General features: G+C 47.6%; 1 protein-coding gene across 1 annotated transcript; it reads left to right on the top strand.

Annotated features, from left to right (window-relative positions):
• The first annotated feature begins 24,226 nt into the window (after window positions 1-24,226).
• On the top strand, window positions 24,227-133,855 carry LOC146782812 (uncharacterized). The gene is made up of 23 exons (XM_085638043.1): window positions 24,227-24,340; window positions 35,431-35,489; window positions 41,106-41,198; window positions 44,511-44,638; window positions 58,628-58,768; window positions 65,581-65,658; window positions 66,933-67,094; window positions 67,632-67,728; window positions 71,931-72,154; window positions 73,621-73,774; window positions 79,558-79,766; window positions 96,749-96,866; window positions 101,046-101,245; window positions 101,402-101,519; window positions 114,865-115,034; window positions 122,039-122,136; window positions 123,693-123,775; window positions 124,958-125,026; window positions 125,889-126,072; window positions 127,649-127,766; window positions 128,580-128,673; window positions 130,585-130,674; window positions 133,725-133,855. Exons 1-23 carry the CDS (start codon window positions 24,318-24,320, stop codon window positions 133,832-133,834), a joined length of 2,820 nt encoding a protein of 939 aa, XP_085494169.1. The 5' UTR covers window positions 24,227-24,317; the 3' UTR covers window positions 133,835-133,855.
• Window positions 133,856-144,179: the final 10,324 nt, after the last annotated feature.

Genomic DNA, 144,179 nt, shown 5'->3' with positions numbered 1-144,179 from the left:
CCGCCGTCCATATCAGGGAATACCAGTCAGAGGTGTTTTGGAGGGTGAAACATCGTAGGTATTGCTCCAACGTGTGGTTGAGCCGTTCGGTTTTCCCATCGGTTTGGGGATGGTAGCTTGTGGACAACAGGCCTTCGATGTTCATGGTAGTGCAAAGAGCCCTCCAAAGCCGTGAAGTGAACACCGTACCCCGGTCTGTGATAAGAATCCTCGGGATCCCATGTGCTCGCACTACGTGTTGTAGAAATACCACTGCTAATTCGGATGAGGTGGGTAGTCTTTTTAGCGGAATGAAATGCCCCATTTTCTTTAGATGGTCGATGACCACTAGAATAGTTGTGTATCCTTCACAGGGGGGCATTTCGATAATAAAATCCATGGATACTGTGTGCCAGGGAAAAGGAGGTACCTGTATGGGTCGCAGAAGTCCCACTGGTTTGGAATAGCTGGTTTTTCCCTGTGCACAAACGGTGCTGTTTTTTAGGTATTCCTTTGTGTCTTTACGCAGCCTAGGCCACCAGAACGACCTTTCGATGTTGGCGATAGTCTTATATTCCCCCAGATGACCTCCGAGCGTGGAGTCATGAGCCCAGGTTAGCACTTGCTGCTGTAGCGCTGCTTGAGGCACGTACATGGCATGTTGGTGGTACAACAAGTCCCCGGTGGAGCTTCTATGCTCAGGTGATTCTTGAATCCATGCTTGGCTGTCTATGTTGGCTAGAGCGACCTTGACGTCCTCGAGGAAATCCTGAGAGACGAGGAAGATGAGGGTTTTGTCCGGGAAAGCCGAAGCTGGAAGTATGGCAGGAGGATCCATGGTTTCGACCAAGGGAGGGGTTACTGATTCTCCTTGTCGGGACAAAGCGTCTGCCTTTCCGTTCTGGGGTCCGGGTCTGTACTTGATTATGAAATCATAATCTGAGAAGAACAAGGACCATCGCAGCTGGCGTGTGTAGGAGAGTAGGGTCTGCTTTCTATGTTCACCCCCACTTTTTGCTTTTGCTTCACTGGTTTTCGACTTAGATGTGGCTGTGGGCCTGCTAATCAGACCCACAGCCCAGCTGTTCTCTCTCTAAATTCCTACTATGTACTTTAGGTGCATAACCCAATTGGTAAGGATCACCTTATTGGCCCCTGTATAGTGTACCCTAGGTACCCAGGGCATAGGTGTACCCTAGGCCTACCAGGGGCTGCAGCATGTATTATGCCACCCCTGGCCTGGCCTTCCATTATGACACAACTGGCTGATCACTCAGCTGGGGCAAGGTCGTGTAATCACCCCTTGCTTAGGTGTAGTATCCCTATACCTACCTTATATATAGACACATGTGTACCTATCAGCCACTCCTATGACAGGCCTTAACAATCCTGGAGGCAGAGTGCTTGGTAACATGTGAGATGGTGCTCTAGCATGAACTGAGCCTGTCTGCAGCTTTCGGAACCATGTCCTTATAGCTGTTCTATGATATAGCCTACCATATACTCTTAAAGTACCTTATAATCTTAAACGGTTATGGTAACTATGGTTTGGCTTTATCAAAACATGTCGTGTAAGGTGTCTAACACTTTGGAATAATACCCCCATACCATTTCTGGTGATGAGGATATTATTCCTCCCTTCTAGAGGGAGAAGACATGTTGAAACCTACTTACCCGGTTAAAGTTAACCAGAGCCCCAGCATCACAAAATGGATGCTGCTGCCACAGACACAAGTCTAACCTCCTGCTGCTGGGAGTCCTTCCAGCGAGGGAGGCTTGGACAATAGGTTTCCTGCCTTGGGAGGTGCTAGCACCACCCCAGACAGGCCTTAGTGTATTGGGGCAGGGAGGGATGAAAGAAACTAGACACTGCCTGGGGCACACAAGGTGTCCCATGCATAGTCCAGTTCAAACCGGCGCTGGGGCACTCCAGCCCTAGCTCTGGCGCGAAACTGGACAAAGGAAAGGGGGTGTAACCACTCCCCTTCCTGGTCCCACCCATAGGAGGGACCTTGCAGGTAGCCCAGCCCACTAGCCCAGTATATCAGTAGGTAGCTGAGCCCTGCAGAATTAGATTATCCTGAATCTGCAACTTGAACAGAAACTCTGGACCTTCGACATTCGACCTCAGGAAGAAGACTGAAGAATCTCCCTTGTGGCCAAGGAGTGACCACCCTGGGCAACCAGGCACCATCCAGCGACCGCTGCTTGCTTTGCGACTGAATCCTGCGAGGGACGACTGCAGAGACTGACCAGCGCCGAGACTTCCAGACATCTCTGAACCAGATCCACATCTACAGCAAAGCTGAGACCCATGGAGGCGACGAGGGACGTGGGACCGGCGACTTGGGAAAGGTGGCTAATAACTGACTAGCGCAACTTCTGAGGCTTCCACGAGGCTGTGCTTGCGGAATTGAGAAGCCCCAATCCCGAGCACCATCTGCAAAGAAGATCAGCTCCCCACACTTCACGTGTTCTGCGTGGGGCCCTTCTGCACTTGAGTTGTTTGATGTGTTGTCCGGTTGCTGGCCCGTTGGCTAGTGACCTCTGCGACATCGAACCTTTGATTTTATCTTGCTGGTCCGGCTCCTCCAGACTGGCACTCGCTCCTCTGTGAAAGAGAAGTACCCCAGACCTTCCTGGTCTGCACCAGAAGCAAGTCCTCCATCCTGCGTGGGTTACGCTTGCCAAGGCTTGTTGGGTCCTAACTCGACATCGACGCTGCCGACAGCAAGAGCCTTCGTGGGACAGCTCGCCTCCTGGTTCTGGTGATCCTCGACGCCTCCTGGTACCCGTGGTTGCTGTGACAAGCTTCACCTCTTCACCTGCATCTTCACGACATCGCCTGGTTCCTTCCTGGTTCCTTCCCGGCTCCTGGCTGGCGACCTAGACTCTGTCCCTTCTGCTTGCAGGTACCTACCTTCTTGATCCCATCTTTGGGATCCACCGGACACTCTTCACTGACTGCCTGTCAGCAACTTTCCTTCAGGCATCCATAGGAGTCAACGACGAAACCCGACGCAAGTTCACACCTATGCACCCGCAGCCCGTGGGCTAGGTAACTTGAGTACTCCGGTGCTCACAATGGTATTGACTATCCTAGGGTCTAGTTTCCAAGTCTCGACCTCCTAGTTACTCCAGAAGTGTCCTAAAACTCTTAATTTCTAATAACTACTATTTCTATAGACTTTTACGCATTACGCGTGAGTGTTTCCACTCTGCACCGGAATCCCGTGGGCCTCCCACTTCCTAACCTTTGATAGTATAGTGTAGCCCCAGCGATTCCCTAGGCCTAGGCCTATCCTGTGTTCGTGACAGTGGTTCTTATACCACTTAATTAGTATATGGTTTGCGTGGCCCCTAGGGCCTAACTGTATTACTTACCTGTGTGACTTAATGTATGCTTAAATAAGACTGTGTTGTACTTACCTCAAATCTCATAAAGAGTGCTGAGGGTATTTTGACTACAATAAATACATTCTATTTTTTATATACATCTGTTGTGGTGTCCTTTCATTTGGTATTCAAGGGATTACAAATGGTATAACAGCTGGCTTCACATGCCATACAGAGTTTATCCTAAGACTGCTCTTGTCCATGCTACCACTAGGATAGCTGGTCCATAAGGTTGACTTTACAACCAATCACCATAAGGGTTGTTTGGACTGATACAAGGTGTACACTAGAATTAGTGACATCATATATCAGGCCAACTTCTCACATTGGTGGCAGCGGTGGGATCTGAGCTTGCTGTTGTTAATACCATTGTAATCTTGAGATACTAAATTGAAAGATCACACAGATATTGTTAGGTACATATAACATAGATTATAAATACGTAAGTCCTACTGGACTTAGTTGTTGTAGTTTGAAGGGCCTAGCACACCCTGACTACAACTACTAGAGAGGTTTAGTAGATACAACTAGTGTAGGTAGGTGCACACACCACACACCACACCCTCACTAGATCATGTCTCTGAGAGGAGATCAAGATGATACTCTCTCAGGGGAGGGACTTCCTAGAAAGATACCCTCCAGATATGATACCCTAACTTTTCAGGAGATGAGACAATTGTGTACCGCCAGAAAGTTAAAACAGGGTTCAAACCCTACCCTCATCTATCTAGTGGAGCTCCTAGAAGAATATGATATTCAGAAAGCCTCCCAACATGGTGCCCTAGGTACCAATGAGGGCCTACCCTCTACAGGAGATTCCCCTCACCATACTGAGACAGATGAGTCAGAGGAGACTTCAGAAGATGAGGCAGAAAGCCAGGTTAAAGTAGGAAAACTTAGCCAGGCTAACTTAAGCCTACATGGGAGTCTGAATGGGGTCTCCCCTTTCAAACCCTCAGGTAGACTTAAGCAGAGAAGCAGGAGAGGAAGATCCCCTTCAAGGGAATCTATCCACTCCCATGTCTCTAATAGCTCCCATGCCTCTTCTCACAGGGGAATGACTTCTCCACAGAGAAAAGAGCATCAGGCCAGAATGAGGGAAGCCAATCTGAGGATTGAAAGGGAAGAACTTGCCCTTGCCAAAGAGAAGCTTGCTCTGGCCAGAGAGCAAATGTTAAGTGGGTTAGATCCCACTGGTGGCAGCAATATGCCTAAGGATAGAGACAGGACCTATGATAATAGAAACCTGAGCAAGATTGTCCCTCCCTACAAGTGTGGGGATGACATCCACAAATGGATAACTGCTTTGGAGAGAGCCTGCAAAGTACAGCAGGTACCCCAAAGTCAGTGGGCAGCTATCTTGTGGCTCTCCTTCTCTGAGAAAGGTAGAGACAAGCTCCTCACAGTTAGTGATGAGGATGCTGACAATTACACTGTCCTGAAGAGTGCTCTGATTGATGGGTTTGGCCTAACCACTGAACAATACAGGTTGTTGTTCAGGGATACCCAGAAGACAAAGACTCAGGACTGGACTGACTTTGTAGATTGTGCCACTAAGGCTTTGGAAGGCTGGTTATTGGGTAGTAAGGTTAAGGACTATATAGGATTGTATAATTTGATCATGAGAGAACAAATCCTTAATAACTGTCAAAACCAGCTTCTGCATCAACACTTGATTGACTCTGACCTAACTTCTCCCCAGGAATTGGGAAAGAAGGCAGATAGGTGGGTCAGGACTAGAGTTAAGCAGAAAAACCAGAACCAGGGCGGTGATCAGAAAAAGGCAGACCAGAAGGGTAATGATCAGAAACAAAAAGACCAGAAGTCTTCACCAGGCCCCCAAAAGGCTCAGGGGGAGGGTGGTCCCAAAAAGGATAAAAAGAAAGATGGCCAAAAGAAACCCTGGTGCAACTATTGTAAGTCAAACTCACATTGGTTTAGTGAATGCACCAAAAAGGATAAGCCCCCAGCCACTATTGCCCCTAAGGCAACTGTACCCCCTAGTCCAGCTGTAAGTGGTGGTTCCCAGCAAAAGGGTGTAGTAGGGTTAACTCTGGGAACTGAGGAGGATTCTGGCCTAGTCAGGATACCCACTCAGGCTGTTCTGATCTGTGATGGGGACAGAGCTTTGTCCTCTACTGTGGGTCCCAGTAACCTGGGCAAGTACAGACAGACTCCTTTTATCAATCATAGAATGGCTCAGGCCTACAGGGACACTGGGACTAGTGTCACAATGGTGACACCTGCCTTTGTGGACCCTGGACAGATCATGCTAGGTGAGAATTACCTAGTGACCAACGCTAGCAATGCCACTACCTCCCATAGTGTGGCAATTGTTAACTTCTCCTGGGGAGGGGTAACTGGCCTCAAGAAAGTTGTGGTAAGTTCAGACCTTCCTGTAGAGTGTCTGTTGGGAAATGACCTTGAAACTTCAGTGTGGTCTGAAGTGGAGTATAGGACCCATGCAGAAATGCTGGGGATAGATGCACATGTCCTTGCTGTGACCAGGTCACAGGCCAAAAAGTGTAACACTGAACAAGTGCTGGATCCTGGGACAATGGACCAGACACAACCCAAGAGAAAGAGCAGTAGGGTAAAGGCTGTGCCTTCCCCCCTGCCTCAGGTGGTGGATCAGCCCTCACAGGAGGATGATTCTGAGAGCCCTGAAGGAACTGTCCTAGAAGAACTGGAACCTGATCAGGTTGAGTTTCTTGGGACAGGGGGACCTTCAAGGGCAGATCTGAGGCAGGCTCAATTAGACTGTCCTTCTCTTGAACCCCTCAGACAGCAGGCTGCTGCTGAGGCTGCAGGGAATGCTCAAGGTACCCATAGAGTGTATTGGGATGAAGGGCTGCTGTACTCAGAGGCTAGAGACCCCAAGCCTGGTGCATCCAGGAGGTTGGTCATACCACTGAGCTTCAGAGGCTTCCTTCTTACCTTGGCCCATGATATTCCCCTTGCAGGACACTTAGGCCAGAATAAGACTTGGGACAGACTTGTCCCTCACTTTCACTGGCCTCATATGTCAGAAGATACCAAGGAGTTTTGTCTCTCCTGTGTCACCTGCCAAGCCAGTGGCAAATCAGGTGGCACCACAAAGGCCCCCCTCATACCACTACCTGTGGTGGGGGTTCCCTTTGAGAGAGTGGGGATAGACATTGTAGGACCAATGGACCCCCCAACAGCATCTGGGCACAGATTCATACTGGTGATAGTGGACCATGCCACCAGGTATCCAGAAGCTATACCCCTGAGGTCCACAACAGCACCTGTTGTGGCAAGAGCCCTACTTGGAGTCTTCTCCAGAGTGGGTTTTCCAAAGGAGGTTGTGTCTGACAGAGGTGCCAACTTCATGTCAGGATATGTGACTGCAATGTGGAAGGAGTGTGGTGTAAACTACAAATTCACTACCCCCTTTCACCCACAATGCAATGGGCTTGTTGAAAGGTTCAACAAGACCTTAAAAGGGATGATAAAAGGTTTACCAGACAAGCTTAGGCGAAGATGGGACATCCTTTTACCCTGCCTTCTGTGTGCTTACAGAGAGGTCCCACAAAAGGGGGTTGGCTACAGCCCTTTTGAGCTTTTGTTTGGGCATCCTGTAAGGGGACCCCTGTGTCTAGTAAGGGAAGGATGGGAGAGACCTCTCAGACAACCCAAACTTGATATAGTGGATTATGTACTTGGTCTCCGCTCCAGGATGGCAGAGTACATGAAGAAGGCTTCTAAAAACCTTGAGGCAAGCCAAGAACTCCAAAAAGCTTGGCATGACCAAAAGGCTGTGCTGACTGTATACCAGCCAGGGCAGAAAGTGTGGGTGTTGGAGCCAGTGGCCCCAGCAGCACTCCAAGACAAATGGTCTGGACCCCACACTATTGTTGAACAAAAGGGAGAAGTCACCTACTTGGTGGATCTTGGGACTCCCAGAAGCCCCCACAGGGTGCTTCATGTCAACAGATTGAAGGCATATGTTGACAGGGCAGACAAGGGCTTACTCATGGCTACAGATGAGGGGCAGGAGGAAGAGAGTGACCCTCTCCCAGACCTGTTGACTCAGAACCCTGATGATGGTTCAGTTGATGGTGTGGTCTTTTCTGACAGCCTCACTGATCATCAGCAACAGGACTGCAGACAAGTTCTGCAGGCCTACAGACATATGTTCTCCCTGACCCCAAGTCAGACAAACTGGTGCACCCATGAGGTGGACACTGGTGACAGTCTGCCTGTGAAGAGTAAAATCTACAGGCAACCTGACCATGTCAGGGACTGCATAAAAGTTGAGGTACAAAAGATGTTGGAGCTGGGAGTCATTGAACCTTCAGAGAGCCCTTGGGCTAGTCCTGTAGTTCTTGTGCCAAAACCTCACACCCAAGATGGTAAGAGAGAGACGAGGTTTTGCGTGGATTACAGAGGTCTCAATGCTGTCACTAGGACAGATGCCCACCCAATACCTAGGGCAGATGAGCTCATTGACAGATTGGCAGCTGCCAAGTTTTTGAGCTCATTTGACCTCACAGCTGGCTACTGGCAAATCAGGCTAGCTGAAAGTGCAAAAGCCAAAACTGCTTTCTCAACCCCAGGAGGACATTATCAATTTGTGGTAATGCCCTTTGGGTTGAAGACTGGAGATGGGGTGTATCACTTTGGAGAAGTCCTTGCTGAAGCGTCTATAATAGTTAGCAAACCCCAGAAAGCTCTGAACTGATTTTACATGCTGGGGTGGCTTCCATCCTGTTATGGCCTCTACCTTCCCCATGTTCATCTGGAAGCTTAGTGCATTGATGATGTACCCCAGAAAGGCAACCTCCTCGACATGCAACAGACATTTCTCTAGTTTGGCATACAGTGAATGTGCTCGGAGTCTGTCCAGCACTGCCTTTACATGGCGTATATGATCTGGAAGGTTGTCCGAATATACGAGGATGTCGTCGATGTAGACGATACAGCTGGTGTACAACAGTCCTCGCCATACCTCATCCATGAAATATTGGAAGGCTGCGGGGGCGTTACACAACCCGAAAGGCATCACCTGGTACTCGTAAAGCCCGTATTTGGTCCTGAAAGCGGTCTTCCATTCATCGCCTGTCTTGACTCGTACGAGATGATAGGCCACCCGCAGGTCCAGCTTGGTAAAGATATGTGCGCCTCTCAGTTGCTCCAGCAATACCGGGATCAGGGGTAACGGGTATCTGTTCTTTACCGTCACTTTGTTGATTGCTCGGTAGTCAATGCACGTCCTGAGCTCATCACAGTCCTTCTTCGAAATAAAAAAGAGAGGGGAGGATGCCGGAGACGTTGAATGTCGGATAAAACCGGAAGCAAGGTTTTCTTCCAAGTAGGACTTCAGGTAATGCGTCTCTGGTTCTGTGAGAGCATACACCCTGCTGCATGGGATGTCTGCTCCGGGAACCAGATCTATACGACAGTCGTAGGGTCGATGGGGTGGTAACTCTGCTTGTCGAAGACCTCTTTGTAGTCATTGTAGTCATCGGGTAACGAGGTAGAGCAGCAGTATCCGATGTCACTACATCCTGTGGCCCACAACTCCGCCGGAGTACTGATGGTGTCTTCCGGGAGGAGGGACTGGCTGGTACAAAACGTGGATGTTAAGGAGATGGTGCGCTCCGTCCATCTGATAACCGGATCATGTAGTGTTAGCCAGGGCATGCCAAGGATAAGGCGGAAATGGGGAGCATCAATGAGATCGAACTGTATGGTTTCATAGTGATCCGCACCGATTCGCATGGTGAGCGGAATAGTATGGCTTATGACGGGTCCGGAAGTCAGCGACGTCCCATCCACTGCTTTCACTATCTCAGGGGCTTTCTTTCGTTCACAAGGGACTCCAATATTCTTTTCGTACTGCTGGCCTATGTAGTTTCCTGTGGCTCCGGAATCCAGCAGAGCAGATACACTAAGAGGATAGGCAGCGGTGATCCATAACATGACACTCACTGTCATATGTGCCACTGCAGGTTGGATGGTGTTGGCTAGAAGTGCAGGGACCGTATATGTACCTAAACCCAAGGCGGTGATCCCATCCATTCTTGGGCTCCTTAGTTTTCCGTTTCCTGTTGGGTGCTTGCCTGCGTTCTTGAAGCAACGCCTCTGTCAGGACCCTTTGCCCGGGCTCGGCACTCTCTGATAAAATGCCTGCTTTTTCCGCAATACAGACACAGCTTCTGTTGTCTTCTTTTTTCTCTCTCTTCTGCCGTAAGCGGGCCACGGTGTCCCAGGCCTGAACGTATCCTCGGAATCGAATTGATGCTCTACGGGGTCCACCTCTCAACCTCCCAAAGTCTGGACATCAATTTATGCAGACTAAAGGGTGGTTAAGCGGGAAAGGAAAGGAAGGGGACAGCAGGGAGGGAGACCTGTAGGAGACACAAAAGAGTAACACGGGTTAGTACCTGAACCACCCCTCCCACTCTCCTGCAGTCCCCATATACCTCCCCCCGTGCCCCTATCCCACTAACCTGTAAAGAAAAAGAATGACGAGTCAACCAACAGGGGTGCAGAGTAAACCTTATGGTGCCCAAGGTAAGATCAGGAGACGCTGGAATCTAGGGCTCTGTTAAGCACCCCCTGGGGAAATGAGAGAATAGTACAAACACAGAGGGTATTCTTCGCGGGTTGAATATAGCAGGAAGGTACTTTTCCAACGCACCCACAGTTCTAGATTAGAGCCTGCCCACACCCTGGTTGCCAAAAGCAAGTATCGAATAATCCACTGTATACACCGTCTCAGGTAATGTTATGCCTCATACCGTTGTTGCACATGCCGTTGCGCGATGCGTCACAGCACACTCTGTAATATGAGGCCCACTTTAATCACTCCACATATAATCATATCCAGTAGAGTTACGTCACTCATACTAATGGGGAAGTCAAAGAACACAAAAGGTACGTACAGAGGGCGTCCCCTCTTAACTAGAATTTGCCAGTGTTTTCCCTCACATGAACTCTGATCTTTGATTCAGGGGAGAGTTCGCCAATGAAGGGAAAGCTCCCCGCACTCTGTAGCTTGAAAGCTAAATGTGAGAGAGAGGTTACATGAGCGAGAATCCAACTAGCTTGCACGCGTCACTCCTCGCGTAATAACAAGACAAAAGTACGAAATTCACAATCCAAGAACCAGGTAAATTACCGACTGACTGGTGTCACTGACACCCTTAACAGACCTCCGAAGAAGAAACGAAGTCTAGAGAAGCCTGCCATCCACGGAATAATCGTCAGCGTTTTCTTCCTGCTGTCTCTTCTTAAGCTGCAGCTTCCGCATCACGTGGGACGCGCATTAGAGACGTCCCACGTCCCTCCGTTGCTCAGGGCTGCCGGGAACTGTAGTTTCCGTTCAGCGCCTGCCAGCGCGAACGGAACTGCGGTGTCCCGTAACAGAACATTCCCCTCCCGGAGAGCACTGGCAGGCGCATGGTTTATCGGGATGTCTTCTGTAAAACGCGGCCACCAATCTTGGGGCGTGCACCGCTGATTCGGGCTCCCAGGAGTTTTCCTCAGCACCATATCCTTTCCAGGCGAATATCCTTTCCAGGCGATGAGGAACCATAGCTTGTTGCGACGGATCTTTGAATCGAGGATTCTCTCTACCTCATATTCATCATTTTGATCGATCCTAACAGGTGCCGGTCTAGTCGGCCCCTGACCGTGTGCGGGTTTCAATAATGAGATATGAAATACAGGGTGGAGTCTTATGTGTGCGGGTAGTGCGATCTTTACTGCTACTGGGTTGACATGTTTTATTACTCTGTAGGGGCCTATGTACCGGGGGTTAAACACGCTGTATCGTTTGAAACGAATGTTACGTGTGGACAACCACACTAAATCACCTTTCTGATATTCTGGCCCTGGTCTGCGATGTTTGTCTGCGTGCCTTTTGTACAATGTTTTAGCCCTAATCAGCTGTTTCCTTGTGTGCAACAGTATTTTCTGTATTTGTTTTATCCTTTCCTGTACTGTGGGGACAAGCTCGCTTCTACCTGGTGCACTGAATGGGAGAAAGTAGGGGTGGAAGCCGTATGTGCTCTAAAACGGAGTGTGTTTCATGGAACTGTGTAGGGTATTGTTGTATGCAGTCTCTGTCAACCATAGCCATTCCAACCAGGAATCGGCGTTTGTGTTCACATAACTCCTTAAATACTGTTTTAAAGTACGGTTGAGTCTCTCTGTCTGTCCGTCTGTTTGCGGATGGAAGCTGGTGGACAGGGCGGATGAGATGTGTAAGGTGGCACACCACGCCTTCCAGAATTTGGCAGTGAATTGAGTCCCTCGGTCCGACACAATGACCTTGGGCAAGCCGTGTAGTCTTACCATGTGCTCCATCAATAGCTTGGCTAGTTGTCCTGCAGTGGGAAGTGTCTTGCAGGCCACGAAATGTCCCATTTTGGTTAAGAAGTCAATTATGACTAGAATTACAGTATGGCCTTTGTCTGCCGGGAGTCCCACTATGAAGTCTAAGGAACATCTTTCCCAAGGGACTTCAGGAGTGGGCAGTGGTTGCAATAATCCTTGGGGTTTCCCTGGTGGGGTCTTGGTTTGAGCGCACACCACACAAGTCTTTATCAATTCAGGAATGTCCTTTCTGAGTGACGGCCACCAACACTGCCGCAGGATCTTTTCACATGTCTTTTCGTTCCCGTGATGACCTGCACTAGGGTCCGTATGACACCAATGGAATACCTTTTGCCGTAATTTCACCGTCGGTGTGAGCACCTGCGTTCCTCTCATCACCACCCCTTGTCTGTTTCTCCACTCAGGATGGTGTTTCAGCCATTCCTTCCATTGCATATTCTGCACTCCCTTTTTGACTTCGCGGAGGAACCGGTCAACATGTATCACCCCGATAACCCTCTGAGGGTTAAGGACAGATCGTTCTGGTTGAAGACAGGGGGTAGCAGTGGAGTCCTGTCTGGATAACGCATCTGCATTTTTATTCTGGCACCCCGGGCGGAAGGTCTCGATGAAATCATATTCTTCAAAAAATGTCATCCAACGAAGTAACCTAGGAGTGAGTTGGCGCGCTGTTTTTAGGAACTGGAGATTATGATGATCTGTATATACAGTAACTGTATGACGCGCCACCAAGAGCCAGTGCCTCCACTCCCTAAACGCTTCCTTGATGGCCAGCAGTTCTTTTTCTGTGATGGTGTAATTTTGCTCGGCTCCGTTCAATTTCTTGGACATAAAGGCCACTGGATGCAGTTGGCCTGGAGAAATGTTTCGCTGTGACAACACGGCTCCGATCGCCACTTCGGAGGCATCCGCCTCTACGATAAACGGTAAATCTGGATTAGCATGTGTCAATACGGGGGCTGTTACGAAGGCATTCTTCAGCGTATCAAAGGCTGACTGCGTCTCCGGCGTCCACTGGAATTTCACGTTCTTCTTAGTTAGACGTATGAGCGGTGCCGCTTTGTTAAAGCGCCTATAAAAATTCACAAATCCCATGAAGCATTGTATGTCTCTAACTGTTTTGGGAGGTGGCCATTCCGTGATTGCCTTCACCTTTCGTTCTGCCATTTCCTGGCCATTCGGAGTAAGCATAACCCCCAGAAATTCCACTACGGAAACATGGAACTCACATTTACTTATCTTGCAGAATAGCTTGTTTTCGCGTAAAACCTGTAGTATGAGACTTACATGTTGTGTGTGTTCTTCTTTGCGTGTGGAGTAAATCAAGATGTCGTCGATATACACGACGACTATCTTGTCCAAATATTTCCTCAGCACGTCATTGAGGAAGAATTGAAAGGCTGCAGGCGCGTTGCATAGGCCGAACGGCATTACTAGGTATTCATACAACCCATACCGCGTCTTAAAGGCCGTCTTCCATTCGTCTGCTTGACGCATCCGTACCAAATGGTATGCCCCGCGTAGATCCAATTTGGTGAAAATCACCGCTCCCTTTACCTGTTCTAAGAGCACTGAAATTAACGGGAGCGGGTATTGGTTGCGTATAGTGATGGAATTCAATACGCGGAAGTCAATACAAGTCCTCAAATCCCCGTTGGCTTTGGGGATGAAGAATAGGGGGAAGCAGCTAGAGAACAAGATGGACGGATAAATCCCAAAGCCAGATATTTATCCAAGTAGAGACGCAAGTGTCGATTCTCTGGCTCGGTGAGAGCGTACATACTGCCACAGGGTACAACGGCTCCTGGCTTTAGGTCAATCCTACAATCATAGGGCCGGTGGGGGGGCAGCTCTTCCGCCCTTTGGTCATCAAAAACATCTTGAAAAGGTTGATAACACTGCGGTATACCGTCTCTTTTTCTGCAGCAGTGGCGATGTGAATACGTCTTTCCGTGATGGGAGCGGGAACCTTCCAGCAATGGGTTTTGCAATACTCTGAATTTAGCGTCATCGTCCTCTGACTCCAGTCTATTCCCGGGTTATGTCTGGAGAGCCAGGGTAATCCCAATATCACTCCGTATAAGGGAGCGTGAATGATTTGAAACGACAGGAGTTCCTGGTGTCCGGGTAAGCACTCTACCATACAAGGTTCTGTGCTTTGACTAATGGGGCTTGATTCCAGGGGTTTCCCATCCACGGCTAACACCACCTTCGGTGATGCCTTAGAAATCAGGGGGACCCTAACTGTAGGGCTTCGGTTCTATCCATAAAACACCCTGTGGCTCCAGAATCCACCATAGCCCGAGCGGTACAGGGTTTTAGGTGAATATGCAGTATCAATGATATGAAGAAATGGTCCTTCTTGGCATCTGGCTCATTCTTGAGAGAAGGGATACATAATGTACTCGAAGCCTCCCCTTCAATAGGCTTCGAGCTCTTCAGTTTTCCGTCATTGTTTTTGATGCATTCCACGAAGACGCCCCTGTACGGGGGCGGCTGTTCTTGGGTTTTACTGGACACTCCTTCAGGAAATGACCCTTCTTAACGCAATATAGACATAGTCCGTCCTTCCTCCGATGTTCTCTCTCCTCCGTGGTCAGTGGGGCTCTCATTGTTCCGATTTCCATTGGTTCCCGGGATGCTGCCCCTGGCTCCAAAGGCTTGGTTCGTTCAAAGCAAACAGGATATCGGTCTTTCCTCTTATGTTCTCCCTTGCGTTCCCTCAGGCGGTGATCCAATCGCCGCGTTAAAATCAATCAATGCTTCGCAGGACTGGGGTTGAGGATCCACTTGGGCGATCGCATCTTTTAAGTCCTCTCTCAAACCTTGATAGAAGATCGCCGATCGTTTACTTTCAGGCCACTGAGTTTCGGCTATCAACCGTCAGAAGGTGTTAAGATAACCCAAGAGATCCTTACTCCCCTGTTTCAACTCTAGTAGTTCTCGATCCGCAGTAAAGGTGTCGTTTCGGCGGTCGAAGGTTTTTTCAAATTCCTCCTTGAAGGCGTCCCAATCGTATAGCATCGGGTCGTCTTGTCGGACCAACGGAACTGCCCATTGGGTGGCATCACCTGCTAGGTAGGAGATGAGAAATGACACGCGAGCCTGGTTGGTTGAAAACAGCTTTGGCTTGCAGTTGAAGTGTAAAAGGACCTGTGTTAGAAATACTTGTACCTTATGTATGTCCCCTGTGAAGCGTTCCGGGGGGGCCAGAGGGATAGGAGTAGGAATTTCCACCACCATAGAACTAGCTGTGGGTGGAGGATGACCATAATCGAATGGGTTACGCTGCATTCTATCTACTCTGGCTTGTAACGCAGCCGTTTCATTTCGTGAAGCCGTGAGTTCCACCTGTACTGAAGCTAGGGCCGCCATGATGTCATCCAATGTGGCCATGGTAGAATCAACTCGACCGGGAGGATAAATCTATTCGTGGGCCAATTATTCTGTCCCAGGCCTGAACGTATCCTCGGAATCGAATTGATGCTCTACGGGGTCCACCTCTCAACCTCCCCAAGTCTGGACATCAATTTACGCAGACTAAAGGGTGGTTAAGCGGGGGAAGGAAAGGAAGGGAACAGCAGGGAGGGAGACCTGTAGGAGACACAAAAGAGTAACACAGGTTAGTACCTGAACCACCCCTCCCACTCTCCTGCAGTCCCCATCTACCTCCCCCGTGCCCCTATCCCACTAACCTGTAAAGAAAAAGAATGACGAGTCAACCAACAGGGGTGCAGAGTAAACCTTATGGTGCCCAAGGTAGGATCAAGGGACGCTGGAATTTAGGGCTCTGTTAAGCACCCCCTGGGGAAACGTAAGAATAGTACAAACACAGAGGGTATTCTTCGCGGGTTGAATATAGCAGGAAGGTACTTTTCCAACGCACCCACAGTTCTAGATTAGAGCCTGCCCACACCCTGGTTGCCAAAAGCAAGTATCGAATAATCCACTGTATACACCGTCTCAGGTAATGTTATGCCTCATACCGTTGTTGCGCATGCAGTTGCGCGATGCGTCACAGCACACTCTGTAATATGAGGCCCACTTTAATCACTTCACATATAATCATATCCAGTAGAGTTACGTCACTCATACTAATGGGGAAGTCAAAGAACTCAAAAGGTACGTACAGAGGGCGTCCCCTCTTAACTAGAATTTGCCAGTGTTTTCCCCTGCATGAACTCTGATCTTTGATTCAGGGGAGAGTTCGCCAATGAAGGGAAAGCTCCCCGCACTCTGTAGCTTGAACGCTAAATGCGAGAGAGAGGTTACATGAGCGAGAATCCAACTGGCTTGCACGCGTCACTCCTCGCGTAATAACAAGACAAAAGTACGAAATTCACAATCCAAGAACCAGATAAATTACCGATTGACTGGTGTCACTGACACCCTTACCAGACCTCCGAAGAAGAAACGAAGTCTAGAGAAGCCTGCCATCCACGGAATAATCGGCAGCGTTTTCTTCCTGCTGCCTCTTCTTAAGCTGCAGCTTCCGCATCACGTGGGACGCGCGTTAGAGACGTCCCACGTCCCTCCGTGCGTCAGGGCTGCCGGGAACTGTAGTTTCCGTTCAGCGCCTGTCAGCGCGAACGGAACTGCGGTGTCCCGTAACACACGGATTCCCCTGATCTGCATGGGCTCGGATCTATCCAACAACTTGGAGGTTTCTTCCTGGGTAGGCCGAGGTCTGGGACTGAAAGGGTGTGCTTCTCCTCGGTTTCTGTCCCCTTTTCGTTCTTGTACCCGATGGTCCAATTGAACAGTTAGCTCTATCAACTCCTCACAGGATTGCACCACTTGGGAGAGGACGTCCTTCAGTTCACTACGGAGTCCTTGATAGAAAAGTGTTGTCCTTTTTTCCGGTGGCATGTCGGTTTCAACCAAAAGGCGATTGAAAGTCGTAATGTACGTCAGCAGATCCTGTGACCCTTGTCAAAGGGTATGCAGCTCCCTATCCAGGGTCATCATATGCGTTTTTCTGTCGAAGAGTTTTCGCATTTCTAGACAGAAGTCCTTAAAGTCATGTAACACTGGATCGTTCCGCTCCATTAACGGTATTGTCCAGCTGGCCGCGTTCCCCCCCCATGTAGGACATCATGAACGAAGTCTTTGACGCGTCGTCCTGGAAGATGGCTGGTTTGCATAAAAAATGGAGGAGGCTTTGGTTGAGGAAGGTCTCGAATTTCTTCGGATCACCGTAGAAACATTCTGGCGGTGCCAAGGGAATTCCAGGGTTATGTATAACCTGCACTGTGGGAGTGGTCCCTTGGGATGGAGGACTTGCTGTGTGTGCAGAAAAGAAACCTGTGCTCTGTGAACCCACCCCAGGGGATGCTGCAGGCGGGGGAAGAGTCCAGTCCTTAATGTACGAGCCCTTCCCTGAAAAGGAGGCCTTGCCACTCCTGGAGATGCCCGCTACCTCCCTGCGTAGGGTCCCCATCTCGGCTCTTAACTCTTGAGTTTCCTGGCGTGAGGTGTGAAGTTCCTGCTGAAGAGCCGACAGGCTCTCCAACAGCGAGGCCAACACCACGTTAGTGTCCATCGCTCGGGCTGACAGTAAACGTGGGCTTGACAATCTGTTGAGACGTTAGTAGCAGATGGGGTTTTGTAGCCACTAACCTCGGAAGATCGTCAGCAGAAACGATGGTAGGCAGAGAGGTCCCCTTACTCGCCTGGGCGCAGCCCCACACAGGGTGAAACGAACACCACTATGAACGAATGCACTCCGGGGAAAAAGGGAAGAGGATAAAATAACAAACACTGCGAACCCACTGGTTTCTCCTAGTTCTGCGGATCATTCAGGCCGCATCAGCACAGAGGCACGGGAGTCCAGCAGAGGTAACTGCACAAGAAACAAGACAAGAAATTGGGGATCAGCAAAGAACAATACAGACCCCCAAGTCTCCCAACCACATGCAGTACAACGATCACACTCACACACTCTACCTCACAGTAAACAAAAGGAAGAATGCTTCTGGGTGCAGGAGCTCGTGTAATTCTGTAAGGGACTTAAAGTTGCAGTCCGGGCTCCTGTTCAATTAGTGGGATGGTTTTGTGCCCAACCAGTAGTAGTCTCGTATAACCAAAATCAGCAATGGGGGTTCCGGTGCAATCACACACGTTGTTTCCTTCACGACGTGTATAAATAAACTAAAACAAAATCAGCAATTAGGGACGTATAATGCACCCAGGATTCCAATCCGACTAATGCACACCGGTGCGGTGTTCCCCCACATTGAACCAAACCTAAATACCTGATAACGGCGCGAGCCAAGCGCCGCCGACGTTCTGCTTCATAAATCCAAGGCCCCCCCCGCTTTTGCGTCACTGAGGGGGTGTCTGACTTCTGCACCGTCGGAAGCTTGAGGACGAAGTCCATTCTGTCCTCCTATGGTCGTCGGGAGAAATGAGTGTTCCGAGACTCGGCACTCCAGCGGGGAACACCTTCCGCCGGCCGAATCCCGAACGAGCGTGAAAGCGGAGCGGGGAGCGCAAACAGCGGTGACCCAGGGGCGCGGAGAAAAGCAGCTGGGACGCCGCAGTGCCGCCATGGAACAATCCGGCAGGAACTCCTCGGGCTGGGCACTCGTCCTCGAAGGAAACGAATTGCCAAGCCCCGGGCCTCGAATGAGGAGGGGCTTTGTAGCCTTCCTGTGGTCTGAGCGCCGGAGCTTGCTTCCGGTCTGCTGCAGAGTAGGCTCCTGGGTACTGTAGTGCCGATCTCTCCACTCGCCCCATAGTGGCCTCCCACCGGTAGCGCATTCATATCCACCCATTCTCATTCGGTTGAAAGTAATGGGAAGCCGGTTTAGTGATCTGAACCCTAGTCTACGGCACGTGATCGCGACACTGTGCTTTTCGTATTGTTTATTTGTGTATTTGTAATAAAGGACTGTTTTTGCACTACTGTTGACTACTGGACTTAATGACCGTGCGCACCCCCATTTCAGTTACTACAATCTTGGAGCTCGGGCACAGACCAATTGGAACTGTCGTGTGGTGCGAATACAGGGCCCGCCGTTGCTATTGTGGACATGCATCCAAGACATGTGTGAGGAGGTTTGATGGGCTGGCCGTGAGACTCCTCCGACTCTGGCAGTTGTTGGTTGGGAGGTACTAGGGGCCAACAGGTGCAGCACAGCCAGCAGCTTTGTCTGCGGAGGGATGTTGGTTGTCCGCTGTGTTGGTACCGTCAGCCTGTGGGCAATGTGGGTCGGGATGCGGAGGATGGTTGTCCTTTTGTGCCTGTAGTGGGCAATGACTTCCTCTGGAGTTGAGTCTCTGAGGCTGGTGTGTGTTAGGAACGTCCGCTGTCCTGTTCTGCGCTGCCTCAGTGGTAGTCCGGGGGAAGTGGTCTGGGGGGGGGGGCATGGGGGTGGTGGCGGTGGGTGTTGTGATCCTCTTGGGTCTCCGAGCCTCATGATCAGTAGCTCTATGACATGTGTTGGTCTTCAGATGCGGCTCTGGGCTGGGCTCCCTTTCATACTTCAGGTTGTCGTCCTGCTTTACACCAGTAAAAGGCAGGTGTTAAATCCCTGCTGCTAACGCGCCATATCGCCTGTTTTTGGATCGCATCGCAGATCTGGATGGTCGTTGAGAATAACGCGAAGTGGTATTTTCGTGTGTTTTGCACAGGAACACCTACTCTTCATATCATTAGCGTTAGTTGTCGCTCTCATCCGTGGCGATGTTTTTTGCTGAAGCTATCGCTTGAAAACTGGCGATTTCGGCAGTTTGCACCAGCTTGAGAATAGGGCGATAATTCTTTCGACACTTTTGCGGCGCTAAAGTGCCAATAACTCAGCGATAAGTCCTTGAGAATATGCCCCGTAGTGTTTTCTCCCAGGTGGTACTAAGCTTGTGTGGAAGGGATGCTACTTTGTACCTATTTAAAACTGGTGAAAATGAGGAGTCTGAGATATTTAAATCTTAGCAGAAATCCCAAGTTTCATGCCATAGCACAATTGGGTAGAATGTTACACATGTACAAAACATATATTAAACATTTTGCAAGAACTATGCGGATTGGGAGGAAAAATGTTAACTTTGCACATTTTACTGTGACACAAAGCTCTGGAGAGCAGCCCAATGACCCCATGTGCTCAAACTTTTGTCAGGTGTGAACATTCACAAACCATGACAAAAGTAAGAAGTATTTTCTGGTTTGCTTATAATCTTGTAAACATGGGCTCGAAAATCCCAGCATGCAAAGTATTGGGTAAAAAGAAAGGACGGACTGCAGATTCAACACAATATATGGAGCTGTGTCAGCACCTCTGATTCTGTTCATCGCATATAGAGCCTTTTTGCAGCTTGATTGACAGGCATCTCAGGCTGTCTTGTCAGGTTTGAGTAGTCCATCCAGTCTTCGTTGCCTCGTTGCATTGTGGTACCTGGAGTTCTCCTAAGTTCCAGAATTAATGCAGAACTACGAGTACCAGAGCATGGACATCAATTCACCAAAATGCCAGGGTTAGCGGAAGTGACTTCACATGCCCTTTGACCTGCATTTTCACACACACACACTATGCCTACACATACACACATAGACACACTCTCTCATACGTAAACATACTCAAAACCGCAAGCACGCACACAATACAGATACATTTAAAAGTATTTCTTTACTTATCTCAGCTGCCAGGGAAAGTCATATTCCAGCTATTTGTACTCCATTCTTTATTCAATTAATAGGGAGTAATGTAATATTATTCACTATCAGTATAATAAACAAGCATTGGCATAGCCAATAGGTCTCGCTTTTGGGACCTTATAAGTGTTTAGCCATGCAACAGTTGCATAACTAAATACTTATAAGGTCCCAAAAGCTAGACCTGTTGGCTATGCCAATGCTTGTTTCTGTTTATTACTGCTCTGTAGTAATGGCGGCGCACGGGTGCCGCCATTACTACATAGAAGTAATAAACAGGAAAAAAACAAGCATTTACAATGCAATGGTCTCGGCATTGTTAAAGTTAGAGCTGTTGGCATTGCTCATGACATTATTCTTGTTTTTGTTTTTAAAACATTTAATCCCTTCGCCGCGGCAGGAATTCCGCCGCGGCGCTGGGGGGGGGGTTTGGGGGCACAGCGGCGGCGCCGTGCTCATGACGGAACCACTCCGTCATGAGTCACCGGCGAGCTGGGCTCATGACGGAGTGGTTCCGTCATGAGCACGGAACGGGTTAAAGAAATGGCATTGTTATTTACAATGTTAATAGCTTAATCACTCTCCAATGCGAGACCTATTGCATTTGTACTCACACACAGAGCCACACACACACAGCCACCCAAACACAGAGCCACCCACACACACAGAGCCACCCACAGAGTCACCTACACACACAGTTACCCACACACAGACAGAGCCACCATGCATAGAGCCAGACACACAGCCACACACACAGAGCCACATACACAAAGCCACACTCACAGAGCCACACATACACACACAGTGGCTTCCACAAACCTTCCAGCACCTGTGACGAGATTAGCAATAAATCATTTAACAGTGTTTAAGGCACGAGAAACCTAAAAAGGGTGCCAGGTAGTTGAAGCTCCCCCCACAGCCGAGCATCACAGCGAAGACCTGGTCTCTTGGTAACACCCACTAGGAGATATATGTCCCTTCCACTCTGGAACCATCACGCCCCACACCCCCTTTCCCGTCACACGTTCAAGGGTACCCCCTCGCCCGCCTGGCAACCGCATCCCATGGCCACCCCTTCCGTGCCCAGCTCATACATTCACAAAGCTTCCCCAGCTAGAGCCCTCCTACTACCCCTCCTTCCCTCCTCTCATTTTCACCTTCAAAAGATGGCGGGAAGGGAAGAAAAAAAATTCCCTCCCGTGAGCAACGCTCTTCTTCCTGCAGTTCTGGGAGCCATGCACGGAGAGCCTCCCCCCGTCCCCGCCCCTACCGCCACGGCCTGCGCAGCCCCGGGAGCGGTGGAGACGGTGCAGCGGCAGCCAAGGATGCCCGCTTCGGGGGAGCGGAGAAGCCATGTATAAGCCAGGCTTGTCGTCCGCTCCGAAGCGCGCCCGGGCGGCGCTTTGTTACATTGTTGCAGCGCACAAAGGCTGCGCGGACACACATAGATTACTTGCACCCCCGGCCGCTCCCACGCCGTGTGCCTCGCGCTCCCTCCAGTTGCTGTTCTTTTTTTTTATCCTCGCCGAAGCAGCATAACAGACGCGCTCCTTCGAACACCAGAGCGCCTGCGTAGCACTGGCCCGAGCGCACGCTGGGAGCTGTAGTCCCATGGGTAGCAACGGCGTGATGCCTCAGAACGTCTTCAAGTGCGAGGAGGACTACAAGCCCCAGGTTCCTCTATAACCGCTCGCCCCTTCCCTTCGCTGTTTGCCAGGAGGGCCTGGGAGCAGGAAGGGGATGGCGGTTAGTGTATTGGGGTTCTAGGCGCCATTAATCCAGGATGCCCAAAGCCTGTACTATGTTCAGTGCCCATGTACGCTCTGTGGTTTTACAGTGCTCAGCGTGGACGATATTTGAGGGCATACTTTAAAGCAGCAGACGCAACTCGATTTTCACCCATGGTTTCCAAACTTCTGCAGAGGTAAAACAGGACCATTCTTAAAGCGGCAGTGCTGGCGTACCCTCAAGACCGTACTGAGATAATGTGACAACCCAAACAAGGCAGAGCAAAAGGCAAGCACACCACTGCCTTTCTCCGAGGAAGAGCAGAAATGCCTCGGAGAAACGCAGTGGCGGTTTCGAATTCGGGGGCGTGTTTTCCTTTACTCTCCTCTTGCCATTGGCTGGAGGAGATAATTAGACTTCTTGAAAAAAACACACCTCCGAATCCGAAAAGGACGGGGCCTGTTCAGAGTGACGGACCTCTTCTCCAATGGCTGGCCAGCATTCACGAGGCCAGCCAATGGAGAACAGGGGAGAAGAGGGGCGGGTTCAAGCCCCTCTTCTCCAAGTCATTAAATCTCGGATCGAGACTGCGCAAGCGCAGCCTTCGAGTCGAGACCTAAATACTGCCTCACGGAGGACATCAAAGCGGCCGTGCGGCCGCGAAAGTGAATGTGATTGCGATCAAACATCAAAGCGGCCGTGCCGCCGCGAAAGTGAGGCGCGCGCGCCCGCGCACATGCACTGTAGCTCTAGGCTACAGTGGTAGCAGTTTTTTGAGCCCTCACAAAAAGTCTCGCCAGATCAGCGCATACGCTAGGTCAGGCGAGACCTAAAAATTGACAAAAATCTAGGAGAGTGAAGCCCCCACGGACGTCCATAAGGACGAGCTGCTTCTGTTCCTGCCACTGATTCTGCCGTTCCGGATGCTAGGGGTCTCAAGGCAGTGCCAGGGGTCACAAGGGGTGTGCCAGGGGACGCAGCAGCAACCCCTGGTGACCGCTAAATGAGGTCTATGTACCAGAGAGGGAAAAAAGACTGGCCTTCCATAACATAAAATGTAATCATGGAATTTTTGGAATCCTCTGGATGGACATGAAACTAAGTATTTTTATAATGCTTTCATTTAAGATACTTATATACTGTCCCGGGTGTGTATGTGGAAAGTGCACAAAGGTTTGGGTAGAGGTTACATCCTCTGTTAAATACAGGGGTATGAGGCGGCAAATCGAACCAGGTCATGTGTGACACACTGAGCCAATCCTGTGTTTTTTCAGCCCTTAAACGCTATGCATTCTGGGATTTATAGTCTTTGTTTTACCATTTAAATGTGGGTTTTAAAGCCCTAGCATGCAAAGTATGGGTACCTAAAAAGCCTGCCCCCGAGTGAAAGTGTCCCACATGGGCAGCCATGAGGAGGGGGCAGTTGATTTGAAAAGAAGAAAAATACGCTCACGATAAAGTACACAAACTTTATTCACAGATCTGCTAATGGCTGGAATTAAATTCTGATTAGGATAATAATCCAACAATGATTTATATATCCATATTTTTTTCGGAGTTTTATATAGCGCGAACTTGACCCGAAGGTATCAGAGCGCTTTACATGAGCACCAGTTGCGTTACACAAGGACACACTTATAACGGATAGAGCTCCGCAGTGGACCGTTTCATAACAAGTTTGGAATTACATTCTGATTAGAATACTAATCCATATATGATTACAGTTATCGCAGATACAGCTTCGCAGTGGACCATTTCTTAAACTTCTACGTTTTAGCCAGTTGCAGGAGAATTCTGGGACTTGTAGTTTTCCGTTTTGCACTGCTGTGGGCTAAAAAACCCAGCATCGGCTGTCGTGCTAGGCATGCACTGGGGACCCTTGGCCTTCCTTTTGTCCAATAAGACCTTCTCAGAATCAACAAGCATTGGGGCTTCATTTTACCCCCAAATGGAAAATAAGGCCGTCTGTCCCTTGTTCAGGTACATTGTGCTTGGCCCCTGGGAGCAGGGTCCCCGGAAGCCCTGCCTCCCGGCCCGTGCTCAGAGGAGGAGACCGCTTCCTGCCTGCTGACTCCCATCAGCTGCGTGCTATAAAGCCTCCATCTTGGGAGGCTGTCTTCTTTCCCGGCCTCCTCGGTAGAGTTCTCTGTGGACCTCTGTTAGTCTGGCTGCTCTCGGTGCGCGAGGAGCCCCCGCCATGAACGCTTTGCTCCTCACAGGGTGAGTGTGGACAGGACTCCCTTCCAAAGTGTTAGGCGACATTACAAGCTCAGTTATTTGAGCATTCCGGAATAATTTGGGGAGCCACTTTTTGTGACGAGGAGGGTGAATTCACAGATCAGGCTGGCTTGGGGCCTGTGTTAGAATACCTAGGGACCAGAGGGGGGCCGTAGTGAGGAGATTAGATAGACTTTGGAGATGGTTAGTCATGGTTGCCATGCGCCCCTGTACCTCGCACCTTCTGAAGCTGTGTTTTTACCAAACGGAAGGTGCATTCTGGGACTGGTAGTTTTGTTATTTGGCTTCTGGGTCAGAAGCCGGAGCTGACTGGAGATGTGACACCCCTAGCCTATGGGCAGCGACGCAAGTGAATCTGACTCTACACTACTAGAATGTAGGGTACTTTGGAGTAACCACTGCTGAGGGACAACCTAAAAGACATACATTGGCACTACAAGTCTTATTTGTCAGATGGAGGAAATAGAGCAACTTTGGAATGTGTATTTTTTGTTCTATAATATCACATTTTTAACAAGCAACTTCAGCCGACGATGTCAATTTCTCGAGTAGATTTATTAACTCTTACAAGTGAGTTGCCATGTAACTCCGTGCCTGGAAGGGCAGTTATTTAAACATGTGCCTAGGCCTTGGTTTCCTTTATCATGGCGATGCATTCTGGGACCTGTAGTTTTGGTTTAGCCCGCTTGGACTCGGCCCGTAAACAACGATTTGAGACGGGGTGGCCGAACGGGGATAGGTGCAGCCTCCTGACACGTAGTCTGGTTTACCTTGAATGGCATTATGCTAATGTGCTTAATGTGTCAATGTTTTTTACACCTATGTCTTACGTTCAAGCGAAGGACTCTTTTCCTGCCTCTATTGGTCTGCGTTCTGATACTTCATACTCCTGCTTATGAAGCGCTGTATAAATGCTGTTTTTTTTTCTCCCTCTTAATTTTTTTTATTAAAACCATGCTATAAATGGAAGCTGGTTGAACTGCAGCGTGAAAATGAGAAATCTGAGCATAATCACGGCGTCCTTGCTTCCGCACACTGTGATTTTGTGCAAATTCTTTTTCACGAAGCCGCATTTGTGTACCTCACATTATGACGCACCTTCAAATGCGCGAGTTTGGGAAGTGCGCTGTGAAAAAAAACCCTCGCATTTCATGTAATAGTTTAGTGTTAAATCCTATAATAAGTAGTTAAATAATTTAGGGCGACTGACTTTCCTCTAAAGTCACTAATTGCAGGGTCATCAGGGCAAGGGCACGAATGTTTCTCAGTTAATATTTATTTAAAAACTCACTTTAAATAAACACTCTTCTATCAGAGGTAATCTGAAATGCGTCTACATGTTAAATAAATGCATTCCTTTACATTCGATCGTGTATTTGTTTTTTGCGTGATTTACATGCCATATGTTTGCAGGCCAGGCTCGGCTCCTGCACGGAGACTCGGAGCCGGCGCTCACTTCGACTCCGCTTGCCTCGCCTCTCCGTGTTAATTTGTTGGGTCACCACCTCAACAAACCTCCATACCTGAACAAGCACTGGCAAAGCCGATTGCTCTCGGCAACCCGAGAGCTATAGGCATTGTCAATGTCTTTTAGCTATGTGTTATGGAATGGAGTGGATGCATGTGGTGTGAAGTGGAATTATGTGGGTTGGGATGAAATTGTTGTGGATTTGTGTGGTGCTGAGTGAAGTTATGTGCAGTGGAAATGTGACATGGTGTGCATTGGAGTTATGTGGTATGGAGTGTAGTATTATGTGGAGTGGAATTGTGTTCTGGTGTGTAATTATGTGGAGTGGAAATGTGTATTGTGGAGTGGAATTGTGTGGAATCTTGTAGTATGAAATGGAAGTCTTTGGTGTTTTAACTCGAGTGTTATCACTGCCGAGAAAGGTGGCATTACAATGGCTTACTAGTGACACAGAATAACTTACCATGAGTGGAGCAATTTAGATATGGCCATGTAAAGAGATACATTTGAGAAGACTGAGTGACCCACTTCAGGCATTATTTGCTTTTTAAACGGAAGAGTTGCATTATGGGATTTGCAGTTTTGTTCTAGGAAAAAACTGGGATGACAATGTCATCTATGACTTGGGTGTCCTGGTATCGCAGCTAACCATTTAGCCACCAGACCACATCTTCTGCTAGGAAGTGGGAAGCTGCTCATCACAGGCCACTTATGGTAAGGTAGCCTCGGTGTCACTCGTGAGACATTTGAATGTGACATACAAGCAATCTCAAATTTGCCAGCTGTGAGTCAGAACGAAAGAGGAGACAAAGTCCATACTCCCAAACAATGAGCAGCTCCGCGCACACAGAGTAAAAGGAAAAGTGCTAACTCGGCAGTGCAGCACGCGCAATGTAAATTGTTTTTATTTATTTACTTAACTCTGTTCCGCTGTATGCCGGAGGTTACTACCCTCACCCTGCCCCTCCCTGCCCTGCAGCACTCCCTCGGCAAGCCGCCACTGTGCAAATCAGTCTTGACCCTGCTCCTCATGGGAACAGTCCAGCCCGAACTGCCAAGCTGGGTCCTCCTTGGACCAAGAAACAAACCTTCTGGGACCAGTTTCAGGGCATCAGCCAGGCTAGCTTGAATCCAGTGGCACAGCAAGCTAGGGACCAAGCAGGGTGAAGACTGATTTTCATATGGCAAGGTCTCAATTGCGGTGGCATGGTGAGCAAAACAAATTGTAGATTGAACTCTGATCTCTTGACTGGGGGTGAATGTTAGATTTGTTCCACATTCCGTCAATCAATTGTCTTTTGCTTTCTCTCCCCAAGTGCGCCTGTATGCGCAGACGTGGCTCCTGGGGTCCTAGAATGCTTATCTCTGGTCTGGGGAGGACCTGGCTTGGCAGTCTGGACTGAACTGTTCCCTTGAGGAGTAGGGTCCATACCGATTTGCATATGGCTGGGTCTAAACTGGGGTGGTGGGCAAAAATATAATGGATTTAACCCAGATCTCTTGACTGGGGGTGAATGTTTGATTTGTTCCACATTCCGTCCATCAATTTTGTCTTACTTTTAGAAAGTAGACATTTCTGTACTCTTAGCTGTGTGCATCTTGCAGCCTGCCTCCAATACATGTCTGGGGTGCGTGACAGGTTCTCTGTGCATTCCCTCTATGCAGCCACAAACACTGGAAGGCTAGGTGTATCCATCTGCATTCTGATGGCTCTTTCTGGGCGGGAAGGGATGACACTTGCACTTCAATAGGTAATGGCCTGACCCCACACAAAGGGCTGGTTACCCCTGCTGCTAGTCTGGAGCCTGTGCTAGGAAGAAAGGCCCTTGTGCACTTCACAAACCCTTCTTTGAAGTTACCCCTACTCCAAAGTGCAGCTGCGTTTATTTAAGGAGCTTTGAAGATGCCTGAGAGCTACCTGCACACTTGGAAGTGCCCATCATCAATGGGATGGCTTGAGTCCTTCGAGAGCCTCCCTCTAGTGACCGTGTGCGTGCAGGCAGCGCTACAGGTGGTCACCAATCTTTCAGGTATGATCAGGTTTTAGTCTCCCTTGGGGTGACTCGTGGTGCTTCTAGTGCTTCCATCTAGTCTCCCATCTTGTTTTAGGGTTCACAGCCCGCACACAGATTAATGAGTAGAATTTGAGAGCTAACCTTTTCTTTCGTTGCCATGTAGTTGATTCATGGTTTTAATGGCAATCGATGTACATATGTTTATTTGCTGGGGTAATGGGGCATATTTATTTGAAAATAAATGTTCCCATGCATTATACAGGTGTGTTCTGTGTTTTTTTTTTTTTTTACAATTTACATACTCTTGGTAAAACTGCATCCACTGGTGTCGATGCCGCTGGTGGTTCTGCTTTTACTTGTATTTAAGCGGAGGCCAAGGAGGGACTCTGCAGCACGGTGTGCGAGGCTGTGGCGGGGAAATGTCCCGCAGTCCTGGCTCAGCATCTCAGTGGCCTATGGTGTTGATCAATGGCCAATGCTATCGTGGCCTGCATGGTGGACTGTCTGGAGCTGTCCTCAAAGAGGCTGTCCAAGACAGCAGGCACTGAAGACCCAGTAGAAATGCATCCTGCGTGGAGGGCAGGCACCGGTCCTGCGGCTCAGTAGACACAGACCGAAGTCTGCTCCAAGAGAACCTCACAGGAGGCTAGATGAGGTGTGGCAGGGCCCAGGAGAGCTACTTTGCTAGAGAGCCTGTCCTCTGTCTGTCCATCTGCTTGCCCCTTCACCATACCTACCCTGGAAGTGAACCCACGTGCCTGCCACTGCAGTATACACCTTCAAGCCCTGACCATTCCTCTTTGATCTGCCACATCCCCTGGTGTGAAGTGCCCCAAGGACTTCTGGGAAACACAGCTTTGCCTACTTCCAAGCAAAGATGAGCACCATGTTTTTACCCTTTGACCAGGAGCATTTGCGTGCTGCAACTTGTGGAGCTGAACTTCTGACTTTGTAAAATCCCATCACTATCGCAGACCGTTCTGAAGTTCACATCCAAGATTTTTCGCTCTACGTTAGGGAAACCTCCGCCTTGTGGTTGCCACCTTACCCAGCCGATGACACCACAATCGGAAGCCTGTAACGGGAACCACTACAGGTCAGGCCCCTGAAGTCTTTTATAATATGTGACTGTACATTTCTTGCAGCACCCATGACTCCACGAGCTGATGCAAATCACCTTTACCATCGGACACCCTTGACTGGCTGATGCCAGCCAATGCGCTCCATTTTACTGGGCACATCTTTAAAATGAGCCAGTCTGACTTTTGATCCTTCCTCATCTGTTGGTGAATTGGTCCAGGGTCAAATACTGCAGGGTCTTAAACCTGTTGGGATTTTGCTGGGACCTTCTTGGTGCGAGGGGAAAGGCCAGACAGATGCACTAGTCACAAAATGCCTTCCTGCCCTTTTATTCACGGATTTGTCCATATTCATTTGAGGATTTGAATTCCCTGCCCCAACCCTCCTGCCACACACCCCCTCAGACCCTTCAAATGCCTCTAAAGATGCCCACCTTGAGCCTTTTATTTTTTACTTTGCTTGGTTACGCTTTGATATTCCGCAGTTGAATCTACTAGGTCTGTAGAATTAAGTGTACAAAGCGACCCTTCGCTAACCCTCTGAGGAGCGCTGCCCCTGTGGTGAATGACAGGACCCTCTGAGGATATTGGACCCTAACCCACTGCTGTGTGATATGGAGAAATACCCGGACACCCTACATCTGTAGTATACCTCTGGTGTTGGGCAGAACATGCAAGATTCAAGTCCAGGAGCGACTGTAGTTGTGATTGTCTCCGTTTACTGTGCAGGTTTCAGGTGCTGTGCACATCTTGGTGTTTTTAAAGAAGGCGGTTCATGGAATGTGGTGGCCAGTCTCCTCTGCATCTTCACTGGCCTTGGTACCTGTCTCTATGCTCACTTGGCGACTGGGGATTTATACACTGATTTTGAAATTAAAGTGCGGTGATAATCCGGTTTTAACCTCTCAAGCTCAGGACTCCTTTTTGGACATGGACAGAATATGTAAATGCTGCCTTAATATGGAAGGGGATCTAATAAACATTTTATTGGCTTGTCTGTGGTAAACCAAAAACTTTTTTTGAGACTAGTCTTGTTAAAATATGGTATCATCGAAAGGTGGCAAGAAGCCATTTTTTGATTGGATGTTTGGTTTTTAGGTCTCGCCTGAGCCAGTGCATGCGGTGCTCTGGCGAGACATTAGTGGGTGGGCTTTAAAAATCTCGACCACAGCTTTTTGGGTGCATAGAGCATGCGGTTATGCGCACAATCATGAGCAGAGGTGCCATCTGGCTTTCCTCTCATCATGGTGTGCGCACATCGCATAGCTCGCGGCACCCAAAAAGCTTTGGTCCGGCTTTTTAAAGCCCACTCACAGCGTGCGATCACTTTCGCGGCTGCTCACTTTCATCAAGTCGTCTGCAGCTCTTGCGTGTTTTTGACAGCTTCCGCCTTTATATCCTTCTCCAATCCACTGTGGTTTGCAACAGGCCCATCAGTCCCAGAACGGGATCTGAACCTTCACTGTTGGTCCATGTGAGCTCCACACTCTTGTCTTCCTCACACAGGGCAGGGTACATGTTTAATCCTTTTTACTCACCTATCCAGCAGTCAGAGGGACTTCCCAGCTGCATCAGTAGTTCCCTTGTAGGAATCCTGCCCTATGGCACTGCCTCCTGCCTTTCCATTGGCAGACTTCACTTTGGAACCCACGGATGGCACGCCTGACAACTCTCAACCTGCTCTTTGCTACCAAGAGTGGAATTTGCATCACAACGGTCACAAAGCGGCGTTTGTGCAAGGAGTACTTTTTGAATGGTACAGCACCAAATATTTTCGGGTTAATGTTGCCCTGTTAGCGACCTCTCACAAAACAGTGACCCGCTTGTATACTGAACTTGTCGGAGGCCCCTTCTGTAGGCACCATACACGCTTAGGACACAGTCGCAAAGGTTACAGAAGAGAACTGAGCTGACAAACCATTTGTAGGACTCAAACGTAAATATCCGCATGCATGCCCTAGCCATGCTTGGCCTTACAGAAGTTGTTCCAGGTGTTGTATTGAGTCAACAGTTCAGGGCTTCTTAAACTCGCCAGGGGAGCGCACGCTGAAGGGGTTTCTTTTATCGGTTGAACACCTGGCTGAAAGGCAAGCTGCCCAGCATTGTGAAAAGCGAGCCACCGGGGACTCGCGCACAGTAGACGGGGCGGGCTGACCATCATTCTGCTGGCACTGACGAGGCAGCCCGCACTAACACTCTATCCTCCTCATGCAAGCCCGTTCCCCATCACGCCTCTGCTGGTACTTTGATCCCTTAGCAGAGTCCACAAGATTAATTAACAAGACTGGCTTACTAAACAAAGGGCACTCCGATCACTAAGTAGCTTGGCTCTCACCTGACGTCACTCCTCTCACATCAGCTTTGTTACATGGACCAACACCTCTGTCTAATCCCTTTGCCTCAGGAAGGATGCTGTCTGCTCGGTGATGACATATTCTTCCAAGCAGGGCAAACCTGACAGGAGCATCATAGCGCAAGTAACTGCTGCCTCGTGCTATAGTTACATAGTGCCCTCAAAATCTGACATTGGTAATTCTCCCCTAATATCCGTCCGTTACTCAAATTATAATTCACATACTATTTCCCAACCTCTACCCTTCTGTTTATATCCTCCCTCTCCCCCCACCCCTTATCCAAAACAAAAACCTATAACCACCATTAGAACAGGCAGTAAAAAGTTGCTAATATTCCCCCAAAAAACACTAAACTTTTTTTTTTAAGGATTACCTCAACATCTCATCTTAATTACAGAGAGGGTAACAAATGCTTAACACTTTTTTTTTTTCTTATAACTTTACAATGTGCGGCACACACCACACTACTGTAGAACAGCGCTAAAACTCATTAGCCAACCCAACCGCTCTGGCTAACGACTTATAAGTGTTTCAAAAGTGATACCTATTGGCTTTGCCAGCGCTTGTTAGATGGAGCTATGCCTAGGGGAGATTTGTCTGAAGTGTTTGAAGAAATCGATACTCAAAAAAAAATAGTCAAATGTTAGCTCAAACAGCATTTTTAAAGCGCAGCACTATCACCGTTGGGGGAATCAGGGTGCTATTCGTGCCGTGTCTCCATCGAAAAACCAGGTCTGTAGCTTCTTCCTTAAGTCAGTCAGGAAGAATACAGTTGAGGTGGAGGGGCAAGTTGTTCCAGGACTTGGTGGGAATGTAGGTGGTGTCACCCGCTGCAACAGATGCTGGGGTGAGTGATGCAGAGTGCAGTCGTTTTGCGGGCAGGTGAAAGTTCAGTCCATAGTTGATGTAGGATGGTCCTTGGTCGTGTTGGGATTTGTGTGCAAATGTGTTTCCTGAATGGGCATAGGAGGTGAAGGGGGGGCAGATGGATGCTCTGTGAGATGTTATCCACTTGAGGGTGCTTTGTTGTATGCTGATGGGGTCTGTTGATGAGGGTGTGGTGGGAGACTGTTTCGAACGCAGCAGAGGGGTCAGAGGATCAAGGCTGCAGTTTCTTTGCAGTCTGAGTTCTGATGTCTGTGGTGGCAATAAGTGCAGTCTGTGCTGTGGTTTGCCCAAATTGTGAGGTGTCGAGTAGGTTCTTCTGTTCCAGGTATTTGGTGAGCTGTTGGTTGATGGCCTTCTTGTGTACTTTGGCTGGGTAAGGGAGCAGGGAGATTGGTTGGTTACTTTTGATGTCGCTTGGGTCAGCCGAAGGTTTCTTTAGGAGGGGTCTGACCTTGCGTGTTTCCATCTGTCTGGGGAGGTTGCTGTAGAGCTGGAGGTTTTGAGTATGTTGGCGAGTTCTGTGCTGATTGGGTTGGTACCGAGAATGAATAGATGGTCGGGGCAGGGGTCGGTGGGAGCCCCAGAGTGGATGGACGTCATGATGGCTCTGGTGGTCTGCATGGGGACTGGGGGACAGGTGGTGATCGTATGGCTGGTTGTCGAGGCTGAGGGTGGTGGGTTGGGGTCAAAGTTGTTGTAGATGGTGGCAATCTTGCTGTGGAAGTGACTCGAGAGTCGCAGACTGCTTGTGAGGACCGGATCGTGTTCTCGGTGGCTGAGTTGGAGAATTCCTTGGCTATTTTGACGAGTTCCTTGTTTGGTTGTACGTGGTGTCCATGCAAGTGGTTATGGCTGACCTCTTGGCTTTCTTGATGTGCAGGTGGTAGTTGCTGAGGGCTGCTTTGTGTATAGCTCTGTTGGAGGGGTCCTTGGTGACACACAATCACTTAAGTTGGTGACAGTTGCGCTTGGTGGTTCTTGGCTCTGGGGTGTACCAGCTGGCTTGTTTTAAGGTTTTGTTGGCTTTTGCTGGTTTCCATGGGGTGACTGTTGGTGCACTTGGAGATACAAGTGGAGAAGTTCTGGAAGGCCTAGTCGAGATGTGATAGTTTCAGGTTGTGTTGTGCTGAGGGCATGTATCCATGGAGTGTGTTACCTTGACCCAGCTGCAGTGGGTGGCGCTGTGGTGCTTGGTGATGGAGTGCAGGGCATCAGATGGTGAAATGAATGAAGGCATGGTCTGTCCAGGTGAGTTCCATGATGTGTCCATTTTATTCTGTATATTGATGTGAAGATGGTGTAGTGTCTCGCTTTGTGCGTGGGCTTGGTAACCAGTTGGGTGAGGCCAATGTTCAGGGTTTCTAAGACAGTGGTGGTGGTGTTGGGGTTGTTGTGGTTATTAAGGTAATGGAGAAGGACTTAGTGGTGGTAGTAAATGGCTAGGGGGGGGTGATTAAGATGGGGATGGTGTCGCAGAAGGCTGGTCAGGGGGGGCCCCAGGGGTCTGTAAGCGAGGGTCCCTCTTATCATAGTCCTTGAACTGTCTGTAGTGGGAAGTTGAGTGTTCCATGAGAGGAGTTGGGCCTTGGTGGTGGTGCATCAGATGGTTTCCTTGAAGATTATTGTGATGCCACAGCTGTTTGCTGGTTCATTCGTAGTGTATCATCTTGTAGCCTTTAGGGGTGGCGATGTTTGGGTTTGGGATTGAGTCACGTTTTGATAAAGGCCACAGAGGCTAGCAGAGGGTGGGGTTTGGGGAACAGGAAAAAGGGAGGGAGGGAGAAAGCCCCAAGTGCGCTGGAATGATGGGGGTAACAAACACAACCCTGTTGAAATTCAATCTTCCCAGAGTGCTGAAATCAAATTGGGGTAGAATACATTAATTTTAAGACTGGAATAGGTGTGGGCAGGATACATCATCTGGGACCAAACAGACTTCCTTGAAGCTGGGGACGAGATGCCGATTTCCCCAAGGCGACAGGAGTGGCAGGAGAGCGGCGCACAGGACCAGAAGATCTGAGGATACTGGAATTTCAAGTTTTACTGTGGATAAGGGCATGGTTTTGTTAACTTGGTTTATTGTCCTATGTGATTTCATGTAAAGTTTTACTGTGTACATGTTTTAAAGACTAAGGTTTAAATAAACCTGTGTTTTGACTGACTCTGATGTAGGGTCAAGCATCAGACTGACTTAAAGTGGTGCCTTGGTCCTGAACTGTTTCCCTGCATTGATTTCCCATTTGCCCAGCACAGTCTGTGCATACAATGCATAACCGAGGGTGGGCACCATGGCACAGCTCCAGTACGAGTAGATGTTCCCACCAATAGTAAACTGTCCACCTCATGAGTAGGTTATAGCAATTTATTGAGTGCACAATACCAAAAGGTGTCTTGGGGTTTTGAGAGCCTTCTGAAGGCTGTTGGCGCGGGCCGGTTCCTTATGCAGCTTGGTAAACTGTTCCTCAGTTTGATGGATCCTGAAATGAAGCTTCTGGCCCCTCCCAGTTGGCCTTTCAGGTTCTGGGAGGCATAATCAGATTGGCCCCAGACGCGCAAAGGGGCCCAGTGGGAGAGTACCATCTCAATGACTGCCCAAGGAACTGAGGTCCTATGCTATGTATTGCCTTGTAGGTGATGCATAAGGCCTTGAATTTAATCCAATTTCTTACCGCAAGCCCGGGGTGGGCAGGGGGACTATCTACACCAACCACCAGACTGAGGACCACATTGGGTAGATATTTCTAAAGAGGATTACCTCGGTCTTACCAGAGTTCATTTTTGAGCAGTGTGAGTCCTTCCAGGACCTAACGACTGGCATGCAATCATGGAGTTGGGGAGCCATGTTATTGCCATTTCTGAGGGCTGACAGGACAATCTGGGTATCTTTGGCATAAGAGGTCCGAGAGGCCAAGGATGTGGCTAGGTTGTCAAGTTCTGTGACTCATGTTAAATTGTGCGGGGCTGATAGAAGATCCCCACGTTACTCTAAAAGGAAGGGTGAGGGGGGTTCATGTTGGCCCAAGGCCACTGCTTGTCTTCCAGAGGAAGGATGTTATAAGTGATGGATCTTTCTCTTTAATTCCGAATGAGTTCAGGCGATTGATAACACCATAGGGTCGACGGTGTCGCATGCGGCCGTGCACAATTTGAGCCTATGGAGGCCACTGTCCTGTGCAGCCATCCCTGGCCTCTCGCCACTAGGTTTAAAGGCTCATCAGATCCTGTTGTACACATCACAAATGACGGTGTTTTTTTTTTCTTCTTGCAGGGTTGCATTGCTCTGGGCAGTCTTGCCATCGGCAGTGATGTCTGCAACCTTTCCAGCCGGTAGGTATCATTGGAAGACTGACTGGCAGCCATTTTGCTTAAACCCCAGACTAGTTTAATCTTTCACATGACCTTCTTGCGCAACTTGGGGTATGGTATGGGCAGGGGGTACACCGCAATGGCTGGGTTGGCTCCAGTGATGCAATTATTTATTGATAATTCCAAGACTCCAATTCTTTCAGTCCATGCACTGAGGTGTGACCACACTTTAGGTCTAGGACCCCCACTGCCTCCTTAAAAGCATCAAATGAACTCTTCCCGCTCTAGGTGTTTCTGTGATGCACGCCCATATCCAGAAACCACCACCCGAGTCCACTATCTGAGCAGCCCATTAGTGCACGATAGGTGGTAGTAAGGATTGGAACAAGTAAATCCAATCGGAGTAATGGGGTTAATGGTCATTCTGTAAAGCATGGCCTCATTACTCTCTCAGGCCGGGCCTGAACTCATGAAGATGTACCAATGAGGCACAACAAGCATCAGTCACCCACCAAAGTGGCAAGTCCGAAGGGGCAGTCCAGGCTCAAAGGAGAAAGTACAGAACCTAGAGGGTCAAAGCCCCAAAGGCCAGTGTCCAAGAAGCCAACAAGTAACAGAAGCCCAAAGATGGAAGGCACAATGGGTGGTCCAGAGGAGATGGGACCCTAGAGAGGATGCCCCAAAATAGCGCTAGACAGAAGGTACGTCAAACCAAAGAAGTTAAAGGCAAAAGTGCATAAATACAACCAAAAACCAGGTGAAAAAGCCAAGATCGGCCAGAAGGCAGACTCTCTAAGAGCATGTACTCCCCAACCAATAAGGAGTCTAGGGAACAAATACCAAACGTTACCTTCATGGTGGCCACAACAGTAACTTCAAACGCAGCTCTGATCAGACAGTAGATCAAAGTAGACGCCACTCAAAACACCCTTGAGTGCAGGGGGAGGGCTGCAAACTCTTTGGGTGGGGTGTAGTGACGGTCACTACACTACAGCGGTGCACAGGCCTACACCCGGAGGAGCCAGAAACTGGGCCAACAGGCTCCAGCAAGCTAGGAGATCATTGTCCAACAAACAAGATGACGGCTGAGCCCAAAACCTCAAAGCCAAAGGTGTGCTCCTGGCATGCGACTGAAGGAGACCAGTGGTGAAAGAGGCAGACATACAAACCATGCACCAGGTCATGCCCATCAGCGCACAAGTGAGACCCCTTGGGTGCAGGATCTTCAAACCTTTCTCAGACAGGACTTGGCAACACCAGAGTTGAAAGCAAGGCAACAAACTGCCCCCGACAAATGCCCAGCTGGGCGCAAATGTCAAAATTCATGACCCAAAACGGAATGGGTAGAGTAAACCCAAAGACCCGAGACCTCAAAGTATTTAAGCCAGTATCAGAAGGCAGATATCCCACCCTAGGAAGAGGCACAGTGGTAGAAACCACCAGAACCAACGGGCCCTAAAAGTGTGCCACAGCTAGAAGAACCCGGACCAGCGCACAACAGGTACTATGCCTAAAGCCCAAATAACAACCAGGACCACAGACAACAGATTCACAGACGGACCGGGAACCCAAAGCAGCCCTGGCAATTTTGTCAGACCCGCCCTCCCAGAGTCTGGGGGGTGGGTAGGGGAGGTGAACGTGTGACGCTCTGTTGGCTTTGTTACTGCAGGAAGATATTGCAGCATTGCTGTAAAACCAACCCCCACTCTTCCAGCCTCCCAGGGAAACTCCTGACGCCTGCTACGGCCAGTCCGGCCTTTATCAGATTCCGCAGGTGGACAGAGGCTGAGCATACAGTGGCAGCAGAAGAAACCACCCCTGACAGCAACGACTACAGCAAAGGAAGGGCTGGACCAACAAAAGTCCTAAATATGGAGACGCCAGCATTTTGCAGGATTGGGGGCTGGCTTACGAAGAGCACAAGCACCATTTGAGGTGCTAGAGCCATGCACCCTGTGCGAAAGATGCCTACCACTTAAGGGGTAGGCAGCTTAATAGGGTTTGTAGCCTGCAACTAGAGAACTGCCAGGCCAGCACAACTCTCAGAATCCCCAGGCACCTAGAGGTAAAAGGCATCCGAAGGAGAGATGTAATGACCAGCTATGGTACCCAGCGGGCCAAACACCCAACCTCAAAGTCCAGGGGGCCAGGGTACAAGGTGCGAATATCTAACACACCAAGGATACAATTGCCCTAACCAAAAGGCCGGAGCACCCAGTCACAGACCCTTCTAGACGGAGACCAACCAGGCCCCAACCCCTACCCCCCTCACCTGAGGCCCAGACTGCCCAGTAAAGCAGTGTGGGTCACACTAGAAGGTATCTACCTTCCCAGTATCCCAAAATGGACAACCGACCAAGGAGAATATAGGGGCGAACAAAACACCCCATCCTCAGTGCCCAACAAGCACATGGGACAAACTAGACCACATATTAAAGCCGGGTGAGGGCGAAATATTCTGAATACCGGACACTCCGCCCGAAGAATCGAATAACCAATCATGGAGGCTATAGGAGCAACTCTCAAAGCGGACTCCCTTGAGCCTGGACTGCCCCTTCAGACTTTCCCCCTTGGTGGGTGACTGATGCTTGTCGTGCCTCATTGGTACAGCTTCATGAGTTCAAGCCCGGCCCGAGATAGTAATGATGACGCAACACTTTACAGAATCACCATTAACCTCATGACTCCGATTGCATTTCCTCACCCCAGTCCTTATTGTTTGATTTGCCCCTAACAATCTGACCTCTTCCTGCTGCCCCTTAAGCCCCTCCCTCATGTCCAGCTTCTCATGTGTTTTAACCAGATATCCTGCGCAATTGTTGAAGAACCAGAAGCTCCTCCCCCTCTCCCCAAACGTATTGACCAAGCTCCGCCCCTGTGGACAAGTAGGGGCTCAGGACATAACACTGAGGCAAAGCCCTATTACATGCCCCCCCCTGATGCAGAGTAGGGAAGCCCAGCGCACAAGGGACCGCTCAGCCACAACCTTGTGAACAGCAAATGTGGTATCGGTCAGCAGGGTCTCTGGAGACTGCAGCGGGGCGCACATCCCACAAGCCCCATGCCGCGGGGTGGGGGGGGGGGGCAAAGGGAGAAGATGGGAGTCCAGCCTACTCCCTGGTCACAGAGGGTAAACCTGACCCAAGCCCATTATGGATTTAAGTATGGGCAGGCTGAACATCTTGACTTAAGACCACACCGCTCCGACCAACCCAAGCATGGAGATGCGTATGATGCAGACATAAGACCATGATGCAGAGCGCACATCTCACTTCAGCAGGTGTGGAGAAGTAAAAGTCCAGCCCACACCCCAGTGACCAAAGACGATGGACCAATGCCCACCAGTGCAGGACGCTCCCGCGCCACACAATAAGTATGCACGCCGCAGCCACAGGTCTGCTGGAGAGCCAAGGGAGAAGGGCTTGGCAAACAGAGTAACCAGCACCACACAACTTGACAACCCCACAATAGTGGTGGTTAGACCTTCATGAGATGGGGCGTTCATGACACAAACCCAGATCCAGGCAGGGAATCACAGAAAAGGCCAGAGCAGGGGTAGGTACTCGCCTGTTCACCAGTGTAGAGGTCCCACTCACCGTCCCAGTGCTGCACATCGTACAGGAACCACCCATGCCCAGCATCAAGTACATGGGGGGGGGGGGGTGGTGGTATCTCATCCACCACTGAGGGTCACAACAAAGCACATCACTAACCACAAGCTAGAGGGAGCAGGTGGGAAAACAGGTCAAACCCTAGCACCACACAGCCCCCAAGAACAGAGGCAACAAGACTAAACTTCCACAAGCCCTCAACCCACCCGGGAAAAGAGCATGACGCCCAGGCCCGCTCTAAACCCAGGAACAAAAAGGGGGCAGGTGCCTGTGCTTCAGGAAAGGCGCTCTGCATGGACACAGCAGATGGGTATCCGTGCAGCCCAGCAGTGAGCACACGGGAAGCCCACATCAGACATTGCTGGACTGCCACAATCCATATCCATAGAGGGTAACCGTAGTGTCCAGGACATAAACCCCATCACCCACTGAAGTCAACAGATGTCTAGGGACCAATAGTCCAAGTATCACATCCCAGATAAACCCAGCAAAGTGGTGTGGGTGTACACAAGGCTAGAAATAAACAAGCTTTTGAAATGCATTCGATCTCTCCTTTGGGACCTTATATGTATTAAGCTATACAGCACATTAGCCGGGGTGCGGAAACATCTACTGTTCTTTAACATGGAGGGAAAGTAAGCACCAAACTGTGACACCCCAGGTGTTGGGAGCACATGGGAAGAAATATTGCCTTTCAGCTGGAAATAGTATAGTCTAAAGCTTTTCAATTTAAAATCGGGGCCTTCGGTGGTCGTATCGCTGAAAATACAAGATTTGAAAACTGTGGGAGACAATTTGTATGGACTGGAATCTGGAGAATGCTGAAGTGATTCTGGTACTTGACTGACCTCTACTGGCCGTTTTCTATCAAGACCGTCAAATAGAGGCAGTTGAACAGAAACTAGTCCCTGAGTAGAAACAAGTCCCTGAGTGGAAGCAGACCAGTCCTAGAGCTTATCTCCAGAGCCCACAAAGTACATACAAGTGTAGCTCACTGGTTAGAGGAGGCATACCCTGAAGCAGAGGTCAGACCCGGGACCAGGGTTCGATTCCCGACGCGGCAGGGTCTGGAGCCCAATTGTCTACGGACTCGATAATTTTCGCTTCGGTGCCTACTCTAAGCACGAGTTCACACTATGCAGCTCTGGGCAACAAGCTTGCTTAATCTCCACAACGGCCCCCCGCGGCGGGATGCCTGGCTTTCACCTTGGGGATGCCCAGTACGGGTTATCTCACAGGGAAAAACCAGGACGGGTTCCCAATGCAAGCGCCGAGATGCCCAAGGGTAATTTGAGCGCTATATAAGACCGCACATACATACTAAAGTATGTACAATACATCTTGAATGCTAGACCTAACCAGACCGCAAGCCAAGCAGGGGGTCCAGAAGGCAAGCAATGCTGAAAGTAAGTACAAGCAGAAAAGGCCCCAACGGTTTCCAAGGCATGGAGGGACTCTTCTGGAGATGGGAAGCCAAGGCCACCTAAGGAGATGACCAGATGGGACAGTATCAGGGTAGCTATGGTTTTTAATCCACAGCGGGAGGAATGTTTGATTTCCTCCCCCCCCCCCCCCCCCACTTGGAAATGGCATCTGATAATGTAAGGACCAGGATAAGTATGTGTTCAGGAGACCGCGTCAATGAATGATGCACGCAAACGCGCAGCTGCCAGGATTTAATTTATATTGGTTTAACAACCCACTGTTTTTGCCGGGGGGGGGGGGGAAGAGTGGTTGCTATTGGACGGGGAGTTGGTGATGGCTGGGGCGTGGGCTGCTGCTTGTATGTCTCTTAGATGGAGCGCTTTGAGAACCTTGCGGGTGGTTTGCCACACTACGCTTGATATGGATGGAAATGTATTCAACATAGATGTACTCATGGGCAGAAGCCTCCTGTCCCTTTTGGTAATAAAGGGTGACTCTTTTAGATTTAGAGAAGCCTCCTGGGTCACAAGGGAAGGTCCAGATGTACTCCTTGTTGCACCTACCAATGGTCTAAACACTTTCTTTCTTCTGCCCAACCAAGGGGTGTCTCGGACGGAGTGTCGACCCCGGGTCTTCTGGATTTTGATAAGCAAGGACTTCTTGGGCTCGAACCAGTGGCAGATCCAAGCTATGGGTAAGTTTTTCTCTACAGGAAGTCAGTTCCCTTTTAATGGTGATTTCAAAAACCTTTTTAAAAACTGGAGGAGTCTCGAAGATTGAAATAGCTGAGAATTGGACCCTTCTGGTGGAGGTAAATATGGGTTGACTTTGGCAGTGTCTCCAGTATACTGGGCATTCACACACTGGGATTTTGCTTCTCTGTTGGATTTTTCTGTCTTTCAGTTCGGGTGACTTTTAGTCCATCGTCAAGACCATTTTGCTGGCTTTAGGCTCCAGCCAGCGTTTGCTAGCCTCTCCCGCTCACCTGTGATTCTGGTTTGGCTGCCTGCTAACAAATCCCTGATCTGCCAGCAAACGTTCAACCCCTGCCCTGCATATCTGGCTCCATATTTCCAATTCCAATCCCTTTCACAATGTAATGCCCCCCCCCCCCCCCCATATGCCCAATCCCTTGTTCCTATAGTTACGTTCTGGGGGAACTCCTGCAGCGCTTCTCTTTGGCTGAACCCATGCATTTTGAAAAAGGTGCAACGTTTGAATGGCCCCTGACAACTCGTCCGTTCCCACAAACTTATGGGCAGTCTCTTGGCCCAATTCGTATGTGCCTTGGGGCGTATTTTTGAGAGGGGGCAGTTTGGGGTGTATCACCCCTAATATATTTGGTAATGGAGCCTTGACCCGACTGGGTGGATCATTTCTTCACAGCCCTGCCTTCCTGTGGTGGGTTGTGCTGGGTCAGGTCAGTGCTGGCAAGGACAGAATGTATGTACAGTGCGCTACCAGAGCTGACAAGACGGCTTGGATTTAAAATTGCAGGCAGGACCCAGTTGTACTGAGCAGGCGTGTTGCGAACAGCGAGGGACGTGCACCTATTGCTGGTTCGGAGGCTCCACGTCTGGTGTCCTGGTCAGCCCTAGCAACTCTTGGCGTTTGGGTTGATATAATGCGTCTTCCACTCTCTACAGAAATGGCCCCTTGATTTAGGTTTGTTAAATGCTTGATTAGTCTCCCGCCTCCCCCAGCAAACCTTTAACTCACTAAAGCAATTTTACCCACTTATGAAAATATTCACAAGCCTTTTACAAACCATTAGTCAATTAAGTATGTGACGCATAACTATAGAAATTACATCAGAGCCCTAAAGCCAACCAAGTCAGAAAACTGGAGGAGGAAAGTCAAAAGTTTGGGTATAACCCTGCAAAAAGCACCAGGTCCAACACACATGAAAGAGCACCCTGCAAAAAGCACCAGGCCCAACACACATGAAAGAGCTCCCTGCAAAAAGCACCAGGTCCAACACACATGAAAGAGCACCCTGCAAAAAGCGCCAGGTCCAACACATGAAAGAGTTCCCCGAATGAGAGCACTCGTGGAGGAATGCGAAGAGCCAGTCGGAGGTGGTACACAGGCTATGCTCCATGGGAGGGACCAGGACCTGCAGGACGTCCTGAGGCAAAGCCAGCAAATGGAAACAAAAGCAAATGTGAGTTGCAAAACACAAAGCCAATATTAAGCAAAGGTAATGCTTTCGTTATGTCCCAATATGTCTTTTCAAACCGACAGCTGTGCTGTCTGGTTAGCTTTGACCTAAAAAGCTAGACACTGGCATCCTGTGACTGCATCAGAAAGACTCCTTTGCCTGTCACTATTGCAATATGTAAGCCTTTTCAATTATGTGCGGCTGATTATATTTAAAAAAAAAAACAACATATATATTCTTTAGACAAGCAATGAATTAAGGGCGCTGATCCAAAACTACTTTTTATTAAAAGGTTTGAGTTGGACATGAGCTCTGGCTGACAGCTAAAGCGATCTGTAGCTAGACCTAAAACTCTTCATATAAACCAGTTCACAATCTCAGCTCCCTTACATGTACAGCACTCTTGCTCCCAGTGGGGTTTGAGCTCTAGAAGTAATGCATAAACACGGGTCAACAGGATCAGCTCGCCCTATGCGGGATTTGCAATACACATGCAAGTAAAAAACCTACAGATCCTGTGGAAATTTCCTGAGCGTTTGAAAACTCCCATCAGGAAAATGAAAGCAAAGCAGTCAGTTCAGGATTTGTAGATTTAGTTCAGCCGTGGCCGACATGACTTGCTGGGGCGCGCGGGGAAGCATGGGCCGGGGTAATTATTTTTTGTTAACTTGCCTTCGCCTGCCTGTTCAGAGTCCCAGGAAGCCTCCCTCCCCTAAGCCAATCACAACGCTGCAATGGCAGTGTTGTGATTGGCTGGGATACCGACTGTACAGGTGTCTATGGGGAGGCCATTTTCTCCATGTGGACTGCATGTAGCTTACATGGAGAAACCAGAGTGTGTATGACTGGTTTGGTTAGCCCTGGGTCCGACCAAACGGTCAGCGCCCACAACAGTGGGTAAGCCACTCCTCCCCCTGTCCTGGCACAGGACCATCCACCACCCCGCCCCCAACCAAACCCTTCTGCTTTCTCGCAGTGGGGCAACAATCCTCCGCCCACATGAAGGAGCCGCCCCTGGTTCCCAATAAGGAAAGTGGTAATAAGTCTGAGATTTGTTTAATATATCAATTGGTTTGAAATACCACAGAAAATACTTTCTCTAATTTTGTTACTTCAGGGATCGGGAGCATGATGAGAGATTTGCCAAACATCATACAGTGGTTTGAACCGCCTTAATATGAGTTTTGTTCTCCGGCTCCCTTGGTCCTCCACTCAAACACCGCTTCCTGAAATTGTAACAATTTATTGTGAATTGAGTCCTCTGGCAGTGGTTGCCAAGCGAGGCTTAGACCAACTTGCTATTTTTCTGCCATCTGTATGGTCTGATTCTGGTGACTTTCCAATACTCCCATCAAATGTGACTGCAAAACTTGGGCTCATGGGGTGGAAATGCAATAAGAGCTTCTGTAAAGTAACTTTGTGTAGCCGTTTGTTCCTGTCATCCTCCAAGTGAAGCAGTTTTTTGAACCCTGTAGGTCCGCAGTGGATTACCGGAGCCAACGTGAACATTACGTTTTATTTTGACTCCGCCTTTAGTGGCCGATTCTGGTTGCAGCACTGGTTGTAAAGAGAATCTGCAAAATGGCAAACGTTTCCTGAATCGGGTGTGCTAGTGGGATTTTCTGTAGTCTGCATGCCTTGGCTCCTTGCATTTGGAAGCCCTTACAAAGTTGGTTTCCACCACTTCTACAGTCTAGGTTGAAATCCAAATGGCTTTGATCTCTATTGCCTGTCAAGGTTACCAGCCCAGATCTATTGAAATGTATGCACTTATGGAAAATGCAGCCATATTGAGGTGGAAGGATGTCTCCATCATTGCTCCTTTTAATCTACTTCCTTTTGCAGATGACTCTGGAAGGCCCTACACGGTCACGGACGCTGTTGCATCCCAGTGCGGGATCACCATCACAAGAGACTTGGATGACAGTTTGGAGATCCGAATGTCTTACTTTGCCTGCCCAGTCCAGTCCTCAGTAAGTAACTGCTACAGTTTGTGTGATGGCCAAGGTGGGCGTTCAGTGGAGCGGAGAGCTTCCTGTACTTTGTCCTTATGGCCAGTCACAGCGGAATGATCGAATACTGTCAACTTAGAATTTGACGTGAGGAAGGTCCATGCTCCAATGTGATCTGACTGATAACCTATGCCTGTGTGGGCCAGCAATACAACGATTGGGGCGCTGACTGGTGTTACATCCTCCGCCTACCTTTGCTTGCGAGTGCCTGCCCCAGTAAGAGTTGAGATGACCCCTGTCTGCTGGGTTTGATAACTCTGATGGCAAGAGGTTGAAGTGGGGGGCTGCATCTGAGGGCACCTATAATACAAGTGACCATCCTGGCAATGACTAATATACATTTTCTCTCTCTCTATATATATATATATATATATATATATATATATATATATATATATATATATATATATATATATATATATATTCAAACAAATCCTTCCTGCGGAAGAAGTAGGTCGCACACCAACAGCTTTCCAATTATTTTTCTTTATTTTCAGAAATCCATAATTTCGCAAAACCAATAAGTTGACCAACGCGTTTCGGTAGACCCCGCTACCTTGCTCACGGTCGTCGTTTTTGCTAATGTTGAAACAAAATGTTTTAAATAAAGATATTTGAAGGAAGTCAGTTGACACCAATATCCTGTTCCCACCCTTTTGGTTTCCCACAGGTTTATGGGTCTTGTAGTTCATGTTGGGACAATCCAAAAACCGATGCATTGTAACATTTCAATTTGTTAATTGTTATCCAACTATTTACTGTTGCCAGTTGGGCGATGTTACTCGTTATTGTAACAGATTTATTTGCAACAAGTCTTTGACATGTCTCCAATGCACAATTCACTTTGTTGACAAGCCCTCCAGTGGGCCGGCTGCGTATTTTCTGTCCCAATATTCAATTGTTCTGTTTCAATCTTTGTGATTGTTGCCCTCCAATGGGTCTTTGGAATGTGATTTTTTATATGCTGTGGGAGAGTGATGTTCATAAATGAATGTACAGTTCTTCCGATTGGTTTAATCCATACGGGGTCATGGACCGCAAGTTCAAAATATGACACGATTCTTTTTGGCATAGTGTTTTTTCCCTGTTTCCACCACGAGAGCTCATCGGTACCGCTTCAATGCCATAAAACCTTAGTAGTTTCCAGTTAGCATTGTGGTGTATTTCCATGTGCTTGGCTATGGCATTGTTCCTGTCTCTGTTTTTGGTCGCTCGTACATGTTCCAATATACGTTTTTTTAATTCACAGATAGTGGATCCAACATATCTTAAAGGGCAAGGACATTCTACCACATAAACTATGTATTGACTCTTACAAGTTATCAAAGTTGTGATTTGCCAGTTTTTGTTATTCGCCATTCTCACATCTTTAGTCGGCTTTGCAATTTCGCAGACTTTGCAGTTGTAACACTTGGTGAAGCCTGTTGTTTGTAACCAGGATTCTTTTGAATGTTTGGCGATAAAGTGGCTGTGTGTTAAACGGTCCTTCAAACTTCTTGCCCTTCTAAATGTGATCACTGGGTGGCCACCCATTTTTTCTCCCATCATGCTATCCATTGTTAGAATCTTCCAATTCTTCTTCAAGATATAAATAATGTCTTTTGCTTCTTGACTGTAATCTGTGATCAGTCTTATGGGCTCATCCATGTTATCCGATTTTTGCTGTTTTGGAATTAAGCATTCCGCTCTTGTTTTTTGGTTGGCTCTGTTCCAGCTTGTGATTAGGCTTTTCTTAGGATATTTTCTCTGTATGAATCTTTGTACTGTGTTGCCACTGTGCTTCAGCCAATCTGCATCTTCACTGCAGATTCTTCGCAATCGAAGAAATTCTCCATAGGGTATACTGGAGATTGTTGATGGTTGGTGGAAACTGGTTGCTTCAAGAGTCGTATTTGTCGCAGTACTTTTACGATGTAACGTTGTTGCCAGGCGATTCGCCTGGCAACAACGTTACATCGTAAAAGTACTGCGACAAATACGACTCTTGAAGCAACCAGTTTCCACCAACCATCAACAATCTCCAGTATACCCTATGGAGAATTTCTTCGATTGCGAAGAATCTGCAGTGAAGATGCAGATTGGCTGAAGCACAGTGGCAACACAGTACAAAGATTCATACAGAGAAAATATCCTAAGAAAAGCCTAATCACAAGCTGGAACAGAGCCAACCAAAAAACAAGAGCGGAATGCTTAATTCCAAAACAGCAAAAATCGGATAACATGGATGAGCCCATAAGACTGATCACAGATTACAGTCAAGAAGCAAAAGACATTATTTATATCTTGAAGAAGAATTGGAAGATTCTAACAATGGATAGCATGATGGGAGAAAAAATGGGTGGCCACCCAGTGATCACATTTAGAAGGGCAAGAAGTTTGAAGGACCGTTTAACACACAGCCACTTTATCGCCAAACATTCAAAAGAATCCTGGTTACAAACAACAGGCTTCACCAAGTGTTACAACTGCAAAGTCTGCGAAATTGCAAAGCCGACTAAAGATGTGAGAATGGCGAATAACAAAAACTGGCAAATCACAACTTTGATAACTTGTAAGAGTCAATACATAGTTTATGTGGTAGAATGTCCTTGCCCTTTAAGATATGTTGGATCCACTATCTGTGAATTAAAAAAACGTATATTGGAACATGTACGAGCGACCAAAAACAGAGACAGGAACAATGCCATAGCCAAGCACATGGAAATACACCACAATGCTAACTGGAAACTACTAAGGTTTTATGGCATTGAAGCGGTACCGATGAGCTCTCGTGGTGGAAACAGGGAAAAAACACTATGCCAAAAAGAATCGTGTCATATTTTGAACTTGCGGTCCATGACCCCGTATGGATTAAACCAATCGGAAGAACTGTACATTCATTTATGAACATCACTCTCCCACAGCATATAAAAAATCACATTCCAAAGACCAATTGGAGGGCAACAATCACAAAGATTGAAACAGAACAATTGAATATTGGGACAGAAAATACGCAGACGGCCCACTGGAGGGCTTGTCAACAAAGTGAATTGTGCATTGGAGACATGTCAAAGACTTGTTGCAAATAAATCTGTTACAATAACGAGTAACATCGCCCAACTGGCAACAGTAAATAGTTGGATAACAATTAACAAATTGAAATGTTACAATGCATCGGTTTTTGGATTGTCCCAACATGAACTACAAGACCCATAAACCTGTGGGAAACCAAAAGGGTGGGAACAGGATATTGGTGTCAACTGACTTCCTTCAAATATCTTTATTTAAAACATTTTGTTTCAACATTAGCAAAAACGACGACCGTGAGCAAGGTAGCGGGGTCTACCGAAACGCGTTGGTCAACTTATTGGTTTTGCGAAATTATGGATTTCTGAAAATAAAGAAAAATAATTGGAAAGCTGTTGGTGTGCGACCTACTTCTTCCGCAGGAAGGATTTGTTTGAATATTGGCGGTTTGGTTCAACCGCGAGGCAACGCACCCGCCGAGTAGCGCCCGGAGCGAAGCACAACGGAACCACCTGGGAGGATATATATATATATATATATATATATATATATATATATATATATATATATATATATATATATATATATATATATATATATATATATATATATATATATATTTTTTTTTTAATTACAAAATTCCCAAAATAACTGTCTCCTTAGTATAAAACAAATGAAAGATGACAGTGCCCTTCACCGAGGGCCTCGCTCGCAAAAGGTAAGCAACCTTTTTGTGTAAGTTTGATTGTTTGCTATTCACAAAGGTGTTATGAGTAGTATCTTTACGACTGCAGAGTCTTTGCACGTAAAGATAGGACAGCCCCATCCTTGGTCAAACTTTGCTGAACAAAATGAATCCACAACAAATTAACTTGCATGAGCGTCATCACACGTGTCATGAGCTGCATGGCGATTCGAGTGATGGTCCGCCCAGCTTCTAGTGTCCTTCATTGGAAGGATGTTCACTTCGAAGACCTAGGGATTTACACTAGATTGGACAGTCAATTGTATCAATTGGGAAACTTATCATGAAATAAAATGGGACAGCAATAAATTGATGTAGTGCCTTTTGCTAAATGTGCTGTTCAATGTTTATTGAATAACCCCCACCATGCAAATTAAATCTTCTAGAAAGATGCAGTTATGCAATTTTATTCCTAGGTTTGAATGTTTCCCAGCCAAGTTTAGTATCGAATTATCCTCAAATATAGAAAGTTAGAATACTTCAAGCAGTGCAGTACCCAGGTACCATAAGATCTGCAATGTGAATCCTGGAATGAAGGAATTTGGGTTTTTTCTCAAATTAACTTGATGAACTGATTCACGGATCAGAAAGCGGTCAGTGCTCTAAAGGCATGGCGGGACCAGACCTCTTGCAGTGTGCAATCAAGAGAATGGCCTAGTGATTCACTGGCAATCTAGCCAAGAGGGACTTGAGGTCCTGCAAGGAAGGGTTAGTCACCAAAGAGCTTGAAAGCATTAAGGCGCAAAGGTGCGTTCCTGGTGCATCCTTGACTCCTGGGTGATCTTGGTGCATTTCTGTTTGGGTACTTTCACAATTGCCCACACCTCAGTACAATTGCATGAAATGAACAAGGCTTCTAGGTTCATCCATCAGCCGCTTGTACCATAGGAGGGATCTGTATATACAATCTAAATCTTTGGTAAAATCCTTTCACTCGAAATGTGCACTCCTATACAAAACGTAAATGATTAGATTTTAGTTTAATCCATGGACTCTCTAACATTTGTCATGATTGCATGTTATCCCTCATCTAAAAGATTTGCTACCTCAAATCTTCATGTTTCAATATACAAACGCAGCCCTAGACATTTACTCTTGGGTGGTTCGTACTCTGTGCAGGAAAACGAAGGTCCAACCTGTCTGTTCCTTGTTTCCCGAATACATCCTCCTCGGAGGGAAAATTCTGCCCTTTCACCACCCTGTCTGCATGTCCAGGCTGTCCATCTTTTCTCAGGGCAGCTAGATGTGATTCAGAATATCACAGTAGGACTGGCCAGCAAGCTCCATACATTTGATCCTGTATCTAGGTAAGAGTTCGCCGTCATTGGCTCGGTGATGAACAAAGTTTCCTTTTACCTTGTTTAAAACCCCGGATCCTCTAGACCTGTAAAGTTCCCAGGTCATCGAACTTTTCACTCTGTACTTCAGAGAAGTTTTCATTCCACTTTTCAGCGACTCCTCTTCCTTCCCTCTTAAATAAGCTTGGGCGTGCTCTCCGCGTCTAGGGTCCCATCTCGAACAGCCTCTCCCTACATCTCAAAAGCACTGACTTTGTGTTCAGAATGGCTGTCAAAACTCCCCTTTTCTCTTAACTGTTTTGGTTTTATATTGGTTTTCATGTTCTTTTAGTAGCAAGATACCCATGTTTGGGGAACGAGCGCCCTACAAATAGCTGTCAATATTAATCGGTGGCAAAAAAGAAATGTATATCTACTTATGCAAAAATCTGCTGAACAATTGCAGGTTCACTTTCTGTGCACCCCTATTTCCCCCATCCTGGACAACGTTTTGCTCTTGCCAGGTGTTCATTTAAAAAGTTTTCCAGTCTTTGGAGAGATGGGGTTTGTGAATACCCTCAAACATTTGTTTGTGGGTGTGCAGATCCTAGGAAGTCCCATCCCGGAAGGTGGGCGGCCAGATAAACACCTCAGCTCGAGCCAGGTGACCTCTTCCTTTATTCTGCTTTGGGCAAAAGACTCACGAGAGCCGGGGCAGAGTGAATCCACTGGAGCCCTGCGCCTAGTGCCAACACCCCCCCCCCCCTCCTCAAACTGGGGTAGTGGCTTGTTGAAATGCAGTAGACTGATGAGCCTAGTAGTCAGCTGTAGCCATGTCTGGTAGTGGGCGGTGGGAGCTGGAGCCATGTCTGGTAGTGGGCGGTGGGAGCTGGAGCCATGTCTGGTAGTTGGGCGGTGGGAGCTGGAGCCATGTCTGGTAGTTGGGCAGTGGGAGCTGGAGCCATGTCTGGTAGTTGGGTGGTGGGAGCTGGAGCCATGTCTGGTAGTTGGGCGGTGGGAGCTGGAGCCATGTCTGGTAGTTGGGCGGTGGGAGCTGGAGCCATGTCTGGTAGTTGGGCGGTGGGAGCTGGAGCCATGTCTGGTAGTTGGGCGGTGGGAGCTGGAGCCATGTCTGGTAGTTGGGCGGTGGGAGCTGGAGCCATGTCTGGTAGTTGGGCGGTGGGAGCTGGAGCCATGTCTGGTAGTTGGGCGGTGGGAGCTGGAGCCATGTCTGGTAGTTGGGCGGTGGGAGCTGGAGCCATGTCTGGTAGTTGGGCGGTGGGAGCTGGAGCCATGTCTGGTAGTTGGGCGGTGGGAGCTGGAGCCATGTCTGGTAGTTGGGCGGTGGGAGCTGGAGCCATGTCTGGTAGTTGGGCGGTGGGAGCTGGAGCCATGTCTGGTAGTTGGGCGGTGGGAGCTGGAGCCATGTCTGGTAGTTGGGCGGTGGGAGCTGGAGCCATGTCTGGTAGTTGGGTGGAGGGAGCTGGAGCCATGTCTGGTAGTGGGCGGTGGGAGCTGGAGCCATGTCTGGTAGTTGGGCGTTGGGAGCTGCAGCCATGTCTATAGCTGAACATGCAGATCCCGCTGAGGGTAGCACGCAGAGGGATTAGCAGTGTTACTAGTCAGCAGGTGATCGGGATTCAGACCAGTCTTGTCCCTCAGGGATCAGAGGGGACATAAAAGGAATTAATTAGCATTCCTGATGTAGGTAGAAATAAAGTAAATTTGAGGGAACATTCCTGTTCCAAAACGCTGTTAGGACATGATGGTCTCGCAGGCTAAGGAGGATGAGACACTTATGATTCAGAATGGGCCTGGAAGAAGGTGCTTTAAGGCTGACCATGTTTTTACAAACCTTCCATGCCAGAATGCAATCGCTGCCTGCTACGAAGATGTCCTTCTGTTGTATTCTTGCTCTTTTTCTACTCCACTACTTCAACACACACAAGCTGTTCTACGATTCCCTCTTTGAGAGTCATGTGTCCATCTTGAATGAACTAGGTCAGTCTCCTATTCTGTCCCCGATGCGATTCCTCAATGTGTCCTTGTGATATACTGTGTTTTTATAGCCACTTAATGCTGTATTGTTCAACTGACTCTTATGAATCGTCTCGTACCTCTTGTGAATGTTCTAACATGTAAAGCGCTCTGATACCTTCGGGTCTAGCAAGCGCTATATAAAACTCAGAATAATAGAAGCCACCTTTCTCCCAGTTCACTTGAATTCAATAACGTGGAATGGAGGCTCAGGAGATAACAAAGCATCTCAATTTGACATCTGAGGGGCTTGAGAAAGGGCTATTCTGTAATACTCTGTAGTTGACAAGCATTCTGTCCTCTTGGGACTTCTAAAAAAAAAAATGTTCCCAAAACAGTGGTGCTGGGTACCGGATCCAAAGGCTGCTCGCCATCTGTCCAACTGGGACAAGTGCAATCGGTCAACATAGAAGAGCAGAATGATGTCCAGTCATTTAACCATTCATCCTATTGGTTATCTTGCACATAAATCCGCCGCTACAACCTTTGTGCTTTTCTTGACGTGTGACGTTAAAATGGTCTGATTGTGCAATTAACTTACTTGTGTCCATGGTCGATTACTACAGAATACACCAGTGCTGATTTCCACTACTTGCATTATCCTGCTGCTGAGGCAAGCAATCCCCAGCTACTGCAAGGAATGTATGTTGGTGTGCCCAGAATTGGACTGCATTGAAACCGCAATGACCAGGGTGAAACTGATCCACTCGAGGACTTCATCCGATAACCTTATTAGTTGCTTACCTTGGACCAAGCACTGGTCCAGCATCCCCTTACCAGGTCAATTGAACTTCAATTTATTGTCACCAAATCATGCCGTGGCTCCTTGCACAGAAATTCATCAACTTCTGAGCTATAGGCTCTACTGGGGATAGTGGCGGACAATCCATTGTTAAATCTTCAGGGCCAACCGTGCAGATCTTCATGTAATTTGTTCAGATGTGGAGGACCATGGATGCCTCAACGAGTGCTGCAAGAGATGGATGCGACTGCCCCGTCACCCTGGAATACTACGCAAATACTACCTTCTTATTGGACCGGGATTTTTGACCAATTAACTGTTAATTTTTCAGTAATTTCAACTGTTGGACTATGCTACCCAGTATACTCTTTTTCGAGTAAGATTACATAAGTAGAAGAGCAAATGTACCCCAGCCCTGTGAGATGCTGTAGCTAAGATTTAATAAGTTCAACCTGTGGGTGACTTTTGTATACTTTTGATCGACTGAAGTGGACTAATGAACTCCTAGTTGCAGGTCTCCGGTGTCAATCCACTGCCTTGGACAGCTGATCATAGCAGCCTCCCTCTTACCCAGCAGTGCCACTCATTCCCCTCTGAATACTTACTGGTAATTCCATCCTCTCGCCAAGGTCTATTAGTGGCAAGAACCAGAACCTGGACTAGGCACGCATTCTTGTCCAGTGAGCTGTTTCCACTTGAGTGAGACTCCATCAGTGGTAGGTCCTAGTGTAACTAAGGCTCCCTTTTTTCTGTTTCTATTTATTTTTGCAGGTCAAAACAGACCATTTATTTTCCTGTCTATTTATTTTTAAATATGGATAAAGACAGAAATATATCATTTTGGGGGGACCATTCTCTACTGTCCAATGGTGAGTGCTAGGTCAATGGCTTTGCAGATGGACAGGTAGGGAAGTTTAAAAAAAAATTATGTGTCCTAGTGAAGCTTCAATATCTGCAGCAGGGCGGTGATCTAAGCTATTCAATGCAAATGGTTTCACATGACTAATGTACTGTATATGGCTAAAACCCATTGGACAGTCCAACATAAGTAAACCTTTATCGTTTACACATTTAGAAATCTACCCATAGCGGCTTCCTTTTTTATGCTAAACCTAAAAAAATATGGATAAATACAGAGGGATATGTCAAATGCATCATAAAACCAGGAGCCCAAACTGTAATGCACTACTGGTGTGAATGTGCAGTCGCCAATAAAAGCCACAGATAACAAATGTACATTATTAACTGAGCCTAGAGTATGGAAATGCACAGATTGGCCGCTTTCACCTTAAGGGATCCTCTTTAAACCTGCCATGTCCCCTTGGTGACTGACCAGCAGCCTTAATCTTGTGATTCCAACTGCAGAGGGCAGAGTGACCAGTGCAAGCTGTTGAGGAAAGAGTGTGAGGATGGGGTGGGGGGGAAAGGGGGAAAGAGGAGGGACCCCAAATATATTTTACAGCCAGACCCCGGTTTACTTGCCAGTGTTTTGCGTTGGGCCTATCGTTTCCGTAAGGAGGGTAGTTTGGGGAGGGTCACCATGGGAATTTACTCATTCACCCTAAAAATGAGGGCTAACATTCCAAATAGGAATGCCTTGATGGGCAAGGGATGTTGAAAGACCACAAAGACATGAGACTGAGGCTGGTCTTGGTGGTGGCAACAGTTGCTGCAGTGAAGGTGGTAGGAGATTTACTCCCCTAAGCCCTGTTGTAAAACTTTAATTGCATCTTGCGGGCTACTGCACGGTCGCTATGCAGTAATTTACATGGGACGCTGATCACATGAAAGGATTGTTTCAGAACCAAATGAGGATGCCCTCAGAAATGACTGAGTGACCTGACATTGAGTGACTGCTGCTAGTCTTCTGCTCGTTGATCTCGCCATCCCTAATCGTACAGCCTTGTTGGTACCCTAGAGTGATGGGTGAAGTGTTTGAGCGGAGACCACCCACTGGTAATTACTGTAAGTCTCATCCTACCGCCATTCTCTTTACTTACTCTGCTGCTGGCAGGGAGCACTCGCCGGTCTGCGATGGCGCAGTCCTGCCACTACTTCAGGCTGCACCCCTTTGAACAGGACCGCAAGCGATCTCCGACCCGCTTCAGCCTTGTTGGGCTGCTTGAGTGAGCGATAGCTTGAGTCCTACAGTGAGCACAGGACCCGCTTCAGGGCGTACCTACTGCCCTTGGTTAATTATGGCGAGGTATGGGATGCCTGAGTGGGCCAGTGCATGAGATTCAGGGACCCTTCCAGTGGCTCTTCCTTCTCTTCACATGGGTTTACCGTGACCGCTGCAACGGTGAGTCCATTAAAGAATGCTGCTAGCGACTGTAGTGTCGGCCTGTAGCAGCAAGTAGATGTGGGGGCAGTCTGGAGGGAACGGCGGACCAGCTCCTCACCGCGAGTGGATGAGGAGAAAGTGAAGGTGGGGATTTCTGCACCTAAGTGGGAACCTGAGGCTGAATTGCACTAAACCCGCCCCACCAAAAAGTGACCCTTAAAGTATTGATCCCCCTGAGAGCACAGATTTACATCTCTCCATGGGCCGATGGCCTACCGCCCTCGGGGAGCTGGGCAGTGAGGTTCTTTCTGGGACCAGTAGACTTTAGATGGATTGCCCTGGATGAGCATGAGCAGCTCAACGCACCCAATGAGGGAAAAGTGGCAGATTCTAGGTTTGGCATTTGAAGGGGGTGTAGTGGCCATCCCTCGACAGCCTCAGGAAGACGGGGGTAAGCACATGGGAGAGTAGCTCGTCCCCTCACTTGATGGGCAGGACCCAGTCCTTGACTGCAGGAGGTTGGTGCATAATGTGGTGGTGGTGGTCTTTCTTGCTGCATCCGCATAATTTAGTATTCTTAGCAAGATGTGGTCTTTTCCTGCCGCTTCTGCATTGTAAATCAGCTGGTCTGCTTACCTCTCATCGGAGGCCTGGCTAAGAATACTGAATCCAGAAATGGATGGATGCAACAGAGGAGCATGTTATGAGCCTTTTTGAAAGATCCCGGGGGTGACCCCTAGTGGCCCTTTCGCAAAGTTTAGGCTGTATTTGTTGTCCTCCCCAAGACCTGAACAGGTGATGGATTCTCGTATATAAACACATTGGTCAAAATGGCGACGGAAACTGGGCTGGGCTGGGACAAAACTATCTGATCTGGATTCCCACCTAGCTGAAACACCTATACATTAACACATTTCTACATTATACCAGGCTTAAACAATTTAGATTCAATTACATTCCATTGTATACCTTTGTCACACGCATTCTCCTTTTGCATTAACTCTTTTTTTACACTGCGCACAAAGCACCTTGTTGTTGCTATAGTTTATAAAATGAAGTGAACTATTGTAAGACAATACAGTCCCATTTGTAGTTCTAATTTTTAATAATGAGTGTTTACCTGTGAGATTGCTCTGACAACCTCTCAAATATTGGCGCATTTATCAACAGAACCGCATGTTTATATAATGTAACACTGGTCCTGAGGAACACAGGGTGACCCCATAAATTGTTGCATAGAACAAAACCTAAATCCGCACATACTTTCCCAGGCGTGTTTGCACTTTCTCATTCTATATTGAGGTGAAACGTTTTTAAGGTCATGTGACTGTTAAACTGGACATACATTACTATTTCACTTACTAGATAAAGGGCACAGTGAAACATTCTGTTTAATTTTCAATATTGTATTTGTGTGCCTATACAAAAATGATTTACTTTCTGCATATATTTAAACGTTCATATTTAACTGTACACATAAAGCAATAGTTTCTTTAATGGAGAATGCAGAGGTCACTTGAGAGTATGGCTTTGCTTTTCTTCTGTTCCCAGCTTTAGTTTCCTGCCCTTGTCTCCCTCCAGATGCCTCAGAGCAGACTGGCCTCCACACACTGCAGGGGCATGCTGCTTCACCAATCCTGTGTAACAGGAAGCTCTTGTATGTGCCACAAAGTGGCTAAAATAATAGCGAAGAATCGCAGTTAATTTCGTCTCTTTGGGCCTTTTAGAAATGATTTTGCTGAACATGTTTTTGGAATGTTCAATTAACATGCACAGCTGCTTAGAAGTAACAGATGTCGTCTTGTTCAGCATGGCTTAAATATTCTAAAATATTTTGGCATATTCTGGAAAGGTTTATATCTATTTTATGTCCACAATAAATGTACCGGCACAGTAGTACACATTGTATGTTTGTAAATCTCCCAAAAGAGATTTACATTTCTAATTTAGCACTATAGCTCTGGATGGTGTTATGGACAAAACGCCCGCATGACCCGTCACAGAGGAGGTAAAAGCGAATATGTATGGCTTTGCCATAGGTGAATGGGTACCTCCCACCCCATATACTTTATATATGTTGCCGGTTCTACTATGGTTTGTCACCAGCCGAGGGCGCACCCCCTCAATCTGAGAACTAGGCTCCCCTTCTGTTTACCATCACAGTACAGACTTGTATAGTGCTGGGTACACTAGAACACTTGGTAAAACATGAAAGGGGTGTGATGCATAAGTACCCACAACAGACCTGCGGTGCATCTTGCAGGGCACTCCCTTGCCAAGGTTTGTGGCTGGCAGCCTTTCTCTTGGCACGATACTGTGAATTTGCACTCCTGGTTGTGGGTTATCTGTTTATCCCCCAAACAACCATGTGCTGTCAAATTGTCTGTCTTTGCAAATACAACGGTTACATTTGGCAGACATGATGGGTGTCCTCGGTGCCAGGGTCCTTTCACAAGCTTTGAGAGATGATGCTTTGCTGACCCCTGCTGGCCGTTTGGCCCTCTTGTTTGGTTAAAGGCCATTCCAGCATGTAGGTGGCCAATGAGCATCTCTTCCTGGTTGGAATGGAGCTTGTGGAGGGAGTGCTGTGGAATGGGTTTGGGTCTCACTGAGGCAGAGGACTGTGCCAATGCTGTGGGCACACTGACCCCTGATCTCAAACCTGCTTCTGGCCTCTGAGCCCTGGCAGCACACAGATGAGGCAGTCACTTCACTTGTACAAACTTGAATCATGTCCTCTAGTGATCTTTAATTGGGTGATGGCTTTTGTTTAGGGCTTCATAAACTGAGGACGTGTTTTACACCACAATTTCCCAGAGCTCCATGCCAGAATATTAGATGTACTACCCACTTTCTAATCCAAACTATGTTCATAATTTACTTGAACCTCTGTGCCTAGCATAAAACATATTAACCAAACCTGGTGCTTTTAAACTATGCTCATACCAAAATGACTTTCTTTTGACCTAGCCAATATATTGATGAATTGCCCATTTCATTAATATGTGATGCGGTATGTCTATAACACGAACCTAGCAAAAGGCAGTGATTGGTGGGTTATGGGGATGGAGGTGGTTTGTTACTTTATCACACTGTAGTGTTCAATATGCCATAACATTCCCTCTAACATTCTTTGTGTTTTTTTTATATTTCCCACTCAATTGTTCGGCTATTATAGCCTTAGAGCCCACTGTAGCAGGCTCTACCTACCATTAAAGGCCTGCGCCAATCGCAAGGGCCTTTAACAAGGGAGCGTGCCTTTACTAGCAGGTACGGAGGGCTCTAAAGCTAGTAGAACATTCCGCCCCTAGGGCGCAGAATCTTCTCGTTTTTTTTAAAGGTCTCACAGAGCCCGAGGGGGTTGATATCCCCAAGGGCTCCTTGAGGCCTTTGTTCACAGCTGTTGCTGTGATTAAACATTGGGATGTTGATGCTCTGGGCTTCTAACGGCCATTAGAAGCCCGGGGCACTCCTTTGTCTTCAATGGAGCTCCCAACATCCCAAAGTTCTAATGCATCAACATTCCTCTTGGTACAAGATCTAGCATAAAGTGGAAAGAAGTCTAGCATTCTTTTGTTTCCGTAGGTGGAGATGCAAATGGTATGTTCCTCACACCGAGCTTCTATGTACAACAAATGCATGTAACCTGTACATTTCATCCACGACAATCTATCCCTTTCTGAAAATTGTATCCATTTATAAACTACTTCTAATTCATTATAAATGTTATTTCTATGGGAATCTCCACGGTCCTTCTACAGCACGTATAAATGCCTGTTCAGTGGCGTTGTTGCACTTTGTGGGCGTTGTTGCACTTTGTAGAGGGGTTGCTAAGTTGCTCTTTTTCTGCTCCATGCAGGATGATTCCAATTTTAACGTCTTGCTCCAGTTCTTGGTCTTCTTTCCTTCCGGGGTCGTTTCTTATGACATCGCCATGAGTTGCCTTCTTTCTGTACCGTGGAACCCCAGGGAGATGGTCTGCGAGGAAAACTATGTTGAGGTGAGTATTGGGCCTAGCCTGTCTGCTTCCTAGAAGTAAGTTGGAGTGGCTTTCCTGCTTATTAATGAAGTATTGCCCGGTGGCTGCCACTTATTGATCATCCATTTGGAGTCTGCTCTTGAGGATTGTTGCAGTTCTCCAGAATGTTGCCACTGCCCACAGTGCTGACACTCTGGTTGTAATCTTCTATTTACATTACAGGCGCTCCCCTCCCTGATTTCATGAATGCACTTCTGTATCCTCCATCAGTGAGGCATTCCTGGGAAATGAAGGATTGTGGTTGGAAGTCAGTTAGTTGGGGCTCTGTGCTGTGGTTCAAGAAGTAAGTTTATGATCAGGGATTTCTCACAACTGGCGGAACAACCTTCCCCTGCACCGCCGGACCGCCCCGTCTCTGGGAATTGCAGAGAGGACCCCAGACCTGGCTGTTCGACTTGAACAAATCACCACGCAGCAGTCGGCTACTAGAGTGCCTTGAGATCCTCATGGATGATTTGCCGAGCTTTATAAATCCCCCCGATTTAGGGAGTGGGGCCACATGTACTAGGAATTGGTGCTGGTGTGAGTAGTGCGGTTGCCTCGGAACTGGGCTAAAAGCTGGCCACTGAGGGAGCTAGGACTAAAATGTGTGGAGGAAGCGCTTGCACGTAGTGTATCCGGAGTGGGTAGCGGCTCAGAATGAGATGGTTGGATATAGGGTGTGTGTATACAAAGCTTTTTGTGACTTGGACAGAAGTCCAAGCAGTGTTCACAGCATTGGATGTCAAGCAGAGGTGACTTTTGAGTTAAGTTCATATTACAAAATCGTGTTTTTTCTTTTATTTATTTATTTATTTTTTTTTTTTTTTTTACGATTGAGTAGAACCCCCTCCCAGCAGCTCCAAGTAGAGGTTGAAGACCAGGGACCGTGTGGAACCCTGGGCGACTCTGCTGGTGATGATCTTTTGGGACCTGGGTGTGCCCATGTGAAGACAGAGTTTGAGAGGTAGGAGAAGAGCTGGTGAAAGTTTTGCCCAGTAGTTCCCATTCAAGACTTCAGACTACATGAGTGTGGGATGGTCAACTGTGATGAAGGCAGCTGAGGGCCAGCAGTATCAGGAGGTCATCTCCATCTGTGAGAAGGAGGGCATAGATTTGAAAGATGGGTGTCCTGCTGCAGTGTGACACGAAGTCAGGTTAGTTGTGCAGCAGATGGTTAGCATAGTGATTTTGAAGTTTAACACAGACTACCTTGTTAATGATCTTAACAATGAGTGAAAGAGGAGTGATGGGGCGGTAGTTGGCGAGGTAAACCTGGTGTAGTGTAGCTTTCTTTAAGTGTAGATGGATTTTGTCTGTCTTGAGAGCTTCTCGGAAGATGCTATTAGTGAGGGAGGCATGGACATCAATGAGTAGGGGGAGAGTATCTCGAGCTGACGGACCAGGGCACAACATCTTCACACATGGCTCTGAGGGAGTATGTTGGCAATCTGCAAGAGATGAGGCTTTGAAGGGCGACCTCTGTGGGACTGGACAGGAATGGGTGGGAGTAAAAGATGAAGCAGTCTCAGTGTGCTGTCCAATATTGTTTCACTGAATAAGGTTATGGCATTCTTCTACATTTCAGTGGAGTGAGGAATAGCTGGGTCTGGGAGGGGGTTGATGAAATGCTTGTCTGCATTAGTGTTCTTAGTAGCTTCACTGATGGTGTTGGAGTAGTACTATCCTTTGGGTGATGTGATGAGCTGTTTGCATGTTGCACAGGAGGATTTCAGTTTTGTGACCTCCTATGAAGTTCTGTTTTAAATTGCTGTCTCCTTTACTGTTTGCAGATGGATTGTTTGTCAGCAGGGTATTTAGAGTTCCAGGGTGCTGAAGTTTTTGGCTTGCACTTACATGTTTTAATTGGGGAAGGAATGTTCAAAGTTTACCAAGAAGGTGGTGCTATGATTTCACGCATTCGATTGTCTATATGGGGAAGTATTTTCAGGATCTGAAGGGTTGGTCTTCTCTTTTGGGTTGACCTTGGCTTCTTGCTACACTTCTAGTAGGGAGATGGTGACGTGGTTGGTCTAATCCAGGGATAGGAGTGGCTGCTTTGGCTTGCCGGTGATGCGAAGGAGGTGAGGTTGAGGATGTGGCTTTTAGAGTGCATTGGTTGCTTGAGCTGCTGCACCATGTATGTCATTGTTAGGTTGATGGTATCCTGCGGGTTTTTTTGGTGGGGAGATTGTGTTGTCTAGGAGGCTGAAGTCCTCCAAGAGTGTGATGAGGGCATGCTTGATGGATGAGGTTGCGGAGAGATCTGAATATTCATCAAAGTCCATGCTGTGCTCGGGCGGCCTGTACATGAGATGGAAGGTGGCTGTCGGAGTTGCGAAGAGTGGGAAATGGCAGGTCAACAACACATAAAGTGGAGTGTTGCTGGTTTGCCTATGATACAGGACCAGTGCGTCTAATGGATGGCAGCGAAGACTTCTCCTTTGTGTGTAGTCTACACAATGAATGCTGTAGCCTGTGGAAGTATGTCTAGGATGTAAAGATGAGCCTGATTTTCTGTGATGACGAGCGAGTTGAGATTGTGAAAGATGATTAGGTCAGACGTCCAGTGTGGAGTTCTACAGAGTGATTGTTAATGAGCAGCAGTTTGTTTGCTCAGTAGTTTGGGGTATGTGGTAGTTGATTGGTGTACAAGGTTGGGTCTGTTTCATTGCTGTGAGTGTGGGTAGTCTAGGTCTAGTGTAATTGTATTGTAATTGCATTTATATAGCGCTTACTACCCATGACCAGGTGTCAAAGCGCTTTTTCAGCAAGTGGCATGCTACTCCGGAACCCATAAAGGATTAGTGGTGAATTTGTATAGAGAACATGAAAGTAATTTGAAGGGTGGATATTTTAGTCTGTTATTTGGATTGAGAAGGATAGGGGAGGGATAGAGGAAAGTTTGCATTTATATAGCGCTTGCTACCCTTGATGGGGTGTTGAAACACTTTTTCGGCAAGTAGTGCGCTACTCTGGAACCCATACAGTTAGTGATGAATTGGTATAGGCATATAGTGAAATATGAAAGTAATTTGTGGGAGATTGGCAGTAGGAGGTACTTGGTGAGAAACCTGATTACATCGTGTAGATTTCAGTGGAACGGGGATTTTGGCCCAAGGCCATGCCTGGCCCCAACCCACTCAAGATGCAGTGCCTTTGCCTGTTTGCCATTTGCTTGGGATGCCTGCAAAGTTGAATGTCTCCTGGAGAATTGATTTGAAGTAGGGAGAAAGTGATAGCACTTCCTGTGCAGATGGATGATGGGGGAATTAAGTCCTCCTATTCAGCATCTTCTTTAAAGAGGGCTTTGCTGAGAAATAGAGTTGTTTCCTGCACAGATGAATGATGGGAAATCCAGTGATGGCACTTCTATGCACATGGATATTGAGAACATTCTAATGCAGAGTATCCACTGGTTCCAGATCAAGAGAAGAGCCTAGAACTTTGGTCTAATTCAGGACATAATTCCAGTTTCATATCCAAGGGAAAAGTGGCCCCAAATGACATGACCATATTGCACCATGTGCCTCCTGTGTGAGTGAATAACCCCGTCCCAGAGTCCTTTTTAAGCAAGTCTGGGTTCCCTAGATGGGGTTATTGGTGATCGTAAACAATTTTCAATGTTCTTCATTTGCATCGAAGGCAAACATTCTACAGGTGATGTCTTTCACATAGAATGGTCAGGAGATTCCTACTATGCCTTTTTACTACACCTTCCAGACTCTTCTAATTATCAACAGCTTGCTTCATCTTGATTAAGAAACAGAGAATACTCTGAGCTGAAAATCTAGCCAGGGGTGAAAGTACCAGCTCGGTCTTACTTTTCAAGTCTAGGGCTCTAAACTCTGCAATGTTGGAGCCTCCCCTGAATGAGCAGCTAAGAACTGAACTTTCTGAATAAGCAACCTTGGGTTCATGAAAGTGGTGCAGACTCCAGGCCTGTCAGACTAAAGCGGTCATGAGTAGCTTCACTACAAGCCGGCATGACTTTACTTGTCACTGGCCTGGTGATCAGCTGGACTAAACCGTCACATACCTTCAATATCTTCACTTTCACAGCCACTCTCGGTGGCGCAGACATCCCAGCGGACGCGTGTGACCATCCTCTGCTCTTGCTGGCCATCCACAGGGAGCCGGAGACCTTTCCTGAAGGAGTCTGAAGGCCCTTTGACCTTCATGAACCACCTCCAGTCCAAGATCTGGTCTCCCTTCACTAGCCACCTCCAGTCCAAGATCTGGTCTCCCTTCACTAGCCACCTCCCATCCAAGATCTGGTCTCCGAGGTCTCCCTTTATGATCAACCTGCTGCAGAACTACTTTTAAAGTATGAATGTAAAGTAATCCCCCTTGATGTCTTGCAGTGAAATACTGCCCTTCAACCGCATCTGAAAAGAGAAGGCTGACCTCCAAGCTCACCTGGGAGAATCCACAGCTGAGGGCATTTTCTAGAGTTTTGCAGAGAACAGAACCTAGTTGATTCACAAAATACTGACCGAAATGGTCTTAACCTTGAACTATATTCAATCTTCACACCTGAAGCAATGTGCATTCACACGACCTTGCTCTATCTGCATTAATTCACCAAAATGCCAGGGGTAGCGGAAGTGAAATCACTGTTTGACCTTCACTTTCACACTTGCACTGCTTCACATAAACACTGTCACACACGTAAAAGACCTTCAAAAGCATTTTATATCCCCCCCCCCCCCTGGCTCCCAGGGAAGACAACGTTCCACCTAATTGTACTCCATGTTTTATTACAATAATAGTGACTAATGTAATATTCACGATTAGTGTAATAAATGAATGAAACCAGGGAGCAGGGCCGAACCAACGACCGTAAGGAGAAGCTGGCACGGGTTTCGCCTCCACAGGGGTCGCAAGGAGCAAGCTAGGGGTCGCAGCTCCGACTCCTGGCGACCCCTAAATGACGTCCATGCTTTGCTCCTCTCTTGCTGTACGTCATAAGCTTTAAAAACAAATTGACAACCAGGGATTTTAAAAACCACAATACATGTGTATAGTCCCAGTTAGTCTTTTCCAGATATTTTTCAACTGCAGAGTAATTGAGGTTTTTTTTTTTTTCTTCTTTTCTTCCCATCTGCATTTAAGTGCTTCAATCTTCACCAATATTGCGTAAAATGGCAGCAGGACGTGTCTAATCTGTAGAAAGATATTTACCTGGCTAATTATTGGGTGAAGCCCACCATCCTTTCATTTCAAGGTGACTTTTTAAATAAAAGCAAAACCAGTTGATGGACAGAATGCAGAACAATGTCACGTTCACCCCAGTACAGAGATCTGGGCCTAAATCCATTATTTTTTTGCTCACCATGCCGTTCCAGTTTGAACCCAGCCATATGCAAATCAGTCTTGACCCTGTACCTTATGGGGGACAGTCCAGCCCGAACTGCCAAGCCAGGTCCTCCCTGGACTGGAAACGTGCATCCTAGGACCAGTTTCAGGGTTTCACCCCTCTTCAGGCAGGATAGCTTGATTCCAGTGGCATGGAGAGCACGGGACCCACATCTAGGCATACCCTTCCCTCTCGGGGATGCAAAACCAGTTGATGGACAGAATGCAGAACAATGTCATACATTCACCCCAGTACAGAGATCTGGGCCTAAATCCATTATTTGCTCACCATGCCGTTCCAGGTTGAACCCAGCCATATGCAAGTGAAACCCCGAAACCGGTCCTAGGATGCTTGTTTCTGGCCCAGGGAAGACATGGCCTGGCAGTTCGTGCTGGACTGTTCCCATGAGGCACAGGGTCAAGACTGATTTGCATATGGCCATGTCTGAGCTGGGGTGGCGGGGTGAGCAAAATAACGATGGGTTTAACCCAGATCTGTGACTGGGGGTGAATGTTTTGCCAATGTGCAACATTCCGTCCGTCTTGTGTTTGACTTTTTAAATCAGAATGTACTACTGTGAGCACATCCTGTCACCTCACACTGATCTGCGAGGGACCCCAGAATTGTATGGGAGCATGTGCCCGAGGCTGCACAGTGCTATGAGGCCATAGGAATTGTTGACAGCGCTATACCCATCTTGATCACCTTGTTACATACAGACAAGTGAGGAAATTCTGTGAACCGAATCAACGGCTGAACGTTTCCAGCAATGTTTACATTTTTAAAGTTTGATAGTCAAGTCATTGTTGGCCAAATAGAATTTAACGCACACCTTTCAGTCCCAAGATTTGTGTAGGTTTGGCTTTTCGCTGAAAATGGCCAGGTAAATATTGTCCATATTGGAGGGGATAGTGGACTTCTTTTCCTCTGTAACCTGGCGCACTAGATTCCAGTGACTTGATGGACTAGTCCTGGGTTTAGAGCAAGTAACAAATTCAATGTTTTCTGATCTAGTTTCCATTGATGGAGTCCAAGGGAACCCTTGCTCGAGGTCTGACGTTTTTATCTCAATCTGGTGTTCACATTTGACTTGTGTAAAAAATATAAATTGGATATAAACATTGCATATTTTTACACTAATCAGATGCTTTGAGGTTTTAATATAAAAAAAACGAAATGATCACTTTTGATGCAAAGCCTTGAACTTTTATAACCGGATATTGGGCAGCTTTCTTGAACAGAGATTGTGCTTGGAGATTTGGAGGAAGTGTTAAAAGGATTTTTAAATGTTCTTTTGAGTACATTTTCTTGGCATTGTAATGGACTAACTCCCATCTTCGCTCGACCACATAACAGCTGGGCAGGCGCGACTCCAGATAAAGATGGCGCTGGCAGCCTACAAGCTTAAAACGATGTGTTCTGTCTCCTTCTCCAGGTGTCGGTGACTCGAATCGTGCCAAACACATTTGCCAAGGAGAGTGTGCTGCTGGGGAGCCAGAGCTCCTGGCCTGTGGTAGGTGAAGGGGATTCTGGGTTATATCTGGATTTAACATGTGTTAATGGGTTAATGTGCGCCTAACATGTAACTGCTCAACAGCGAAGTGCTATACTTGCGACTCGCTCAACCTGTACCTTGAAGCATTGGGGGGGGGGGGGGGGAGATGCTCGTTTTATAGAGTTAAGGGGCATTAGACCAATGCACCAGATGCCTACTCTACGACCTGCATTTTATATTTCCAAATAATTTACCCCTCCCACCTATGGAAGGAGTACCCTTTGAGTTTAGTGATTGTAAGAACCCTTTATTTTGAGTTTATGTAAGCCCATTTCTGGTGCCGACCAGTGCGGGCACCTCCTGGTACCAGGGGGGTGTTAACTATTCCATGGTATATACATTTTGCCTTCACGTTACCCTTCGTGATGTGTGTTTGCACCTAAAGAGAAGGTGAGATCTATCTTTCGGCACAGGCGTCTGTTTAAATGCACGCCGTGCTCCCGAAACATGCTCCCACGGCTCTGCAAATGCACGCCGTGCACCCAAAACATGCTCCCACGGCTTTGCTCTGTTCCCGACTTCTTTGACTTCAACATCCAGATGGCCGGTGACCACAATCTCAATCGTGCGTTTATCTAGCAATTCCATTTGCAGAATGGAGACGTCCTTAAATTATTCCAAGATCCCAGTATGGAGGTTGGGATTAAAAAACTAAAATTCCATTCTATATGGTAATTTCCATTGTCTTGGCTATGGAAGGGGGGGTGGTTGGGGTGGTCCTTGGCTGCATTCATCCCAATGGAGTTGGGGATCCACTTGATTATCTTGTTGGGCTGGCTTTCTTGCGCTGCACCCAGGCTTCCTGGATGGGGCGGTACCTTAGGTTGCCTGCAGGTTGATTGGAGGAGGGGCAGAGGGAAGTTTGTGAGCCTCCAATCCCATTGGAGGTGGGTCTGGAATTTCTGGAGCCATCCCTATCCCATTGGAGGAGAGTTCTTGGCTAAGTCGACCATGTTTTCTTATGTGGCCCATTTGTTGGCTAGGACACCACTGCTTGGAACAGGATCGCTATTCTGTTCTCCCTTTTCCAGCGTGTTGGTGTGCACCTACTCAATGGTACCATCTATACGCCCAGGGTGTATTTTTGTTTTAAGAATATCTGGCTTGGCGTATTAAGATGCTGGAAAGTAATTTGGAGTAATTTATTTTGTAAGCCCCCCCCCCGCGCCACAACATTTACTGTTCTGAGCCCAGAACTAGGGTGATCCTTAACATCTCTCTCCCTCTGGCAGGTGCTCACCCAAGACTGGTACATTGACTTTCAGTTCCGGAATGGGACCGTGCTCACGGTGAACTCCACCGCTGCCACCAAGATGGGCTATGAAGTGAGGACCACCACTGCCAGGGTATTGCTGCGGTCCCACTACAGCACGCCGCAGTCTCAGATGATGCTGGTAAGGCGTCCTTGTACTCTACTCTTTGGTGGCTGAGTGGCGCTGCTCCCTGCAGCTGCAGGGCTGGTAGAAGAGAAGCCTGAGCTGCCTGTGACCATAATGCTCCTTGAGTCTTGTTTTGGGAAATGCGTGGGCGTAAACAAACTTAGAATAGGAGTTTAAAATGCACCCAATGCTTGGAATGTTGCCAAATGTGCACTTAAATTGGTTGGTGAGGTTTAGATTTTTTTTTTTTAGTTTTGGATAGTGCCAACTCGACCTGAATGCACCGGAGTGCTTTAGATGAGCACTCGTTGCGTTACAGACACATTTTGTTGGGCACGGGGAGGAAGTGATTTGCGCAGGATGTTGCGCATCCCTGCTGAGGCTTGAACCTGGTTCCCCAGCTTCGAGGTTGACTGCTCTGGCTGTTGGGCCACATCCTCTCCCTTGTATAACTGGCCTATGGCCATCCTGTCAAATGTTCCCCCATGCAGGTTCAAGGGGCCTTGGTTCCTGAATCTGAAAGGCTATGGTGACCCATCTCTTCTGTTGCAGGTTCAAGAGCTCCCTCTGGAAGTGACCCACTCCATCATGTCTTACAAGCAGCCCTGGGTGATTCTCATAGTGGACACCACAACAGCTTGTCCAGTCGGTAAGTTTAGTGGCACTTTTTTCAGTGTAGCTTTGCTTTTCTTGTGATCTGTGGCCAGTCGGTGTTTTCTAGGAGAGTACTTGTATGGTTTACCACTAGTGACCCCGTACTGTCGGATACTGTTGCTCGTCAGACTGTTAACCAAGACTTAGTTTGTGTAATTGCTTTAGTCTTCGCTTGTTTGAGCAGTTGAGTTTCTTTTGGCATGGTGTAGCTTTGGCCCCAACCAGAGCCTAATTTCAAAGGCCAATGCCTAGTTAGAATTCTTTTAAAAAGAGTGACTTCATTTGGTCTGAAAAGTTGGAGCTGTTGAAGAGCAACAAACCTGAAGGTTTGAGCACCAAGCGGAGCAGAGATGCCCCTACACCCAGTTCTAGGGCTGTAAGGTGGCCATCCACTGGGCTCAAGGTTAATTCGAAGATGGATTGTGATCACTCTGGACCACTTGCCTCTGCTGGGGTCCTTGAAGGCTTTGCCTTTGAGGAATACTGTTGTCCTGGTTGCCTCTCTTGGGCAATATGAAACCAGTATCCCTGGGTATCTGATTGGGTGGATGGTGCCATTAATAATGAGGTGATACAACTGAGTTGATGGAGTATTGCCTATCAAGGCATGCTACCAACGCATCTTGGGTCATAGACCAAATTATTTCTTCCAGCCTCTGGTGTGGGGAGTCTGTCTGAAAATAGATGAGCAAGCTTGCAAGTCGGTGGCTGCTCCGGCTCGCCTGTGCAGCTCCAGTTTTGCCGCAGAAGGGTCCTTTTTGTAAGTCTTATTTGGTCTCCCAGGAGTCTGTCCCACATCGGCAACAGTACCATCTGGCCTGAGGTTGGCCTGGTATATGCTGTCCACTAATTAAAGTGGGCACCTTGCACCAGTCCAAACAACCCTTATGGTGATTTAAGAGGTCAAAGATAACCTTAGAAAGCTATCCAAGTGGTAGCTGTGGAGAGTAGCCTTGCAGGAATGTTAAGCAGCTTGTTTTACCAGAATGGAACCGTCTATTGGTTAAATGAGAGCCACAGTTATTAAAAATATGTATTTATTAATAGAACACTCTTGAAGTACGACACAGTATCTTTTGCATTAAGATACTCACAAAGCACACAATACTGTAGCACAAACCATAGTAAATGGCACAAATACACAGTGGGCTCCAGGGGGAGACCAAACCATATACTAAGAGTGGTATAAGCAACCCGACTCGTGTCTAGAGGATGTAGAATCGCTGGGACCCCAAGGAACCACCCAAGGTGAGTAATGGGGACCACACGGAGGACGGGTGCAGTGTGGGAACACAACCGCATCCTACATACAATTCTATGGGAGTTGCGGTTGCAGTTTTAAAGTTTAAGGACCCTTCCAAGTGGACTTTGCAGACTCCCCGTGGAACTTAGGAGTTTGGAGAGACACCCCACCCGTGGATACCATAGTACCAACGTTACCTATCCCAGGGAAACGGTGCGTAGGGCTGAAGTGGTGTCAGAAACCGCTGTTGAACTCAATGGAGGACTTCAAAGAAGAGCCACTGCTGGAAGGAGGAAAAGTGTCCGTTGGAATCCAAAAGTGGATTCTTGTTGAAGAGTACCTGAAAGCAGCTGGGACAGAGTCTGGGACACTCAGTAGTGACCAGGGGCTCAGTAGACTAATGCCCACGAAGGGTGTCTGGTGCTGAAGGGTCGGTGTCCGGCAGAAGCACCAACAAGCCTTGGCAGCAGCAACCCACGCAGAAGGCCAAAGAAGGTTACTGTTCGGACAGCAAGGTCCAGGAGACTCTCCAAACACTCAGGGCAGGCCTGGAGCAACCACGGGAACCCAAGAAAAGCAAAGTTGACCCAAGGGGATCCACAGGCCAGAGGCACAGGAGTCGCAAGTGGACCTTAAGCAGTTTCACAAAGCAACAGCCCATGAACGCAGTGCACAGGGGTATGGGTATTACCGCCCCCATGGGGGATTCTGACCTCCAACTTGGTGGGAGGGAGCTCAGACCTCGAGGGACTTAGAAACCCATCTCCTGTGTTGCTGAAGCCTTCTGAGTCCGTCCAGAGCTCAGGAGCAGCAGACCGGCCAGTTGATGTGGTACCTGCGGTTGCAGGGGAGTGACTCCTTCACTCCAAGGGAGACATCTTCAGTTGTCCTTGATGCTCCACAGGTCCTGCATGGAGCCTTATGGTGCACGGGAACAGACAATGCTTCAGACTGAGAGGGAGATAGTCAGGCCCAAATGAAGTCCAGCGTGTCCAGTCAGTTCAGTGGTTTCTTGTTCATAATCTTGTGCATGTCGAATCTAGGGTCCTACAGCCAGGTAAGCCTTTTTGTACCCACGGGAGAGGGTTAGTCGGATTTAAGGGACCCTTCCAGGGGAAGATCTGGACAGTGGGAAGGTTACTCCCCTGTCCTTTGTCCAGTTTCGTGCCAGAGTAGGAGCCAATGGCTCCCATGACTGGTTTGAACTGTGCTATGCACAGGGACACCAAATGTGTCCCTCATGCAGACTTATGGTCGCTGGCAAGCGCACCCACCCCTAATACACTAAATCCTGTCTGTGAGTTGGTCACACCTCCCTGTGATGGGATTCATATTCTTCCTTCCCCCTGCTCGAGCTTGGCTCAGCAGCAGGAGGGCAGAAAGGTCTCTGGTCGACAGCAACCCTTTGGGGATGCCCAGGACTGGAAGGCTGGTACTGGGAACACCATGGACCTCACAGAGCTTGTTTCTGAGGGGAGGTATCGTACCTCTCACACTGGTTACCTGTGTGGGTGTATGATTCCACAATGTTTGATACCAAACACGATAGTTACTTTCAGCCGTTTGAGTTGGTCATCACCCGGTCGCATAATGTCACCGGGAGAATTGACTCAGTAGCTCCAGGGGTGTCCTGCTCATACAGTGGCACCCTCACTTGGAACCAAGCACCCTGCCCTAAGGTTTCTAAAGGCCTGCTGTAGGGGTCACTTATCGGTTTTCAGTGTAGTGACCCTTAGATATAGCAAACCTATATCTAAAGTAAGTGGTGCATGCACCATCTTAGACAGGCTGCAATGGCAGGCCTGTCGTTCCATTTTGCATGACCTCTCATTGTTGGCATTAAACATGCTTCAGCCCATGGGAGGCCTCTGGGGTACTTATGCCCTGTGTACATTGGTACCATATACTAGGGACTGACAAGGGTACCCCAGTCTCCAATCTGAATTGTACCAAAGTACATGACACAACAGTTTAAGGAGAAAGCAGATCGACTGGGGTCCTGATTAGCAGGATCTCAGACTAGTCAAAACGTTATCCTGTATCTTGCCTCTTGTTCTCATGTCTGTGGATTCCGTCTTCAGCAGACAACTTTACCAATATTGGGACCATCTTCATAAATATTAAAATGGCCGTTAGCGACCCCAGTACATATTTCGACAGATGTACTTAATTTATAATTTTGAACATTATTCCTTGGCGCTACCGGAAGAAATCTCTGGCCCTGTATGTCAACCAGTGCTTTCTAGATGAGCCCTGGAATTCAAACAATACCAAAGATGGAAAACTAGCAAAGTAATCCTATTTGGGGTTTTCTGTGATGTTCCTAAAGCATAAAAGAGTAAGTTCATCCCTAACCCCCAGATTTTATGGAAGAACTAAATGAGACCACTAGTGTGGTAGGGAGGCCTAACATTAAGGGACATAATATTTAAATTGGGTTGGTATCCTAATGCTCAAGGGTATGAACTGAGGCTGCCCTTCAGATCAGAGGCATTTCATTAGAGGTCAGGTGTTTGCTGATGAGGCTTGATTTTACTCGCCTTGGTTTTTTTGTGAGGGGGGTAAGAGGGCTAGAAGGCTATTGCCAAATTTAGTGCAGGACACTATGAATGTAGCTTTTGTATCGCTTTGAGATTGCTAAACCAATGCAGTTAGCCCGGTAATGAACCAATAACATGATACATGTCCATCTTCAGAGTTACCACTATACCCCTTGCTATTGCAAAATCTAAAGCACTTCTGGATGACCGGATGCTATAAAAATTGCCACTATTGTTTCAGCCTGTATTTCACCTACTGCCCCATGGGAATGCTGTGACCTACACCACCCTAAGTAAACCATGTAGAATTACCACAGTCTTTACCTTCAGCTGTTTGGGGGGTGGGAGAGAGGGAAAGGGTTTTTGGCTTGAGACTGGTTACTCCATGTACTTTCTGTTTACTTTCAATTCCAGGTCCGCCATTCTTCACCCCCACTTCGTTGACCTGGGCTACGCCAGCCGTTCTTCTACCCATCGTGTTAGACCTGAAACATTACAAGGACAACGGCCCTACCATGGGAGTAAATGGAAACCTGATCACGGCGGGGACCGTGCAGCAGAATGGGTACCAGTTGTCTAGGAATGCTACTACTCTGGCCATTACTGTGCCAATCGGAGCCCCCGGTGGCCAGTTTAAGGTTAGTAGCTGCTCTTCATGTAATAGTGGACTTCAGAGGCATGTTTTCACTTGGCATGATTTATACCACTTCTAGCACTTGACTATTCGACCCGATGGCTCAGTAATCCATTACTCGTAGACCCCTTTTTTCGCTTTGGTTCGATCATGGTACATTGGGGTAAATGACTATCTGAAGTGCCAAATCTGTGGAGCAGCTTGGGTTTCCTTAATGAGTATCACTTCTCCTTGGCTGGAGACCTCACCCAGTCCTTGTCCAGTGTTGCTGCACGATTTGGTTTTCATTGTTCCGGGTGGCGACACCATAGGGTACCATGGCCAGTTTTAGCATGTCAAGGAACAATGCAGGAGTATAGAGGTTTCAACCCTTTAGTTTCAGATCCAGGTGGCAGCCTGCATAGGTGTGTAAGTTCCAGAGGGGGCAGTAGTGCCTAGACTGGTGTTTGTGAAAGACCACAGTCTCATGGAGACTGGCTTAGACTGAACGAAGGACGCATCACTCGCTACCATCCCCACTTTGTTCCGTAGATTCGGGATATTGAGATTGCAGCTAATACTGTCCTTATTTCGACCTTGACCACAGGCATGACTGGTTTTCAAAATGCATAGTGGGCTTTGGGTCGGTCTGTCTCACTTCCCTGCTCTTGATTCAATGTCTTCTTCTATCCGTGTTTGTTCCACCCAGGAGCATTTAGGTCTCACATTCTTATTGGTTGGCTTGCTTGTATCCTTCTACTCCTGACACTGCTTGTGTTTCAATAAAGTAGTTCCTCAATCTCCTTTTCCTCCCTATGGTCTCCTTTTCCTTTCCCCCCCCATCTTTTTTCTGTTCTCACTTCTCCCCTTTTTCCCCTTTGCCTTCCTTTTCCTCCCTTTCCCCATTGCCCTCCTTTGCCGTCCATTTGCACTTTTGCTAATTTGCGCTTTTGCTAGGGTTTATGGTTGTGCTACTAGTTTCTGCTTTTTCTCCCTACTGGCAGCCAAGCCATGACACTTGGTCACACGTTGCGACATGTGCACATCATGACTCGCGCACAGGTTTGCTTGCTTCGTCATGATGCATGGCAGCCATCTAGGAATGAGAGTCCTTTAATAGAACCATAAAAAAATTGCCAGACATGTCTTGACATGGGCATTTTTATGCAGGTGTAAACTAGTATTGGCAAGAGCAATAGCGGTGCCATTTAGAGCTCAGAAGTGTTTGCTTTGCCAGCGTTAGTCGAGTTGGTAAGCTCCTCGTTTGCATTTTCTTTTACCTCCTTTTTGAAAGCATTTCGTTCCACTAGGCCGGGTTGTATCGAAGCGCCATTGATTCAACCAAAGTTAGCGAATGCATGCACCTCTGGGACTGTTGAAACTATGATGCCTCTAGATTTGTGGACTTCAGCCTGTCCACGGTCCATACTCCATACCCTATGGCATTTCTAGGGGTCTTGGTGCAAGTTTAACTTTGTTTTTTTGTTGCAGAGTGACGTTCAGAATAACACATATGGTACCACCTACACCATCCGTCTGTTAATGGAGCGAATCTGGAGCGAGTTGAGAAGTGCCGTCACGAGATACATCACGTACAAAACCATCACTACCCCGTTCCAGCCCCACCCCCTCTTCATTATAGACTGTGAGTTTGGGCTCTGCCCCCTGGTGTGCAGCGGTGTCCTGGCCGGGACGATGTGGGGGTCTGTCACAGACACTTTGGGGCTTGCCTCGGGAGGTTTGACTTGCCGTACCTGTCCAGATGGGTCTTCACACTGCACCCCAGATCATTGTTACCCTTAAATCTGGGAATGTCTGGTTGGGGGGGTGGGGGGGGGGGGGGAAAGCAGATCAACCCTGTTTCTCCCTCAGCACTTGGGTGGGGCCCATGCAGTCCTGTTACCCTGCCCTGAGTGACCAGCTTTAGGTTACCTGGTGGGCTGGTTGTGGTGTGTCCTTGTTATGAGTGATGGTCCTGGAGTTGCAGAGGGCGCACAAAGCATGCCCTCGTTTGTTTGGGGGTGCACTACATTCTCTCCCATGTCTTAACACCGTGATGGCATCTGCCTAATGTGTATTTTGAATCCGTAATTGTGACCAGACTTTTTAGGTCGAGGACCGTCCAGTCTGCCGAAGGCAGAACCGGAAGTCGGAGATTTAATGTTTCTGAGAGTGGCTCTTTAGCCCGCCTCTCTTTTTGCCTCTCCTCCATTGGCTGGCTTCCTAAACGGAGGTCAGCCATTGGAGGAGAGCCGTCCCTCCAAATAGGCTGTTTTTTCAGATTCGGGGGCGTGTTCCGTGCTGTTCTTTCCACTTTTTAGCCACGCCCTTTTTTGAACAGCAGGAACACGCCCCCGAATCCGAAAATTTCGAAGCTTCCATCCGCCATTTTTTTGCTGTCTGGCCGTGAGGATCCATCCGTCCGGCGCCGTGTTGTTGTGCTGGTGGCGGCACTGCCGGGGCGCTTTTGAAACCCTGGATTTAGTGAGTGAATCCTTAGGGGAGGCTTCGAGTGTTGTGCGGGATATCTCCTACCTATATAGTCTGGTAACCACTCTCAGCAGAGACTTGGATTGCTTGTTCCTCCTTACCACCCTGGCCTTCCCCATCTCTGTTCTTGCCACCCTTGCCCTCAAACCTTTGCTTTCTTGCCATCTGCACCTTTTATTGCCCTTTCCCCCCTTATGGCCTTGCGTCCTGTGCACTGCTCCCCTGTACAATTTTGCCTCCCCTCTTTATGGTTCTTCCATCTGTGCCTTTCACTTTGCGTCCTTGGCACCTTTGCCCTCCCTACTCCTGCCACCCCCTCTGCGCTCTTGCTCACCTGCGCACTTCCCCCTCAGGTTGTAGTACTGCCACGTATTCCCTCCCCTTTTAGCGCCTTTCCCCCTGTACCCTCCACCCCTTTGTAGTCTTGACACATGCCCCCTACCCTGATATCTGCTTTTGGGGGTATTTATCTCGTGGGAACGGGTTCTCCAATCAACATGTATTGATTTGGTGAAAATCTTTCATTACATCAGTGTGTCCATGGAAGGCTCGCCACGCCGGTTCCCTCGCTGGTTGTCAGGCAGACCGGGGACTGTGCAGTTTAGTTCCATGTAGATACACTATATATATATATATATATATATATATATATATATATATATATATATATATATATATATATACATTTATCTTCTGTGGATGTCCTAAAAATCGATCTGTTGGGAGGCCCTGCATGAAATGGTAGCTACAGGCTGATTACAGAAGCTTGTGTAGGTCAGCACGGGGGGAGGAGGGGGGGAGGGGGGGGGGGTTCAGCCCTCTGAGCGCGGTGACGGAGGAGCACAAAGGCGCTGCGGCTTCTTAAGCAATGGGTTCCTCTGCTTTTAAGCAAAAATCCTTTGAGTGTATCGCGTCACGTGATAACCCGTATTTACATACCATTCCTCGACGTCACAACAACCGATCCTTAGGAGAGGAATCCCGTTTGTAGGGTCGCCATGCTCAAATTACACCCCCACCCCCTCGCCTTCTTCTCCTCCCAGCTACCGTCTTTCGAGTAGAAATCCAATTTACATACGCTGTTGTCTCATAAATACACGCCAGCAGCGCCTTGGCATAGCTTCACCGTCTTAAATTCTGAAGTGACGTTTGTCTCCGAGAAATATGCCCTCCCATATGTCTGGATATTGTACACGATTTATGCGTCCTGCCAAGAACTTGTGCATTCTGTATGATGGGTGCTCAGATTGTGTCGAGGCCCACCGTCCTCTCCCAGCTTGCGGCGGGAGAGGCATTTAACATATCAAAGCTCTCCGCTCTGCTTGTATGTGTATACCTGAGGTTGGTGTACTGTATACAAACAAATATATAGCGTCATAGAAGCTGTGTGTGGTGTTGCAGGCCACACTACGACACGGGACTGTCCTGTAATTTCCAGTATAGTTAAGCGTATGTGTTTTTACAACTAAAGTGTTCTCAAACGTGCATTTATTCACTGAGAAAACTGAAGTCAAAGGGGATTTAACACTTAGCGGGCGTACTTTGGGTCGTATTTTGTTACGCATTTTTGTGCTCTGAAAGGGGATTCCAGCATTGTAGGTTTAATCGCCAATGTTATACATTGCCTAGTATGATATTGTATTTACGACAGTATAGTCATGGGAGTATGTGGGAGTTGAGCAGGGGGGCTATAAGGTTAGGGTAGAAACTCAACTTGTACATTTATTTTTTTGAAGTTTTTCATCTTTCACCACCATTGACCACCCCCTTTTCAACCACATGCAATGTTGGGGCTGTATTGTGGGTGTACATGTAATTGAGGGGTATATATTTTAAGATTGCGGTGTCTAAGAAGATAGCACAACTTTTAATCTGGGTTTGTGGATCGATTTTTCGTTGTCTTTTGTGTTCCATGGAGTAAATTTGTAAGTCACTTACCCTCTCTCTCACTACTTCACTACATCACTCTGTTTCTATCTTAATACCTCACAATATCCCTCACTACCTCACTCTTCTTCACTACCTCAATCTTTCTCTCACTACCTCACATCACTCACTGTTTCTATCTCACTACGTCAGAAAATACCTCACTCACTAACTCACTCTTTCACTACCTCACACTCTATCTACCTCACTCTCTCACTACATAACTCTCTATACATCACTACTCCCCTCTATCTATATCACTACCTCACTATCTCACTACTTCTCTCTAAAAAGATCACTACCTCACACTCACTGCTAATGCAATAGGTGTCACATATGCAAAAAAAAGCTAATGCCAATAGAAATGACTGCCATTTATTTAGGGATACAAAAATGATAAAAAAAATGAGCAATACCAATAGCTCTACCTATAATATTGCCAAGACCATTGCATTGTAAATGCTTGTTTTTCTTTCTGTCCCAGGAGTAGATTCCCACTCATAGATCTTCTGAAATGCACTTATGTCCCAAATGTGTTTATGTATGTGATGCATACATTGTGTATGTGAATCAGAGTAATGGAGAGCAATAGGCTTCATTTTGGAAACCCCAGGCTTCATGCGCACAAGATGAAGACTATGATGCTACTCCAATGGAAGTGTATTGCTGACATTCCTGAAGCCGGAAGGAGAACTAGACACTGAAGTGGGGAAGAGGTGATGGGGCTACCTTCAGAAATTAAATTGGGTCCTTCGGCTGCAGGGAGCTGCTGAGTCTCCCGGAGCACTGTCCCTTGGTAGATGGAGTGGTGATGAATGTGCCTGCAGGGTCTTATTCAGTGTGTGAACGCTCCTTTAGGCGGTCAAATCTTCTCTCCTAGATCCATCTTCAGTGGCTGTTGCAGAAAGCTCACGCATATTCGTGTCTCTTGGTGCTCCAAACTGTACGGGACCCTGCTGTGAGGAGCATCATTACACAAAGGCTGTCTGGAAGACATCTGGGGAAGGACACAATCCATCCGCACAGACTGGTTCTCAAAGTGCAGAGGATCCAAACCTCCTGTCTGCTTGATCTGTAAAAACAAAGCTGCTGACCCGCATGTACCAGTTCTGAGTTCTCTGTGATCAAATAAGGGGTGGTCCGCAGAGTACCTGGAGGATTGCTGTGCAACAAGAACTGGTATCTGCCTGACAGCCAGCTTCCCAGAAGTGAGGGTACATCTGAAGTCTAAACTGAAAGAAAGAGCGGTCTCGGTCTCCCAGTACTGAAGCACCTGGAGGCGGACCTGTCAAACAGGGAAGGAAGCACCAACGCTGTATTAGGGGTTGGCGAGCAGAAGCGGGTAACCCCAGAGCATAGGATTTGACCAGAGTAGAAAGAGCAAGCAGCATGCTCCCAATCGGAGCGCCCCTCTGGCCTGAAGAACCTGCACCATTGCACTGCTGAAGTTTGCCTGAAGCGGAATGACCTCGGTGACCACGGAATTAGCATGTGACCCATGGCGCTGTCCTGAAGTGTGCCCCAATAAACTGCACTGCTGTGAAGTTGAACATTTATCCTGCCACCAGCAGGAGAATAGGATTCGGGTTGGTGAGATTTACCGTGTGACTAAGCCGCTAATACTTGGCACACAAGCTCTGAACGAGAGGGGTAGCGCGTACAGTTTCTTGCACCTAAATAGCCAGTGGTAAGTAGAAGGGGACCGTAAAACCCTTGGTACATCCAATATTGCACTGTTTGGTGAATGTGGAGTTCAGAGCTTGATGCACCCCTCACTACCTCCCTGAGAAGCCTCTAACTGGCCACCATCCTTGCCACGGAGTCCAGTGCTCACTGGCTAGTACGTAGCTCGGTTTACAGAGCCATACTAAGGCGAACCCTGGGATATCGGCGGCAAATGCTTCCAGTACCTTTTGGTTTGCCATGGGACTCCCTAAACATTCATCCCCTCCCTAAATGACATCTGACAGCTGTCCATTCCAGAAATCGATCAGGGGCTGTGCGCTACTGTATGGAGGCTTCACACAAAATAAAGGGACTCTCCCACCACAAACCACTTCAATTATCTTTTTCCCCAAACCCCATGCTGCCCGTCTTTGTCTCGTTCTTTCAGGCTCTCTTCATCCCTGATTTCTCCAGTTATTTACCCGTCTCTTCCTTTCTCTTGATCTGGGTCAGTCTGCTGATAGAAAAATCCAGAATGGAGTGCTGTGTTCACCACCTGCAGCCAATGGCACAAATGATTCACTGACTTGCTAGTTCCTTTCATGGAGACCTCACTGCTCCCAGTTTTGGTGGAGTCTCTGGAACAGGCCTTCATCAGGGTACCTTGTTTGATATCCTGCTCCATATACCTTGTGGCGGTCGCTAGTATTGCGCCTTAGAGGAAGGTCCATGGAGGGTCCATCTTGGGTCCTCCAGTTTCTCAGGTGCTCCAAATGTTTTCAGGCTGACTACAAAGCCACGCGCATGCATTGCATGCTACATGCACCCTGGCCCGCGAGGTAAAGTACCCCAAAGTATTGGAACTTGTGGTGAAGCGACTCCTGATGTAACGTCTTATGATGTAACCGTTGTATTATCACTTGCTGCTCGGAATGCTTGCTGGTCTGTCTGGGGAAGTGATGTGCACCTGGTGCCATTGATGCTGCAGTCCTTATGGTTCCTTTCTGTTTCTGTCTGGGGAAGTGATGTGCACCTGGTGCCATTGATGCTGCAGTCCTTATGGTTCCTTTCTGTTTCTGTCTGGGGAAGTGATGTGCACCTGGTGCCATTGATGCTGCAGTCCTTATGGTTCCTTTCTGTTTCTGTCTGGGGAAGTGATGTGCACCTGGTGCCATTGATGCTGCAGTCCTTATGGTTCCTTTCTGTTTCTGTCTGGGGAAGTGATGTGCACCTGGTGCCATTGATGCTGCAGTCCTTATGGTTCCTTTCTGTTTCTGTCTGGGGAAGTGATGTGCACCTGGTGCCATTGATGCTGCAGTCCTTATGGTTCCTTTCTGTTTTTTGTAGACACGGTTCCGGAATTGCAGTATTTTAACATCAGTCTGGGTAGCTTTCCTCCTGACGTGGTAGTGTCCACCCTCAACATCCATGGCCAAATCTGGACTCCTGACCAGGCCACAGACCACGGCTTCCAGCTGACCACAGTCAAAAACAGCAATGGGACCAGCTCGTTCTTCCTGCAGGTTCCGTTCCCGGATCCGCTGGTGGAGCAGACGGTAGGCTTTGGCTCGCTCTTGTATCTTCAGCGCGGTAGGGGATTTCCAAAGTGAAGGGCGCATTTAACTTAACAGGAAGCAGCACATTGCAATCCTCCTTGCCACTGTCCTCATTTTACCCTCCCACTGCCACTTGATGCCCCGCCTCCCTTTCACCAATGGACATGGTGTATGGCCTTTATTTTTAAGTCCTTTTTTTGACAATTTTGTGCCAAACCTACCTGAACCATATTTTTTTTTTTAAGAAACCTTTCCCCCCCATAAAAACACAATTTAGTTTAAACATATTACAACTGCAAGTTCCATTACTAAATTTGACAATTCGGTCAAAAGTTAGTTTGAACATTTTAAACAATCTAAAATCCATCAGTGCGTGATTCAGCAACAAGTGTCAACAATTTGGCAAAAATTTTAATATCCGGTTCTAAAGTGATTTGTGCATTGAGCTAGGGAAGGTCCTATCTGTAATCTTGAAGCATGGATGTAAAACCTACAACATTTGGTCAGCGCAACTAACTTGCACCCACAAATAAAAAAATAAAAAATACAAAAGTGTATCCTTTTCTGCAAGACCTGTTCGTGCACTGCATTACTTGCCCGCCATGTTTCTTAATCTCACAGCAGCTGAAATCGGTTTACCATGTAATAGGGTCCGACTGCAGAAGTTGTAGATGGAGTAGGGATGGCCTACATCTTGTATTGAGTGATCAGAGTAAGGGGATTTTCAAGTGTCCTTGGTACTTCATTTTTAATAGAAAAAAGTGCACATACTGAATCGCGTGGGCATGGCACAAAGCCATGCCCATGCGATTCAAACCAGTCTCTAGGATGGGAAAGCAGGAGGTGAGCAGTGTTGAAGCAAAGCCTTGTTTGTTCCTGTGATGGTTCTGCACAAAGTATAGGTGGGGCGTCATACAATTTGTGGTAGTTGATAAGCCGCCACCCCTCTTGCACTTGAGGCTGCTTTTCCCCCTCATAAGCATTGCAAAGAGTTAAGGATTTGGTTGGTGCGCTGCTGCTCTGGGGTCGTTAAAGAGTTCCAGGCGTCCTCTCGGTCCCTTACATATGACCACCATGGATTGTTACAAGCTCTATCAAGCCTCAAACCATCGGTAGTCCCAGCTTGATTAAGTAGTGTTTCTGATCGGATAGAAAGCCATAATATTCAGGGTACAAGTTTTATTCCGTCATCAATGATAGCCCAATTCCGTATGGCCCGCATAGGTGGCTACACCAGTGGGAACCGATGGCTATCTTAAAGGCATTTTCACTGACCTGCCTTTGTGCGGTTAGAAACTCCCCAGACACCCGCTCCATACATTGCCACTGAGATGCATCTGGACGTATAGACCTCAATCATTGCATTCAAGTGTTTGGACCCATGTTTAGCAGCAAACTTAATGGCTACAGCAATAGACCTATCAAATTGGATCTTCCTGACTTTAACGGAATGTACCCAGGCCCCTTTGTTAACAAAGGGGACCCCCAGGATCGTGAATGTCAGTACACCGCAGTCTAGTCTTGTAAACGTAATAATCTCCGCGTGCGAGGAGACCGGCCACAAACCATGGTATACGTTTCCCCTCCATAATGGTGTTGCAGATCACCCACCAGTATGGACCCCAAACCTCTGGTTCGCAAGGACAGGTCCCCAGGTCTTATCAATACCATGTGCCTTTTGAAGACTGAGTTTGGCGAATTGCCCTAAGCACTTTCATCAGTGATCACTGGATAATCCTTCAGGCCATTGAAGGAGAACTCCTACCTGAGGGACCCATGATCCCACCCACTTGTACTTCCTGTCCCTCTTGGATACCATACAGGGACCGGTAATACTCATCCTAAACTTCAGCAGCGAAATTATGCTCTTTTGGCTCTACCATCACAGTCCCATATGACGCTGTTCGAAAAAGCCTTAGAGGAATTGTGCTTAGTAGCCTGGAGAAGAGCGTCCCACTTTGCCGGGCCCATTTTTTTTTTTTTTTTTTTTTTTTTTTTTCTCTTCCCTTTTTTTTTTTTTTCTTATGTGGCTAATAGCATTTTATGGATAACCCTCTAGTTCGAAGACGACAGCTATCCTCAGACATTAGTGCTTCTAGTAGGGCTAGTTTGGCATCGCTACACTGCTTACTGCACCAGTCTCTAGTTCACACTTCTACAAAAAAAAGTCCTTTAGTTTACCTGCTAGCTATGTATGCATCTGTCACCCTTGCGGAAGAGTGGACTTTACCATCAGGTGAAATAACTTTACTTGAGTCAGAATTATTCTCAACCTTATACAAGTTCAATCAAATCTGAGGCCTGTTGTATTGTAATCCAGTGTACTCTATGCATGGATGAACGGTCTTAATCTACCATCCAGCTGGTCACTATATGTTGCCAAAGCACGTCTAGCAGGTAAAACTAGGTCAAGGGGCATAGAATTATGGGCGTTAGTGTCTGGGCAGAATTCCAAAGTCTCTAACCAGGGGCAATAGCCTTGTATCCATAAGAATGTAACCCATTAGGGATGAACACCCTATCCAGTTAAACATATTGACCACCTTGTGATCTGACTTGGTCCACCCGTTGCAGACCCGCATGGAATGATTCATGGTAAGAGCGTTAATTTTGGTGAGCCAGAGGGGTCCATTTTTTGATAGGAGGGGGTATAGATGACACTGGATAGCTCACAACCTAATCTCATCACACAGGGCGTCACCATAATTAGCATCCACAGGCTCAAAGTGACAGTCACCCGCACTACGTTAAATACAGTCTCTGGGATAGAAGACAAAGTAGGTATTTGCTCCACAAGAGATTCGTGGCCGATACCAATTGGTGTAGAGAAGACATTAACCGATTTTTGCAACACTTTTAGAAGCAAAGGTTAATCGGACACTATACATCATTGGAGGTGGTCTGCACTACCTTGGCCATGCAACCCAAATGAGTGGCTACCCCCTTGGTCAACCCCCCCCCCCCCCCCGATCTGCACATCCCCTTGTAATAGCAACCTTCGTAAAGACCGCACAGCCTTGGCGCTGAGCTTCCTCTGTTAACCAGGTTTCATGAAATAAACTTCCTAGTGAACCAAGTGCTCCCCCCCCCCCCCCCCCCGTCGCAATCAAATTTGCTCTTTAGTCCAGCATTCCAAGACACCAACTTGAAAGATTTAGGGTCTCAGTAGCTCTCCAGCTACCTCAGAGTAGCTCACCCGTGTGCAGCCCAGCTTAAGTTGGAAAGCTTTTACTGGGTTGAATCAATACACCTATAAAAAAGATTACACGACACTAATAGTAGCTCTCAACGCGTTTCATTGTACAGAAGTAGCTCAGAAAAGGTTGGAGACCTCGGTTAGAGCTTCCTGGGTGCCTGTCTTGTAAGGTTCCTTCCCTTGTATAGACCGCTGACTCGGCCTCCCTGTTTAGGAAAAGATGACACTGCGCAAGGGTCCTTCAAAGCCTTGGTCGCGCCCCTCCCTGTTATTAGCCTTAACTTCAAAATGATCTAAAGGAGGGCGCTTTTGGTGAGGATAGTGAAGACCTAAGGGGGCCAAGAGGACACCCTTCCTCCCACCCCTGTCGGCTGATAGACCGGAGCGGCTTCCAGATGAGCTTCATCCCACCCTTCACCCCCCAGCGAGGTGGACCGGAGTGTACAGGGTGGGTCTTGGGTTGGTGGGTAGAATGAATGGTAGAGGTTCCATGTTCATATGCCCCTGACCTTCCCGGTTAATCCCCCTCAGATAGCCTAGGGGCCTTACCCGCCATATACCCAAAGTGTCCATCCATTTTCTCCAGTATGTCGCCTCTATTGGCTACAGGCATGTAGGAAGAGCAGCAGGGCACCTCGTAGGAGATGCGTCCCGGCTTGTGAGTTGAATTTTAAAAAACATTCTGGCCCTGTTGGTGCAGTTCACCTTGAAGTTTAGGTCTGTAGAAAGAGTGGTAGAAGGCTCTGGCCAAGCCCGATCACTGCACAGATAATTCACCTACTAAAAGATCATGAGCCAGCTTTGAAATAAAGTTGATAAGTCCCCAGGCCTGTCTGTGGGACCCTCCAATCCAGCTCACTTCAGGTGTCCTGAAGATGCAGCCAGCTCAATCTTGAGCAAAGTGCCTAGTTCTCGTAAGCCGCTGCAGAGATTTATTTGTTCAATCCTCATGCGACTCTGGCCCATTTTTCGCTCTGGAACCCCTGCGAGGAACTCAACATAGGGGCATGAAGCGGGTGGCAAATTTGATGACATCGGCCTTGGACGCCTCATTAGGGGCTCCCTCTGGCCCACTCCGAGCTGCCAATGACTGTCGACAAAGGGGCCCCTTAGGCATGCACCATTTAGCTCCACTACACCCCTGTGATTGCTGGCACTATTAACCCCCCACCCCTAGTATTCCTTTTATTGACCCATTGTGCATTAACCGGGCAACTCTCCGTTTGGCTCCCTGCATTCGCTGTACCCTCTGATATGGACTGTAGCTGGGACTAAATCTAGTGAGACTACTAAGCCCAGCCTACTCATGATCCTATTAAAGACAGCCCCACAAGGAAGATTCTCAAAGTGCAGGTGATGCCCATCATGACGCAGGGTACCACATACAGCATCCCTGGAGGTGGAACAAAGTCTGCTATTAAAATCACCCCCAAATTATAACCAAGTCCCCATGTAGTTAATCCACTGCTGTGCTTAAGGCCATGTTATGGGAGTTCTTATTTCAACATTCTTGCAGTTAAAATTATGATAAGTTCATAAGAACAATTGTCGAACTGGCACAAGGGGACAGACCTATAATTTAAGAAGAGTACTTAAGTAAATCTTTACTAATCATGCCAGCTAGAGAAACCAACCCCAAGGTTAACAAACCACCCCTGCCCAGATGTGGCAGCAGAAGCCGGTGTCTCAAGGGGATAAACCTATTGATATGTACATTATCGCGCGCCCAGGTTTCCTGTACACGCATCCTATGATAATCCCTCATTAAACTGTTCAGTTCTCATCCTTCAGTTTACTGGTAATACCAGCCACGTTCTGTAACGGATGTAAATCTGGTGTCTGTACCACAGAGCATGCTCTGGGAGTTGGCATCATCCCAACTTGAGAAGATGAAATGGCTTCAACAGAATCTATAGAAATTGAGCCTTTAGCCACCGGTGAGTCTTCAGTCATATTCTCGAAGTGTGTGCGCAAGATTGTAAATGCCTTCTGACTGACCCATTCCTCTCCTTGGCTCATGTCTTTGAATCTATCCTTTATGTAAATACTAGGACCCTAGCTACTTCCCTTATCTGACTCATCGATGGGAAGCTCTGTGGTCCAAAACCCTACTGGGCCCTTGTGCAAGTCAGTCCACCTACTCCAGTGGGGTAAGTCTTTTGTCGGAAGCCGGTGGGTGAAGTGCGTGTGAGGGCCCTAAAATAGTGTAGGTGATAGTGATGTGTAGGGAAAATTTAAAATAGGGGAGAAGGTCCACTCAGAAAATTTTAATGAACGTGGCCCCTACCCTAATTAAAAATAAGACCAAACGCTAAATCCAACTCGAAGGATGTCGGTTAATTGCATCTGTCAAGTGGTCCCTACACATCACTATCTCCTACACTATTTTAGGGCCCTCACACGCACTTCACCCACCGGCTTCCGAAAAAAAGATCTCTGCCAGGAAGGCCCCATCTCGGGTGCTGATCGGGGATTGTAGCGCCGCCCCGATAAGGAGCAGACCCGATGATGAAGCATGACACCTAGCTGGCTGTGTGAGGGTCTTTTTCCAACAAGGAGAAGTTTCTTCTCCCCTCCTTCACTCTAATACTTACTCTCAATAGAGCTCATTCTTTAACACATTCCGCCTGCTTGCACATTAGGAGCTGCATGCTATTTTTGTTATAGTGGCTTGTACATTTCCATAAATTTGTATAAAATGATCAGATCGCCTTTTGTCATCTGACGTTCATTAAAGCAGCAAAAGTATCTTCTGCAATACAGTATAACGTAATCTGTTCTATGTTCTGCAATCAAACACTGAGTAATGCCTTTTTTTTTTAACGGAGAGTAATCGATTCCGAGAACTGTTGTAATTCAATGCAGGGTAAAGTAACTGCAGTTGCATTCCGGATTATGTAGGAGCCTTTAGTAATGTGGTAATCTGAAATCTTGCATTACAATTGCAGAGTAAAATGATTTTAAAAAATCTACTGTGGAATAAAATTGTGCAATTTCTGGCTGTAATGTAAAGTGGCATTAAAAAATCTGGAAAAGGGGTAATTCAGTATCGCATGCACTGAAAAGTAATCTGAACAATCTACTCCTGTGAACTGAGGTAGGAAATGGGATCTTGTCGCATCCTATGCAGATTAATGACAAGGAAAAGGTCTGTAATTTGGCAACTGCTAGCAAACGAATGCAGTTTATTCTAGTGAAGTGATTCTCATTCTCACTAATAAAGTAAACAATCCAATCTGAACAATTTACTTTAATGTAAGTAAAGTGATCCAAATTACTCTTTTGCAATACATTAAAAGGAATCTGAATTGGGGGCCATTCATTTAGTATTGTAATGGTGATTAGAAATTCATAATCTTGTTCTCTTGTAATGCAAAAGTAAGCTAGTCTGTTCTCATTTAATCCAATACTTGGCGAGCACATATTTCTTCATCTTCCCCACACTTTTGTCTGCTGCTGCTGGTGCTTTGGTTCTATTCACTTGGAATCTGCTCAAGTACCCAGTGCATGTTCTATGATCCCTACTGTAAAGAAGAAAGCCCCCCCCTAAAATACTTTCAGGTCCAAGAGGAAGGGGGAAAACAAAAGCTACTAACACGACAGACCTCTTACCTGACCTATATTGCTTTTTATGACCTATACAGGTTCCACTGTCAGTAACCCACCAATATTATACAGCACCTCAAAGTTTAAGACCAACATTTGTTTTACTATAGTTTATTATATTTTAAACATGTTTTCTTTGTGCAATACAATTTTTTTCAGTTTACATTGCATTATTTTCTTTTAGTATACATATTCAACCAGTCACAAACCTATGTACAAAACCGTACTCCTCTCTTACAATTGAATCAAAATTCATTGCTTGTTACAACTAAATTTAATAAAAGTATCAAGACACTTAAACCAGCAGCAACGTATAATTCGTTCATTCGTACCACTCATTCACACATTCTGTCTACAATCCTACTATAAATGCACATCACTAGAGATTCAGCCCTCTGGGAGGTACCACGTTGTATTGGGGAGATCTGTAGATGCCTAAAGACACAGCTAGTGATGGAATTGTCTCTCCCGGACCACTTCTCAGGGGCAAACTTGGTCTACACTAGTTTCAGTGGCAACGCCACCTTCAGGACCAAAGATTGTGAAGAATCTCACACTCATAAAGGTTGTCTGCGGGATAATCAAAACATGAAATTCATATAAATGGTGGGTTACAGCTATACTTGGTCTTACATAATAGAAGTTAAACTATTTAAAGTCTTCATAATCCTCCTGTGAGGGCAAAATCCCTCTTGCCTATAGCGTTCGTGAATGGAAAAAGTACCCATGTAGTCCTTTCCAGTGCATGTAACCGTGAAAGTGATCTAACATGGAAATTATTAACAGAAGTGCAAAGAGAAGACCTCCACCTTTGCATGCCAAATCATGCAGCACTGCAACTCAGTTATTTACAACAAAGAACCAAACAGCAAAAAAGTTCCACCGCGAGAAGAGAATTAAAGGAATAATTGAAATCAGACTATAATGATTCTAATATACCTGCAACAAAGATCAGTGTCTTAAACCTTTTAGCACAAGGGCCAATGTACACCTAAACTGGCAATCCTATAGATGAAGGATATTAAGTGGCTTACAATGACAACCATATGATGATTATAGTCGATTTATTCATATGTGAGACAGAGCTGACTTATTCTCTATCGCGTATTGGTGGCCTGTACTTCCTCCTTAAGACATCTCTTCTATCGCCCGTATTTTGCAGCATTATCTAATGCAGCGTTGCAGTTATCACTTGTAATATCAATGTCTATGATCCCTCAAATGTTGAAATTGGCTACGCTCTTAATATGCACATTTAACTTTGCTATATAGTCCCTAGTATATGGTACACTAAGTGTACCAGGGCCTAGAAGTTATGTCACTTGTGACTGCAGCACTCCTTCCTTGTCACCACTACAGTGACCATGCAAAACTTTGCTTCAGACCTACCATTGTAGCCTGGCTGTGCAGTTCTAAACCTGCTGAGACAACCCCTTTTGATAGACACAAACACTCCGTGTGTATAGCCACCCCTAAGCATATCTCCCGGCCCATAAGGCAGGGTGCATGGTATTCAAAAGTAGGACATGTAAATGTTTGTAAGGTCATTTTTAACATTAGTGACCATGGTAGGGCCCCACAAGCTGTTTTCACTGAAACAAGGTTGGCTGTTCTATAGAAAAGCATTGGCATACAACATTACATTTAATGTTATCTTAGCTTCGTAACGGCTACAAAATGAATTACTGGACTCTTAAATATTTGTACTAGCTAAAATCACAGGTAAAAAGTGATCTGTAATATTTCAGAGAAACTTGTTTGAGAGTTACCTTTTCCCTGCTTAAAGCTTCTATAAACCCATTTACATGACCTGCTCCTGGGTGACAGTTTGCAAACCGTCCCCATGAGGAGGCTCCAAGAGCTGACACAAGCCTTGGGTGTTCGGAGGTGTTCTGTTCCTCTGGCATGACAACCATCTGGACTGTGCTCATGAACTTGATTAACTTCAGAGGCCTACCCTGTCACAGACATGTTTGAGACTTGGGCTGGGCTTGTTTGTTCACCTAGATGGGCAGGCACCAATCAGTGGGAGAGGAGCTGCCCCAGAACTTGTGTGAAGTGACCACAGAGGATGGGTTGCTTACTCTCCTGGCCTTACGTTTTGGGTGCTAACCTAGAAACAAGGAAATCCTACTCACAAGGAGCCTGGGTGAAAGTTTATAAACGGAAACAATGGCTCATGTGGATTAATGCTCAATAATATGATTTTTGTAAAAAGTCACAAATACAAGGGCTAAATGTAACGTCAGAAAGAGAAGTTAGCCTCATACAACACAGTAGGTAGAAAAACAATTTTTTTATATATATGTATTTACAATAAACAAGCACTTTGAAAAATACAAAAACAATTACACAATCTACAAACAAATAACAGTCTTAATAAAAGCAAAAAACAATCTCAATACACATTTTATAAGAAGAAAAAGGGGGATGGAAAAGAGGTGTCCCAATAACCAGTGGATAAACCCAAGAAAAATTTTTTTAACAAAAAATGATAGTATACAACGGTTTCAATTTGTCATTACAAAGGCGATCAAAAGAAAAGATAGAATAATCAATAACACTTGTTCAATTCAAGTGTCAAAAAATATTTTTGATTCGCCTGTCTCGTCAACGGCGTTTCGACCCCGTCTGAAATAAAGGGTCTCTTCAGGACAGTATAATGTGGGAACACCTAGTCGGCAAGCGTTTCCAATATTGTGAATATCACGTGTCACCGTGTTTAAAGTGAAAGAAATTACTCACAGGACGCCCAGACTGGGTGCCCTATGACGGACGCCTCAGATGGAAGCCGGTAATTAATGTCAGTCTTGTTTGCATAAACAGACTTGGCGTAACAATCAATGCATGTGTTGAACGAACACAGAGCCTGCACAATGGCTGTCTTTTGATTTGGTTGATTTAGAATGAACTGTCTCTATCTACTGCTAACGAATAACTCCACCGCGTTACGCTTCGGCAGGGGAACAATCTCTGGCCTGCATGGTACTTACCTTTTGGGTGGGCACAGTGTCCTGCTATGCCCAAATCAAAAGATTTTGAACCTGTGGAATTGTATGCAGTAAGATGTAAGGAACTGCTACAAAAGTGGATAGGGTTATCCATTGAAAGCATTACCCAATTGGTTACGGAGGTGCCAGGAGTCTCACCCTCCCACATGCTATTACCAGGCATAAATGGGGCACCCTCTTCAGAATACTGCTGACCTGAAGACCGAAGAACTGCATTTACTTTTAAGACCTGTGAGGAGACCTGAAAGACTGGACCTGCTCCCACTTGTACCCATGACCGTGGATTGCAAGGGTCAGTTGGCTGATTGCCTGTTAAGCTACAGGGACACTATATATGCTGCTAGAAACCCTTTTCCTAAAGAGTACAGAGGACTAGTTCCAACATGACCTGCCATCGATCCTGCTGATGGCTTTTGCTGGTGTGAGTCTAGAGTCTGACCAGCTCGGCAAGTGCTGTTCAAGAGCTCCTGGGACCTCTGGTTCTCGGTGTACTCCTCCGAACCGCCTGAAATACCTAGGACTTTGAAACATTTTAGCTGAAGACCTCTGGAGGATCAGGACAAACCTGCAAAGTCAATCTGAAGTTTTTCTTTCATAAGCAAGACTGTTTCAAAGGAACCTCTTGGAGCTATCCGGTCTTGTGAAACCCTATTCAGCAACAGCTTGCAGCCTTGCTCTGCTGTAGTAATTGGAGCTCCAAAAAAGTGAACAACTATTCAGCTGGTGAACCACCTTCCTTGGACACAATATTGAATTTCTCCTACTCTGAACTTTCCTGCCAAAAGTAAACTGCCCCTCTGGGACCTCGTGGAGCCCTTGTCGGCCACAGCCTGCTGCCTTGCCCAGCTGAGTATTTTTGACGGCGGTTTCTGGGACAAAGTCAGTAACACTTCCAGCCAGAATGAACCTGGCTTCTATATCCAAACTGCTCCCAATCGTATTCTGCATTGTATTGTAGCTGAATTTATAACTGCGCACAGCTACCCACCATGGGGTCTCCCAGCGCCAAGGATGGTAATGGCCAAAAACTGAGATGGCTATTCATTGAGGGAAGAGCCAGGTTTTCAGGTCCCTACGGAACTTTATGAAAGTAGGTTCCAATTTCAAAGAGACAGGAAGAGAGTTCCAGAGCTTAGGAGCGAGATGGGAGAAGGAGCGACCGCCCATTCTAACCAATCTAAATCTAGGGATCACATAGTTACCCTGAGATGCTGATCTGAGGGTCTGGGAAGGGACATAAGGATAAACAGGTGATCGCAGATACAGAGGTGCCAGGCCCTGTTTGATTTTGAACATAAAGCAGAGTGCCTTGAATTTAATGCGGCTCTCTATACGCAGCCAATGTAAGTCCCGTAGAAAAGGAGAGATGGAAGATCTCCTAGGGACATTACATAGGAGCCGGGCAGCAGAATTTTTCACCAACTGGAGCTTCTTTTGTACCTCCTGGCTACTACCCAGATAAAGTACATTACCATAGTCAAGGCGGGAGGTGACAAGTGCCTGGACCGCGGTACGTCTAGTCAAAGCGGGAAGCAGCCAGAGGATTTTCCGAAGCCACCTTAAGATGGTAAAACAGGTGGCTGCATACTGACCGCTTGTTGACGCATAGATAGAGAATCGTCCAACAAGAAGCCCAGATTGCGCACATGCGTAACCGGTTGGGGTAGCGGGCCCATTACCATGGGCCAGTGTTTCGGGCCCCAGAGATGTTTATCCTTGCCCAATATAACTACCTCAGTTTTGTCACCGTTGAGCTTTAGTAGATTCGCCTGCATCCATTCTGCCACGCGACCAAGTCCCTCCTGTAAAATAGAAAAGGAACACTCCTTGTTTGAGGATAAAGAGAATGATCTGCGTGTCATCCGCATAAGAATAGAGGGATAGTCCAGCATCCTCCACAATCGAGGCCAGGGGTCGCACGTAGATGTTAAAAAGCATAGGGCTTAGCGTGGACCCCTGGGGAACCCCATAAGCAGATGCACGAATAGAGGAGGAGCAACTAGATGAACAAACCTGAAATGAGCGCTGACACAAAAACGAGGCTAACCAGGTCAGGGCGGACCCGGCCACCCCAGCATTTTTTAGTGCGGTGAGAAGAATAGAATGGGACACCGTATCAAATGCGGCGCTCAAATCAAGCAGGATCAGCGCCGTGGTTTCGCCTTGATCCAAACAAGCACGTAGAGCCTCTGTAACCCCCAGTAGGGCAGTTTCCGTGGAGAAATGAGTGCGAAAGCCTGACTGAGAAGAATAGAGAGCCCACTGCCTCCACATGGGCAGTCAGATGAGTGTTTACATGTTTCTCAAGGATTTTGAGAACATGGGTAGCAAAGAGGACGAAAATTAGTGAAGGTTTTAGGATCAGCCCCAGGTTTTTTCAGAAGAGGGATCACCATAGCCCTCTTCCATTCTACGAGAACAGTAGATTCCCGAAGAGAGGCATTAAGCAATTCTTGGACAACCAATAGTGGAGCGGATGAGAGCTGGCTAAGAATGGCAATAGGCATAGGATCTAGAGGGGAGCCAGATTTCACCTTAGAGGCAATGGTGGAAGGACTCTCGATCCAACAGAGGCCAGTCAGAGATCACTTTCTTAGGAGGAGAACACTCACCATGAATAATATGAAGGCTCACCCCTGGGCAACGGCAAGTCTGCTGCCAGAGAATTATGGATAGTTTCGACTTTGGTGGTAAGTCAGAAATCTCATTACACTGGGATTCCCCAAATGTCGGAGGGGCCGGGGAGGTATCAGCCCCTGCCAGCTTCTTTATCATGGAGAAAAGAGCCTTAGGACTATTACTGGCCTTAGAGATAGTCAGAAATAAAAATCCCTTTTGTTTTCCTGCAGGCCAGGTGATAGTGCTATAAAGCTAATCTATAAGTTAATTTACTGTCCGATGAATAGGTTTTCCTCCAACGCCTTTCCAGGTGTTTACACTTAGACTTCATTATTTTAAGGTCCTGCGTGAACCAAGGGGCTGGGCATGTGCACAAGGGGACGCCTAGTGCATAAAGGAAGATGATGATCGATAGTAGATGACCACCACTGTGACACCTCCAAGTTCAGAGAGGACAAAGGAAGAGAGGTATCGGGGCATGTAGATATCAGCTCAGCATTGAACTTATCCAAGTTCAGTTTAGACCATGCTCTATACCTAGCAGCGTTAAGGGGCAGAACTGGTGTGGCAACACTATCTGAGGTCAAGCTGAATTGAATGGCAAAGTGATCCGACCAGACAAGGGGAAGGGGCGGGATACTACAATCAAGCAAAATGTTAGATAGAATAGGGTCAAGTAGGTGTCCAGCCTGATGGGTAGGTCCTTGATTACATAAAACTAGATTGATTGCCTCACAGTCAGCAAGAAACATTTTGCTCAAGTTATGAGCATCTTCTAAATGAAGATTAAGATCTCCTACGATGATGAAATTTGCAGCCTTCAAAACATAAGGAGCTATCCACTCTGAGAATGAGGAGAGCCAATAGGTAGGTTTATCTGGGGGACGATAACGAAGAATACCCGATAGTCAGGTGAGGTGAAAGTGCTATTTTAAACAACCCGGCTTCACAGTCGGAGTTGCAGAGCCTCTAACCGGCATGTATAGATGTCTTTAAATATGATTGCGATCCCACCACCTTTCCCAGAACTTCGGTCTCTTCTCACTATTACATAGGCAGGCGGTAGAGCACTGGCCACATCCGAATTGGAGCTAGAATGGAGCCAAGTTTCTGTGAGAAATAATGCATCCGGGTGTGCAGTGCTTAAAAGATCAAATATATGTTCCTTATTCTTAGGGAGGGACCTACAATGAATACTCAAATTTAAAAATGGAACTTACTAACAGGTGAGGCTTTTTGAGCGGAGGATTCAGGTTGAGTCTTGCCTCTAAAGCAACTAAAGGTAAAATCGCAACCTGTGCACTTAACCGGGAATCTAATTGAGCATTAAACTGCTCCTACATCCTGGTCGAGCACAACAAGATCACCATGGTTGGCGCTTAACACTTTGGAGCTTGTTTCATTTAACTTTATAAATTCATCTCCATTTCTCCTTATTAGATTTGGCGCTACCAGAGGTTGATCGCTTGTTTTTAAATTACTGAAACCTTTACAGGACCTAACCAGGAAAGTGCCATTACTTGTGGTGGTCTACCATTCACACCCTCCACTAATCCATTTTCTCACGCTAAACATTTGTGTAAAAACCAGAACAGTGTTATTTGCATAGAATGCATGAGTAATGTGAAGCAATGAGCTGACAATGGAGCATGGTCTTAATATTGTAATAACCACTATTTAGCATTGTCTTGGAAAATGTCCAACCCCCCCCCCCCCCCCAACCCCCACAAATGTACTCAAGGGGTTTTGGATAGCTCTCCATCTCTTGATTGGTTTGTTAAAGTGTGAATCATGACTTGCTTCCGTCCACCACTGCATACCGCAGAGGACGGTGGGTCATGCTGCTTCTTCCATTGGCGGTATTACACAGGGTTTGACAGCATTTTGCCAGGGCTGGTGTACCTGGCCAGCTGGGCCACTCTTTAGTTTTAGATTTGACAATTTTTGTATAGGTTTTGAAAAAAATAAAGCCATTTTAAAATAAATTGGATTGCTTGCAGAGGACAGGCCTATTGGATTTTCCTTTTAACCGTGGCATCCCGACCAGCTTTACAACCCCGTGGACCACTCATCGAACGAAGGTCGCACCTATCCTACTACTCTAGTTTTCACTCAACATCCAAAGGTAGTTTTTCCTGGACTGAACACACCCACTCTAACCAGCCTTGTGCTCTTAGGGGAAACCGGTAATGATCAATTTCTTTAATCAAAGTTCCAGCCAAATGGTCATGGGCAGTCAATCTCTTTAGATTTTCTATTCCCATTGACTTGTATTGAGTTCCAGAGTTCACTATAGTATCTGTTGCTCTCACTGACTTTCATTGAAGTGGTTAAACATCAGTGAGTCTGTATTTTGCAGTATTAGTTTAACTTTCCTTGACCTTGGGTCCTACATTCTCTAATCCTTTTAAGTCCAGAAGACCTGACTGTCTTGGTAGGCTCTGACTCTATTTTAGGCAAATTGAGGCCACCATCTTATTCTGCAGAATCCTTGTCATGTCTGCTGTTGTCCCAGATGTCTGATCTTGTCTTTCTAAACTGTGAAAGTGTAAAGTCATTGACTACTAGATAAAACACCCGATCAGTCTGGGACAAGTCTCATCACCATGTCAAACTAGAGCAAATACAGGAATGTTCAAAACTGTGTAGTCTGAATTGATGTCCATTTACCTAGTATGATCATCAGGATTGTGTAGGACGCGAATCTTGATGCAAATAGTCTCAAACTCCTGAACTTGTCCCTTTCTGCTCGGTCATTCCCCCCCCCCCCCCCCCCCCCCCCCAGTATTTTGCCTTCAGTCATGTTTTCTGTACCACTTTTTACCAGTGATGGTGCTTGTGCACTCCTTCAAATCTTGTAAAATTGGCTTACACCCAACTGTCGTATAATTACTTGGAAGTCTGTGCTAAAGGGGTTCTACGTGCACCCATGGTATGTAAATTACGTTCTAGTAGTCTGCCTGGCACACTGATTTTTGCCACACTAGAGTAGCCTTTAAAACATGTTTTTGGCTGGCCAATGCATTCTGTGTGCAGTTTTAAGCTACCATTTCGACCTGGATTAACTTCTTGCCAGGCCCAATTTTTTTTCTTCTTCTTCTTAATGCAGATCACCCCAAGGGTAGGCCCTACCCAGTGCAGAGAGAAGGGTGCATTGTATTTGAAATGTTGCACATGTACTTTTAACTTTACATCACCTGGCAGGGAAACGCTAAACTTCCTTTTTCACAACTGTGAAGCCTACCTCTCCCATAGGATAACATTGGGTTTCAGCATTACATTTAACAAGAACTTTCAATTGGGAGCAGGTAGGAATTCGTGTCTGGAGTTATAATTGAAATCCCTCTTTAATAGTAAAGTTGGATTTCAAGAATGAAATTGCCACTTCTAGAAAGTTGTCATTTTCTCATCCGAACCATTTGGTGCCTGTTCCTGGGTCACATGACTAGGTGCAGTTTGTTTTTGTGGAGGACTTGCAGACAGTGAGACAAAGGTAAGACTGGTGTGGGCAGGATGGGCCACTCTGAATTAACGAGTTGGCAAAGCTGTCACCTCCTGCACTTTCACATCGCAAAGGCCCAGCCTCAGCACACACTGAAAGGGCTTGTCACTAGTTTTGTGTCTACAGACAAACTGGGGCAGGGAGAAAGGATCAAGACATGAGTGTTTGTTATCCCTTAAAGGCTAGATGTATTTTAACAATGTTAGGAATGTTCATTTTACTGTTTGCAATATGCATTCTTGCTATTTGTATTACCTATGTTTTTTAGATGTAATGGGAAGCTGGTTTGCCCTTATGCAATAAATGATTTTAGTGATGTCTATTCCCTTTTTTTTTTTTTTTTTTTTTTTTAGTGTGACATTGTGAAGAGCAAAATAGGTTTGCTTCCATTACCATGGTGCCCCAAATCCTGGTTTCAGTATTGTTACTGACCCAAAAGCAATGATTCCACTTCAACAGCGTATTGGGAGGGGTTCTGCAGGAATACAATAACCTCCCATTTCTCGCTAGAGCATTGACCCAACTTCACCCGTCGGTGGAAAAGAGAACCTTTGTTGCATAAACTATAACTCTGGTGTAGCTCAAAGTGCTTCCTTGCCCTCTCACTTCCTAAGATTAAAGCTAGAGTGCTGCCTGATCTGCTGAAGGTGGGACACAAATGCCTTTGGAGAGCCTTGGCGTGGCCTCTGAGCCCTCCAAGCAAGTGGCTGTGGGAACTTAACCCTATATAGATATGTTATGAAGCACTGTGTAGGCCACAAGTGGCTTCCCGGCACTGAGGCAACATAACCAAGAAGAGAACCCATAGCATGGACAAGTCTTCAAATCCTCCCTTTTCTAGTTCGCTAGGATTTTGTACAAGAAATCATCTGTTCAGGGTCTCCTACTTGTAGGCAAGTGAGATGCTGATGTCCTTCTACCCTTCCCCGCCCCCTTAATCTTGCACCACTTACCACCACGTTTTCTCTTTGCATTGCTAAACCTTTAATTGTATGAAGTGTACAGTGCCGAGTATCTGACTTCGCTATTTCCTTGTCTTTCGTTGCAGGTTCTCCCAGACTATGAGAGGGTGTACACGCTGTATGTCACTGTTACATTGGTCCTCCCCTCCAGCGGCAAAACTATCTCATTCACAGCAGTGGTTCCTGCCAAGCTTAAAGATATTGGTGAGTGGACAGCTGGAAACTTCCCAGAATTTGGGTGTCAGTACTGGTCATCGAATTCTTCCATGGCAGAACTTAATGAGGGTTTGCAGAGTCTCTCCGCTCTACAACGGCCTAGGGCTGAATGGCAGCCTCTTGAAGGGTTGGTAGGGGGATGTTGCAGGGGCCTGCATTCCGCCCCTGTAATTACAGAAGACCCCCCCTCCCCCCCCCCCCCCCTCTTGGAAGGGAGAGCATTGTGCACCGATCCGTTTTACAAACTATGGTAGTTCTGAAGGCTCCTTTACAGCCTAATATTTGTCCGTTTGTGTTTACCCGCTTTGTTACATTCCTGGCTAGTCTCACTGATTATATATCCTGTCCATACATACTCTATATTTAAGGATTGTCCACATTCCTGCATGGTGAGCCGGCGTCATCACAGGTGGGAGCTGCTCAGCTTAATCCCCGAAAGGCCCACGCTCTCCTCTGCCATGGCCACACACACCTCTCCTCCCCACCTCTGTAGGAGCCTCTACAATACTCCTAATGCCCAGTGTCCTGCGGTCTCCAAGTCTGTTGGTTGCCGCCCCTGCCTGGTCCTGGAGACCATGTATTCATTGTACTGGTTCCTGTTCCATCATGGCGACCGTGGCCAGGTGCCTGCTTTCATAAGTGAGGAACCTGAAGTATGATAAACAGCTGACGCTGTAGTGTGCCCTATTGACTCCAATCCACCATGGCCACCACCCAGTGGCCCTGGGTCTGTTACCGCCCTGCGACCTCCTGCCCTCCCCCTCTGTAGAAGTATTTCCCAGGCTCCTGTGCTACTTCTGCTGCCCTGGAGCCATGCCTCCTCATGGTAACTGCACAATAAATGAACAAAATGCAGAAAGGAAGGCAATACCTGATGCAATCTGCCACCTCCTCTCAAACATGGCGGCCAGGTGGGAGCCCAGCCAGCCATTCCTTCAACCTGGCTCGCTCATCTGTCTGAGGGGCGCGGTCTGCATTGGTCTGAGGCTCATTTTGTTAAACCTGATGTAAGATGACCTTAAACTGTGTCCATCCCTGCGTTGCAATTGAAATGTTCCATAGGTGGACTGCTACAACAAATGCCCAAGTGAAATCCCTGTAGGCTATCGATGGAAAATAATCCTGGTTTGATCTGACATTAACAGACCCGGTTTATAAGCCATGCCTGCGAGAGGCGGGCCGAGAGGGACCAATGGCTGAGGGTTGAGCCAAAGCAACCAATGGATGAGGGCTGACCCACAAACCCTGTGCAATGAGCTGACTATGGTACACAGTTGAAGCGATCACAAGCCAGACCGAAGAATAATTATTGGTATTTTATTTAGTGACTAAAATGGAACCCCTGATGGGGCCAGCAAACCACGGTAGTCATTGGAATATCTTTACTGATTTGAAGAGTACATTGGTAATGTGCAAACTTTTGAGCGTCTCTAAAACTAGCCTTGATAGGACTGCTTTTGTCCAGCTCATGCGCACCTACACCATGTATTAATGTAGACTGAACAGTGATGCCTAATCCTACTCTCCAAGAGGTACAGAGTGATGTGCATGAGGGGGTGACAGGGCGCATGCATGAGGGAGGTGGCGGGGTGAGCATATGGGGGGGTGGGAGGGCTACAGGGTGTGTATGGGGGTGTCAGGGCTACAGTGTGTGCATAGGTGGGCTACACGGCATGCATGGGGGGCGGCAGGGCGTGCCTGGGGGGCAGCAGGGCTGTGGCGTGCATGGGGACAGCCAGCCTGGATCGAGCATAAAACCTTTCTTTGACTCTTGAATCTCTTGTAGTTCTTTTGGAATGGAACAAGGCTCCTGGCACTCTGCCTTATTTGGATCTCCTCTGCTCCTCCTCCAGCGTTATCCCTGGGAGTGTTCATTTTTAGGTCTCGCCTGACCCAGCGCATGCGCCGGTCTGGCGAGGCTTATTGAGAGGGCTCCAAAAAGTGCTACCAGGCCAACCTAGAGCTACAGTGCATGTGCGCGCGCCACACTTGACTGCGATTACTGTCACTTTCACGGCCGCTTTGTGCGATCGCATAGCATAGCCAATAGGTCTCGCTTAAGGGACCTTATAAGTATTTAGTTATGCAACTGTTGCATGGCTAAACACTTATAAGGTCCCAAAGGCGAGACCTATTGGCTATGCCAATGCTTGTTTTCCTTTAAGGCAGGAAGTGTTCCCTGCAGTAGCTCCTGAAGGCATGTGAGGAGCCTTTGAGGCAGTGTAGAGCCGGAGTTGAATGACTTCTTCAGTGCATCTTTCCAGTGGTTCACCGGTGGCGTAGAGCCGGTGTCCTGCAGAAGCTCTGGGAGGATCTGGCAGCTCCAGACTGGTCCTCATTCCAGGTCTCTCCAGCTCACTTGCCTCCATTAGTCTTTGGCGCACGAGTGCTGTAAGGCGCAGTCCTAAAGGTAGAGCGCTACATGTCCCGGCATCTCGGCTGGATGGGTAATCTCTTTGGAGGATGTGGGTGGGGTCGAAGGGCTTTGTGTGAGGCCAGGGGCTGCTTCGAATCACTTATTTGGATGGAAGCCATTTACTCTCCCTGGCTGCAGCGCTGGCCTCAATCTACACTCAATGTAGGCAGCTTCCCTTCCTCTCAGAGCCATGGACACCTGACTGGATCCACTTAATGTCTGCAACTTTACACTGTGCACTTACCCACTTTCAAAGTACTTTCACTTCAGCTGTTAAAGGCCTGGGAGACTGCAATCTGTCAAGGGTCACACAGTTTGGTGTAATAGGGTAACGCATTGTAACCCAGGTCTTCTGGTTTCGATTCCACAAACCCAATGTTAACCAATTGGTTGGACTGCTTCAATGGGAGCATTTGTAAAACCAAAATATGTAGCTTATGCGGGCAAACTGGGGCGTTGGTAGACTTGTTGGACTTTAGTGGCTTCTGCTGACTTGTTTTACGTGGGTTGGACTTTCGACTTGGTGCGTGGCATGATCCATCTGGTTGATGTTTGTGTAGCTGGTACCATCTTAGCATGGACCGCACCAGGCACAGTGCCAACACTTAAAGCCTATATGACCTATGTACTGAATCCTGATCCAACTACCAAGCTCTCGGCAGATGGGCCCACCTTGCAGACGTCTACACTGGAGTTTTAGCTGGGCTGGCCGGAATAGTTGTCGCAGTATACCATAGCGTAATGAGCTTTATTTCAGCAATTTGCCATAAAAGCAAACATAATAACTTAAAACTGTAACATCCTGCATTAAAACATTTCAATATAACCCAAGATATAAAATAGTTAAGATATTTATAAAACCCACAGTTAAGGATAGCAGCGTATAGGGGGAGCATAACCGACAGAATATAAAATAATTGAAATGGTTATAATGCCCACAATTATGACTAGTAGCATATAGGGGGAACATCACAACAGTTTTAAAGTGAGTGAATTTCATCTATCTCCTATACTGATTATATGCTGTTAGTCTATAAATAAATCCTAAATGACAGCGGGGTGGGACTCTAGCTCCCAAGAGTCTTGTGTGTCAGATACTGGGCAGCAATGTGGCAGACTGCGTCTCCATAGATGCAAGAAACCGGGAGACCAGACCATTGACCTGTCTGCCCTGAATACCCCAGTTGCAGTTATGTAGTCCCTAATGCCCAAGTTGGGGCATAACCGCAGGATCCCCTCCCTCCTGTGCTTGATACTGTGGGCAAAGGTACAGGACATGATCTACAGTTTCCTTAACGTCTGGGCAAAAGGGGCCGCTTGTGTCCGGTTCAGCATCAACCCGGGTGCACCGCCACTTCGCAGTCAATGATCGACGTGGCAAAGTCACAGTTCTGAACTTGATGTGGAGTTTTGGCACCCGGAGGCTCAATTGTGTCCAGATACCTTTCCAAGAGATGAGTATCTTTAAATTCCATAAGGGTAGAAGTTGGGGTACTGCCCCATACCCGTGCAATTTACAATCTACATATCTCCAATAACGTGTATACGTTTTATAAGATTTCATATGGAAGATTTCAAAGTCTACATATATCTTAGTTTCAGGATACATTCCAGGTTGACACCAGGCAGGATGCAAGGCTTGTGTTCATAGCCATATCACCGTTCTCTTGTACGTATGGTTCACACCTGCAAGGCTACGCGCTTCCCTCTGGTTTGTATTGAATGTTTCATGTCCCTGTCTTTCTCCCCAGTTCCTCCCGTATACAAGGGCTCCTGTGGCGTCCGGAGACTGATTATGGACTTGACCCATGGTTCCATGGACTGGTACTGGTTGCCCTACATCCGTGACCTTCCGCTGACCGAGGAGCTGAGCAGATCATACATAGTGGACGGCAATAGCTCTGTGTTCCACCTGGAGGTGCCTGTTCCAGCTGTCGGCTTGGTGTATGAGGTACAGTATACTTATGTGGCTCATCCTAGGCGTGCTTGCGTTTGTGCCATCTCACCAGCTTATGGCTGTAAAGCACGAAGCTCACTACTGTGGCAGTTGTATTCAGGGAGGTGGGACCCCCATCCTTGAATGCTCTAACAAGAACTTTGTGTTTAGGAGGTCACCCTGAAAACGACTGTGGTCAGACTGGACTTCTCCCTGAAGGACAACAAGACATTGGAAACCATGAGCTCCTTTTCGGTTACCTGCAAGTTCCCGACTGGCCGGATGCTGGGTAATGCCCTTTTACTGTATTTGGGTCCGCCCCCCTACTCCTGACCCCCACCCCCCCACCCTCCCTTTGTCCATTACAAGAGATCAGCTCTCCTGAATGAAACAAGAGCTCTGGCGTGGTGGTTGGGGGTAGTATGTTTTTCAATGTGTTGAAAGGGTGGGGACATCAAAAGCAACTTGTATTATGGTGTCTGGGATGGAATTTCTATTTTGGAATGTATGGGTGTACATAGTTTAGAGTTTGGTTGCATTTATTGCACCAAATGCAGAGGTATAAGGACCCATAGAGGACCATAGAATATGGAAAAGCTTTTATGTATGCTGGCTTAATCATTAAACCCCCCCCCCCCCCCCCCCCAATCACTCGACTACTAGGATTGTGGCATGGAGGACCGAATTATGGGGCAAGAGCATTTAAATTATGCTACAACAAAATGCAAATTATGCACTACTTTGAAAGTCCGTGATTGGTTGATGAGGACCCCTGGTCATTGCAGTCCCTTCTCCCATGTGCATCTATAGGAGTGATGCTTAATCGCCCCCCCCCCCCCCCCCCCTGACCTTCAGGCTCTGATTTTAGAGACCGGAGCCACTTGGAGCTTGTTTGACCATCTTACTGACTTACTTTCCTTCCCCATCTATGAGCCAAACCCCACCCCACCCGTCATCTCTACCTTGGGGTGCAATCGAAGGAAATAGCCCCACACATAGCCAGTGGCTACTGCCCCCTCGTGAGGTGACCAGGAGACTGACGGGAAGCTGGTTCTAGGGAGGTGTCTTGTATGTCTGGGAGAGGAAGATACCACCTAACTGGGGAGGGAAGAGGGGCGGGGGTTTAAGTCGCCCTTAGCCAGACCCTGTAGATACCAGTGACTTTTGGCTTGTATGTTGTGTGCATGGGGTTAGTGTGATGTCTTTGTTTGAGCAAGGAGAGCATGCAAAACTGCAGTAATAGAATGGACACACAGGTTTCCAAAGCGCTTCTGTCAAACCGTGCACATGGAGTCTCGTGCTGCTTGAATTGTAGCGCCTTGATGCACTACCCCGTTTTGGGGTCTTGCCTTTGCCCTGGTGCAGCTAGAACTGTCCAGCCTGCTTCAGCCCTTAAACACTAACCTTTGTCAAGACACCCATTCTAAGCCTAGCTGTGACTGGACATTGCAAATGGTTTGTCTGAAGTTGCTACAACCGCCAGGATCACCTTTGATAGCTCGCCTTGCGCACCCTTGGATTATCAGTCATAACATTAAATGGAGAATCTACAGGAAGGGGAAAGGAAACCGAAACAGTTAGTGTTTTGTACAGTAAGTACTAGCTCACATGAACTCATCTTCTGAATTGTACCTGTGGCTTTCTATACCTTGAGGCCTGCTGTTTTGAGGCAGCCATCTGTTGCCACTCTTACAATTACTGTGCACAGGAGAAAAATGTAGCGCCTGAAACAGTCACTCATGTATGCTGTGCCTTGAAATCGCATAAATCTTTCATTCGTGCCATTTTAGAGGCAGGAGCTTATTTTAACACCGTTGTGACAATTCTGCTGTAAAATCCCCATTTCTCCTCATTTTTCTCAATGTTGTAACTGTGTAAACTGGGGGATGCAAAAACTCTCCTTGCCACTACAATCTACAGTTTCCAGATCTTGGGCTCACCACTCTACAGGATCAGCAGCCGCCAGGGTGGCTCGTGCCTAGGAAATACATAGATCTTTTAGAGGTCACTCAATGTCTCTTCGGACCTGGTCAGATGCCTGACGGCTGCCTGACACATTTACCCACTCAAATGCCACATATTACATGCTGAAACCGGTTAGGGGCGGTTCGCTGATACTCCTGAGATTGCTACCTTATCGCAGGGCCTCGAAGGGTCGACCAGTATCTTAGCCCTAAATTTCACTTATGCCAGTTTCTGTGGGGAGAAGCTCTCCTCAAGGGTTCTTATGGAGATGCATTACGTAGTGTTACCAATGGGGATCCCAAAACAACCCCTATTGCAGAAATCTATATGGGATGAGGACAAATGAACCCACTTGGATACCCCATAACTCTCCTTGCTTTGGAGGCCGCAGTGGGGAAGTAGACTCGGGAAGCATTGAACGGGACCGCATTGCTAGGGGTTGCTGTAAAAGCAGGCGTACTACCAGACTTCATCCAAGGCGGCGGCAGTAGTTAGCCTTGTGTCCATCCTTCTATGACTCTGCAAACTGGGTCAAGAACAACCCTTTCTGCTCTTCTCATGGCCGCAAGCAGTGACGGGCTTCTCATGGAGAGCTAGAGTGGGATCGAGAGCTCCGAACTCAACCACTCCGATGACCACTTAAATGACGCGCCTGCTTTATCGCCCTCTGTTCGAAGAGTGGAGTTATCCGATCTATAGATATTTACTTTAACGTACTCCTCGGCAGAGACGCCGGATTAGTTCATTAGGTATCTGTTCCCTTGGAGTAGCTTTCAGTTCAATAGTTTGTAACCAGAGTAAGGACTGCTTGGGCACCAGTCACTAATCCTGCTGCATAACAGACCTGCACGCCTACCTCATTCCTTCCTGCCTCATTACCTACTTGTATGGTTGCTATTGGCCTTCACTGGCGGGCATGTCTGTGGCTGGTGCTCCTGCGGCATAGACTGGTGCAAAGTCTCAGCAGTTTTACTTCAGACTGGAGGCACTTCAGGCCTGCTGACTGACCTCCAGGCCGAAATCTGCCAGTGCTTTGGTGGCCTCAGGCCAGGTTCACATGAGCAAGGCTTCTAGCAGTTGTGGCCTCTGGGTTGGAACCTGCTTCCGCTGCAGCTGTATCTCCACCTCCGGGTTAACTGGGGGGGGGGGGGGAGGGAGGGGTCTGCAGCATCACGTTTTGAGGCAATGCAAGGATGCTGGACAGCCAGGGAGGACTTCTTGGCTTGTGTGGCCCACTGCAGGGGCTTTGATAGACTGGGGACCCTTCACAGCACTGATCAGCTGTAACTTTGATCCCAAAAGCAGTCCGCAACTTCTAGGTGTTCCTCATGCTGGGAGCACACCCTCGTGCAGTGCCACGCGTGCTCCTCTCAGAGCAGGCAGGCTTCTATGTGCTAGGCAGACCTCGCGCCCCTGCCTCAAGTTGTGCAGACATGGGGTGATGTCCCCTCACTTCCGGGAGCATGGCTGTCAGGCAGACATCCGGTTATTCAGCAGTCCTTCCAGTACTCTGCAGAGCGCTCCCCTCCTGGGTCATGAAGAACTTGGAACTGGAACAAAGTGTACTGGTTTACGTTCCCTAGTCTGGAAAATATGTTGAAAATTGATTTGGATCCACGATATTAGGTCCAGAACCAGTTTCTGGGTGGGTTTCCTTTCAAATGTCCTTTTCTGGCTGCACGGTAATGACTCGCAGTAAAAGAATCTTCAAAACAAGCATTGGCATAGCCAATAGGTCTTGCCTTTGGGACCTTGTGTTTAGCCATGCAACAGTTGCATAACTAAATACTTATAAGGTCCCAAAAGCGAGACCTATTCGCTATGCAAAGCGGCCGCGATAGTGAAAGTGATCGCAATCAAACATCAAAGCGGCCGCGAAAGTGAGGCGCCCGCGCACATGCACTGTAGCTCTACGCTGGCCTAGTAGCACTTTTTGGAGCCCTCTCCGTCTCGCCAGACCAGCGCATGCGCTGGGACAGGCGAGACCTAAAAACCAATGGCTTCATGAAGGCTGAGATTGCTGCCCTGGCTGTCATCCGCCTTCCTGAAGCAATAATCTGGACAGACTAAAGGGCATGTGCATTTAGAAACCTCTCCTTGAACAGCGACCCCCTCCCCCTACCATCTACCTAATGGTGGTTCTGGAGAAATGAATGTTCTTCTCCTCCCCCCCCCCCCCCCCCAAAATCCATAAATTGATCTCCTGAGCAAACGCATGTCCTAGGAACTCTGGTTCCCCAAGGAGAATTTAAGTTAATCCCCAAAAACGTGTTCAACATTTTGTACTAACCACTTTAACACTCTTAATACAATGAAAGAATGATAATTATAAGATTGCTTCTTGTCAAGCAATGGTCTGTACACCATTCTTTTCACGAATATTAAGTGTCCTTACTGATAGAGAAAAGACACGTCGATCTGGTTTTTTTTTGTGCTTTTTTTTTTTTACTAGTCAGATTTGTTATGACAGCAGAGGCATTACCAAGATATTCGACATCAAAAGTACTGCGCTTGGAAAGACAAGCCCCTAATTATGGCACTAATCATTTAAGTACGAGCGACATGTACAGGATTTTCCCTAATCTCGACATCAAGAAATCCTCACTTTTTGAAAAGGCGGAGGTGGTAGCAAATTACTTAGGAAAAAGGTAAACGTAACTCAAATGTCTGGGTGAAGGAATGGGAATTCACTTCACTTTCCATCCAAATTTCAACTGCAAGGCGAAAATAAATTTGGAAAGAAACTCGCATCCCCTTACATGCCGAATACGCTAAATGGCGGCACTCTGAACTGCCAGACACACCTGACAGAGTTCGACTGTACACAAAATGTCTCGTTGTCGTCTTCGCCCCTGCGCGCGCTTGAGGCAGCTGCATAACTCCAAGTATGCAGAGGCAGTACACGTTTCTCAACTGAGCACAACCAGAGATTTTCTGTTGGCACTTGCGAGAGCCTTTCTAGCAACACGAGCACTATCGTGTGTGTGTGTGTGTGTGTGTGTGTGCGCAATATAATGGAGAGCACGGGGGCGACACGGGGTTAAATAAAAAAAAAAACTGATGTAAAATCGAGCGACCTGCTCTTCCGCGCTCTTATAGCCACGCTGACCCCACATGGTCAGAATATTGTATCGTTATGTATAAACCAGAAGTGGATGCAGATAAGAATGAATGAGGGGCGATTGTGTATCTAATAGGGCGGATCTAGCGATAGTCTGTAAGGCTAAACGGAGGGGGTTCCAGAACAGTAGATGATGCAATCTCCCTCCATACTTTCACCCCAGACCATGCTTTGGAATGTCCTATTACTTACCGGTAATCTTCATTACTCCGGGTCCCATAGTCCGCGACACCATCATGGACAAGTGAGATGTAACTATCTCACTGACAGAAAAAGAACGAAGGAATGCTGGACCTACCCTTCCCCCTCCCACTGGGAGTACTTAAGGAGTACCGTCCCAGCATTCCTCCTGAAATACCAAGCCCCTATGAAGGCCGGCAGACAGGGAGGGAAGTCATGACGGTGTCGAGGACTACGGGACCCGGAGTAATGAAGATTACCGGTAAGTAATAGGACATTACCCCCAGGTCCCTCCGTCCTCGACACCGTCATGGACAAGTGAGAAATACCAAAGCAAACCCCGGCATTCATACCAGAAAACACAACAAACCACCAGGATAGCAAACAAACCCAGAGATTTATTGGAAATAATGTAGAAAAAAACATTCAGGAGCGAACAGAGCTCAACACCCCTAATGCAAAACCCCCATCATCCCCCAACAGATTGAGGAGGCGATAATGCCTGATGAAAGTATTGGAAGAGGCCCACGTGGCAGCCCTACAAATCTCAGAGAGGGACACCCTGAACCCCCGCCCAAGAAGCAGCCACCCCTCTCGTAGAACGACCCTGAACCCCCAAAGGAGGAGGAGAACCAGACCGAGTAGGCCAAGGAAATGACTTGCTTCAGCCAACGGCCGATGGACACAGAAGCCTTACTCCCAAGCGAAGCCGCACCAAAGGAGACAAAAAGGGAGTCCGACTTGCGAAAAACCGCCGTACGGTCCAGATAAATGCGCAAAGCCCTGCACACATCCAACAAAGACCACTGGGGACCCCCAGGAGAATCCAAAACAGAGCCCAGGGCAGGTAAAACCAACTCCTGACACCTGTGAAATTGCGAAGAAACCTTCGGCACAAAAGAAGAATCCAGTCGGAGCACCACACCCCCCTCCGTGAAGGAAAGAAAAGGAGGCCGCGCCATCAAGGCTCCCAACTCCCCAAGACGACGAGCAGAGGTGACAGCCACCAGGAAAACCACCTTGAGAGTGAGAAATTTTAAATCCACCACATCCAAAGGCTCAAAAGGAGGACCGATCAAAACCCGAAGGACCAAAGGCAAATCCCACAGGGGAAAAGGACGAGGAACAGGCCGAGAAACAGTAAAACTGCGGAGAAGACGAGAAACCAAGTCCTCAATATCCGAAAGATTCCCCCACGGGGAACGAAAAGCCCGAACAGCGGCCCACTGGGCCCGCAGAGTAGACACAGCCAAACCCTTCTCGAAACCTTCCCACAAAAATTGAAGGACAACCTGCAAGGAACAGAACAAAGGGGAGACCCCCAACGCCGAACACCAACGATCAAAATTACCCCAATGCCTATCCTAAGCCTTAAGGGTAGAAGGCCGCCGGGAACGTTGAAGAGCCACCGCTAAATGTTCCGGGAAACCGCGCCGTCTCCAACCCTTCTTTCAACTTCCACACCGACAACCGCAACCGGAGAAGCGACAGGCACGGGGAAGATCGAAGCGGAGACTGAGACAGGGGAAGAAACCAGGGACCCTGCACCGCCAAAAGACGCACCGTCGGAAACCAAGACCTCCGAGGCCAAAACGGCAGGACCGCCACCAACTCCCGATCCTCCGGACACAAACGGGCCAGAAACCTGGGAACCAGAGCCGGAGGGGGGGGGGGAAAGGCAGAGGAGACGCGACGGCCACGGGAGAGACGGAGCGTCCACCCCCCAGCAACCCTCCTGCAGAAACCGGGAGCAGAACCGAGGGAGCTGAGCATTGTGCCGGGAGGCAAAGAGGTCCAGAAAGGGACGCCCAAACCTCCCGCACACAAGCCGAAACGCAACCGGGGTGAGTGACCACTCCAGAGAATCCGGAAAGCACCGACTCAGGGCATCCGCCACAAAGTTGTCCACTCCCCGAAGATGAACCGCTGTCAGACAGCAGATGGCCCTCCGCCCAACAAAACAGGGGCACCACTACCGCATTCAAGGAAGCCGAACGAATCCCCCCTTGATGATTCAGATAAGCCACCGTCACCATATTGTCGGACCGCACCAACATGTTCCGACCGAGCAACAGATCCCGAAAACCCATCACAGCTCGGGACACCGCCGCGAGCTCTCTCCAGTTGGATGACCGGCGGCTCTCCAGGAGGGACCAACGACCCTGAAGGGAACGAGACCCCAAGGTCGCCCCCCAACCCAAGGCGCTGGCATCCGACGTCCAGACCAGAGAAGGAGCAGACTGCAGGGGCAGACCCGAAGACAGATGATCCCTCACAGACCACCAAAGAAGAACCGGGAGGACCACCGGAGACACAGGAATAAGAACATCCAAGTCGCGGGACTGGGGATCCCAGAGACAGGAGGTACACCCAAAGGGGGCGCAGATAAACGCGCCCAGGCCACCGTAAAAACTGTCGCCGCCATCAGACCCATAAGACGCAACCAAAGGCGTACCGGAAAAGCACCCCCCACCCGGAAACGACGAGCAAGGGACACCAACGTCACAACCCGAGGCTCGGGGAGGAACACACGGTTCAGATCCGAACGGAAGCGGGCCCCAATGAAAACCATGTCCTGTGACGGCGTCAGCTGACATTTGGGCAAGTTGATCAGAAACCCATGGGCCCGCAACGCCGAGCACACCACCTCCCTGGCCTCCAGTAACAGGACCCGAGATGGAGCATGGATCAACCAGTCTAAATAGGGGTATACCATCACCCCTTGGAGATGAAGCCACGCGACCAAAGGCGCCACCACCTTCGTAAACACCCTTGGCGCTGACCGGAGACCGAAGGGCAACACCATGAACTGGTAATGACGCCCCTGAACACAAAACCGCAGAAACCTGCGGGACCGAGGATGGACCGAGACATGATAATACGCATCCTGAAGATCGAGGGTACACATGAAGTGACCTGGCAGCACCAACGGAATCACCCTCTGCAAGGTCTCCATGCGGAAAGGAATCTTGGCCACCCATTTCTTCATCACCTGCAGATCCAAAATCAAGCGGAAACCCCCCCGTGTTCTTTGGAACCAGAAAGACCAGGGAATAGAAACCCAACCCCGTCTCCAACGGAGGAACCTCCTGAATGGCACCTTTCCGAAGAAGGTCCAGAATCCCGAGAGAAAGATGAGACCTCTTCACACGACTCGAAGGCCAAGGAGTTGGTCGAACACCCGAGTCTGAAGGAGTAGCCGTAAATTCCAGAACATAACCCTGGCTAATTACGTCCAACACCCAGACGTCGGAACAAGACTGAACCCAGGCATCCAGGAAGAAGCGCAGCCACCCTCCAACCAACAACCCGGGAACCACCGCCAAAGAGTCAGGAACGTGGCTTGGCAGGAGGAGGGGACTTAGCCTTACGGTCCCGACCACGGCCAGAAGCAAACCTACCCTGGCCTCTCACAAACTGCCTACGAGAAGTAGGGCGAAAAAGATTTGGGTTTAGAAGTGACAGGAGCAGTAGTGGAGACTTTAAAAGAAGAAGAATGCTTCTTCTCAAACAATTTGTGCAATTTCGCCTCCAACTCTCCCCCAAACAACATTGTACCCTGAAAGGGCAACCGCAAAGCGCATGCTTTCTGCGCAGAGTCCGTCTTCCAGTCCTTAAGGACAAGACTGCGACTGGCAGCCACACAAGCCCCCCCGGACAGAGCAGAAGCACGCACAACGTCAAAGGAGACATCAGACAGCAGCTCCACCTGACGCTCAATCTGCTCAAGCAAACCAGAACAGTCCGTGGCATTATCCATAGACTGATGGAGAGACTTCAGGTCAGACAACAGGGACTGCGACACATGTCCCGTAGATGCCCGCCCTCAGGGCCAGGTGGGAACCAGAATACACCTTACGGAGGGCCACATCCGCCTTCTTGTCAACCGGATCCTTCAGCACAGCATCTTCAGCAAGGGAAGTACGCCCCACCACTAGCCACAAAGGATTCGATAGGAATAGTTTCAGGCAGTTCAGTAGCCATATCCTGCAGAGGATAGTTTAGCCATGAATCGTGGAATCCGGATGCGATCAGGATCAGCCCACTCGCGCTTCAAAACATCCTTGATGAAGGGATGGACAGGTACATCGACAGTGGCAGCACTCTGAAATTGTCGCAACAAAGGGCCCCTAGAGGTACTAGGCGCGTCCTCGTCAGGGAACCCCATGTTCTCTTTAACATGCTGCACAATAATGGTCATAGCATCCTTGTCCACATATTTGCCCTTCAACTCCTCATCCCCCAAACCAGCAGACTCATCGCCACTAGAGGCCAAAGAAACAGGAGCAGGACACCTGCGACGGGATCCAACATCACCCATCTCAGTCAAGGTTTCCCTGATTAAGCGCTTAATATGCGCATCAGCACCAGCATCACGGCGCCTGGACCTGGCAGGTGAGGGAGACCTGGAAGCACTAGAAGAAGAGGAAGACCTCTCCCGGTGATGTCTTTTCCTTGAATGCTTTCCCATCGTAAAGAACATACCAACAGCAAAATCGCCAGAGATAACAACCGCTATGCGGTACTCACCCCAAACGCTCGTTTTAACGAGTTCCCCAAAGCCGGCAACCTCGAGGCGCCTGACTTCCGTCCACACGAACAAAAACCGGAAGTCAGGCATGACGACTTCCGGCCGGGGAAGGAGCTCCAACCAATCCAGAGGAGCAGCTCGGCCACGCCCCCCAGCAAGCCCGGCAGGCCAGGGGAGGCGGCCATCGGGCCAAGAAGAAACCAACGCAGTATTACACCGCCGCAAGGTTCACGAAAATGGAGAGGCCCGCGCCACTCCCCCCAAGCCCAGCAGGGAGGGAGAGGCCAACAACGAAGGGCCGCCGGCACCAGGTAAGAACCAGCAGCCACAACGAGAAATCCAGAAAGAAGGCAGGAGCGCCCCCGCTCCTGCCGCGTCCTTACACCGTCAGGAAGACAGAAAAAGAACAGGAGGAATGCTGGGACGGTACTCCTTAAGTACTCCCAGTGGGAGGGGGAAGGGTAGGTCCAGCATTCCTTCGTTCTTTTTCTGTCAGTGAGATAGTTACATCTCACTTGTCCATGACGGTGTCGAGGACGGAGGGACCTGGGGGTAATGGATACGTTTTCTTTGTTCCATCCCTAGTGAGAATGCGCAAGAGACGGGGGCATATTTCCAGTGAAGCAAGATTTCCTGCAGTACAACATACATGGCAAGAAGTATTTAATCAAGCCACAAACTGCCAAAAAGAGCAATAAATTTGTCATGCGTTCTCAGACTTTGTTGAAATTGAAAAGGTGCACGTTACTTATTTTAGCAAAGCTCAGAAGGGAACAGTCTTACCTGCTTCTGGGCCGGGGTCCCATGCTCTTCAAACGAACAGCCGCGACGTCACTGCCAACCACTCTACTGATGCTGCTCCAGCAGCGCCAGGATTGGCTGAGGGCAGGGATACTCCCTGCCCATTAGGAGACCAGGAGCTGTGACATAAGGCAACCCTCAGTCTGTCAAGGGGAAGGCTAGTGCACATGTTCAGGCTGATCGTAGAAATTACAAGCCCAAAAATGAACATGCGCACTATTACTGTGACCGTTGTCTAGTGCGCTGCTGTCACTCAACTCCCTGAGTGCTGTCGCAGCCCTGCTCCGCCTCCCACCCCCTTCAGCGTCCTTTCTTCTACTTCTCCGACGCTAATTCGAATCGGGAGTCCTGATTGGAATCAATAGCGTTGGAGAAGTAGAACAAAGAATTTGAATGGGCCGTGGCAATGGTGTGGCAACGCCCCAGCGCCCCAATGGAGGCACCGCCACTGCTGGACGTGCCAGGAAATAAGATTGTCCCCCAAATCCCATGTACAGAGTTGTAAAATCAAACTTGTATCGTGGTTTTCGTCAGGTGTCGTTATCGCAGCTCAAACATTCAAAAGTGGCTTCTGTTTAGATTTGCTGTTGTATGTACAGATAAAGGCTAAAAATTAACCCTGGGTGGAAAACTACGCTACGCTCGCAGAGTGTGCGTAGTGAGCGCAACTACGCGCTACGCAAATTGCACGTAGCACAGTGCAAAAACGCGTAGCATAGCGGGCATTTTTTTGCTCGCTCGCGGTCCTCAACATCAAGTTAGCGACCGCAAGTGAGCAAAATCAACATCCCGGTGAGACTTTTTCCTCGTTCGCGATCGGCAACATCAAGTTGCCGATCGCGAGCGTGGATAATAAACCTCCCGGCGATATGCTCAATGCGGGGATGTCAGGTTTCTCATTGCCAGTGGTCCCGTATGCCCTCGACTGCTCGCGATGAGAAACTACCAGTCCGCATCGAGGGCTGCTGCTTGAGTACAAATCTACTCAAGCGGCACAAAACGTCCACTTGCACTGTGCATGATGCCGTTCGCAATGATTGCACAGTGCGGACACTTTGCAATCCTTGCGAACAGCATTTCCCTACCGCACTACGCAGTTCGCGTAGTGCAAAGTGCACTTCACTTAGCGTGACTACGTGACCTATGCCCAGGGTTACTAAAAATACCGGCTTTAGGTAATTTTGCTGTTTTACCAGCCGGTACCTCAAACAGCAAACTATTTTCGTTCCGGCTGGTACAAAAAAATCGCCTAAACCCAGTATTTTTAGCGTTTGTACATGCTTCAAACCGCAAATATAAAAGTTTGCGGTATGTACACATCAAGGCGCAATGCCAGCTTTAGGTGAATTTTTTGCGGATGTGTACGGCTGGGACATCAAAATACCAGTTGTGCTAGGAGAGAAACGGGCAGGTGGCCCCCTTAATTCGGGTCCCTTTGACTTGCACTCTCTGTATAGAGCTTTATTGAAGAGTCCCTGGTCACATAAAGGGGTGGCGTCGGATTGGTAACGCAGACACTCGGGCAATGCCCGAGGGGCCGGTATCCAAATACCAGCTGTGGGCTACTTTTTTGAGCAGCCTGGGGGACCAATTTGGTGGGCGTTTCTGCATTGTTCGATGCCGCCAGCGGCCCAGTGGGTGCTTGAGTGGCCTTTCTGGTGACAGATTGCCCTTTGATAAAAGGGAGGCAATGGAGGCCCAAGGTGTCACTCCCTTTCTCTCGCTGAGGCCGGTCCATTAACATATGCATATTGAGTGGGGGCAGGGGGCCGGAGCAAAAGTGGCCTCACTTGTATTCTGGTAATCCGTGCATGTTTTTTACCCCCTCCCCCTTTTTTTTTTCTTCAAATAAAACTTCACCGCAGCAGTGTTTTGCAAAGGCAATCTGCAAATGTGGGCCACTTTTTTGTCTTCGCGTACCCCAATCCAACCCTGGGTGGAGTCCTTCAGAGTGAGTTCGTTGTAATGGCAAAGCCTGATCCTGTGGGGACCCCTTATCCACAAGCCTTCCGGGGACCCTCTCTCGACCAGCGAGCAAATGTGCGGCTTGTCTCCAATGCTTACTAATTTGAACTGGGCGGCTCAAAATCCCCCCCCACCCCCCTTCTCCATCTCCGACATTCACTTCAGCCACTGTTCACCCCCCCCCCCCCCCCGTCCCCCATCTTTGTAATTTAGGTGCGTTTTCTGGATGGTTTTCTTTCTGGCCTTGTTAGTAAAATCCATATGAAGGGCAATCCTGGTGTTTAATACCAGTTGGCCTCCAGTGGGCCACAGGCATTTCTGACTTTTCCCAGCTGATTTGTCTCCGATTCGTTGTGGCCATCTCTGGACTTTATTTCCTGCACTTGTTCTGATTTTTGTGCACTCTAACACTTTCTGGCTTGAAACTAGTCTTGATGTTTCCCAACTACTGATCCAATACTGCACGCAAGTTCTTTAAATTAACCCAATGGCCCATTTTATTAACTTTACTCATTGGCTTTATTGTATGCAGTGTAAGTAGGGCTTAAAGTCCAGCCCCTCAGCAACACATTGTGCCAGCGGGGACGTTACTTGAACCACAACTATTGAAGTCTTGCCCTGGGCAGTGGTGCATGGCTGCGAAGGAGAGGGGGGGGGGGAACACCTACAAATCGGTACAGCTGATTTAGGGACGCACTAGGTCTCACTAACAGTCAATTTCAAAGTTTCCTGGTTATTGCCCTTAAACAGGCCCTGTACCCCTGCCAGCACCTTTGCTTGGTGGTCCCAGAGAAGCAATGTGTAGCCCTCCCTGCCGTGGAAGACCCTTCTGATGTACTTGGGTGATGGGCAGGTCTTAAGAGCAGGTCATGAGTTCTAGACACGAGCTGCATAGCTGGGGGGGGGTCGTTTGCAATTCTTACTGCCCCTTGTAGAGGATATGGAGTGAACTGTGGCAGTTACTTCTGTTTGTTTGCACTAGAGTGACCATGCAAACACCATTGTTCCATGCTAGGGGCTTGAATTATCACCTTGTTGATCATACGTCTTCTTGTTGCGTTCCTTGTTTAGCGTGCTTGCCCAATGGCACCATGATCGCCACTGCCCTGAGTGCAGATGTGCTACCTGAAATGGATGCTCGCAGAACACACCTCCGGGATCCAAGTTGTCTTCCAGCGGAAGCAAACTCCTCCATGGCCCTGTTCCACATTTCCTCCAATACCTGTGGGACTACCAGGATGGTAAGTGTGCTTTTTGGGGGCAGAGAAAACCTACATGCAAAAGTGCGCTGGGTCCGATCTGATGTACAGGCTTCCTTGGGTAGATGGAGGCCGTGGAGTGATGTTGGGTCCAGGATCAGGGACTGACTTGATTGACCTGCACTGCTGCTCCTATGGGCGTGACTTCTTCGCTCAGCAAAGGTCCCCCAAGGCCCTCCTCTCCAAGACGAGGGCTAGCGTCACTGATTGCCTTGCACCTGGGCGCTTCAGCTAAGTCCTAAGGCACCCATAGTGGAGTCTTAATCAGTAACACTTCATCGTGGTGTGGGGTCAGCAGTCTCACTGACCCCTCTCTCTGGCGTTGGGACTGCTGCATTCCCTCATGGGCTGACCTCTGGTCAGCCAAAAAGGGGAAGTAAGCAGGCCCAAGCCTCCTGGCACCTCGGAGGCAGAGCTGCAGGTAAGTGTTTAAAAAAAAAAAGTGTGTTCCGTCCGCCCCTCCCTCCTAAACTTACCAGCCACCACTGTTGAAGAGGTGAGGGAAGACTTTCAAACTGGTGCCACACAGCAAAACATACTCCCCATACCACTGATGGTGCCCTGCACAGTCACAAAAGTCCACATAACCTATTAAAAAATAAAAAAAACACACACAAAAACTGAAGGGTCAGAGGTCGGACCTGTCGCAAACACTTGACCGACCCACTCTGTCCCACTCATTGTGCCATTACAAAAAATTGGGTTTTCCCAAGAAAATCAGGGACCTGGGAATCGAATTAATACAACAAACAATGGTCCTGACTCAATACTTAGCGAATCAGCAGTATGTCATCCAGTTAGTTCTTTGTTAAATTTAGAGCTAAATAACATTTCGCACAAGCTCAAAAAACTCAATTTTGACACTTCACCATGAAGCGATACAACATCCACTGTTTGATTAAGCGATATTTATTCATTTACATCAATTTTTTGATTATATAAAGTTCGGCGCATGGTTGCTCCAGAGGGAACGTGCATAAGATAAGGGTGCTGAGAAGTGAATGTGTAGGGAGAGAAATTTCAGAAAGCAATAAAGAATTAGGATAAGTAACAAAATACACGGTTTACAATTCACCGTACAAAGTGTCCTGGTCACGTGTCAACGAATACAGTCACAATTTTATGTACAGAATCCAATTCATATTTTGGCACGTTGGGTGAGGGACGTGTACCAGGCTCATTTATGAGGGGGTGTCGACGTTTCGACCCGTCTTAGGGTACAAAGGTAATTTGATGCCTTGACCATGCGGGTCTTCAGGACAACAAAGGAGGGGGGCAACCTGACGAGTTCCTCAGCTTGGCTTAAGGATCTAGAAAAGGGGGCAAAACAGATGATCAGGATGTTGGATCGCTGATGCGATTAACACCTGCCAAGGCGGGTGTATGCTTACCTAGCGTGAATCCAGGGGTGGTTCAAACATGGATCGCTAGTGGCAATAATTCAATAACCATACGTGTGGTCTGGTCGGATTATATTTCACAGACACTGGAACTGAAATTAGACAAAATGAACAGTGTGAGGGCCAAGCGGCAACCTGCTCGCTCTGATGCGAAGATGGGGACTTAAAAAAGGGGTTTAAAAACACAGTACCTGCGATGCGGACTCAATCCGTTCTGCAGTGTTATCACAGGGAAAAGGACTTCAACTTGAGCTTCTCATTTCCAGGGCACTGGCCATTCTAGGGGACAAGGTGAGTGATATAAGTGCCAATTGGCCAGCGTTGTGAGCTAAAACACCAAAAAGGCCTGCCAGCGTTCTTACCTGCCTCTAGTACAGAGCGTGCTTCTCGTGGCGTCTCAACCGGAGGGAATGCGGGCGCATGCGCTCTGGATAAAAAGCACCGGGTAACCGTACACGTAGTGACGGTGCGTCGGTAAGAGTCAGAGTGGAAAGACTCACCGAAGCGTTATGCCTGTAGTTCCAACGGGGCCTGTGATGTCTATCTGAGGTCCAGATAGCGCCGTGTGCTTGGACCATAGTCTACAGTACCAGGAGTGAATAGTGACTTAAAATTAAGGGCAGAACTTGTGGTTCGATAAAATCAATAGGCACACAGCAATTCTTAATTCTGTCATGCAATGACAATCATGATGAATTATGACAATCAAGGATCCATTATAATGAATATACAGTTCATGAGGGAACATCATTTCTTAAAATACAATGAATGATTACCACCAAGGACTAAAGACGACAGACAATAGAACAGTTCCAACGTGTATACAATTCAAACATACATACAATTACATACAATTGAACATCCATAGGCTGTCAATGTAAAGGCCAAAATTATACAGTGTTGACCAGTTGTAATCCGGGGCAATCTACCTCAACCGAGAGATTGACAGAACGGGCCACATTTCACAGTATTACTCCTAAAGAACAAGAAATTCTCTCTAAAGGTCTCTCCTTTGTCCCCACATGTATGCCCAATGATTTCAACTTAAAACTAGAACTACATCATTTCTTCAGGAAAGTCCGTCTTAAACAGTTCTTCCTCAAGACTCCATATAAACCTGTCTTCTCAGGCAGTGGCCTCCGACCACCATCCAGGTTTAATCCCCCAACACACACTGTACCACATAAAATATTGACTTATGAGCAAGTGGTGATGAGGGATGTGATGACTGCCCTTTCTAAAAGACTACATGGTAGGTATAACCTAACCAAAGAGGAACGTGATGCCCTAGAATCTTTGAGGACAAATGGCAACATTGTAATCAAACCCGCTGATAAGGGGGGTGCCATTGTCCTGCAGAACACAGAGGACTATAAGAGGGAGATCCAGTCGCAATTAATTGTGGAAGGCAACTACTCTAGACTTAAAAAAGACCCTACGCAAGACATAGGTAAATTGATAAGTAAAGTTACAAAAGATGCATTGGATGGGGGTTTTTTGAGTAAACTGGAGTATGAATATTTAAAAAATAAACATCCCAGAATACCCACCATCTACACCCTCCCCAAAATACATAAGCGCATGAAAGACCCTCCGGGTAGACCAATCGTCTCCGGTTGTGGTTCTATTCTGGAGCCTCTATGTAAATATATCGATGTTTTCTTGAAACCCTTAGCTGAGGACACTGCCACTTATCTAAGGGATTCGATGCAAACTATTCAATTAGTGGATGATTACACTTTTGACTCCAATGCCCAAATACTTGCAACCATGGACATATCTGCCCTATACACCAACATTCCCCAACTCCAGGCATTGAATTGTATGGAACAGGCCCTTGACACGAGACCGGCACCACACCTAGTTCCCACAGAATTCATTATCAAACTCCTTGAGATTGCAATGACCAGGAACTATTTTAGTTTTCAGGGACAGTTCTTCAATCAAACGGCGTAGCAATGGGGGCAAGCTTTGCACCGAATCTGGCCATCTACATGAGTTTTTATGAACAGCTATATGTCCTTAGCGATCTTAACCCATATAGGGCGAAGATAGAACTCTGGCGACGTTATATTGATGACGTGCTCATCATTTGGCGTGGTGATGTGGAAGACCTTCAAAGATTCCATCATTGGCTCAATACTTGTTCGACCGATCTACAATTCACCATGGAATATAGTAGAGAAAAGATCAATTTCCTTGACATCCTTATAATATCTGAGCAGGGCAAACTCTACACGAATCTTTACAGGAAAAGCAGTGAAAGGAACACTCTACTTCGCTATTCGAGCCACCATCCTCGTAACCTCAGAGACAACTTACCCTTTGGGCAGTTCCTGAGGCTACGTAGGAATTGCTCAAAAAAGGAAGACTATTTCGATGAGTCTGCCGGACTTCTAGCACGTCTGGTGGAGCGCGGCTACCCTATCAGGCTCCTTAAAAAAGCCCGCAAAAGGGCATGGCATAACCATAGGGAATTTTTGTTGACCCCTAAGTCTAAGGAGACCCCCAAGGAAGATCGCTTAGTGTGTGTCACAACATTCTGCACAAAGAGCAATGAGATCAAAAAGATAGTTAATAAACACTGGCACCTAGTGTCTGACGAATTGGGTAACATACCTATCCCCTTACATGCATTCAAGAAAGGGAAAAACATACGAGATCACTTGGTTAAATCTCTACTACCTATGCCACCCAATATCGGTCAGACCACTTTATGGGGTGTTCCGTCCGTTACGGGACACCATAAATGTGGATCTTGCAAAGCCTGCCCTTTGACCAAAGAAATCAATACATTTACACACCACGAAAAGGTACACACGCTGAAGGGCTTCAGTAATTGCAACTCGTCAGTTGTCATATACGCAATTGTTTGCCCATGTGACTTTATGTATGTGGGTCAGACGACTCAAAATTAAGTGTCGCATCCTCCAGCACTGCAGCCGTATACGCTGCAAAACAGTGGGAGCCCCCTTGGTTGACCATTTTACGAAGTTTGATCATGCGGCTGACAGTTTAAAATGGTGGGTTCTTGAAAAGATCAAGCCAAACCCCAGGGGAGGTGACCTCAGTATTACACTTAACAGAAGGGAATGCAGATGGATAGATTCCTTGGACACTATCCATAGAGGATTGAACGAGTTGGAGGAGATTAATAGACAGATTTCCACCATGAGTACTGGTTAGTATGTTGGTGGTAACCATCTCCCGCCATTGGCATACTGCTCATGGTTACAACTGATTAATACTGTGAAATGTGGCCCGTTCTGTCAATCTCTCGGTTGAGGTAGATTGCCCCGGATTACAACTGGTCAACACTGTATAATTTTGGCCTTTACATTGACAGCCTATGGATGTTCAATTGTATGTCAGCCTATGGATGTTCAATTGTATGTAATTGTATGTATGTTTGAATTGTATACACGTTGGAACTGTTGTTCTATTGTCTGTCGTCTTTAGTCCTTGGTGGTAATCATTCATTGTATTTTAAGAAATGATGTTCCCTCATGAACTGTATATTCATTATAATGGATCCTTGATTGTCATAATTCATCATGATTGTCATTGCACGACAGAATTAAGAATTGCTGTGTGCCTATTGATTTTATCGAACCACAAGTTCTGCCCTTAATTTTAAGTCCCTATTCACTCCTGGTACTGTAGACTATGGTCCAAGCACACGGCGCTATCTGGACCTCAGACATCACAGGCCCCGTTGGAACTACAGGCATAACGCTTCGGTGAGTCTTTCCACTCTGACTCTTACCGACGCACCGTCACTACGTGTACGGTTACCCGGTGCATTTTATCCAGAGCGCATGCGCCCGCATTCCCTCCGGTTGAGACGCCACGAGAAGCACGCTCTGTACTAGAGGCAGGTAAGAACGCTGGCAGGCCTTTTTGGTGTTTTAGCTCACAACGCTGGCCAATTAGCACTTATATCACTCACCTTGTCCCCTAGAATGGCCAGTGCCCTGGAAATGAGAAGCTCAAGTTGAAGTCCTTTTCCCTGTGATAACACTGCAGAACGGATTGAGTCCGCGTCGCAGGTACTGTGTTTTTAAACCCCTTTTTTAAGTCCCCATCTTCGCATCAGAGCGAGCAGGTTGCCGCTTGGCCCTCACACTGTTCATTTTGTCTAATTTCAGTTCCAGTGTCTGTGAAATATAATCCGACCAGACCACACGTATGGTCATTGAATTATTGCCACTAGCGATCCATGTTTGAACCACCCCTGGATTCACGCTAGGTAAGCATACACCCGCCTTGGCAGGTGTTAATCGCATCAGCGATCCAACATCCTGATCATCTGTTTTGCCCCCTTTTCTAGATCCTTAAGCCAAGCTGAGGAACTAGTCAGGTTGCCCCCCTCCTTTGTTGTCCTGAAATAGACCTGCATGGTCAAGGCATCAAATTACCTTTGTACCCTAAGACGGGTCGAAACGTCGACACCCCCTCATAAATGAGCCTGGTACACGTCCCTCACCCAACGTGCCAAAATATGAATTGGATTCTGTACATAAAATTGTGACTGTATTCGTTGACACGTGACCAGGACACTTTGTACGGTGAATTGTAAACCGTGTATTTTGTTACTTATCCTAATTCTTTATTGCTTTCTGAAATTTCTCTCCCTACACATTTACTTCTCAGCACCCTTATCTTATGCACGTTCCCTCTGGAGCAACCATGCGCCGAACTTTATATAATCAAAAAATTGATGTAAATGAATAAATATCGCTTAATCAAACAGTGGATGTTGTATCGCTTCATGGTGAAGTGTCAAAATTGAGTTTTTTGAGCTTGTGCGAAATGTTATTTAGCTCTAAATTTAACAAAGAACTAACTGGATGACATACTGCTGATCCACTCATTGTGCAGCATCTTCTCTTGTCTGTGTTTATGGATGGGGGGGGAGGCTAGGGTGTCCATCATAGCTGGGATCCACTTGCATGTCTGAAGGCCCAGAGTGGCTAGTGCATATTGAGTTGTATCTCCAGTTATCATTCCTCCTCATTGGGTTACTCCTGTGTGATCCTAGACCATACCTGGATGGACGGCAGCTACCCCGAGGCTCGCAGGTAAGGGTGAGGCCTTGCCAGGCCGGAGCTTTGGAACACTTTCCTGGGATTCTGGGCCAGGCTGTCTGACAACAGTTTTCAACAGACAGATTTTTTGTGGTTTTTATTGAAGTACAGAATTCTTACAAAACCAGTTTGGTCTACTTTGGGGATTTCATTTTTTTGGAAAATGAACTAATCTGAAGATGCACTGGCTTTCCGAAGAAAACAGGAAATGTCCGAAGCATGGAAAATGATGTCAAGTGTTTGGATGATAGACTAACCGTGGTGTTTCATGGCTAATACTTCCTTCATCGGGATCATCTGCAGTGTAGTGGCACGGTCGACTGGGCAGTTGAATGGGTGGTGTCTGAAACCAACCTGTGGGTGCCGAGCAAAAACACTTGATGGAATGGGACCTGGAGATCTGACCTTGGATAAGACTACCTTTGCTGTGCTTTGTAAGTGTGATCACTGACTGCTTCCCAGCCTCAGTTTACCTTGCTTTGTCTTCTCCAAACCACAGTTTGATGGCATGTATTTGGTGAAGGAGAATGCAATCTTGTTCGACCGAGAGTTGATTCCTGTTGAAAAGCCAGCAATCTCCAGAGATCCAGAATACAAGTAAGTTTATGTTCTGGAGTAGACCATCTTGGAGGTTTGAGGAAACTGGAAAGAGGGGAGCTTCTTTTTGTGAATCTGTAGATTGAAGGGGGTTGTGCATAGTGGGCTCTTAGCCAGAATGCTCAGGAGGGTACTTCTTGGCTGTAGATGACACCTGAAGGAAATGTCTTTGCACTTATCAGATGCAATCTTAAGGCTCAACCACAGCTCTCCAAAGGGCTAGGTCTTTGGCCCTCTTCAGTCATTTAGATTTGTCCGCTTGCACCTTAGTGATGAGAGAGGTCAGTTTCCTTCATAGTGCAAACCCTGCCAGATGAGGCCCTGTTCAAGTGTTTAATGTAGCTATTGTAGTTGTAAATGGCATTTCTGTAGCGCTTACTACCCCAGACGAGGTGTTGAAGTGCTTTGTGGCAAGTAGTGCTCAACTCCGAATTATTCACGTCAACTCTTGGGTTTCGATCAGTGTAAACAATATAAAATAAAGAAATGTAAAAAAAAGTGTGCTAGTTTTTAGGTCTCGCCTGACCCAGCACATGCGCTGGTCTGGCGAAACTTATTGAGAGGGCTCCAAAAAGTGCTACCAGACCAGCCTAGAGCTACAGTGCATGTGCAGGGGCACGCGTGCTGCGCTTTACCGCGATTACTTTCACTTGCACGGCTGCTTTGCATAGCCAATAGGTCTCGTTTTTGGGACCTTATAAGTATATAAGCAACTGTTGCATGGCTAAACACTTATAAGGTCCCAAAGGCGAGACCTATTGGCTATGCCAATGCTTGTTAGGTTTGCACTCCTAAAAGAACCCACACGCAACCAAAATTTGAGGATAACATTTAAAACCAATCCAAATTTAAACGGGTTTTTTTTATCGACGCTAACCAAAATTGAAAAGATTCCAGAAATAATGTAGTGTAAACAAGTGTGTAATCTTGTGTGCATGTACAGAGTACCATCTACAAAATAAATCGTGGATTGTTTTTAGGTGCTATGATCCTGCAGAATGCTGGTAAACCTTCAGGTTAAGAATCTGTTATCCATCTAAACCAGTGCTATCCTGGAATACAGTACCATCCCCTGGTGTGTGTGTGTGTGTGCGCGCACAGACACCAGTGGCCCACCTGGCTTTGGTATCCCAGGGATGGGCATTAAAGGCCTCTGGCTTCAGATGCCATGGTGCCGGAGGGCATAAAATGCACCTACTCTTACCCTACTGCACATAGTGAGAGTGTGGTTCCAGCAGTGAGGACTGGGTTTTGTAGGCCCTGTGCATCACTGTTGCCACAGACACCCCTTCTCTTGCCTGAAGTGGGTCAGTTGGCGGTGGCGTTTATATACTGTTCCCATCTGTTGCCTGGTCTGAACGGACCCTCCATTGACCTTGCACAAGAGGCACCCGCTGTAGATGTGTTTGTCCTTTCTATAGACGCCCGGTCCAATGTGGGCTGAAGTCCAATGCCCCAGCATCACATCTCCCTTCATGACATCTGGGGCAGACCACCTCGCTCCTTTCTTTAGAACTTTTCAGAGTTGCTTTACTCAGCGTTGGTTTCTCTTCCAGGTTGACCATACGTTGCCGCTACCCTGTCAGCCAAACCAAGAGAGTCTATGGAAAGAGGGTGATTCTCCAGAGAGGGGCTAAAGGTAACGTCTCTTCCCTCCCAATCGCTTGGAATGCATGGGTGGACTCCAATGGTCCGTCCAGCGTAGAGTTCTTGTGCAGTCTTGCATCCAGAGGTGTCCTAGAATGTTGCTTGGTTTGAGGTATACTTGGGCTTTGAGACCTAATGTGCCGTTCATCAGAAGACCCCTTTAAATCTGTTCAGAAGTGACCGAGTTCAAGAAACACCTTCCAGCGACTCTAGATACCCATAGCTTTTCAACTGTCTCCATTTCTTGTAGAGTACAGGGAGGTGTCAATTTCTTCAAGTTGGGTTGGTTACGTTTTGCACATCTGTAGAGATGCTTGGTTACGTTTTGCACATCTGTAGAGATGCTTCAATTTATTCCTAAGTGCACGCATTTGGTTTGTGTTTTACATTGTTTCCAGACACGTTGGTGAGTTTCTTGTTGGTAGGGCCCATTTACTCCTGCGAGCGTTTGCACTTTGTTGAAGGAAATGAGATGCTGGTCGCGAGATGGAGCTGGGGTTAGAGGCGGGTGTCCTGGTAACTATAGTGTGTGAGCCCTAAAAGGCAGGCTGCCTACAGTAGAGCTCTGAAGACTCCGCGTATTGGGTCTGGTCACCAGTCCTTTCGTGTTGGTAATTTTGTTGTGCATTTACACATGCATGCAGGAAGACTGTGCCTACGGAGCCTGTGGCAAGTGGTGTCTCTAACCAGCCCCATGTCCAGGTGGGACTGAAATGGACTTTAGGTCTCGCTTGAGAGCAAAGCTGTCTGCAAGACCTATTGCTGCCATTCTTAACACTTCGTAGTGGGGAGAAATAGCGAGCAACAAACTTAAATGGAAAGTCTGGGAGCGCAATGCGAAGACTTGCAGAGAACGTGTACACGAGCCTTGGCTAAAACATTAAAACTAGTCTGTGGTGCCCAAAGGATTCCAATGCATGTATGTGATAAATGTCCTGTGAAACACTGTCATTCACCTGATGGCCCCTTTAAGGGGGCGTGGCCTGGTAGTTGGCATTCCTTTGGGCCTGGAACAGGACTGATTTGCATTCAGCTGACCTCTGATCTTGTGCTCCCTGTCAGATGTGACTGTGCAATGAAGTGATTCCTTTAGCGCGTTCCCTCCCTCACGATGAAGGGGGAAGGATCTGGGTAGGGATTCTAGCTGCTGTCTCACTTTCCATTTTCTTTTTAGTTGAAAGGAAAGCGAGCCTGAGGAAGGTGGCCCGACATGCTCTGAATCTGCAGTTGACTCTGGCCAAAGGTAAGCCGTTTAGTTGAATAATTCTCTACTGACGTAGAGAAGTTAACTTGATCGCCCTACGTGAGTTGCTGAGGCGGGAAAGGGGACCGACTGATGGAGGGTCGCTGTCCCCTGCTGAGACACCGGCCGCTCCTTTTAGACATCAACAAATGTGCCCAATCTGAGATCTGGTCTCATTGCCCTAGTTATTCTATATGTATGTGTTAGCCCAGACATTTCTTAAGTTTAACAATGTGGCCATAGTGTAGTTTGCTTAGTGGTGTTGCTAAATGGGTGAGGGGGCATATGGGGGGGGCACAGCATCTTCTGTAATAGTCACTGCTGTTCTCCTTACACCAGGGGGGCCAGGATGGACGTTCTCGCGACTACTACCCCTTCCACAGACTTTAATGTTTAATTCATAGTCTGCTTAAGGTGTTTAGATGACTGTGTAAAAATGTGCACTCATTCTTCATAATTTCCCATTGTAGATGGTGCCACCATTTGCCTGACTCTTATGTGCCCCCCTAAACTTGGGGGCTGCCACTGAGTGCTACACAGGAAAAGTTATTTTCCCCCAGATTTTTTTTTGGGGGGGGGGTACATTTTCTCTCCTGGTAAACTGTTTTAATACAGTTTTTCTACCGTTGAGGGTTTGTTGGATTTGTGTATTGTGTACCCAGATATGTTGCAGGCAGCTGAGCCCTGATGTAAATCCCAATCCGTGATGAGGCTTGCACAGTAAACTCCTTGATTGAGCAATGTTATTGATGGAGTTTTGTCCAGTGACTTTGAACAGTTGGTCTAAATGAGAGAATTGAATGGCCAGCGCAATACCCTCCGCGTGTAAAGAATCCATCTGCCTGCTTCCCTTGACCTCCAGATGGCTCTTATGACACGTTTTACTCTGCGGAAGACTTCACTCAGATCCTGGCATCGGCGACGCTGTTCTTGGAAGTAGAGCTGCTGCAGCACGGAGAGCAGCAGGCCGTGGTCCTGGAGGACTGCTGGGCGACTCCGACTGCTGATCCAGAGGAGATCCCGCGGTGGGACCTCCTATCGCACAGGCACGTATTGTGTGGATGAGTAACTCCGGCTGACGGGAGCGACTGGGTGGGGGCCTTTGTAAAGGGAAGTGTAGAGTCAAGTCTGTGATTGTGATGGCCACAGCAGACATGGGTTCTTAAGGTTGCTAGGTTTTGGCAGAAGGCGGACCTCCTCATGCGTTGTATTACTTATGGAGCGCATTGTCAGTCTGCGCTCCGGTACATCTTAATTGGGCGTGACTGGTGCAGATTGGGACTACGTACCATATTATGGATAAAAAGTGCTGTCCAGAGAATAGGCAGGAATTTCCCCATCTGTGGAAAGTGCTTCAGCGGCTGACAGACCAGCAGTGGTCCATGAACTTGAGGGGCAAGGATTCCCCCCCACAGATGGTTGCAGAGTTGAACAGTACCACCCTTCTAAGGAAGGCCCCCCTCATAAAAAGGCCCTTAAGTGTGAATGGATTGTTGCCAGTGCCACTACAAACTAGGCATGCAGTCAGTGTGCCTCCCGAGCCAGTTTGACCCCACATCGGTCTTCTAGACCATATAAGAAAAGGCGTTCCCTCATTTACATCAGGGGCACCCCCATGCTGGTGACAGCCCCCTTAGAGATTCACAGTGCAGAATGTGCACCCTCAACTTGTATGAAAGGGCAGCGCCTGGGGCCCCTTCTGTAATCCATGGACGCCAGTTGCATCCCTAGGGCACCTCCATAATGCAGCCCAGGAATGCAGATTCGGGTTTTGAGGTCCTCGCTTGAGGTGTGGTGGTTCTTGGTGGTTACATGTGTTGTATATTGATTTAGAGCTAGAGTGAAACCACTGAGGCAGGCCAGAACCGGAGAACTTGAATGGGAGTCAACTCGCAAGGGGAGTAAAGCTCCTGTTAACCGCTTACTGTGATTAATTTGCCCAATATCTACATCTTGATAGCTTTGCCCAGGATTTTGAGACTGGTAGGAGTATAAAGCCTTTGACCACAAGGTCATTAAACATAAAAATGCTGTTCGTGTGACTGTCGGTGGTAAGTTGGAGATGGTCCCTCTACACCACAGTCCTGCTCTGGATCGCAGTCCAAGTCCTCCAGGGCGCGTGCATGATTGCGGGGTTTGCCGAGGATGGTCAGTGGCTACTATGAACTAGCCAGGGGTTTATGCTGTCCTGAGCCATGCAGGGGACCTTTATCTTTCCCAAGAGTGTGCAATGCGAAATTGATGAACACTTTGGCAGCTCGTGTTGCTCTTTCTAATGACACCTTCACTTTTGGGCTTCCAGCCTAAGATGGAACATCAGGGAAGGGATCGGGAGAGGGAGGAGAGAATCCCTTTTTAAAGCTTAAGGACTCTGGCATCTGGGTTTGAGGACGAGTCCATTATAGAAGTGAAAGCTGCATCCTGGGATTCTCCGAACTTGAGGTAGGCAGGACCAGAATTTCAGCGCCTAAGACCTAGCCCAAGTCACCTGACTGGCTACTCCTACCGGACTAAGTATTTACATACCGCCTGGGAATGTGGGTACGAGTGGCTGCCCTATATCAACTGGTCTAAGGGTTTCAGTCTGTTTATGGTTAGTGACGTGTTGCTCTTTCATTACAGGTGTGCTGTTGATGGGTCTTCACACAGCACCTGGCTGAAGGACAGTCCTGTGGAAAATGTGAAGCAGTTTGTTGTCGAGGCGATACCTTCCGCAGATGTGAATGGACTTCGTGGCCCGGTAAGGGATGGAGGGTCCATGTTTGGTTTTGATGTGACCTTATGGTATCCATAGTTCTTTTGACTGATGGTGAACCGTGTAATAATGGTGCACCATGGCTGATCTCTACCCATGTTGTCCTGCCTAGATCTCGGTTTGCATCTTAAGATACGAGTTAAGTGCAGTGAGTGATTCTGAATGGAAGTGGCTTTAGTGTAGCATTAAGTGCCAGATCTGAACTTCAAATGGGAGTGAGTGCTTGTGGGGGGAGTATCTGGAGGTGCAATGGCCCGCAACTGTGCAGGAACTAAATTTGCTCTTATGGCACTGAAGGAGGGTAACCTGCATGCTAAACTGCAGGGGGTGCCCTGGAGAGGTAATCCATAACCTGCGATATTTGTCTGTAGGGCACACCTAAACAATTACTTTGTCCTCTTTCTATGAGTTAGAGGGTCCTTTTAATAATTTTTTTGATTGCGTGCCCATATTCAGCCATGAGGTACAGGGTCAAGACTGATTTGCATATAGCTTTGTCTGGGGTGGTGAAGTGAGCTGAACGATGATGGATTCAACCCAGATCTGTGACTTGGGGTGAGCGTCTGAAAAGTTTCAGCCCTCCATCCATCTCCTTGGGTTTGCAAAATTAGCCTTTAGGCGTGAATAGATGGCGGAGTGGAAGGTTAGAGCACTTCTGCAAGCCCTGAATGAGCAATTATCTGGGACTGTGGTCCGCTGATTACATTCTAGTTTACCCAGTTACATGTATTGTTGCATGTACATTGATTAAGAATCAAACTTTTCAGTTGAAATCTGTTGCATCTCCCTTTTTGACAGGTACACATTCACTGCAGCGTATCGGTCTGTGATGGAAGCCAAGCTGGCCAGGAGGCCTGTGCACAAAGCTGTGACCCCAGGGAGGGAACCACTGGTGAGGAAGGGGTTAAACTGGAGACCTGTGCACAAGTAACCGTGCTGGCTTTTGCCAATACTGTTGAACTTGTGATTTCTCACTTGCTGTCGGCAGTGGAGAAGAGCCTCCCCATTAAGTAGTAGGTAACCAGAACTGTAAGTGGGAGCAATGGGTCTGGTGCAAGTCCACCCCCCTCCCCCCCCCCCCCCCCCCCGACAACCAGGCACAACGAATGTTGAAGAGCTGTTAACAAAACTGACTATGCGATGCCTGTGGCGTCAGCCTGTATGTATGAAGTCCAGAGGCACACAGTGGCTCAGTATGGCCGACCCATCCCAGGGGCCTTCTCCACACTCGCCCCGTTTGCATGCAGGCGCCCTATTGTCAGGGATTTTGCCCACTTAGGTGCTATTTTCCAATCGATCAATATTGGCCTGTTTTTAGTTCCAGCTTACTACACTGTACATTCACTATCTGTTATGAGGCATATTGTGGATTACCAAAAACAGACTTGTAGCTCGTCCATTGCTTGGCTTTCCTTGTCACTCATGTGCCTTCTTATTCGTGTCCCTGCTTGTCAATCTGATTTGTTCCGCCTGTGAAACATCGCTTCTCCCACTGATCGCTTTTCAAGGACTGTTTTTCTTTGCGTGAAGTACTCCATTAGTTTCCTAGCCGTCTCCATAGTGTAAATCTGTCCTGCCTCTCCTTGCCCTCCCTCTCGTGCTTACCTTCCATCCCTGCTTAAATTGAGCCTGTGATTTCTGGTGCTCAGCACGGCATTTAATTGTCAACACCGGCACTGGTGACAGTCTGCCACACGGTGGCGCTGTCTGGTTAATTTAGGGAAGACCACCAGTTAATCCTTTTTAATGTATGTTGAATTTATAATTACCTGCTGCCCAAGCCATTCTTGTAGCTTTGGGGGCAAGAAATAGTCTGAACTGCAAAACTTGTAGAGTGTTGTGGCTAGTATTTGTGGTGTTGCGATCATTGGCAGCATGCCTGGGGCAATGTGTTCTGCAAACTGCAATGGCCTCCTGACAAGAACCCTGGCACTTGTTTTACAAATTAAGCACTGCTTCCCATCTGTGCTCTGTCTAGCTTTCCCCAACCCATGTGGCTTTCACTCTTGCCCCAGTTGCTCTTGTGTCCCCTCCCATGTTTCTTTAGAATTCTCCCCCATGTTGCTTTGCCTTTCCCCCACCACCCAACAACCATTCACCATGTTGCCTTCACTCCCCCGCTGGCTTGAACACATGCTTTTGCATTCTATTTTTTTTAGTTGCCGATTATTTTTAATTTTTTTAATAAAAAGAGAACCAATGCGCCACCGCTTTTTGCAGGCATGCATACAAAGTGTGTGACAGCGTCAAGTTTTGAATGCATGGAGAGGTGTGGCTCACTGGTTGGAGGCGGCAGACCCGTAAGCAGAGAATCGGCCAGGGACCAGGGTTCAAATCCCAACGCGGCAGGGTCGTGGACCAGGGTCAAAATGGACTCGATAATTCTCGCCTCGGTACCTACTCTAACCAGGAACACACTCGGCAACTCTGGGCATTAAGCTTGCCTCATCTCCACAACGGCCCCCCACAGATGCCAGGGATGCCTGGTTTCACCTTGGAGATACCCAGAAAGGGACCATCTCACAGGGATAGCCAGGACGGGTTCCCCAGCGGTCTATAGCGCCGGGACACTTCCGAGTAGCTGTGCGCTGAATAAATTAAAATAACATAACATTTTAATTTTAGCCGCTCTGCACAGCATTGCAATTGCTTTACAAGGTGGATAAAACTATTGGCCAAAGCCAATGGGTCACAAGGGTGATGCTTATTGGCTTTGACAATGCTTGTTTTTTCTGGTCAGAATGTGTGGCTTGACCTATGCCCACTATTTTTCTGACCCATGCATGCTTTTGTTTCCACTTAGGATTTGCATCGGATCGAATGACTGAGTTTGTGTCCGTGGGACCTGTGGAAATCCTGGCCATGGAGGACGTGGTTAGCTCTAAATTTTCAGGTAAGCCGTGCCACGCGACCAATGGAATCTGGCGCTTGATGGATGTCCCTATTACCAGGCAGGGGGAATTGGCAACAGGGGGAAACAGTTATGATTAGATGCTGCATGGCACCTATATTATGTCACTAGTCGGGCTAGGAAGGGTGGGCTCTGGCAATGATCACTCCCAACAGTGAGATGTCTGGTAACTGGACCATTGCCCCTGGCCTTACCCACAGCCCGCTTGCCCCCTTAACCACAGAAGGGATTCTGTGTGTGGGGGGGGGGCAGATAGCAAGATCTTAAAACGAGTCTGGTAGTATCCAGCTTCCCCTCGGTGGTGGTTGGTGGCATCAACTGTGGGATGCTGGAAAGATCAGTCAGTCCCCACCTCACGCCACACTGTGACGTTAGCAGTGGCACACGCCATCTTCCTCACCAGAGCGCTTTGTGTATGACTTGGAGGCGGTCTGAGGGTGAATCTCCTGCTGGCGTGCTTATGATGGGAAGTTTTGAGTCAATTGGAAGGGCATGTGGTCGATACTTCTACTTGGAGCAGATCACTGGGAACATTGCAATTGGGTCTAAAGCTATATTGAAAGGATCTATTGGGTTTATAGTGGCGGACTAAGATGAACATTCGTCGTAGGGTTCATGCAGTAGGATTTTGACGAATTTAAGGCGCTGAATGACCGTTCCTTCTCCGTGCTGCCCCTTGGATTGCTATAAAATGTTGGCAGCATAGCCCGTAATGCTGCTCCCGTGTGAGTAACAGTGCAACATCTATGCTGCTTCAGTCCATGTCTACACTTGCCACGTTCCAGGTGAGACAGTTTAATAGTTCTTGCCAACTTTTGTCTCCATCAAATTCTAACTTTATGCTTGAGAGCCTAGTCTGTGCATGATTCAAATGCTGCAGAGACTATCTCCGTATACAAACCTACTCCCCCCCCCCCCCCCCCGCCCCCCCCGACGGTCAAAACTGACTTCTTGATTGTGCGACACAGATGTGGGGGTGTGCACCAGTGATTGTCTCTATAGGCATGTGTGCGCTATTTGTTTAGGGTGCACCTAGCTGTAAGGCAGCGGGTCACTAGGAGCGCACCTCGGACCATGCCGAGAGCGATGCACGGAGTACTGGATAAGCTGAAATTTTGACTGAGAACGGTAAGTCCTTGCTGAATTGGGAGTTCCTCTTGACCTAGTGTCATAGTGCCCATCTACAGAGATGATTTTACTCTGATTTTTATCCGCAAGTTCTTCCTTCGACCCCGACCTGACCAGAGTCCTTTAAGGTGTTCCCAAGGCTGCATTCTAGCCCCCACTTTATTTCTTCTCTTTATAAATGGCTGTATTTGCTTTTTGTCTAGCTATGAAAATGATGCCCCAGATCAGCTGGGGAGAGGGTTCCGGCCTTACTTTTTCCCAATGACCTCTTACTCATTTCTAAATCTTCAAAAGGACTCCCAACCCTTCATGGGTTTTCTAATTTTGTTCCATGTATGGGCTTGAAATGAATGCCCTGAAGACTAAATGGAGGTGCTTTACTCGCCAGGAAATTCCAGGGGAGCAATGAGGGTAGGGGAGAACCACATAGAGTTACAGAATTTGATTTCAGGATTTGATTCATACATGTCAATTACAAAAAGCTCCCTCTATAAAGCATAGAGCCTCTGCCATTCCTGGGTTTGCTAATCGTATTTCTTCATCCCCGAAGTCCCCTGCAATTTTATGTATAAAGCCCAAGCAATTAAGGCTGCTCTATACAGTTCTGAGCTTTGGGCCAATGTGACGTCGCAAACGTAGGGATTAAAGATAATCAATTAAGGTCTGAGGCGAATCTTGGCCAGAGTAATCTTCTCTTGAAGATTAGATCTTGCAGTGAAGCCCATTTCAAAGCACACGAAGTTGAGCTCTAGAATATATTGGATCTGTATTTGTAGTACTGATGGGTGAAGTCCATTCAGGAATGTGCTCCGGGATAGCGTCACTCTTCCTCAATCACCAAAGATTTCTTGGCTTGGTTGTATCAAGATATCCCTAGTAGACCTTGGCCTGAAAGGCTGCCGGGGCGATCCATCTTTGATCTGCCCAAATGCAGTTGCTGGAGTGAAGGCCAGGTTTTGGGAATCCGGTGAGAAAGTGCCTAGTGCTTCAGAAGATTCCTTCTCCAACAATTTTTGTACCATAAAGCTGTTAAGTGTTAGGAATTTTTAGATCTACCACTCAAGGTCCACTTGTACTTGAAGTTCAGATAGTGCTGTCATTAGCCACATTTTTACCTGAATTAGTCTCCCATGAAGTTCAAATTATGTCCCTTATTCCTCATGGCAGGAGACTTTTTTTTTTGTCCTGCTTATTTCAGACCTAGGGCTAAATTGAGTTTCTCCAGAATCAATATGGTTTCTAAATGTTTTTACACTGCATAGCTTAGACTAACCCTGGGTGGTGAACTCTTCGCGAAGTTTGCTTAGTTTTCCGCACTCTGAGGAGCATGCAGAATTCCCAAAAACTCTGCTCTGAGCGGGTTTTTTTTTCTTTGCTCATCAACGGCAAGAGGAAATTCAACCTCCTGGTGATTTTACAACATGGGTGGAATTTTCAATGCAAGTGGTCGCAGCAGGTCATGAGCACTCGCTTTGAGAAGCTTTCCGTTCATGTTGAGAAAGCTGCCGCTCGAGTAGAAAATCTACTCTAGCAGCTGAAAGGCTGCACCCTCCTGCGCTGTTCGCAATGATTTTACAGCGCGGGACAAACAACCGGTGCTCAATCACCGTGAACGGCATGAACGTATCGCACTCCACGTAGCGCTGCAGAGTTTTTGGCACTTCATGGAGTTCCGCATAGTGGAACTCCGAACTCCTCGCAGGCTTGGCTCCAACTAGCAAAGTCAGGCAGTAGCCCTCTGCAACAAGCATCTGTTTTAACTGTTTTTTTGCTAAAGCGTTTTTTGGATTCTAGCTATTCACTCTTAAATGTACTTGCATGAGTCTGTCATAAAAATGGTTTCTTTTGTTGGTGGATTTTATTCTATACTCTGACCAGACTCTGCATGTTCTCTTCCCTCCCAGGTGAGAAGCAGTGGATGTCTTGGCCCTGGCTCCTGTCTGTCGGATTGGCTGTCATCGGTGTATTGGTAGTGGCCTCGGTCTTCCTTGCACTCAGACTTTTCAGTTGTTGAAAAATAAACTTTTTGTATGAACTAGCCTGGTTTTGTGACTTCTTCCGGACTAATGGTATTGATTAAAGAGCCTGCAGTCTCCCTGCTTGGATGAAGGGGACACTCCATTGTAGTTCATCAGTGGTCTTGCACTGTGGGGCTGGATACTTTTGATTCTGGGGGGGAGTGGTGGTACTTGATCTCTGGAGGGGAGATTGTTGTGAGCAGGTTCTGGCCAGGAGGAGCCTTTACTACACTCCTAAGGAACAGACCGATGCCATGCTGAAAACCGGTTCTATGTTTTTAGTGAAAGGAAACCACAGCTGTAGCCGCTCTGGCCATTACAATGGGTCATCAACAGAAGTCTAATCTCCTGGCAGGGAATAGATGTCAACATGATGTCTCGCCTAGGCAGCGCTTGCACTAGCTCTTCGAGACCTGCTGTATTCAGGATATGTGCATGAAGCTCCAACCATCCTTTTAATTGCTTCTGGTCACTGTCCTTTGTAAATAGTGGCTTTTCATTGGTCAATAGGCTCAGTAGTCCCTCCTTATTACTGCCTTTTTCTCTTCTTGTAACCACCCATGAGGACACCCCCGATTATATGCGTTAATAAGTAAATTTTAATCACAGGCTCGGAGCCCTATTTTCTTAAATGGTTTTCTCGTGCCTGCTGTTGCAGGCAGGACACGCTGTCCCACAATGCTTTTATGTTCCAGTTCTCTAGTTCCAAATTGGCAGCTTGCCACACTATCTTAATAATGGCGGGCGCTCGCCTTTTATTGCACGCAGCTCGCCTACGCTTGTGCCGCTATTTCTGGTTTGTTTTTGGTATAACCCCTGCTCATTACATTTTGATGTGGTTCTGGACACTACCGCTGCTAGGGTCTGGAGTGCCCATCCAGTCACACTGCACCACTCCTATGCCACAGCATGCACGCTCAACTCCGACTGGCCTTCTGCACAGAACACAGCACTGCCCCCCCCCCCCCGGCTGCCTGCCTGCTTCGCTGCAGTGGCTCCTCCTTCCAAACCCCTCATCACAGGGCCCTGCCATTGTCAGCCACAGACCACAGTCTGGAATGCTCGCAGGCACAGCCAGCACAGGTAAGAGCGGCGGGGAGTCGACAGCCGACGGGATGGGTAAAATTGAATGTAAAAAACAACCACTTGCCTTGCGCTCGCCGCATCGCCAATGCGGCGAGCACAGGGTACGTGGTTTTATTACATTTTATTTCATTTGACCTATCCCCTCATGTTGAATTTCCCCCCCCCCCCCCTTACCTGCAACAGCTGCGCCACCACCCGAGCAGTGGGCTGCCTGTGAAGCAAACAGCCATCTTGAACTACTTTCATGTGCATTCAGTCCAACATAATACTCAGTTTCAATTATACATAACTTCATACAAAAATTGAGTATACCCCAGACTATACTTTTCTACATTTTAGTTATGTCCTTAATTTGCTTGCTTATAATATGCACCACAGTAAAATATTACATACAAAGTCTCAAATGTTACTTTCATGAGGTGTTAATGAAATGAAAAGGGTATTTATAAAGCGCATGGCTACCAGAAGGCCTCCCAGCGCTACACATGACTAGTGAACGGGTGGGAGAGACAGAATGATTAGTTTAAGGGAATGGAAGGGTTTTGAGTTGTTTCCTGAAGGCGAGATGACTAGACTCTCTTTTCGGAGGTGGAGGGGAAGGGCGTTCCAGAGTCTGCCTGCGTTCAGAGAGGAGTCTGCTGCCAATTCTGGCTCGTTTGATTCGGGGGGTCTCGATTAGGTGAGATCATCCGAGCGAAGCTTTCGCTTTGCTTTATATGGATGGATTATGGCTGAGATCAGGGGAGGGCCTATCCCCTGTAGGGATTTGTGGACAATGCATAGCGATTTGAAGCGAATTCGCTCTTTCGCTGGAAGCCAATGTAGGAGTCGGAGGGCAGGTTTTGCGGAAAAATTTGGATGTTCCCGTCAACAATCTGGCTTCACAATTCTGGATGATCTGTAATTTATTGATCACGGAGGTAGGGGCTCCCAAATAAAGCGCATTGCCATAATCCAATCTAGAGAGTAGAATTGATTGGACCATGATTTTCTTGGCTTGGAGGGAGCAGGGGGAAGCACTTTCCTCTACATTCTGATCAGGCCAAAGCAAATTGCTACTGTCTTGCGCTTGGAATGTCAGATTATGGTCTAGCCAGATGCCCAGGCTCTTTATTTCAGGTTTAGGGGCTGGAACTGGGCCCATGCATACTGGCCAGATGGTTCTGAGTGGCGTATTGTCAAAATTGCCCAGAGTCATGATCGGTCTCTTCTCCATTTAATTTCAGGTGGGAAGACCCCATCCATTTTATGACTTCTGTAAGACCTGCTTTCAGGGTCGTGGAGTATTGTGTGGATTGGTTTAAGGCTACGACCAGTTGGGTGTCGTCAGCATGGGTAACCATATTGATCCCAAACAGGGCCACGATTGAAGCCAAAGGGACCATATACGCGTTGAAAAGCGTAGGGCTCAGTGATGAGCCCTGTGGTACGCCACACAGGAGAGGGTGAGGTTTGGAGCTCATGCCCTCTTCAAAAACATGGAATGAACGTCCCTTCAGGAAGTAGCACAGCCAACTCCGGGCAGTTCCAACTACTCCCAGATTGCTGAGACGGTGAAGCAAGACCTGGTGATTCAGTGTTGAATGCTGTGATCAAATCCAATAGGATGATGGCTGCAGCGCCTCCTGCATCTAGGATTTTCCTGCTTTCCTCCACAACCGCTAGCAGGGCAGTTTCTGTACTCTGCCGAGGCCGGAAGCCTGTTTGGGATGGGTGTAGCAGGTTGGAGGTTTACAGGAAATTGGAGAAGATGTGGTTAACATTTTTCGGTGATTTTAGAGATCCCAGACAGAAGAGAGATGGGGCGATAGTTGCACAGGTCTGCGGGTTTTAGGTGCGGCTTCTTGAGAAGGGTCTTAACCATTGCTTCCTTCCAAAGTAGGGGGGGGGAATACTCCTGTGCAAAGTGAGGCGTTGATAGCATGGATGATTGTGGGGCCGATAATAGATGCAGCTTTAGTTAGGATGTTCATGGGAGCTGGGTCTCTTGGTGATCCGCTTTTTACTGTGGGCATAAGGGTGCAGAGAATTTCCAGGAGGAGAGGGGGAAAACGCTCCGGGCGATGATTGGTGGAGGGGCGGTCGGGTGGGGAGCTCATCCATACGGGATCCATTTGAGGAAGCATTTTTATTTTTTGAATTTTATCAAAGAACTCTGCCTGATTTTTGCAGCAAGTTACATGGGGGTTCAGTAGGGACGGGAGGGACTGGACTTTTAAGGAGTCTTTTTATGATGGTAAAGGTCTCTGGGGGAATTGGCAGCTAGCCAAATTTTTTCCTCATAGTAGGCTGCCTGAGCTTTCCTCATTTCCGCTCTGTATTTGCATATGGCCCTTCTATAGGTGAGCTTACTATCGGCTGCAAAGTCTTTCCTCCAACTTCATTACAATATTTTAGTTTTGTTTCAGGGTGTGCAATTCAGTGGAGTACCAAGGTGATCTAAGTGAGCCTTTTTTTTTTTTTTTATGATCCGGACTTTAGGGAGGACCTGGCTCAACGAGTTGTCTATCCAACTGCAGAACGTGTTATACATTGTGACTGGGCAGGGAACCGACTGAGGTCTGTTTTCCAGTTTATGGATCCAGTTCTCCTGGGGGAGCTTGGACCAGGGACGGATAAGTGTCCGAGAAGGGTGGACTGGGGGGTAGGAATTTGGGGGTGCCAGGAAAGGGGCACCAAGTGGTGGTCGGACCAGGGAATTGGGATAGGGTCATTTCCCTGAAGATTCTCCAAATTAAAGAACACTGGGTCAAGGCAGTGTCCCTGCGCATGTGGGGAGAACCTTTTGCACCAACTGGAGTAACGCAAGGTCATTTGCTAGTTCAACTGCTACTGTGGATCTAGGGTCATCAAAATGCAGATTAAGATCTCCGAGAAGCGTGAAATGAGCGGAGGTGCTAGCTAGATATATGGCAGTTTCTAAAAGGAGTTATAAAAAGCCTACTGCACCCGGGGGGGGGGGGGGGGGCGGGGCGGTAGATCAAAATGCCTGAGGAGAGAATTCTAGGAAGAAGCTAACATTCTCGCAGGACTGTAGAGTAGGCGACAGGTAAGGTGGTCCCTATAAACTATCGCGATTCCCCTGCGTTTGCCTATGGTTCTATCCACCCTTTGGATCTTGTACCCCTGGTACTATGTTGGGATCTGAGCTAGCGCTGAGCCAGGTTTCGGTAAAAAAAGAAACGCCTCCAGGGAGGAATCTTGCAAAACGAGCGAAATTTCCATGGAGTGTTTGGGAAGGGATCTGCAGTTTAAGAAATACTATAAGCAGGTCTGGGAGGGGGGCAGTGAACGACTATGGGAGAGGAATGTGAAAGGGCAGTGAGGGCATTTTGATCTGGAATTATCTGCTCGTAAAAGGTAGACAGTTGGCCCTAGGGTAGTTATTTAGCTGGAGCAGTTGCACACTAGAATGCCCGAGTCGTCCTGGGGAAAAAGGTCCAGGGGTTCTGGCCCCTGGCCCCAGTCGGGCGCAGATGGGCTTGCCTTCGGCACGCCTGCTGCGTGGTCACATCATGGGCTCCATGTATGTAACTGCTGACGTCTGGTGCAGCAACTAGACCGTTGCCCTGTGCGTCTGAAGCGCTACAAGCGGAAGTGGTGCGCGAGACCTTCCTGCCCGCCGAGCATTGAAAACAGCTCGTACCGGGTGTTCAGTTCCTTCGTGCAGGTGCCCATCACAAACAGTTTTTTTTTTTTTAAATGTGCAAAATCAGCATTAGTAAAACCTTACTTTTTACAAGGTCTAGAGAGCAATTTGACCGTTCTCCCTCGATGTTGCCACCAAGAATACAGTCCGCTTAAGGCGGTTGCATCAGGAGCTCAATTTATGCGACTTCCGACGCTGGGTGCAGCAACTAGACCGCTGCCCTGTGCGTCTGAAGCGCTACAAGCAGAAGTGGTGCACGAGACCTTCCAGCCCGCTGAGCATTGAACACCGCTTGTACCTGGGGTTGGTTCTTTCGTGCAGGTGCCCACCACAAACAGTAAGTTAATATTTATGGGTTGTAATAGTGTATTCTATTTTACAAAGAACATGCACCACTAAGACTCACTATGTTTTAAGATAGTCACCTCATTGTAGTGTCTGTGCGCAGAACTAAGGTTAATAAAGGGTGCGCATGAGACGGAGGAGTAACGAGGAATGCTTGCTGCTATTTGTGGGCTACGGGTGCTGCTGAGGGTATCTCACTCAATGATAAGAGGTTCAAGGCGTTGCAGAAGAGAACGCAAAGTTGCCCAGGACCTGAACACATGCCAAGGGTGAACCTGGTACAAATAAAGGTTCACTTTTTAACCGAATTAAAACTGGCATTTGCATTGCAACAGGTCTTGCGTTAAGTTTGAGCTATTGGCGTTGCTAATAATAATGCAACTCCAATAGCTCATTTTCAGTAATGTGAGACCTATTGCATTGCAAATGCTGCTTTAATCCATGATTCCGGAACCTCAAGTGATAAAGGGATGACGGAGTTCCTGTATCTGGCACACTCATGATGTAACCTTCTCCCTGGAAGTCCATCCTTCCCACCAAAGGTGGACAGTACTTCATATCTAGCACTTTGCTGGATTGACTGTTCGTGGTAAATGGTCATACGCCATGCAGAGCAATTGATCACATAGGAATGTATGTAGTGTTAGCCTTGCATGTATGTTGTCGTTGCTGGAATGGGTCCTTCATCGGAAAACAAATTGGTCAACGGCAAGTAAAGGGGTACTGCATTAATTGAGGAATTTCCTTTCTTGGAAATGGGGGGGGGGGGGGAGAAAGAGAGAATCACCGGATTGACCGCACTATGAGAGGGTCTCTGAATCTCCTTCCAAAGTTTGAAGTGGGTCCCACCCAGGGATGCCATCTCAATGCTGCGGACGTTGGAATTCTGGTTTCTTAAGAGATGACTTAATGACTATAGATCTATACCCCAATTGAATGTCCTTAAAAAGGGGGGGACTCCTGTAAATACTGCTGCATCTTCTCGCACGACATTAAATGTCTTCATGTAGACACTAGTTTTCCCCTGATCCCATTCCTAGAGTTAAAATTTGTCACCTGAATCGTGAGTCTCTACAGGTCTGTGTTGGAACCCTGCTGTTTGGGGCAGTACACGTTTCTGGTATGATTTGTCCCTGGAAGGATTAATGAGTCACAGTAACACTCCCAGGTTTGAGTAAATGGTGGAGATTTTCATACTGCAGAAAGTGTAATCGGTGTACAAGAAGTAATTCATTCTTAATATCAAAACCTGTTCTATCCTTATCAGAAATCAAATCCCTTAATACTTAAACAGTATTTAAATCCTATTTAAATACATAAGATGAAGCTGGTGAAGGGCCTGGTGCTGAACCCGAAATAGTCTCCCAACGGCCTGGGTTTATTTATCATTAAAAGTATTGTATTCTCAGCATTGGGGTTCGGAACAGTCCCTGACATCTCAGCAATGGTGTGACATGGACCACACAATGGTGCCTGAGAAAGCGGTCTACTTCCACAGAGGCTGCCCCAAGAAATGGACCCGAATATGGGGCAAGTGGAATCATTATCTGGGCGATATCTGCAAACCTCCCCCACCTGAGCAGATACCGGATGAAAGCGACTAACCAACACAGACTGGTGAGACGGGGCATGTCTCACAGTACCGCGTCGAAGGGGTGTAATTGGTTGAATAAAACTGTATTGTATGAAGTCATGCCATGTCTGCACAAACTCATTAACACTGATGCGTGCCTCTATTTGCTCCATATTGTACTTCATGACTATTGATGTATGCCAATACTCAATAATAAAAAATGTATATATTGTATTGAAAATGTTAAGACTCTGGAATTTTTTTTTTTTTTTTTTTTTACTTTATACCAGTGCAAAATGTGCTAGTGTGCTAGCTGATTAATGAGAAGCACTTCCTTCATGGGTTGTGTCCCCCTTGGGCACTACTTTGCGGTATCTTATCAATTTGTATGATCGAAAATAAACAGATTTAAACATCAAGTTCTGGGTTTTTATTCTTCATACTCCATATTGAGTTCATTCATTAATTCATGATGTATGGACTAATATTTATCCAATGCATTTCGGGTTATGTGGAAAAACCCTTCATCAGGGATTAGTCCTAGGATTTAAGTAGCATGAGGAATTGTCATTCATTCTGTGTAAACGAAATATAGGTCTTTATACATACATTCAATGCGTTTTCATAATTCAACTCATGTTCTATATTTGAAGTTAAAGTATAGTGTGCTAGCTGCCTGCCTCGATCGGCTTCTGTTCTCTGCTCTTGAGCCATCAGATTTCCCCAGGGAACAATTCCTAAATCTACTGAAATTTTTCAAGTACCCCGATCCACTTCTACGCTCTGCCCAGAGCATAATATACTTCGGTTTTGTGAGAAATTGGATTATTTGGGGAGGTGACTACCTACCTCCTGGAATGATCACATCTCCTGTCTGTGACACCCCCCCGAACTAAATTATCCTGTGCTTGCCCCCACTGTTGCTATGGCACACAGCAGACTGGCTTAACTTGGGGCAATGTGTAAAATATTTAACCATCTCAAACCAAATTAGGAAAAAGTAAATTTCAATAAATTTAATGAGACCAATCCAACAAGGAGAAGTGGGGCTATATATATTTTTAAAGGTTAAGTACAGATGGCACCAAACAGCTTAAAGTGCCAATGATCGTGAATGGTTGTGGTAGGTCTAGACCTGCTTGTAATCTGATGCGGACCGCAATGGTGCATGGGTTGGATCCAATAACCAGATCCGACCTGGTCAGATTTTTCTTTCCGACTTTAGACTTGTGTCCCAACCCACCACAGGAGTGCACCTCTAAAGCTTCCCCAGGGGAGGCACTTGGAGACTCTGTCTGGCAGAGGCTAACATCAGGGTCCAGACCGGCTCCAATTGTCACAAGATAGTTTCAGCAAAGGTTCTTGTGGCTTGTATCCCTACAGCTGAAACAGGAGGCCCACCTTATGACCCTTGGAGTCCACGTCTTTGTCCTGGGTACAAGAGAGCAGGTCCAGTCCTTCAGGGCTCCTCTCTGGTCAAACAGCTGGTCCAGTCCTCTTCTGTTCTGCCTCTGGCCCAGGAATGTTCTGAAGTGGGTGCCTGGAGGTGCCAGAAGTATGCCTGGCTAGTGAGTGGAAAGGACTCCTGGAAAAACCCTAGCCAATGGGGTAAATGTTCCCTGGGCCAACCTTACACACTTGGGCATTTTCAAGATGCAAGTCTTCGGCTGCACTAAACCTGGTCTCTGAGGGCTGGGGGTGTGCGGAGTGTACTTTGGTAGTTCTAGTGACCTCCCACATCTAATACTAAAATCCAGTTTGAGGCAGCCACTGTACCCACAATGAACCCGGCGGCTGATGGGTAGAGGAAAGGCGGGATTCTTCTGCAACCAGTTAATGGTTACTCAACTGTCTTGGCATGTTGGCCTCCTTTCAAGTAGTGAGATGGTGATTCACCCCAATGGGATTCTAAGGACCCAACCCCTTTGTTCGTAGAATATCTTCAAGAGCACACCAAGTGTTTTATGTTAAACCCAGAAACACTTCTGGTAGGACGAAGCAGGATTCTTCAGCAACCAAGCAATGGATACACATTTTTGCATCCTGCTCCCTTCCTTTCAAGTCTGCCCCCAAGTGTTGTACTTAAAACCAGCAGACTTAATAAGTAGTATTTGACACTAGTGTCAAACAGGATGCCGAGTGTCCTAGGATACCCACAGCCACCATAATGTGAGATTCAGATTAATCCTCTCTGCAAAAGCAGGAAATTCTATTGTTTGCTTCTGAGAGGCATTTCGTACCTTTTTCATTGCTATTCAAATGCTAATCCCTGGCTGGGAGAACTTGGAGATAAAATGTACATTAGACCTCAAACTTCAGGCAGGGAATAGGTAACTTTCTAAAAGTTACTATTCCTTAATATTACCAATTTTACCACTATTTGGATTTTTAATACCTATTAAATAGCTATTTATTTTGCTAGCTAGTCCCATTCCTGCGCTACAGTATAGCATTTTAATCTGTTCTCTAGTTTTCTACATTGCAGAGTTGGGCATAAAGAATAGCTTTTAGGGACTAGTCACTGTAAGGACATGTTAATATTGCATTTCTACATTTCCGGCTTTTAAAACCACGACCAAAGATGGCTGGTCTAACGGTAATCATATCCATTCCACAGCATGGGGCTAAATGGGTGCACCGACTTTCCGACCGCCTTCTGCTTGGCAAGTGAGAGCAAAACGAGGGCTTCCGCCAGTTGGCTTAGTTGTAGTCCATCACATGGTTGGGAGGAAATGCCCTTGGGAGAAATGGCAGGAAAACACAGCTGTCTGCACAGAGCTAGTCCCCTCCTGCTCCACAGCACCCTTGAGCCAGACACTTTGAGGCATGGGCAAAGAGCAATTGCCCAGGCACCCATGGGATAGTAAACGGTCTCACTAGCTCACTTATTTCTATATCTGAACCTCCCTGCTCAATGCCGACCTACCTTTTTGCCCAGCATCTTAAGGATTTGTGGGGTCCTCGGACATTTCGCCTGTTTTTGAGCTACAATTAGCAGAAAAGTAGGTGATGATCAAACCTGTTATGAACAGGGGTCCCAAAATATTTCTTGCCTAGGGACCAATAAATCGTTAAGACGATACTGCTTTGAGAAACGCCAACTCTACACAGTAACGAGTCCCACTTCAAAAAATACATGACGAGTTACTAGGCTTGTGTAATTTATTTCTTAAAAGGTAGTTTGTCAATCCTGAATACTGGGTTACCTGTAGCTCGTGTAACTTCCTTGCTCGCAAACCCGCTGCATCGCTTTCTCTATCGGACAGTGCTTTAAGTGAACAGGTAGTGTCCAGTAATGAGTACCTGCACTTTGTTTTGATAGAGTATCTGCACTTAGCACTGGTGCTAGACATTTAATGGAAGGGTATCAGCACTTCTCAGCACTGGTGCAAGACTTCTAATGGAAGGGTACCTGTGCAGGAGAGTAGGACCTGCTTCTTATGGTCACCCCCATTTTTTGCTGATGTAACACTGTTTTTCGACTTTAGTCTGGCTGGGACCCTGCTAATCAGGACCCTAGCTGCTTCCTCTCTAAATTGATTGTTCGTACCTTGGGTACACCACAGATTGGATTCTGAGGTGCCCTTCTAAGTCCCTAGTATAGGGTATACTATGTACCCAGGGTTTAGGTACCCCAGAGGCCTACCAGGGGCTGAAGCATGTATTATGCCACCCCTGGGAAGCCCTC

Source organism: Triturus cristatus, chromosome 12 (assembly GCF_964204655.1).
Source record: "Triturus cristatus chromosome 12, aTriCri1.1, whole genome shotgun sequence".
NCBI classification, from domain to species: Eukaryota; Metazoa; Chordata; class Amphibia; order Caudata; family Salamandridae; genus Triturus; species Triturus cristatus.
The sequence above is the reverse complement of the archived record's forward strand: the minus strand, read 5'-3'. Positions and strand labels throughout refer to the sequence as shown.

Bases quoted from the DNA above. Each gene is read 5' to 3' on its own strand.
- LOC146782812 (XM_085638043.1), top strand. From the start codon at position 24,318: ATGAACGCTTTGCTCCTCACAGG. The intron at 24,341-35,430 runs GTGAGTGTGGAC...TTCTTCTTGCAG, and splicing joins AACGCTTTGCTCCTCACAGG to GGTTGCATTGCTCTGGGCAG. The intron at 72,155-73,620 runs GTTAGTAGCTGC...TTTTTGTTGCAG, and splicing joins CCCCCGGTGGCCAGTTTAAG to AGTGACGTTCAGAATAACAC.